Below are 121,896 nucleotides of genomic sequence, written 5' to 3' on the forward strand. Positions count from 1 at the left end.
CTATGCCAAGACTGAGGCTATCCCTCTGTCTCTCTTGCTAAGAGACATAAGCACACAACACACACACACACACACACACACCTACCTACACACACATACGGACAGCCGTGACCACACATGATTTGTGGCTGTCAACATACTTTCTTCTGTCTTGAAGGAGAAGGCCACTTAGGGGAAAGGAAGGGAAAGGAAAGGAAAGGAAATGAAAGGAAAGGAAAAAAGAGAGAGAGAGTAACTGAAACACTTAGCTAAGTACTAAGTTGACAACTAGACCGAGCTTCTGTACTGTTATCTTCCTGCCCAAGCCTACCTCTACTGCCACTCCTCCCTCATTCACCAACTCCTGCTACCTACCCTCTTTCTCCTCTCACTCCCTTTTTGGCATCTGCTTCAATGTTACATGACCCAAACGCCAAACTGAGGATGCAGTCCAAAGTACAAGGCCACAACATTAGCCAACTGTTGGCCTGGTGGCGTTCATCCGCCCACACATCCAAAAAAGCCCCACCTTCCAAACCGGCCTACAGGATTCGCTCAGGCCAATTGGAGCCAGGGCTGCCAGCTGTTTGCTATGACGCCGTGGCTGATGGACAGCAGGCCCGGCCTTCGCAGTGGGGGTTATCCATCATACCCCGGGGGCGCGAGGACGCGCAGGGGCTTCTCAGCTACACTGAAGCGACCCCCCAGCATCACATCACGTACTGCCTCCCCCCTCCCCTTTCCCTCACCACTCTCTGAAATAAGAGTCACATTGTTTTTTTTTCCTCTCTCTCTTTTTCTGCCACTCTAGAGTCACAGTGCTGGGCTCTCGCACTCTCTCCCTCTCTCTCTCTTTCTCTCTCTCTCGGCTGCTGCCTAAGGACATGCTCCTACAAGGGAGCAATTCATCTGGAGTAGGGGGTGGAAGCCCTGGAACTTCAGAGACAAGAATTCGGGAGCCGGGCTTTTTGGTGAGATGATTATGACTACTGTACAGTATCAGGACACCCATCTTAAAAAAAAACTGGCTCCAAGACTGGCCAGATGCAGCCACGAGGTCCACCTCCAAGATGATTACTATGCTGTCTATCTTTAGACCTTAGAAGAGGTGTATTTTGAGACAACCCATCCACTTGTAGATCTGACTTCACACAATCCCCTCAGAAAAAATATACCACTGAAATGGTATTAAGATTCAAAAGAATAACTTGTGCGGTCAAACAAATGCAAATGTGTTTCTTTAAACACAACCCAGCTCTGAAAAGATGGAAAAACCAATCCCTCTCTTGCTCTCTCTCCCACTACCCGCCAACGAGTTTCATACCAAGGTTGTTCTCACAGGTTGTTCAGGAAAGAGACTGAATATAAGGGAAGACAACAGCACTGATGAACCACAAAGAGTGATTGGTGTACAAATGGTCCATTGGCCATTGACTGTCAATAGTTAGGGCAATGGAGGCTGGGGCCACAGTGACGGAGTCTCTCATTAAGGTTAGGAGTTAATCACTACTCGAGATGAACAGTATCTGTCTGTACTAACAGGCAAACCAAGGACTGGTGCAGAAAGGGAAAGGGAAAGTCCATGTGAAGACAGGGCTGCATCTACAGTGCCAAGGCAGGGTCCCCTGCCATGGGGCCGTGTGGTCGTTACGGGGGGGGGGGGGTTGGGGGGGGATAGGGGTGTGACGGTGACAAGGCAATCCTCTCTTTTGTGACACTGACACTCTGCGGAGGCGTTAGGGCAGTAGCACTTCTCCTGTGGGACTGTAAAGGGCTCATTTCCATCTCTATAGGGCCCCCTCAATGTTTGCCAACAGGCTGACGAAGAAAGACCCCCCCCGCCCCTCTCCAACGCCACCATCAGATGTGGGACAGGACCGGGCTGAGCACAGATTGATGGGTTTGTGACGTTGTAAGGCCTTGAATGGATTAAATAGGTTAGAAAGGAGACTGGGATGGAACCATGACAAAAGCCAAGTCATGATGGACCATGGTGAACGTGACGTCATGAACTCGACTGATCTAATCATTTCAAAGATGAAAGACTGGCGAGTATTCATCTTTGATTTCACCTTCGAGGACTTGATTGGAAGTTCTTTATCCTGAAAACTTAAGAAACCTCTTGTTTATAGGGAGTGCCAAGTAAGATCCAAAAGTATTAATTGAAATCTTCACACAAGCCATGTTTTCAGCTGGCTGTACAAAAAAAGGAGGCTTTATGGCTGTAGCCATTTAATTCTCTGTATGGCTGACAACAATTCCCTTAAAGCAGCACGGCGCTTATTGTAATTATGAAAACCTGAAACAACAACCAGTATCCACCATTTCCTGTGCAGCGGAAGTTTGAAAGACTTGCAGTCTTGTGGGATAGGCCATTTCCTTACCCAGGGATGAAATGGGCCAGGGGATTCGGCTCCTCCACCCGACACATGCAATCTCTTCCAAACCTTTTACTCGCCACCATGATGTCTCACAGCTATCACGAAAGGTAACACAAATGGGATACTGTTTCACACACTAATCACAGACACCAGCCCTCTGAAGCTGAGTACATCACAAATAATTCAAATGCAACATACTGCCTAAAGGGGTTGGTGAACTTAAGGTAAAACAAAGCTAGATTCTAGACACACCAGTTCTGAGATGTTTTCAATATTTGCTCCAGAGGCAACATGACACATGTCACACTCTTTAGAGAAGTTTTCTGCCATTTCTTCACCATTTATGACATCTAGAAAGATGTGAACAACATCTGTTCCCCTTGGCTGGATAAAATATGCACTTCTAGGTGATAGCGTCCTTTTATTACAGAAGAAACAACTTCACGATGAGAAAAGGTGACGCAAAATGGAACCAAACAGAAATATCAATATGTTTTTGCTAACTGTCTGGTTTTTAACACTTCATTTAAACTCTGGATGCATTTAGGCTGCATTATCATAACTATGAGTGGACGAGAGCCATTAACCAAACAGGCTTTAGGGCCTTGGTGTGTCTGGGTTGAGTTGAGGGAGAGCTGGCAAATTACATCACAGACCCAGTGACCTTGCTGAAAAGATAATGCCAGCACTAGGCAGGAGAAATCTAGATAAAGTGGAGTTCAATAGACACATCACTGAGAGGCCGCAGACCTGCGTGGACCAGTTCGGTGGCCTTGGCTTTGTCGAATGAAAAACAAAAAAATAATAATAATAATACGCTCATTAAACATTTAAGGGGATTATCATCTGTCAGCCTGCATCACAACACTTTCGAAGACCACTTTCAAACCGGACATATTTAAAGTGTAGTAAACAGCCAACATTGGTGACTGCTGTGGGAGATAAAAAATATCCTAAGCTTCTTGGTAATTAAGAGTTCTCATCAAAGTCCAGAAACTGACTTAAATCAAGCTTAAGATAAAAGTTTGGAAAAGTTGTAAAGACTTCAGCTATTTAGTACTATTGAACAAAAAATGACTTGGGCTACATCCTTTACAAAAAGTCCCTTAGGATGACAGCCACTGCTCCAGGAACCCTTGACCTGGTCTCTTCTTGTCTCAGCCAATCAAGAGGCTGGTTATCTTTTGTTTTTACCAGGGAGGTTTATGATTGCCTTTGTTCCATTTCTCAAGGTGCTTGGGACCAAAGTTCAGCAGCCAAGCTGAAAAGCTCTGGTTAATGATAACACTTCTAGAAGGTAGCTGAAACTTTTGTCTGATGGTGAGGATGCTGGGTAACAGTTTGAGGGTAGGGCTGCCAAAGCACTGTGTAGTGACTCCCATTTTAGAACAGTGTTTTTTTTATACGCATCCATTTTGAGAAGGTTACAACAGCACCATTTTGTAATCCATCTGACAAGCAATGGCAAGTTGGACTTACTGTGTGAGTTTGCACATGTGCTTGTATTTAACCACAGTGAGAACAATATTACCTGTGAGGTCTCAAGTGGTGACAGAGAGAAAAAAAAAAAAGTATCTTTCAATCGTTATTAGTTTAGTGATTTATCCGACAACTTAGAGCCAGAGGCCAACAAAGCACATGTCAAGGGAAAGGAGGGTGAGCGGGGCATAGATTTGTACTTGAACTCATTATAGGAAGACTGAAGTGGGGTTACATTTGGGTGGATCCTTCTTAAAAATCCAAGCATGCATACCTGCTGCAAGATGGGAGGCAGGGTGATTTTTTTTTTTTTACCCGTCCTTTTGTGTGGAGCTCCTGTTGGGAAAGGCAGGGTTTCAGGTTGGAGAAAAAAGAGTGCAGCTCCCATCCTTTTGTGCTCTCCCTTCCTCAGGGGCGCGTAGGTTGAGCCTAAACTCATTCACTAGTCCTTTCCCAGGGGAGGGTGACAGTGTACCATTAATGCCCAGTTCAAGAGCACAGACACACCTTTCACCCCCCCCCTTTCACCATCCCCCCTCCCAAACAAACAACCACAACCCAAATTTAGGGCTAACACACACTTTCAAAATAGTCTCTACTCTGCCCTCATGTCAAACGCTATTTAACTCCATGACTGTTCACGACGACACCTATTTTGGAAACAGAGGCAATCTTATCAAAGTCCATCATCTTTTCTAATGCTGATGTTCCCTAAACAGAAGGAGTCAGTGAGTGTGTGTGTTTGTGTGTGTGTGTGCATCTGGGATATTTCAGAATGCCGGCGCGTTTTCACTCTGTTTTTAACGTTTTTAACAGGTGTGAGATGAGACTATTCAGAATGGGTAAGCATGTCATCCTTTGAGTTAGGCTTTCTGGGAAAAGAACTTTCTGAACGAGTTATTACTTTGTTCTGACTGTCCTGGGCGTGGCAATGAGATAGCAGTCATACTCGCATAGCCACTGGATGGTTAGTGTGTGTGTCATATACTCAGGCTGCTATGCCATACAGTAAAGATGTGATAAACATCATAAACATTAACTGAAAACAGTGATAACGACGAAATGGACGACGTATCTAAATAAGCAAAAACAGCCAGGTCATGACAGTATAGGCAAGACTAGTGAAAAAAGAAAGAAACAAAGCCAAAGCAAAAACTATGTGAGGTGACTGAAAGACAAAAGGAGTTATGTGAGGCCAGCATGAGACCATGAAAAAGCATTTCCTTAGAGCTAACCTACTTCTGGATAAAATGAAGATTTAGCAGTTCCTCATCCTGTTATCTTTCCGAGAAAGGTTAAGGATAGAGAAAAGAGAGAGAGGGAAAAAAAGAGAACAACTGAGGCACCCTTAACTTGAACAGAGTTTCACAGCCTCCAACCCTTTACTCCCCATCCCCCTCTCTCTCTCTCTCTCTCTCTCTCTCTCTCGTTCTCTCCCCACCTCCATCCTTGGACCAGTAAAATGATCACGTGTGCCCCTCCCCCATGAGGTCCGCAAGCTGCCCAAAAGGATGCTCTCAGGTAGATGAATGGGTGTTTTTTTTTCTTTCTTTTTTTTGGTGAAAAGTCGTTCACCCAGCTTCTTTCAAAGTAAAAAAGAAGAGTAACAAGACTAGGGGCATGCACTCCCGTCTCCGTGGAGACAAGGTGTGTCCTGTGTTTGCAGAACAAACAATGGTACCTTTTCAGCAGAGAGACCAAGAGACAGGTTATTGTGGTGTGGGTGTGGGTGGGTGCATGTGTGGCAGAAGTTAGCTGTACAGGTAACGGGAATGACAGAGAAGGTGATCACGTCGCTGGAAGATCTGATGATGGAGAAACAAAGTGGTGATTCAGCTAGCTTAGGTCAGAACCTCAAAATGAGAGGCCCTAAAATAGCCGTTCTTTCTGTTTGTTTTTTTCTTTCTTTCTTTTTATTGCAGCTCCCAAAATTTGAATGATCAGCTAAATGTTGAACTAATGCTGCGTTTAACGAACAGCAGAATGTGAGAAGATCGAGAAACTAAGGAAAACTTCTGATTCTAATTTAAGATCCTGGTCTATATACATACATACACTACATTGTAGTGCGCCTAAATATTTTTTCACGTTCACACACCGACATTTTTAATCGCACATGCAACTGAAATGGTCTCATACTTTCAGTTGACGCTGTCAGTAAACACATCAATTACATTGAAAGAAAACTTTAAAAGAAAGAAAGAAAGAAAGAAAAGAAAGAAAGAAAAAAGAAAGAAAGAAGCTGTATGGCAATTAAAATACAAAAAAAAAAAATCAACAAAATCATATGCAACACAATGCAGAGGAAATCCATGGAACAATGCACTCTGAGATTCGATGAGGAAATATTCTTGATCATTTTCTGCTTTCAAAATCACTCAAATCAAAATGCCTGTAGTCTGAATCTATGTCATACAGACAAGCTCTATGGGGCTGATCCAAAAGTGAAACCAAACTAAGCAGAGCACAGACTTCCTAGCTAAATGTTTGTAATGGAACGCATTAGGCTGTTGAAAAGAATTTTTTTTTTTTTTTTGCAGTGTGTCTCTCACCACAAATGTAGACAATTGTCAAAACATCCCATCATTAGCATCACCTGCAAAGGAAACTGTGTCTTACTCTCAAATGAGCAGAGCGGATGGCAAAACACCTTCTAAGTAAAAGGAAACATAATGATGTTTTGCCTTCAGCTCCAATGTTATCACCCTAACATGTCACATCATTCGTTTCTCACTTGACACTAACAGGTTTGGTTGGGGGTTTGACCTGCTGCTGATAACGGGACTGAAGATGCAGCCTACACGTCAATGGGCTCTTACACATCCCCTGATGACAGACTTTTCCCAGCATGCAGTGCGGGGCCTTGGCTTTATTAGAGCTTCTCATCTCCTCTGGGCTATATTTGTTGCATGGGACGAGGTGCGTAAAGCGGGCCAGGTTGAGACAGACAGACACGGGCACGGCCTCGCTTTCGATTAGCGGCCCGTCGCTGCGGCGGCGAGAAATCCAGATTAGCACTGTTTACACAAAGATACTCAGTGGCCTTCCCTGCACGTCCTCACAGGCGGCAGATGTGGAAAATGCACCGCACTAGTTGCGGGTAAGCTACAGCATCAGCAATGGTGGAAAGACTCAGGCATGTTGGCCTTCGTGTTCACACAAGTCTGTTATATAAGTGAAAGGGGGAAAAAAATGCTCTGACTTTAATTCTTTGTCACTGTCAAAGACATCAAGCACGCATAGGCAGATACTGGTTGGACGATGCGGCAGCCTGCTTCTTTTTTTCTTCTTCTTTCAGCAGCCTCTCTCTCTCTCTCTTTCACTCATTCTTTCTCTCCCTGTTCCTCCCTACTTCCCTCCTTCTTTCTCTATCCCACCCTCGCCAAGCTCCACTGAGCAACAAGTGCCGCCTGTGAGGACCACCCCTCCCCCTCCCCCTCCCCCTTCCCCTCCCCTCCAACCTCCAGAAGCTATCGCAAATCCTCGGCCTGCTAGCAACTGCCAGCTGACAAAACTGTTTAGTCAGCAAGAAAGCCAGGCAAGGAGGGAGAGCTATGGGCCTGAGAAGACAGAGAGAGAGAGAGAGAGAGAGGGAGAGAGAGAAAGAGAGAGAGAGAGAGAGAGAAAGCAAGCCAGCAAATGAGAGAGAAGAGGAGGCAGAGAGAAACAGACAGAGAGACACAGAGGGAGTCTCTATCGCGCAGTCTCTGTCCGGCTCCCTTCTCTCTTTTTCTCGTCTCCATCAGTCACTCCGCGCATTGTTAACTCTTTCCTCTCACTCTTATTGTCACAGTTCACTAAGTTCCAACTGTGGGATATGAATGCAAGACCAAACAATGAGGATAAAACTCCACTCTAAAACTCTATTCCAGTACTGGAAAATAACAACATTGGAAACTGCGAGATATGAAGGATAATGGTACAAAGAGGACCGAAATAGTTGGATTCTAATGCCTATTGTAAAATCAACTGACTCACAGTCAGGGGGGAAACACAGGCACAGAGAGAGAGAAAGAGAGAGAGGGAGAGAGGGAGAGAGAGAGAGGGAGAGAGAGAGAGAGAGAGAGAGAGAGAAAATGAGCAGTTGCTTGAGCGCCATTGTTTTCACACTTCCTTCATCTCTTCCCCCTCCAACTCAAGAGAAGAGCCAGTTTCACTTCCCCTTCTCCTCTGTCCTCATCTCCTCTCCTCCTCTCTTACCCCAGGTGCTACTGACTAGGCCTCCATTTTCTATCTCCTCCATCCCTTACACCCTCCCCTCTCTTCTCCTCCTCTCCTCCATTGTGGCATTCTTTCACATCAGTGATAGCCTAGCCTTAGAGTTAGACTTTGACCCTGCAGTAAATACCTACTTTATTTGCTGGTTGTAGCAAAGAGAAGGGGGGGCAACACAGAGGGTGATAGAGAGAGAGAGAGAGAGAGAGAGAGAGAGAGAGAGAGAGGCCACAGTAAGAGGTCTGAGGTGCAAGCCCACTGGACGCGTAGGCTCCCAAATCAGGTTAAAACACACACACACACACACATACACACACACAGAACTATTTCTCAACCATGCTTATGGCTCATCATCCCGATGATTTGTGGAACACACCCAAAGAAATTTGGGCCGTGTCAGTGATGAGACAGTAAGCTCACTGGATGACGTTCCACAAAAGTGAGATGTTTCACATATTCAGCGAATTTCCACAACAATAGAGGGTGATTAAGAAACACAGCGCTACCCCGGTCTGCAAGGGCAGCCGTCTCAGACAGAAGCATAAGAAACTTTAAGCTATCCTAAACACCAAATTTGTTCCAGCCCTTTGGATTTGTCCTTGGGACCAGTGACTGATTCATTAATATAGCATCAACATTTGAGGGAGAACACTTTTTCCTTTTCTTTTTTTTATCAGAACAATCTGTGGTACAGAGCTAGCAGGGTCAACATCAACGTCTGATTAACTGAGGTTCAAAACCTCGTTTGTCATCCGTTAAATTACATCGTATACGATACGCGTTATCACAAGCCAAAGATAACCTCACATCACTGGGTCTGAGACAATCATCTTCCTTAATTACATACAGCATGCTTGAGATTTTTTTTAGGTCAACACTGGAGTTTCATATGTAGAGCAGGAACATCAGTTAAACAAAAAACAAACAAACAAAAAAAATAATACTTTCAGAGGCAAGACAAGCTTCTATATTTCTTTCACAGAATGCATTAAAGAAGTAATACGTGTTTAGAGTCTGAAAGCAGTTAAAATGCAGCAGTGTCTCCATGTCAAACAGTCTTGTTTCAACCTTCAGAGCATGGACGTCTCACCAGTGTGTTTCTTGCCACGGGTTACGTTAAGGCGAGGGGCGGGGCTGGTTTTCGACTACCATCCACAAAATGCTAATTCATCCACATTTCAGGACCAACTAAGCTTTCCTTCAAGCACTGAGGGCAAACAATGAACCTCACAACACTGACACTCCAAAGCATTTGGTATTGGTTTCAGATTACAGTAAATGGCTCGGAGAACAGGAAACATATAGCTAGAGTTGCATCCTAAGCACCTCAGTGAAAAACTATGGGGTTTTTTTAAACACATTTACACAGTGTAAAACCAAACATATCAGTTGAACCAACATGCAGACAACCCCATCAATATTATTATACCTCACAGCAACTGAAGTTCTACATGATTGTTTGCTGGAACAAAAGAGCAGCCTGAATGAAGCAACTCTCAAGTGCGGCAAATTCAAAAGTTAATTATAAAGTCAAGTTAGCAGGATTCAAAGGTTACAGGAAACAAAGAGTCACCTTTCCACTCAGCTATGATGACATCACATGACTGGAGTTGCGCGGGGTCTTATTCTAAGGTGATTCCTAAACACACCCGTAACCCCTAGCCCCCTACTCAGATCTGCCCCCCCTCCCTTCTCTTTTTTTTCCTCCCTTGAGCCCACAAGTTCTGTCCTTGCCTCCCCTCCACACCCCTCAAGGGAGGTGGAACATAATCTTATCTAAAAAAGGAGCGTTAAATATAGCCTGGAAGCCAGAGGGCTTGAGCATCTATACCCATGGCTGAAGTCTGAACATCTCCATCGCTAGGACAACAGGACCCAATGGACACAGGAACCAATCACTAACCACAACACTAATCAAACTGGATTCAGCTAGCACCCTGTTGCTTATGTCTGCTTGTGGACACACAGTGATGGCTCTCTAACCACAACCCAGCACCAGGTTAATGTTAACAGGTCATACAAAACACCAGCTGACTGACCATCACTCATAGTGCTTGACGCATGTAAATATAAAAGAGCCAAGAAATAGCCAATCAACTTTGTGCACAACCAGGTAAGTTCAATGAGAAGCAACAGGCAAGGCTATGGTAGAAGTATATTGATTGTTTCCATAGAACAGTGGGCTGTGGTTTGGTGGATGTCGTGGGAATGGACTTTAAATGAATTACGAGCTAATGCCAATGCCTGGGGAGTTCCCGTACACCCTCGGGGAAAGAGATGCTCTTCATTAGTCTTTCTAAGCCATGGTAAGGGATTTCTAATGGGAATGATACATCCAAAGATGCTCTGATGTAGAGAACTGTGTCTATGATCAGAAGGCCATGTTTAACCTTCCCTTTGCTAATTGTATCTTTAAACAGATGTCAACACAGCTTTAGATTTCAGCCAACCACAGGATAGAGACTCCATATTCTTAAACTAAGAAGAACACTATGCTCTGTCTATTTTGTCAACAGTGATTGCAATGCACAGTGAACAGCTACCAACCTAAACACCTGGAACAAGAAATGAATGAGGAGTTTGTCGACACACACAAAACAAATCTTATAATATTTCTTACTAATCCACAAGGGTGACACTGAACACCAAAAATGTTACATTGCAAGTAATCTAAATAACATCCCAGTTTACCATTAGTTAAATTGTGAACACCAAAAATGCATTTATGCAAATAAAGCATCACACAGCATCATTAGGAGAAAAACATCAGCAATTACACAAGAGCTGACTATAAAGCAAAATTAATCCATTACTTTTTTTACTTTACTTTTTTATAGATATATATTACTGACATATGGGATTAAACAGAGATTCTTAAAAGTTGACAAGAATTAGATTTCATCAAAGCAAATTCAATAAAGTTTGCAATAGGCACATCATCAAAATTTTATGTCCGGGACACCTTCAGCATCTCTTTGTCAAATAGGTCTTCTGCCTAAACATAATATGGCATTTGTGTTAAGATAGCTGACAAAGCTTGAGTCACACAGGCTCCAGAACATTTCTCTCAACACACTTTACATAGACATTCTCTTTTTCCACTAACTGACACTCTTCATTTGATAGCTGTTACTGAGATGTAATACGGAGATGTTAGTCGACCCTTCTCTACCTTTCATTAAAATACCTTCTGATATTAGTGTGAAACTGTTGCTTATTAACAAACGTTTTATCCGATAGCACATCATTATCCGTCATTAAAATTACACAAAATAATTAGGCTGCAAAAAGAAAGCCCTGCATCTATAAATAATTATTTCCATTAATCTTAAAATGACTTTTTTATGGGCCAGGTGAAAGCCTTTCAAAGAACTCTGAGAGAGATGTGTCCCACAAAAAGTGTTATGCTAAAACTAATGGTTTTGATGTAATGTATAACATCTCTTTCGGCGTATTTCTGTAACTCTCTTCGCACTCAGGGGCGTTGCATGTTGTGCTTGTCTTGCGCAAAATGAGTGAGTGTAGTAAGACAGCTCGGCTGCTACTGCTGTAGGCCTACTCGTCTCCAGTGTAGAATTTCGTAATGGAATGCGAACTGCTCATCCGGATCTGTTCTCTCCTCCCTGCCTCCCTCCAAGTGGCTACAGAGAGGCAAGGGCAAGACGACCGACTAAAGCGTAGGAACATCCCTATTTACCACCCCCTACAGTATCAAACCGTGTATTAAAATGCAGAGTAGTTTGCAGTGCAAAAAAAAGAAATCAACAGGTCCTGTCATCGCTGAACGACAATACTGACATCTAAGTTAAGCAAGATGTTTACTGGCTTTCTGCTTCGCCACGTTTACCTTAAAGACCAACTGAGCCTTTTGTGCAAACTTTAGGGAAGCTCACCGTCTGCGCGAGGGGCGGAAAAGGGAGAAGAAAAATGCCTAGCAACCATTATCTAACCAGCTCGAGCTAGGTTGCAGTTTCCCCCAGAGACCAAGAGGACTGATTAATTCCTTCACTCCTCAAACTAAGTTAACTTTTCACACACAACCGTTTTTTGTCTTCCAATAGCGATTAAATGATAAATCTGAAAATGACTGGACATAATCCATCGCACTGCGATGAGGATGCTTCACATTTCCAATATGAAGCTAACTTAAACTTAGCAATTAATTACAGCAAAACAATTTGCATCAAGTTATCAATCATTACAAACAGCTAACAAGACAAATAACCGGAGACCTCACACTTCGTTTATGACAAACATCGTTTAAAACCCGCAATAAACTTCAAACGACGAGAAACAATTTAATAGAGGAGATAAATGTTCATAAACGCTTAGGGATTAATATATTTGTCAAAAAGTTTTTAACGATGCTTAGCAGTTACATTTGATGCAACGTTTATTTTAGTCAATGGTCGTAAAGCTTTCTAGACGTCTCAACAAGGTCACACCGTAGCAGGACTGACGCACGTTCAGTAGCTAAGCTGGCTTCGATCAAAGTGCACGAGAGATATGGATGCTCCGCGCGACACAGGCAGCCAGCTAGTTAGCAACCGCTAGCTAACAGACTTTGAACCTCCCAACCGGAGTCCACATCATTCAAACTTTTAAACGGTTAATAAAAGTTTAAAACCATGAAATTACTGTTGTTTCTCTACGTGTACCACTACACAGAGGTAAAATTAAACCGTGTAGAAGGAAGACTTTAGCAAATTCCAGAGCTTAGACGTTTAACTCATGGATGAGCATCAGGTCCTCAACGAAACTAGGAAGCAAATGGGAGTCGCGAAAAAGTCTCCTCTCACATTCTGAGTCTATAAAACTTTTCGGTTATTCCAAATATCTAAAGTTTGAACAAACTGAACACCAACAGAATGGATATATAACATGGACGACAGTGGAACACAATAATAACCTGAGGGATAACTTACGTTTGACTTTGTTGGGGTTGGGCTGCTTTCGCCGAGACATTGCTGATGATGGTGAATGGTGATGATGGACTAAGAAAAAAAAGAAGCTGCAAAGTTGTTCCGGAGAGGAATCAAAATGGCGTTTCTGAAGATGTGCAAACTTCGAGAACTTTATTTTCTCTTTCTCTTCTGAATCTCTCCAAAGGAAGATGATGAGATGGTAAAGGGAGGAGAGGAAAACACTTATTTCGCTTCCCCCTCAGTCCGTCCCTAAAGCGTTGCTCTCTCTCTCTCCTCTCCCTAAACCTGATAAGTAAGTCGACGCATCACGTGTTGCTCCTGTTAGTCTCCAAGGGGACGTGTTACTGAGGCTGCAACCACTAGACTTCAGCCAGCAGTCAGCATCTCAACACGGTGGAACTGAAATCGGAGTAAAAAAAAAAAAAACTTTCTGTAATAGTCAGCCATGATCCCTTACAGTGTTAAACAACGCACTGACGTTCAGAGTGTGCGCTTATCTCAGACTAGAATGGTATGGTCAAACCTGGCACTTAAACTATCGCCTCTTATTTGGAAATGTAAAACAAGTAGTACAGTTTCCAGTGTTTTGAGACTTAACATTGTTGGCAGAATTTTTAAATTCAGAATGAGTTTAACAAGTGTGATGTTGAATTATACTTCGGTGGAACGCATGTGGACGCGACGGGATGCATTAACTATATTTAGAGTCAATTGTTAAATTTAGTTTCAACTCTGTTGCTGGCATAACCGACTCCAGCATTCCCATTAGCCCTCATCGCAGGATACAGACCCCTCCCCATGTCTCTGCTCATCAGCCACTGAGCAACCAGCATTCCTCCCCCTCAACTCTCCAACACTGTAAAAGACTGCCCAATCCAGATCTACAGCCTGCAGAAGTCGAGTTTGCTTTAACTAACAACGTAGGATAAGCTACCTCTTTCACCTTACTCCTGAGGGATTCTCTCTGTCTTGTTTTAAAAGATATTTTCTGCTGTTTCAGTAAGGAAAAAAAAAAAACAGAGGAAGATTACCAAAGTTAGGTTGTTTGTCTGTGGGCCTGGTGTTTTAAATGTTTTGAAGTGTTGAAGCTACAAGTAAAGTACAGTTAATGAAACGCCATGTCTAATCAAAATCTAACTTAAGTTTTGTGTTTTCATTAGTGATACATGTTTCACTGTGAAGGACTGCCGCATTTACAAGTGAATGTTTGCTGATGCAATGTGTCGTTGTTCCCTCATATTACAATAATATTAGAGAAACTGGAAGATAATCAGGATAATATTACCAGGAATTGTTGTGTTTCTCCTCAAAAAGATTTAAATTATATATTTTTAATAATTTCAGTACAGAACTTTTGTTTTAAAGATTGATGAGTGTAGACTATATTATTCTGTTCACATCACATTCACCAGTTTTTCTCCTTGCTTGCTGCACTCTCATTTATCACTATTTGTCACCACTCAAAACTAATAGTGGTGGACTCAATATTAGCAAAACTAATACCACATAGTCAGACAGAGAAATATCAGAGATATATGTACCATTCACTAAGTGTAATATGTACTGTGAAACATAGTTAACAGTCTTCTTGGATAAGATAGATTTGTCAAAGACAGAAAGAATTGGGATGGTTTTGATACAACTATGCAAAGGCTTTCACAGTACAGTGGGTGTGTGAGTGTGCTAGTTTGTTAACCATATAAATATCCATTACTTATACAAAGTTATATTGTACTCACCATGTAACTTTCTTAGAGGTAATGGTAAGTTATGACTAACAAAATTATTTGTTTACTTTCAAATTTAAGCAGAAACAATATCCTAACCATTGCTGCTGTACCTGACACCTAACAACAGAAAAGCTGTTGTTGTGTAATGAGTATAGCACAGGGATACTGTAAGGCTGAGGATTGTTCCACCTCATAAACTGTATAAAATATCCTGAAACACACACACACACACACACACACACACAGATAGATAGATAGATAGATAGATAGATAGATAGATAGATAGATAGATAGATAGATAGATAGGTGTATAATTTTGCTGGACTAACAGTGATAGAACCTAATAACTGTTGCCTGTAAATGTTAGTGTGTCGATGTAAAACAGAAGGACTACAGGGGAGAAATATAGCCTCTGCTGGTTAGAAAGATTATCCACATCAAACATTCTGGATCACATTATTTGAGTCAATGTATAACTCAGGAAAGCATCTCATAAACTCTTTTGTTCTAGGATGTTGCATGAATCTATGTTGGGATTAACCCATAGAAAAACTGAACATGGGGTTTAATATTACTAAATGTTTTGCTAAATTCATGTTACTAAATCTTTCCAGTAGGAAATGAATGCCTATTATAACATATGCTTTTGTTTGTTTTAATGATGAAGTTTTCTAATAAAGATGCATCTTGATCCCCTTTAAGTATGCTTGAAAGAATGCTAATATGCGGAAGTACGCAGTATGTGTGAAAATATCAAATCACTCAGGCCTTGTACACTTCAGCGGCATATTTAGCGAAAATCTAGTGAAACTTCAATCTCTTAACCAAGGAAACTTGAGAGTGATGTTATTTATTGACCGTAACCAAGGCTTCCAAATGCAGCCCTGTTGCTAAGAAACAGCCCCTCACAGCTACAAAAGGTTTCCTTTATCCTCCGCGACCTAGCCTGAAAGGCTACCTTAAGCAACATAATTTGAGGAGAGGAACTTTGAAGCATCCACTGCATGTGGACTTTAGTGGAGCTTATTCTGAAATTAGTTCGACAATTTTGTGAAGTGATACAGTTAACAATATGACTCATCCTCTTTATCGTTAAATTTATTATTTAATGAAAACGGAGAAAGATTACACAACTGTATAACACATTTTACAAGGATTGGGGATTGTATCTAGGACAGCGGGGACCATGGCATCATAGTAAAACTACGTCGATCCGCGCGCCAATGTCTTGTCACATGAAACAGACACCTGTTGGTCAAGCAGGGCAATAAACAGCGAGCGAGAGATTCAGTTACTCAAACGGATAGGCTACACGGAAAAACTTGTTTCAGTAAATGTTTGCCTCAGACCTTGGCATTCGATAAGCTTCCCGGTAAATCGTCAATTGGGCTATTGGAGGAAACAACAGACTTTATTTAATTGATTATGTATAATTTTATGAATCACCGTTTTATCACGTTTCTACAGAGAGATAGAGAGAGAGAGAGGGTATTAGTAAGTATCAATCTGTTATTAAAGCCATTTTCCGCCAATATTTGCAAATTGTGTGATCTTCCAAAACTTCCAAGCTTTGCTGAGTGCAGTACAGTCATAAACGCGAGTTTTAGGTAGAGCTCAAGAGCTTGGAAGGACATGCAAAAGATAAGGGTACGTACAGGGAGTGGCGAAAAACCGGTTTCCAATGGTGACGCATGATTTGTATGAAACAGTTGTTTGCCCTGCAGCCTCATGGTGTAGGCTAACTACGCTTAATCATGAGACTATCTTAATAGTGTCCTTATAGCTAAATCCACGATTACTTTCTGTAGCCAATTTAACAGCACGTTCGAAATCCCCCCCCCCCCCCAAATCCCGTCTCTGATGAAGACTGTATTGTAAAGTTTGCGTGTTTCTCAGCTTCTCCGAATACTTCTCTCTGCGTGGCTACAGTCATCTCAAGAATGTGTCGCTTAGTTTATTCTAGCGTTCAGTGGTACCACATTATGAGCACTGTTCTGGTCTCTCAAACTAATGAGCGCAAACAAGAACTTATTTATGCTCTCGATACTCTGTAAGGGTATGTACAAGGTTGCCTGCATCAAACTCTCTCTCTCTCTCTCTCTCTGCCACACACACAAACACAGACTGATCCCTTGATTTTATTATTGTGTTATTTTAATTTAAAAAAAAAAAGAAAAGAAAATTTGTGTATGGAATGAAAAATTTGATTTTTTTGTTTGTGCAAATCCAGTCCTCTGGTAAACACTCCATGCGTTTGTCACATCATTCTGCATGTATTTAATGGTGTAGTCCTTCATAATGATGGCATGCGCTGAGCTTCTGCAACACAGAAGGACATAGTTAAAAACTAGACTGTGTTGATTTAAACAAAAAACAAATTCAGAAAAACATGGGAGGGAATCATCTTCTTTTCATCAGCGGGCTGGGGGTTTCTTGCATGACTGTCTTTAAGGACTCCACCGTAAGGCACTTTTGTACTGTACTGTGTTTCTTGCATTTACTTCTTGTAACAGCACAATGACACATAGACTCATGGTATTCCTATGCCCAACTCCATCATCTGCTTGAAGCCGCTGTTTTGTTGTTGTTGTTGTTGTTGTTTGTTTCAACTATGTTCTTTTTGATGTTTTGCAAAGCATATACATTCTTGGGCTACTTTGGCCTTGAGTGCGGCATTTGAACTACAAAATAGGCTCAATGCCAGCTTTGAAACAAATCCAGTGATATAAGTTTATTGTCTGAAATGACAAAGAGCTTGAAACTCCAAAGGAACAGAGGTGTGGATGCTTTGTAAATATGCTAAAACCTTAATCAAACATATCATTATACATATGTTACCAGGACACAGCGAGCATTAGCTTTACTAATTTCTGGAGACTTCTACTTTTAACTTTTCTGAGTGTATCTGTCTGACACAAATTAGCAAGACAAACAAGCATAAAATGTAAGATGTTATTATTATTGTTGTTATTATTATTATTATTATTATTATTAGAGAAAGGGAAAATGCCGCATATATAACTTACTGACTTTTTCAAATTAATGTGGTTTTGTGTGTGTGTGTGTGTGTGTGTGCCTCAGAGTCTTGTTAGGGGTCTCTGTGTGTTCCAGGTGTCACTTCAAATTGACCTGTGCAGTTTATTGTGATGAAAAGCTAGAAGATTTGTTGCCATGGTTTTACTGCTTCAAAGAGAATCCCTCATAAAATAGGCCCTTGAGTTATTATTCTAAAATATCAACATGAAACACACACTTAGATAATCAAAGGCAGGCACTCTGATGTACAGTAGTTATGGCCAGAAGATGATATATATATATCATATATATATCATATATATATATCAAATATATGCGCAAGTGTTACCTTAAACCACTTTTCACAAGGTGAGCTTAACAAAGTTAGGAGTGCTCATAAAAGAGATCCTATCGTTTTTCTGTAGAAAAGGGATGACAAACTTTTGTGTTTAACAGAATGCATAAGCTGGTCTCTTTAAAATTGAGATGGAAAAAATTTAAGATGGGGAAAAAAAGGAAGAAAGATCACACTCACAGTAGAAAATCATTAATTTGTGTGTGTGTGTGTGTGTGTGTGTGTACAAACGTTTAGGCTTGGGGGATGGGAAGCAATACGAGATGAAGGAGAGGAGGGACTAATGGCGCCACCCTCTGGTTAAGCCAAGTGTAGCAACTGTCTTTTTGTGCCATCAAGAACTGCACAGGGTGTACATGATGGTAGTCATAACCTTGTTAAACCAGTATGTTTTAAAGATATGAATTAATGTACTTTCTTTCATATGCAAGCTTGCTGCAGACATTGGCCGTAAATTCAGACATAATTCTCAAAATATTCACACAACTTACATAAATAAAGGAACCTCATACCAGCACACCACAAATGGAAAGTAACTTGATCATTTCTAAATGTAATACCAGACTGCGACATGACACATCTGTAACTGATCTGCATTCTCTTATAACGGTGATACTGCCAGTCTTTCTGGTCCTTTCTTCTTCAGCTATCTGAGATTCTACTTCAGAATAACTGTAGCATTAGTACAGAGAATCTGGAAGCCGTTTTGATTGAACATAACGATGTGAATATCAATCCGACCCTGAAAAGAACAGGAGATGTAGACACAAGAATCAGTAAAGTCCTCAGTGAGTCAACACAAAGGTGTGTGTATTGCCACAACCTGCACTTACCGTGGCTACTTTTGATATCCTCACAGATCTCTCAATAGTGACCACCTCTGCAAAAAAGAAAACACACACACAGACACACCAAAATATTCATTAGGACTGCTATAACCAAACACACACTGAAACCATATGAAATAAAAGTTGTTTTGACTACAGATTGTTTGATTCTTTAGTCTGGACCTGAGCCTAATTCTTTTGGGGAGCAAGGCTTAATGTAAGAAATAAATGTATTAATGGTTTTATTTCTTTACCCTATTTTATTAAAATCATTATGGCATTACTCCATTTTTAAAAATGTGTTTTAATGTGTTGACATTTGGAAACTAAATACCACTTAAATATTTGTTTTTCACCAGCAATAATTTTTCAATCAGTCTAAACTTGCAGCTCAAACAGCATTCACTCTTGTCAACAATAAACTGTAATAAAAAGACTCTACTCCATGTCAACTTCAACATGCTGACATAAGGGTTCTTAGAGGGGGAAAAAAACAATGGAAGTAATGAGGCCAAGGTTTCAGCCAGCCAAACCATGGCCTCATATTCCCCCTTTGTCTCCATAAGGATCCTAACTGTCAGAATCTTGACACTCAACCATTCCAGCATCTAATTCCCAGTGTTAGACTTGTTTAAAGAGGAGGACAAAAAACAAGACGAGAGGGAAAAATGATGGAACCATCCTTTCACTGGAGTCAAACCCATAAATTAAAATTTGTAAGATGCAAGAGTTAATTCTTTGTATTCACCTCCTTTCTTCCTGCCACAGAAGCTAAAGCCAGGAAAGTCAGGCAAGCACAGTGATTCATCGATGTGAGCCACTGGATTGGGCTGTTGGTTCAGAAAGAAGTCAATAGATGCATACAGCTCGTCAATGGACTGGCCTATAGTGAACAGAAATCAACCAATCACACACTTTTGTCTTTAATAAACACGTTTTTGTTTCCCGACTGAATTGAAAGATCAATGATGTCATGGGGAGTGGTGAGGAAATCAACTCACGCAGCATCAGGGACAATTTTAAGTTGATATTCTCATCCCGAATATTAAGACAGGGAGAAGCAGTGAAACTTATGTCTTGCAAAGGATCTGGGAAAAAAAAAAAGAACAGAGAGACTATTCAGAGTCTGACTATTTAGCTTTCCTTGCCCCATATTCACGTTGCTGACACAGGTGATGGTCCAATGCATGCTATATCACTTTTTACAGGTAATCACTGCTCAGAATGAAACAGAATACTTACATTTAAGCTAAAAAATATATTCTAGTCAATAATCATTGCACTCTCTAGCTCTCTCTCTCACTATAGGCAAAATACTATCGACTGCAAAGTAACTCTTCTTCAAATTCCATCTTACCACAGCTTCTGTAGTACGCTTCCATTCGGACGGAGTTGCACACAGAATGCACAGGCCAAGTGTCCGCTTGAACATGGCTTAGACCCAGCACAACCAGATGCCAACCCCAAAACAAACCCCGCAGCATCACGGCGCCCCACATGAACTCACAGAACGGACTGTCTCAGAGCAGGATGAACAGGTGTTTGGACCATGTCTACTCTGATCAAAGTAGACAACAAGTGACCTGTGTAAAATGGGGATGCACAACTTCCTGTTTGGGACCGGTTTTCACTTTTTTTTTTAGTGCCACAAACAATGAAGTTTCACTTCAGACAGTGACACACTGTACAGGAATTATGTGGGTTTATGGTTACCTGACTTGGTATGTGGCCCTCTTTCTCTGTTTCAGTAAACACAGTGTGTATTCTTAGTGTGTATTTTCGGAGACCTCTCTCTCACATTCTGCCATACTGTCCTATTCACATACCACTTAGCCACCATTAGGAAGGCCAACCAAACCTTGACATCCAAAATCAGTACGGCATAATCAACCTGTGAATTGACGCTCACAAAATATGACATTTCATTAGGTTTGCATAAATAAAATGAATGCGCATGATAAATTCCCCAGTTTGGAATACAACATGGTGTGTTTCGAAGCTTTTTGGAGTTATCAGTGTAAATCTATGATCAGATGAAATCTATGATTCAGACAGATTGATACAAATGTGCAAACTGTCCTTTAGCTCGCGTGATCTTCCCTTGGGAATTATCTGAATTTGTTGGCAAAGGGTGAGCAACTTTTTGTGATCATGGAAAAACACAGACAGTGAACACTAGAGGATGCTCACGGAGAGAAAAAAAAACCCCAGCTCAAAGTGATGTGGTATTCCCCAAGGGCGAGGTTGCGTGAATGAATATGTTCTTAGGCAAGGAGTTTATGAGTTTATGAGCTTTAAAATTGGATAATGTTCCCTCTGATGACCAGAACTTCAGAAAAAGAGGACAACACACAAACTGACCAAAAAGTTCAGAGAAATTGTCAGATGATTAGATGGCTGATGGCAGATAGTATGTGAGTTATATAACAGATATACAGATTAATATCATTCATCTATTTCATTTTTCTCAAACTAAATCATAATTAAGACAAAGCCGATCAACTTCACTCACTGAAGACAAACACTGAGTATATATATGTGTTATACATGGCCCAGTGGGAAACCACCAGTCAGCTCATGTTTATTAGAACTATGTTCAGCTCCTCGCATGTCTTAGAACCACAGCACTCCCACTTTCATTAGGCTCTCTGAAATGCTCTTCATTTGAAAAAGCTCCCTGCCCACACAGGGCTTGGATAGCCAGGGGTTGCATGTTTTTCACCCACATCATACAAGTAACGCAGGCGAAACCAGACTCTGAGGGTCTTTGTTTTTACACACTCAGTCAGATCTGTGACGGTGATTCTCCTGAACTATAAAGACATGGAGAGAGAGAGAGGGGGAGAGAGAGAGAGAGAGAGATCCAGATAAATGAGTACTCACACTTGCAGTGACACTTGTAGTATGTAACTTGGCCTGTATTCAGACACACAGCTCTGTACATCATTTGAATATGCTGCTGTCGGGATGATTAATAGTCTTAAAAGCACATGTCTCTGCTTTTGTGTGTCATCGTGAGTGAATGATCGAGTGGGTGTTTTTTTTTTTTTTCTTTTTTTTTGCTGATATTACTGGCAATCTGCTGACACTGTCAAAAACATGTTTTGATTTTTCAGAGTGCAAGAGGAATTGTATTTGTGTCACTGTCTCTAAAATGTCAGGGTGACTTGACAAGAAGGGCCTCAAAAGACAGAACACTCACAAAAATCAGATATGAAACGAGGAAACGGGATGAGGTGAACCAGGAACCTTTGCTTTACAGTCAAATTTGCAAACAATCGACTCTGGCTGCCTTTCTTCTGTATAGTTGTGGTCCAGTTCATAGTTTAAAAGGTCCAGTTCATAGTTTAAAAAAATGATGCAGTCTAACCACTGATCATTGGAGAACAGGTTAAATGGGTAGCTTCTGTTTTTAAAGCGGATGTGTCTCGATTAAATCAAAGAATATACAGAGCACCAACGACCTAAGGCTTTACAATTTACAAAACTTCGTCTGAACAAACCAAATGCAGTCTGTCGTACATTCTCATTCTCAAACACAAAGCTTCACCAAAGACGATCTAGAAAACAAGATAACGACCCGAGCATAAGCGATGATCTCTCTTTTTTCACAAAGGATTTTGAAGAGGTTTAAATCTATATGTAAGACTGAAAGCTATTAATCTGGGAGACATGGAGATCTCGGACTCATTGTGCTGTGACAACATGAACAAGATCAGTATCCTTCCTTAAAAGGTTTTCCATTGCCATCACAGTGAAACATTTCTTCCATATTCCATCCTATTCTCCATATTTTTCCCAAAACCTCTATAGTTAAATGTAATAATGTTCCTTTGAGGTTTGACATCATCTGATTCTGTCTAAACGTTTTAAGCTGATACACAGCATAGAATCATTGAAAGAAACACAAACAGGTATTAGTCTGATAGTAATGTAATAGAATCAAAAGTACAGCTGTGTTTTTTTTCTCCACAGATATAAAATCAACAGGAAAATTTTGAGGAATGTTGCCCTGGAAATATTTTCTATTTATGCTGAGCGGGCATATGGATGTTCCTGTTTAAAAACACTTTACTCAGTTCTTGGCCTGAATTTAAGTTCAAACATAGGAAAATGGGGAACTTGACCTGGAGGAAGCGGGTGATGAGTCAACACTGAGCTCTGACATCCTTTGGGTTGTTTTGAGGTCATCCTGGCAACAGCATGGCTTTAGTTGAACTGAAATTAAACAGACACTAATCACATGTGATGATGTGACCATACTTTTTTTCATTTGGTAGTGACTGCAGCGCTTTCTTAAATCCACTAAAGATCAGTAACTTTGCTTTCAAGGTTTTCCAGTAAAACCTTTTTTCCATACTTTACATATTTTTCCAAACCTGTGTCATCAAATATAATATGGTTTCTCTGAAGTGATCTTTACCCGAGATTCACACTTTATAATATGTGGAAGCTTAAGCTGTACCCGCCAGAGTATAGTCATTAGCTCTTGGTTCAGGAACTAGTCATCTCTAGACTAGACCACGGCACCTCCCTCCTGGTCTGGCCTACTACCAGTGCATGCAATCCAGTCACTTCAGAAGATCCAGAGGACATCAGTCAGACTGGTGCTAAGTCCATCTGAGCATGCTCTCCACTGCTGGTGTCCATACACTGATTACTGGTAGATGTCCAAATCAGATTTAAGAGCACTGGTACTAGCATGCCAAGCTTCCAACAGGTCTGCGTCACCCTACATACAGTGCCATCACAGCGTATACACCGGAGTGAATTCTGCACACCTCAGCAGCAGCATGTCTGGTGGTGCCATCCGTCAAGACCGTCAAAAATCAATCAAAGCTCCTCTCCTACATCACTCCAAGTTGGTGGAATGAGCTTCCAGTCAGAATCTGGGCTGCTGACTCTCTAACTGCATTCCACGGCTTGGTTGGTTGAGACTTTTTTTTTTTTTTTTAATAGTGTTAACTGAATTGTTAATAATTAATAGTGCTTGGTTTTGGCTGTGAGGTTCTCTTCTTTTGTTGGATGACATTTACAGTCACACAACAGCACATAACCATAGCTCTTACTTATCAGGACTGCCTTTTGTGTCATGTCAGCTTACGCGTTGTATGTATTTGTTATGTAGGTCTAACAAAATAAATAAAATGCAAATGTGAACACAGAAAAAGTATATTCAATATCAAAATAATAGAAATGTTTTTATGTTTCAAAGGCATCTTATAGATTATTAACTGGATAATGTATTTGCGAGTCTTGGATAGGGAATAAGATAAACATTCTCCAGTATTCAGTATTCTCTGTATTCAGACCTAATTTTGGATTTTCATTTATAAACAGCCGCTGCACCTCACACTAGAAAAATAAACACATCTCAGCCTCATCTTTTTATTCCTTTTAAGGGGAAAAGACTGTATTTATTTGTACAGTTTTAAAAGAAGGCAGAACTGTTGGTTAAACTTGACTATTGATGAAAACAGCGATTAATCATTATATTGATGAAAAACTACTGTAACTAAACACAGCCACATAAGACAATATCACTCATCACAGCTGTTGTTTATTTTATATTGTCTTGACATGGAATACACCCCAAAATATGTATGAAAGTGCCTGCAATGATCAGCACAAATCAGCAATGTCCTAAACTGTCCATCAAGGTCATACTGTCCTGACCCTGAATGGAGAAGTTTGGTGTTTTAGGAGAGGTTCTCTTTTTTTGAAAGGGGGGGGGGGGGGGGGCTGTTCCTTGGTCTATATTAATGAGGGCTGAAGTTCTCCTGAACACAGGTGCCTACAGCATCTTCTGCACAGCTGCAAAACCTCTCAGCACAGACGGTGAGTTAAATGCCTTTACTAACTGGTACAAGAGCCAAAATGTTAGGCAAACTCGTAGAGAGAGAGTTCCAGCTTTAGCTTTTCTATAACTTGGTATTTGTGCGGATTTGTTTTGCAATTTGCCTGAGCAGCTTCATCTCATTGATGTTTTGGTCATTTAGATCACATCCATAGAGCCCAAATGAGGTTATTTACGCCTCTCACAATCAGGCTTTCTTTGAGAGCCATAGTGTCATTATAGCAGATAATGTAGCACTATTTTAACATGAGCGCATTGCTGAAGCTTTTTGATGAAAAAAAACAAAACAAAAAACCTCATCTATGTTTTATGCTTCTCTCTTGTTATTACCATCTAACCCAGGGGAAGGTTTTTCACTGTTACCCATTTTCAAATCCACCATGATAACATTATGTTTGTAATGCATTCCTGTTCATTCTCTCAATTATGCAAATTTCTTTCCGCCGGTAGGAACCCACATCACATTAGCATATGCAAGTCTCCAAGCTGTGTTTGTGCAAAATAAGAGCAGGACGGTTTAAAATTAATTGTGCTTTGTTGGGTGATATCTAATCAGAGGAAAGCATTTTAAACAAACAACAGTGATCTGTTTTGAAATCTTAAACCTTGAATCATGTTGGTCTATCATATTTAAATAGTTTGTCTACAAATTAATATTTGTCTTATTGGGCTACATGCGCTATCCTACCAAATTAGGAGTGGCCAACAACAAAACTGTGAGGAGAATTTTGGCGTGTTTCAGAATAATGTACAAGACTATACTAAAATCTTCATATCACCATCGCGCATGATAAGTTATGGGTTATATGTATGTGTTACAACAAGTCTGTTCATTGCAAAAGTATGACCTGGTAGGAAAATTGGATATATAAAAGCCTGCTGAGGATGGACCATACATATGTGTGTGTGTCTGTGTGTGTGTGTGTGTGTGTGTGTGTGTGTGTGTGTAAGAGAGAGAGAGAGAGAGGAGAGAGATCAAGTTGGTTTCCTCCTGTTGTGTAATTCTGTAATGGAAACAGAGTGACATAGTTTGTTTGCATTTTATCACTTTTTGAAAAGTGTGCTTGTAAATTGCCCCCTCTCTGCTGCACTCCAATAACACAATCTTTGTTCTTGGAAAACAAAAGCACTGAAGCACTGATAAGCTCTAGTAAACCATTAATACAATTTCATGGTGAATTTTATCACAACGACAAAACTGTGATGATGTTGGAATGTTAAAAAGTGTTTCGGATACATTTTCTTTTCGGCTCTGTGAAAGTAATTGAAAAAAACCTTTTGTTTTGAAAAAAAAAACCAGATTGTCCCTTGGTCTTGTTTAAAATCAAAACTCTGCTCCATTTTCATATCATGTTACCTTATTCAAAACACAAAAAGTCTCTTGACCTTTCATGTTTACATTACAATGTAATTTGCAAAGAAATTATGAGAAATGGGAATTTGAGAGGAGCATTTTGTGGGTGTGGATTACAGAAGGGAGAATAATATTTCATCAGAAAGTATTGAATTATACAGCTGTATGGTACCTCATAAGGTTAGAACAATGTATTGCATCACTCAAACTACCCACAGTGCCGACAAAGGAAAAGGAAGACTCCTTTTACTGAATCTCACATAGAAGGGTCTCTCCCTCTCTCTCTTTCCCTCTTTCTCTTCCTCCCTCTCTCTCTTTCTCACTCTCTCTCTCTCTCCTCTCTCCATCATTTTTATTGCCTGACCTGAAATGCTGGCCTAAATGGCTTATATTCTGTGTAGACATGACAGTGGTAAAGTCTCTCCCAGGGTCACTGTAATGTCATTATGACCTGTCCCCCAGGTTAAAAAAGACCCCAGAAATCTACATCATGTTGTCAAGGTCCAATGTGAACTATGAGGGACGGAAGCCCCGCAGAGTGGCCAACTCCAACGCTGCGGTGGCCCACCTGCCCACGTTTGAGCCTGCTAAGATCACTCCCAGGGGACCCCAACCTATGGATGATGGTTAGACTCATTTAATTGTGTGTTTATCTATTTAAGTAGTCCAGTGAATGTGTATTACAACACACAAGCAAAGTTATCAAAACACTTTTTTTTTCTTTTTCAAATATTAAACACGGTATAGTTCAAACTTTAAGCATCCTCACCTTCCTGCATGTCAATAATTTAGTAAGCTATTTCAAGTGCCTGACCAAACAGTTTTGTTTTGTTTTTGTTTTTGTTTGTTTTTCTTTCCTTTTTTTAAACACCAACATCAACAGCTGTGACTCAAACTACTTTTGACCACTGTCTGAGTGAGAGTGCTGCATTTCCAGAAGAACAGAACCAGCACAGAGAAAGGCTTGACTCATCTCTTGAGCTGGTTCTGTTGTGGAATCTCGATCAAACAAGCAGTTCTGTCTCAGCACTATGCTTAAATTAAATGGTTCTGCTGAGTTCTGACCCAGTGTTCTGACCCAAGGTGCTCCTGCTCCATTTCTTATTTCATGAGCCAAGATTTGAAATTGTAGAGGCTCCCATTAACACAGCAGTTCTTTGTATTACTTCAAAATATATATAAAAACTATAAAAATATTAACTATAAAAATAGCTTCCCACCCTTTTTCCTGTTTTCTTATTTTTGCATCAGGGCACTCATCTATCTATCTATCTATCTATCTATCTATCTATCTATCTATTTATCTATCTATCTATCTATCTATCTATCTATCTATCTATCTATCTATCTATCTATCTATCCAATCAAAGTCCATCATGCAATGAATCAAGAGACACCACACAGGCCAAGCTCTATGGAGACACTGTGACATATAAATGGCAAATACAGACAGACATGCACCTGCATTTAAGACAAATATCCTCTTTTTAACATATTTTTATACAGAATTTCCCCATTTTTTCTCCTCACAGGTGGGCTACCACCGTTTTCCTTTGTTTCGCTTGACATGTGTCAGTCTGAAAACAATGTCAATCACAGGACCAGTGTATACCTGCACAAGAGACTTGTGGTGAGGCGTGGTCACGAGTTCTTCCTTAAGATCACATTCAGCAGCCAGTACATTGAGCACACACATAAATTTGAAGTGGAGTTTACGATCGGTGAGCAGCCCTTTTCCATCCTACACGTAAATGATTATTGCATTTTCTGACCGTCCACAATTGTGCCTTTTTCTCTACTGTCTGAATAATTCATTTGACTTGTAAAGTGAGTGAGGGCCTGTGTTTTTCAGCAGATTACGGCTGTATTCACAGCAAGCTTCACTGTTTGACAGAGATTAATGTGTTTACAAACTACACAATAACTTATCTCATGTAATTTGTGTGCACGTTTTCATTTCCCAAATTTGGGTTGGAAGAACATGAATGTAAAACAAAAATACATAGATAGATAGATAGATAGATAGATAGATAGATAGATAGATAGATAGATAGATAGATAGATAGATAGATAGATTGAACAGAAGAGCTGTCAGTTAGTCATTTTTCGTCTAACTTTCCACCTCTGTACTTGCTGGATTACTAACAGAAAGAGACAGAGAGAGGGTGAAAAGAGCCCAAGGGTGAGTGCATGAGATTTCTATGGTAAAGGAGTCTGAGGTCCATCTATCTGTTGAGGGGGAGGGGATCAAGGGGTCACATAGTGACTTGGAGATATCCCTCTGACACCTGCACACCCTCCAATGTCAGTGCAGCAAATGCTCCCAATTAGGATGATCAAGCACTCATATCTGAATCATGTAGCAGACAATTAAAAAACCATCAGATCATTAGCTACAGTAATTACAAGATGCTCCCTCAGTGCCAAAGCATGGCTGCGGGGGGGGGGGGGGGGGGGGGGGGGGGGGGGGGATGGGAGCACGAAAGGAAGGCATGCTTGTATAATACTATGCTAATGTTGTTGAAGTAGTACTTGCAATTTCTGTTGTGACTGCGATGAGCATGAGATGTCAACACAGCCAAAAATTAGGGCAACATGAGTGCTTTGCTGGTTTTATAAGTAGTAGTCAAAACATTACGTGAGCACAAATGTCATGCAAAATACCAGGACTATACATTTTCTGAAACCTCAAGTGAGTTTTCTGTAAAATGGTGTGAGGTTGCTTCTTTATCCACCCACACAATTATTACAAGGTAACTTGGTCATTTTTTTCCATGAGGTCTCTCTTTAGAAAACAAACAAAAAAACAAACAAACATAGGCCAGTCACACTTCTCATAATTATATTTCACACTATAAGTACCATCTCTTCTCTCTACCAAACCTGTACCATCTCTTCTCTCTACCAAACCTTGAAAATAATAGAAGTGTGTAAATAAAGTGATCGAGCAAAGATCCAGTCAAAAAATCTATAAAAGGCAGAATGAAGGAATGGACATAAACAGCTACTGCTCTTAGTTGGATATATTTTTCATTTCTTCAAGCGGCAGTCAGGTCAGAAACATTTTGACCTCTCATGTCGATTATGACGTTCTTCAGGAATGAGTACAATGAGTCAAACATGGTTAAATTATAGACATTCACCATGGTGCTGTTGTTTTTGGCATGTGGTATAAGCATATATTTGTGCCATCTTGATTGAACTGAATGCTTTGTGACTAGTGACAGTCAAATCACGAAAAATAAAATGGGACAATGAGGACTAAAAATGACACAGAGAAAAAAAAAATCGCTCACAGCATTTCTTTCTTTTGCTCAGCTTTCTTTTACGTCACTCTTCACAGCGCCCTGAACTCTGAATAACAATTTTCACTAACAGAATTTTCCCTAAGTGGAATTTTGTTTGTTGTTATACAGGTGAAAGCCCTGACTCCAACGAGGGCACTCATATTGTCTTAGAATTTGCCCTCGGAGAAATTAATGGTCCCTGGGCTTGTCGTGTGGTGGAAAATGTTGGCAACACTGTGAAGATTGGCATCACTCCATCACCTGACTGCATTGTCGGGAAGTTCCACACCTATGTGGTGGTGGACGCCTGGGATGGAAGACACAGATCACCGATAGATGAGAACTCTATCATTTACATTCTCTTCAATGCCTGGTGCTCTGGTAGGCAAATACAGATTGAACAAATGTGTCAACGTGGCCCTCCATTTTTGTAGAATGAGTTACTCCGTAAAAAAAAAAATTGTGTGTCAGTATTCTTAGTGGATGAATTAGTGTGTTTATTTGTGTGTATGTGTGTCTGTGTGTCTTTTCCCTGCAGACGATGATGTAAGCCTGCCAGACGAATCCCAGAGGACTGCATACATAATGGCTGATTCTGGAGTTGTATACACTGGGCAAGCAGAACAATTTAGTGCTCGACCATGGGAATTCGGACAGGTAACCATATGCATGTGCAAACGCACACACACGCACACACACACACACACACACACACACACACACAAAATACGCTGTTGTTCATGTGAACTGGCCTAGGAGTTTAGATTTGCACTGGAGGTTGCAGTAGAATATAAGGTAACAGGGTAACAGCATAGGGTGATACCAAAACACTGTTTTTCTGACACCAAGAAAACCGTAAACCTCACCCCTTCTCATGTCTCTGTTGTAGTTTGAGCAGAACATTCTGGACTACTGTATTGATATTTTGGATGATTCAAAAATGTCACTGTACAACAGAGGGAACGTCATCCAAGTGACACGGAAGGTTTCTGCTCTGGTACGTGTCTATGGCGAAACTGTTTCATGTGATTTTTTTGTCACCATGGCAACAAACCTGGGATGATAGTGGACAGACACATGTGTGCTTATGCCTCACACATCCAGGTGAATTCCCAGGATGATTACGGGATACTGGAAGGAAAATGGAGAGGGAGTTATGCTATGGGCACGGCACCCACAGCTTGGACTAGCAGTGTAGATATCCTAGAAAAATATGCCACGACCAAAAGCCCTGTGTGCTACGCACAGTGCTGGGTTTATGCATGTGTATTCAACACCAGTGAGTAAGAAATTTAAATACACATATTTGACAGACCTTATAATGATCTCCACAAAGGTTAAACACACACACGCACACACACACACACACATACACAGCTCAATATCCTTATATCAATTCATTTGTTCTCTTCCAAAAGAACATCAGTAAGATAGGTTCAGCATTTTTGTTTTTAAATCTGCAGTGAGGTAACGTTAAAACAAAATACAACAATGTTTATGTTGATACAATGAGTATAAATGTTTAATAAAACATAGAAGAGTTATCAAACTCTCTAAAACATTAATGTACCCAATTTGGGGAAGAATTCTGGGTGTTCTCCAAATTCCATAGACATTTAAATGCACTCAGCATGCTGTGAATGTTACCATCAAGTCAACTGATGTAGAATGAACTTAAAGTAGAATGTGAGCTTCAGGAAAAACTAAAAACTACACACACAATGGAGTGATTATGTAAAACAGGACTAAAGAGTTGTTCACACACACACACACCTCTCCTTTTTGCTCTTCATTACTATTGACTTCTAAGTTCTTCCTGTTGTATTAAATTGACAGCAGAATCCATAATTTTTGTCAGCTCACCAGATTTTTAAGGCAGTGTCCACTTGAACATATATCCTTTAATGTTTGTGTCTCTCCCCTGTACCCTCCTTGCACCCCCACCCGGCGAAGTCATGCGCTGTCTAGGAATTCCATGTAGGGTGGTCACAAACTTTTGCTCAGCTCACGATAACACTGGCAATCTGAAGACCGATATTGTGATTGATGAAAACGGGAGAATGCTCAAAGAGCGATGCAAAGATTCCATCTGGTAGGATGTCCCTTTGCCATAATGCCTTCACTTGACGTCTCCCTCCTTAAATGTCTCCTTATATGAAGTCAGTGCTATTTATGAGGTAGATGATTAACATTGTATAGACACAAAAAAAGCAAAGAATAGGAATTATGTCCATCTTGTTGAGGAGACGCATTCAAGAGCTACATTACTCCTACATCAGCCTCCCATAACATTACAACGCACTAACACAACACTCATAAATGATATTCATAAATGTTCATGTCAAAATACGGCAGGTGAGCTTGGTAGAGGGGCAAGTTGGGCGATAGCTCCCTCTCTTGCACTTTTGTAGCTCCTATTCATTAGGATTGTTTCTACCTGTATCTGTCTGCAGTTCACTGTAATAGTTCCTTCAACTATTCCCCTGGTTTTATCTTACGTTAGCAGCCAGCAGCTGCGGCAGACAGCTTCTAAACGGCTACACGAGATACCTTGAGATATCTTAATTAGTGTTATCTGATTAACTTGGTGGGGGTATTTAATATATGTGGTGTAAATGAGGTGAATGGTATATGTGAGGATGTTGTTGCTTCAGGAACTATCACTGCTGGAATGAGGGGTACATGAAACGTGGAGACCTGCCTGTCGGATTTGACGGCTGGCAAATATTGGACGCGACCCCCCAGGAGACAAGCGAAGGTAAGGAATCTCACTATCCCTAATTATCTCACTGTCCAAATTGACTTGAGAAAAAAAAAAGAACCTGTTGGATGTACAACATGTTTGGCATAAGAATACAAACAAAAACGGCATGGGCTCTATACCAAACATGCCCCAAAAGGGCGTCTCTGCAATACTAAGCCATTACTGAAGGTTTACACATAGAGAGGGAAGCAATGCTGCTTTGACAGAGTTAATCCACAGAGTCTTCTGGTTGTTGGATATAAGAATAGTCAAACGTTGTCCAGACAGTTCAGAAGCTTAGATGATCGTATTTGAGCTGGTCCTAATCTTTGTGGACTCTGAGGCCTTTATGTTGTGTGGCGCTACACAACGTAGCACTAGACTCAGTAGACTGCTAACACGGCGTAGGCCTAAACGAACTCTTCTAAACCAGTGTACAGTCTTATGGAAAGTGCTTTGAAATTCACAGATAAAGTAATAATGACTGAGCTACAGATCATCTGTACAGTGACTTTAAAACACCAACATGTGATGATAGGTTTGCATCTTTTTTCTTTCTTTTTTTTTGTTAGTGTATTGATGAATGTACTTGAAATGACATTAGTACTCCCTGTGGTACTGCACATGTGTGTTTGCATGTATGTTTGCATGTATGTGTGTGTATGTTAGAAAAATGGTTTAAAATTGTCATACTCTGCCAATTCAGGGATCTACTGCTGTGGACCAGCACCTGTAAAAGCCATCAAAGCAGGCCTGCTCTGCTACCCGTTTGACGCCCGATTCATTTTTGCAGAGGTCAGTGAGCATGACGCTTCCTATCTGCCTTTCAGAACGATTCAACTTTTGTTCTCCCATTGCCTCCAGTCCATAACTAGCACAGCTCTCTGCAAAGACTGGGTGGATAAAAGCAAATGATCTTATCTATCTAGTCTTTGTGAAAATCATCTCAAAATGTAAAAGATTTTGTATCAGTTTAAAGCAGCATAGTGAAACATTCCAATGCAAACAAATGTTTGAAGAGTCCTGCTCTAAGAGGATCTTGTTGTTCTCCAGGTGAATAGTAACATCCATTATCATTTATTAAAACCGAACGGGACCACAGAAATGATCCACATTGACAAGACTTACGTGGGAAGGCTAATACTGACACAAGATGTCATACCCAATGCTGCAAAAGACATCACAAATGACTACAAACCCCTGGAGGGTGAGTGGACTTGCCATATTTTGAAGAACTATTGGAATGATGCCAGAAAATGGGGAATTTGTCAATAAATCAGTGTGTTTGAAAGAGCACCTCTTGTACAAAAGACCACTGGAGCAGTGGAGTTCATCATTTAAAATCTGGTCTCAGAAATGGTGTGTTTGCTGCTTTTCCTCTTTCTTGACCAAAGAACAATTTTGAAATCACTTCAATTATTCCTCCTCCTGGTTTGCTGCTACAAATTCCCATTGAGAGCTATTTTTCTTCCCAACCTTGACTAAAAGTTGACGCGTGTTAACACTTCCACAACCTCTCCCCCCATCTCTCTCAGCCTGTCTCATGCTCCCTTTGGTCATTTCATGGCTGAGCAATGGAAACTAATGTAATCTTTACGATTTGTTTGCGACTAATCTGGCAACCTTGGGCCCCATGGGTCTAGCTGAGAGACGATAATTGTTTTAGAAACTAATTTTGGACCCTGCATTCACAGACGCCCACATTTTGCCTTAATATCACTGAGTCAATTAGAAGGAGCCAAACTGTGAGAGATCAACGTGGAGAAGCCCAGAGTTTACACACTGTGTTCAATGCAAATCAAATCAAGACCTCAGTTCATTTATTTGCCTCTCGTTTCTCTTTCTTTTTCACTCTCTCTCTCTCTCTCTCTCTGTTTCTGCCTGTAGGATAATAGAGTAAGCAATGGAATGGTTCGTTGTGAGGTCTATAAAATTTATCAGGCCTGCTCAGTTTGTGGGAGATGCACAGGCACTCCAACTAGGTTAGCTTTTCTTTTGGGAAATATGAATTCTGTAATATTTGCCAAACTTGAGGGTATAAGACCACAATTCGCCTAACTCAAAAGTGTTTGTAGCTTACAGTTGAAAGGAAGTTTTGTACATGAGAAAGGATATGGCAGTACTGTGAAGGTGAGAGGACGAAAAGGATAAAATGTTTTGAAGATATTCAAAAGAGTCTGTCAGATGAAGATGGAATTAAAGTGAAAAACTTTACACTTTGTTGACTGAGAATGACAGCATAGTAGCAGGACACCCTGATTTTTTGTGATTTCTCCTTTTGCTGTTTAGGTAAAACTCCAAAAATTTCACCTCCATGAGAAAAAAAAGTTAATCCAGCAATACTTTCTGCATGAGTTTCTTTCCTGGATAAGTTAACAGTTCAAATCTAGACATAAAAACAAAACTAGTTTATAATTACTCAATCAAACTCTGTCAAACATGTCATTATTGTCTATTTCAGCGGTGAGCTTTAATTTGTGCTCTTCCACTCACTTCAGGAGCAAATTTAAGAGCAAGTGACTGTTATCTTTTATCCGAAAATATATGTTTGTGATACTTATCTGTACTCAGTGTAAAAGTCGGAGAATTGCAGTTTTGCAGTTTTGCTTTTACTGGAGACTTTGCAGGATCTCATTTAAATTAAGTATCAATCCAGTAACTACAGAGGTGGAAAAGTTTGCTGAAAAATGACTGACTGTCTGCTCTTCTGATTGACATTTGTATGACACTCACACACACGCACACACACACTCACACACATTACCACAGGCACTGATGCGGACAAAGAGACCATGGACAATGCTGAGGGCTTTGGCTGCATGATGGACCGGTCCTGGAACGTGGAACCCGTGGTAAAGATGGAACTGGTGTCCAAGAGTGCTGAGTTTGGGAAAGATTTCCAGATTGAACTCAGCTTCAAGAACAAGACTGACCAAGCCCACACTGTCAGCGTGAGTCTTCAGGGAAATGTGATCTACTATACTGGAGTCCCTGAAAAAGTCCTCAAAAAATGGAATTTCACTGTGTCTCTGGAACCAGGGGAGTGTGAGTTGAATTCTTGAGTCTCTTTGATGTTGCATAGGAGATACAATCAGGTTGCTTATGTTAATTTTAATGTTAGATAAAAATTGTTAATGTTTGACTCATGACTTGGTGATTTTTTTTAATCAAACTCAAAGTATGACTGGCTGCCTAGTCCAGTAATTCACCAACCAATAACATTTGCTTTTTTGAGTTCTGAAGACAGGAGCACGTAGGATAATGCTTTAATAAAATTACTTTTCAAGTAACAGAATAATACACTCTGGTACTGAACAATTATATTACACATACTATTTCTGAATTAGTATCGCATTATTCTCTGTCTTGAAGTATCACAAACCTATGAGTTGCACTTGCATATCCTTATCTTGTCATGTTCATTTTTAATCTTATGTACATTTAGTGAAGAAGCATAGCAGACAGCTACATCAAGTAGGTACATATACTAAGGACAGAAAAAAAACTGCTTGTTTCCAAAAAATACCTTGTGACATCTCTGAGATGTAAAGCATATAAAGCATATCTGGTCTCGTTAAGGAGTTTTAAAATATCGACCATTAGAACAAACACTCCTGTCTTCGGTGTTTGTAAAAGAATGTGTTTTATGTGGTAGTTAATTTCTTTGTAATTATCATTAGAGTAATGCAAACAAACATATCAAGTAATATAGCAAGTTGTGCTTGAAGTAACATCTGAATAAATATTGTTTTATGCTTTTATACTATTTTATAGTAATCCACAAAATACTGTTTTGCACCTGCGAGGACAGCTTATTCACAGCCTTGAAGAGGGTTACAGTGTTGTTCATTTGTAAACTTAGCTTCACATTTGTGTGTATGTGTGGGTGTCTGTTTGCTGGATGGAGTAGTTAATCTGAAGCCTGTGGAGATAAATAAAAGTGATTACCTGGACAAGCTTCTGGAACAAGGCTTCTTGCACTTCATTGCTTTTGGCACCCTGGAGGACGAAACTCGCCTCACATGCATGACAGTGGTCACCTTCAGAATGCCACAACTCAGTATACAGGTAAAACTAACTCCTCTCCTTTTTCTCAAATGCTGTTTTTCTCTTCTTCCCTCTTCTTGCTTTTCTCTGCTTTTGAGACCTCATACTATATTTTTCTCTCTCTCTCTCTCTCTCTCTCTCTCTCTCTCTATGTATACACACACATTACAGTTTCAGGCAACACAAGCATGAGCCACTGCTTTAATATTAAGTCCAACTCCGTTACAGGCTATAAATTTACTGTACATGTTCAGTCCTTAAAGGCCAACGTAAGTGAGTGACTGTGTGATCTCAGATTTTTGTCGTGCTTAATCAGGAGGGCTTGGATGGTTGGATTACTTGTGCGATGCTGCGAATTGTTGGTGCATATCAGGGTTCACTTGTCTTTCTCCAGGTGTCCCCAGGCACAACTGCTGTGGTGGGACAGAAGATGTACGTCACTGTGTCTTTCACGAATACCCTTGACTTTGTCCTGACTAAGCCCACCCTAAAACTCAGTGGATCAGGACTCATTCCAGTCAAAACCTTGGATTACAAGTATGGAAACAAAGATCTGAGAGCTATCCTCAGAGCCATGAACAAATCGCAATGCCTGAAAATTCAACAGCACACATTTCATACACTAGCAATTACCTGTCCTCCCATGTTATTACATTTTGATAACACTGTTTAATGTTTTCTGTAGAGAGTGGTGCTGTGGACCATACACAACACAATAATGAAGAATTCATCAGTTGTAAATGATCACTTCAGAAGACACATATGACAAACTTTTACCATCTTAACGCATACTGCAGCAAAAAGTCCCCTTGTAACTAACTGGGCCTTCACTATTATCCAGTAGGTAGAGCACTATGCATGGTGATTTTTCTTTACACATCGCATGCAATAAGTGCAATACTAAGATAAAGTTAATGGTACAGAAAGCATCATTTCTGATATTTCCGTTGCATAATCAGTAAACATATCACACACACACACATACCGGTTTATGTTCTTTGTTTGATCTTTCTTGACAGAATGAAAGATTTTACACATTGCCTTACTGTTTCTCTCTCTCTCTCTCTCTCTCTCTCTCTCTGTGGATGTGTGTGTGTGCGCGTGCGTGCGCGCGCGTGTGTATGCGCGTGTGTTCTATACTTTCAGGGAAATACAACAGGGTTTTACAATAACATTTACTGAGGCTTTTGTCCCATGGAAGAGTGGAAACAGGAAACTGATTGGCAACCTGGACTGCGAGAACCTCAGCCAAATCATTGGCTCTGTGGACATCGCAGTCTATGAGGGATAAAGAGCGGACAACCACCTCAGACAACCACCTCAGAGAGAGAGAGAGAGAGAGAGAGAGAGAGAGAGAGAGAGAGAGAGAGAAAGAGAAAAGAAATAGAAGAAATAGGTTGTCAGTTTCTTCTTTGCATTTAGCCAGTGCTGACTCCTCTGCTATATTTTCCTCTTTGCCTAAATTTCTATTATCAGTTCAGCTTTGTCAGTCCAATGCTTAGTACAACTTTGATTTGTTAGCCCTTGAGTAGAAAAATTATCTTGGAGCTTTTTTTTTTAACTTTTTTTTTTTTTTTTAACCAGTTATTACAGTAGGTAAAGTGGGTGTCAGAAAAGAGCATCCACAAACCATATTCCTAAGGTTGGAGTGAGTGAGCAGAATTGGGTTCAGATGCAAAGGACCAGAATCTAAACCTAATACACACCATAGACCTTCTCAAGGGGATGGTTATCATCGCAGTTATGTCCTTGCAAAAGCTATCTCACACCTCACTCCTCATAAATATGTAGAATATGTAGACATCAAACATCACACACACATCATACTCATTTCAGTCATTTACATCCTTTGAGACTTAGACACATATGACACAGTGCATAGTGACTGTAATTCAGAGACTTTATATTGGCCATTGTCAAAGTCTGTTTCAATGTCAACAGTTCCTTGAATGACACTTTCATCTGTAATGACCCTAATAACATTATCAATGTCATAAAAGCTGTAATAGCTCCTGTATGCCTTTGCACATGCTGACTAACAATAAAGCTCATGATCATATCAAAATGTCTATGCAGTTTGACAATATGTTCATGTGTGTGTGTGTGTGTGTGTGTGTGTGTGTGCGTGTGTGTGTGTGTGTGTGCACATATACACGTATATATAACTTTGCCATATCTGTTTGACTCATATTCTTCAATAATCTGACAAGCTACTATATCACACAGGTGTGCTACGAGTTCTTCACATAGTGTATATATGACAGCATTTTCAGTACTTCATCTGGCACACCACATTTTTGTATGTAATACCTCACCTACATTGTAAATTTTTTCTTTTGCTCTGCCTTGGCGTGTGCTGTAATTCCAGGCCATTCGTTGTCTTTCTGTCAGTTTGCCCTCTGGAGAAAAGGGAGGAAAACTCCTCTGCTGATGCAATAGTTTTTTTTCCCCAGTCCAATTCTTCCATTTTAATAAGACGTCTCTGAGTTCAGTCAGCGTAAAGCCCAGTCTGGGACTCCCTTGGCTGCAAGTCCCCTCCCCTTCCCCTATACCAGCCTCCCCACAAACCTGAATGAGTCAGTTGTGGAAAACCACTGGGTTTGTGAAGCCTCTGAAAAGAAAGTAAAAGCATGCACATACATGTACGCACAGATACGCATACAATTTCTAGACCTGATACATAAGCAGATAATTTGTTTATGCTGCAGTTATTTGAGGATTTATTCTTTAGTACCGGCCATCCACCCTCCAAAATCTCTCAAAACCGCAAAATTCATTCTGAGGAAAATATATTCTAGTCCAATTGAAGCACCAATTCTGACAATCAGTTGTCGTTACAAATATTAGCCACAGGGGGGCAAAGAAGAAGCGCGTTCACTGAAAAAGCACCTACTCTCCTATGAAACATTCATCATGAGTTTCTCACAGAAAATATTGCATCAATCGTCTCAGTTGTAACATGCCAGGAGAATTTACTTGTACAGTAGGATATCTGTCTCTAGCGAACAAATTTTCCTTGTTGAATTTTGAACATGAAAATAGCATCGCTAGACCCCAGAAGATACTTGTCCCCATTAATAATGATAATTTCGAGGCATTTTAATGGTGTCTAATATCACTCTAAACGCGAAGCAATGACATTGGATAGGACGCTAGACAATGATCTGATTTATTAACAACCGAGGCGAAGCGTTTAATCTCATTAATACCTCCCAATGACCTACACTCGAACTGTCAGAGAACAATAAATCCTTAGGACTGAAAGCCATATTAGCATCAGGCTCCGAAGCTCTGAGTACAGTCTCCCAGTCCAAATGAACTGTCGGGGGACCTAATTACTCAGCAGAGGGGCGCATTAGGCTGAGGGAGACCGGCGCCTCTCGCTTTTCTTTTCAGAGGCAGGATTCTCCTTCAGCGAGCGCCCCAGGAAACTTTTTAGTATTCTCCTCCACGAGTTGGTCTAGCATGAAGAGAGAGAGAGAGAGAGAGAGAGAGATCTGAACTCATTGGCTGGCTACAAATTCCGCTGACGTCAGCAAAGAGAGAATAATTTTTTTTATATAATGATGTAGGTTGTACCGAGCGTCATTCATAATGTGGCGTTTGTCTGCTATCTGGACACACGCACATCACCAACACTTCTCAGTCACAGCCCGATCTCTACATGTAGCACTGGTGTCATTACCCATCAATTCGTTTCTATTTTAAATGTCGACGGTTTGGGAACACAGGCTATTCAAATTATCTGCGTTAAGATCTGCGAATGTGAAACTGTTCCTTGTTTATTGTCCATATCCTCACCTTCACATTTGTAAATATAACACGTCAATGTTTGCAATTCGAGGCCATTTGTAAATCTAAAACGCAGAAGACCCGACTTTCATGAGCTCAGTTTGCTTTATTTTGCTTTATTTTATGCTACGTGATTAACATCCACTGACACAATGTAACTTTGGTATATGAGATGATGTCATCCCGTTTACAGCTCCATCCGCAGCGCATCGCCAGTTCCTATCGTGCAAGCGTCGCTCAGAAGAACCCTAACTCATAAAACTTCACCCGCTAATCATCTACGCTCTCCAATTTATATGTTATTTCATTAAAAACACAGATGACAGGATGACACACATGGCATTGTTATTAGTTCTATGACTTGAAATTAAAACGCACACGTGCCACTTATTAAGACGCAATTTCACCGCGTAGTTTTCAAGTGTGTCAGAAACAGGCGCTTATCACTTCATAGACGTAATCTGACCGCAAATCATTAACACACTGAAATTTGTAAATAAAGCTAATGTGAATGTGTCATTGAAGGTGTGCTGGAGGCCCTGGTAACGGTCAATCAAGGTTTTCTCCTCTGTTATCTCCAGCTGTGGGGTCTTAGCTCACACGTGTGCCCGTGACCCAAATGCGGACATCACCGCAGCCCCTGTAATGGCTGTAAAGTACAAGAAGAGGACTAGCCTTGTCTGGCAAATGAGAAAATGGAGAAGTGGGGAGTCCGACTGTGACTTCTACGTCAACCATGCTTTGTGGGCGTGAAGCAGAGAGAGGGAGAGGGAGAGAAAAAACCGAGGCATTACCGCCCTCGCTTAACGGGGTGCACCATTTCACTCCTCTTCGTCTCACCGTGCGCGTAAAAAGGCAACAGGATTTTTTTTAAAAGAAGGGGAAGACACAGTGAATTGCTGCTCTAAGTTAACGGCAATGTCCAAAGCTCAGACTTCTCAATTTTTCATCGTAACTATCTAAGGTCGACATACTCCAATGGTTTTACTTCACGTAGGATGGGATTAACTTTGACCGGCAGATATATCTCATTGTTTCTTGCTGTTCAAATAGGTAAGTGTAGAACGGCCGATAAGATCAGTCATTTTATAAATGTACTGAATGCGGTATGACATTTTACTTCTTAGCAATAATTATTTAAGTGAAAAATGCGGTAAAATGCTCAGGTATTTTAAACAAATATTCCATCCGAGGTAAGGAATGTCGGTAAATATTTTTTGGATATTATGAATGATCCGCCACATATGGGTAGAATGTTCGTTTCATTTTTTCACAGTTCATGCAGTTTTGCTTGATGCGACAATCGAATGCATATTTTAAGTGTCACATGTTACACCACGGCGTTCTTGCACTCATGCTTTCAGGATTCGACAGTTTACCCATTCCAAAACCTTATGAAATTGGCTAGCATAGTTTAATTTATTTTAAACCATGTCGTTCAATCGTTTGTATTTTCAACATTATATGACTCCAAGTGGCATAGCTCCAGAACCCCCCTTTTCGATGTAACATAAGGTACAACCTTAATGGTGCAAGTGTAGGACCGCCCGCTCCTCTCAATAATCCGACGCCAGTGGCACGGGAGGCATAAATTATTCAAACACCCCATCTAAAGACCCATTGGAGAGAGAGAGAGAGAGACAGAGAGAGAGAGAGAGAGCCACTGTATGGATGTGTGGACAACAAAGAATGAGTGAATGAATGTTTAAATTAGAGAATGACAAATGCAATTACTTTTCCGCTGTATTTTTATTAAATTATATTAAATTACTTTCAAGCGTTTACCTTAGAGCCACAGTCACTATCAGGAAGCAACTGATTTTTTTAAGCCACTTGATATCAGCAATTCTTCTGTGAAGTTAATTTGACACATAAGGTTTAATGACAGTGCATATATCGTTCTAACAAAACATATAACTCACAAAACAGTTTACTGTCGCTTGAAAGAAAAATGCATACAACCAGGGCAGCGAAGTACAATACATTCAATTTTTACGAACGAGCAGTCCAGACACGATTCGGACATGTTTTCTTAAGTGCTGAAATGAAGTGATTTTCACCTAACCCATGTGCGACGATCGTGACGTCCAGTAGACTATCTGAACTCCATTAATTTACCACAGCCTACTCCCCTCCCATTTTAACGACTATATGCTGCAACGGTTTGACTCGTAGCATCGTAGTGTGTTTTGACTTTACTACAAAAGAGAGTCTATTGGTAACGTAAAATTTTTAGGGCATCCACTAAATATATAAGTGTAATAATCCACAATAAACAGCAACTCAGTGGAAACAATCGGCAAAAATCTAGCGTAAAGCAAATTAATTCCGTTGCATAAATCTGGTGCGATTACATTTTAATGAGCCCAACATTAGTTAGGTTTGTTGCTTAATGCCAAAAAATAATGTTCAATTATTCAGAGACTTTCGATGAAGCCTTCTAAAATACACAAAACGCGTGCATTATTGAATTCCGAATTGGTTGACTGGGGCCACATTCAGTGGTGATATTACCAACGGTGGCTACATATGTGATCGAAATGCAACGCAGAGTACATTTTAGGATCCGCCATATTGTATGCGGGACGATAAAATAACTGCCCGTGAAGAATGCGTGCGTGAAATGAGGTCCTTTGTGTTGCTGGAGATGATGTATGGGGTACAAATATGCGACTTAGCCTATTTCTTTTTCTTTTTTCGTTCGATGGACTACATCGAGAGATTTATAATCCTGGATTCGCTATTTTTGCAATATGTTCACGCTATCTTAACAAAATTGATGACATTCTCAGACTGTAAATGCAGCCAAGATAAGAGATATCATCGGAGGCGGTAGCGTTATTATGGCTCAATTGTCAGTTATGTAAGGGTGCAACAGTGCTGCAATACTCCGTGTAGCCAACGCCGCAGCGTCCAAACATAGCATCTCGGTACAGAATAAATTTTGGTGACCTTGTCAAGGTTTGTGTAAAAGTCAGCAGAATTAATCTGTATAACACGATATTTGATATTTTGGTAAGGTTTTATATTGACAATGATACGTAGTACGACCAAACGGAAGCTTGTTACATTGATGCGTGCGACTTTGTAATACAAAACCATTACCGTTATCATTTTATTTCAAATGTGAAAGTTTTTTTATTATTATTATTATTATTATTTTGAATGGTTGCAGTGCCCTTGCTCTGTTTCAAACATACTGCTCTTGCGTCTCGCTCACGACCCTTAACCCTGGACTAGGGCAGATGAGGATGAATAAACGTGTTATCAACGTGTTACCGCTCACGCGGGGATCTCATGAAACTGTACATCTTGATCAATTGACCAAACCCCCTGCTTAACGAACCAGCGATGTGTGGCGCTCCAAACCCCCTAACACCCCTGAAATTAAGCCCAAGTGTGACAGAAAAAAGGTGTCCGTGTCGAAGCCCTGTAATTTTCACGAATAAATCAACAAGGTCCTGAAAACCACCCCCTAATCTAAACAGGGGACAATGATAGTATAATTTACACCCCTCCCGTTCCTATCTACTATGCGCCCGCGCACGCACGCACGCGCGCGCGCGCTCACACACACACACACACACACACACACGCACACATGTTTCAGTTATTGTTGTCTTATCCCTCGTGTGAGACGTTGCCTTTAATACTAAGAAAGGTACCCGAAGGTCAAAATCTTTCCAGGATATCTCTCAGAAGATGACAATTTCTACTACGATTTGTTTTAAGCAATTTTGACTGATCGAACTGTTACGCCAAATGCAATCATTATAGGTATCTGTGAACCCAACTAAGCGAATTAAGGTGGATAAAAGGACTTGATCAAACCGGTGAAAGGTCAAATGTTTTGAAAAGCAAAAACTATTCGGACATATTTATTTAAAAGAGATTTTTTGGTTTCAAAAAAGCCACACGCGTTTTGCACAAATTAATGTTTGTTTCTTTTTCAGCATATCTGCTACAGGCAGTGCGAGCGGCAGGGAAATGTGATAAAGTATTCAAAGGTTTCTCAGACTGCTTGCTTCTTCTCGGAGAAAACATGGCCAACTATCCGCAGGAGCTGGACGAAAAGGAAAACCTTCAGAGGATCTGCTCGTAAGTAGAATTTTTAAATACCCAACAGGATTACATCTATCGGAGAGTCCGTCAGAGAGACAGAAGGAGAGAGACAGAGAGAGAGAGAGCGAAAGAGAGAGAGAGAGAGAGAGAGAGAGCGTGTGCATGTGTGCGTGCGCGCGCGCGCGCGTGTGTGTGAGAGAGAGAGAGCGAGAGAGAGAGAGAGAGAGAGAGAGCACCAGTTTTGATAGCCAGTGGCCAGATGGTATGATGGACCCTTTTTTAATCGATATGTCTATAATGAAAATCGCGCGCAATGGCTCGCTAATGCGTCACTCAGCAATTCGCAGACCACCAGTTAATTGCACTAAGATAAGGCATCTCAACATGACAAGGTCATAGGCTAACATCAATAATTGGATTAGCTCGGAAGACGGAATTTTGTCTTGTGGTTCGATGTCAAAAACGACCAGTTAATGTTATGACTCTGGGATATTGGTATATTAGTGAGAATGGATGGGACTGTAATGTACTTTTGAAGGGAGACGGAAATAGAAAAACCCAGAGGGCTAGGGACTACAAACACGTATACAGAGAGAGAGAGAGAGAGAGAGATGGGGAGTGCACGGAAAGGCACGTGTTGTGGGAGAATCTTTCCCATTACATATTGGGTTTCCCGGGTGGCCTAGCTTCTCCGTGCGCGAGACAAGACGCCGAGGGAAACTAATACGGTTACGAGAAGGATTTACGCTTTGACAGAAACATTGCGTTATACCCGATTTGAAAAGAAAGTGAGTGAGGAAAATTTGCATTTGCGGAGGAATATTATCGCCGTACATAGCTCATAATAATAAAGCTATTCTTTATGCAAGAAATTCTATTAAGAGTAATGATATTATTGTTTATTTTACTTTATTGTTTTAATGACATAATTCATTATACATGTAACGAAATTAGGTAGCATAGCTCAATTATGTTATCATATACACATATGCTTGCTAGGCTACAATAGTCAGCGTCATCATTTGTAACACGTCATCATTTCCAATAGTTCTGGATATTATAAAAACTATTAATCAATGAAATTCTTTAGCGTGAGTTTGATTTTACAAAATTGCCCTGTGGTAATAATAATTAATATCAATTACATACTAGAATAAATCACAGTGCCCCCATTTTCTTTTGCTTTTTTTATAATAATTAGTTTGTATTATCCTGTCTTTTATTATTTGTCCTTATCGTCATCATCATCATCATCATAGAGATCTTTAAACAGGGTTATACTACGTTTGCCTACTGAGGTGCTGATATTACCAACAGTATCTGATAATGTAATTTATTTAATTATCTGTCGATAAGCGTTATTTATTAATGGGGTAAGATCTTTTCGCTTGTTGTGCACAGTTAGGCTAAACAGAATTCAGAAGACTTGACTAGTGCAAGTACATTTCAACGCTTGCTGATATGACCTACATTTGAATTTCAGATACTGGGACAACTTCCACTCATGCGCAACAACTGCGCTCGCGGATTGCCAAGAGGGCGCGACAGATTTATGGGAGAAGCTCAAAAAGGAGTCCAGAAGTTTGAAGTTCCAGGGGAGCTTGTTTGAACTTTGTGGAGGAGGGAACGCAGCGACCAAATCAACGGTTCCTTTCGGCCTCGTCATACTTCTATCGGCACTCTCTGCCTTAGTGACATGGCTTGCATTTTAGCCCAAGAAAAGAGAAGACGAAAAAATACAACATAAAACGAAACAAAAAGAAAAAAAGCAAATGTGTGCTATCTATCACCACGAAAATACAGAAAAAAAGTATGACTATCAACGTTCATCTACACCCAAATGGATTTTTACTTCATCCGGAGAAGACGACTTGATTTTGCTAAAGACAATGGCAAGCCGTCTTCTGGGAATGTCCCCGCATATTTGCCTGATCTGGGGTTACTGTCATCAAATATTTAGCAGGTGTTGCGTTGAAATGATAAAATTTTGATGGGCCCTCGTTCGATTACAGTTGTGGAATTACACAGTATTAAAGCTCGCGATGAATTAACTACCATTGTAGGTACCACCAACCTATTATGCAGACGGTAATCATGCATAGAAATACAGAAAAATAAGTCTAGGCACACACATCAGAGAATCTTTCTACTACAGCAGTGTTTCCATTCGTCATATCTTTTGTCTTTTCTCGTTGTTTAATTTTAATTTTATAGTTTTTAGTTTTTATTTTCCAAATTTGTATCGTCAAGCCAAGAATATGTGGATGAGGTCATAGAGGAAAAGGTGTCTATATTTTCTTAAGATGCTGATCTACCACCCCAACATAGAAGCACGATAGAAAATGTCTGTATTAATAATAACGATAACAATAACAATAATAATAATAATAATAAAATAATAATAAAAATAATATAACAAAGACAATAAAAATAACAAACCTCAGGAAAGAATAAAGGTATAAATTTACGATTGTGAATAACGTTACATGAAAAAAAGAAACTGTAGTGATAAAACAGAAGCTTGGGACATGTAGCTAGAGAGAGAGAGAGAGAGAGAGAGAGATGGTTGATGAATGAATGTGACTGTTGCCATTCTGATTCAGCGCGTGTCCGCCATTTCAAAAAGATATGTTTTCATACATGTAGGTTACATGGAAAAAAAACCCTCCCTAATGTATCGTAGCACGATAATGTTCAGATCGCGACGTTAATAGTTGGATGGAATCAATTCTTGCTAGCTTTATTTGATGTTGCCAAGGCATAGACCACGTTTCACTGCCTTCAGAAGATATGTATTTTGTTTGTTTGTTCGTTCGTTTGTTTGTTTCTGGGGATGTTGCAAATAATACCTGAATATTCCAAAACCATACAAATAAATAAGAGACTATGTATGTGAAAATGATTTTGAGAAAAAAAGAGAGATACTTTAGCCGAGATGATTTTAAAACAGATTGATTATACAGGTATATAATAAAAATAATAACAATAATTAAAAAAAAAACAGATTGCTTAAACAGAATTAAAAAAATAAATAAAATCAGTTAATGTTTGAAAAGAGGTGTGTGTTTTTTTAATAGAGGCTGTTACTCGAAATTATTTGTTTATTTATTTATTTTTATTATTTGTTTATTTATTATGGAAGATTTTCGAGCTGAGTGATGTGAGGTCACTGCTGTCTTCTTGAATTAGAGCACGAGGCAAGTGTAGCTCACTCCCAACTCAGGGTGGGCGCACACAGGCAATAATTTTTTTCTTAAATTATTCTCAGTTTAAGGTATGCGCACATAGACCCCGCCCCTTGCTCCTACATTCTCTCTCTCTCTCTCTCACTCTCTCTCGCTCTCTCTCTCTCTCTGTAACTCACATACAGGAGCACACACACGTTCGAGCGTCGAGACTGTCGAGTATTGTTTCATTATTAATAAGGCAGCAGAGTCATTTCATATTGATTTAGTAGAGAACGAACTCACTCTCTCGCACTCAGCGGATTTGCAGCGCGGGGCCAGTTGCCTGTGCAAAAACAGTCACTTGCATCGAGGCAACAAGATTGAAAAATGGCAGTCAGGGGAAATAAGGGCCTCTCTAAACAAGTGACACCCAGTGATATCATCCATTTAAATGTTCTGGCTTTAGCGCACAGAGGTTTACGTTTAATGCAAGCCCACGAATTAAGATGTACATTAAAACTGTCAGACTTGTAAGAATATATATATAATCTGACAAAGTAATATGATGAGCTATGAAACAGATGGGTAGTTTCACTAAAAGAAAACATAACGGTAAAAATGTGAAAATTTAAAAATATGTGGGTTGTGCATTTAAAGACATACCAGTGCCAGCCCAGCTGCAAAGTAATATTTAATGTCGATCCACAAATATACTCAACCAATCCATAAAAGCTGACATTTTGAGATGGTAAATAAAATATGAGCGCGCTGTTTTTATTTAATTATTTATATTCCCTTGCCTTGGTAAAAAATCAATAGGAAAAGGTTGGCCATGAGAGGATAGTAACATATTGGTTAGTAAATAAAGCTCTTAGGATCAAGCTGTCATTTGGGCTATTCTCAGTATGAACACTGTGTGTGGGCCCGCATTAATGTGAAAAAAACTTGCGTAGAAATTTGGCTCTTCTCTATAAACCATGCGCCGCTTCTATTTGTAATTTGTATTTCCGCAAGTTATTTTAGCTTAAATAATAATAATAATAATAATAATAATAATAATAATAGTAGTATTAATAATAGCAATAATAATAATAATGGCTCTATTATTATTATTACTATTAGTAGTAGTAGTAGTAGTAGTAGTAGTAGTAGTAGTATTGCACAGTACACCGCACATTTTTTTTCCCAAGATGGCGATTTTATGTAGTCTAAAATACCATTTTGATTCCACAGCTCTTTTGGGAGACACAGTTGTTAAATCCGAGGGAAACGTACGAGTTTTTTCTAAACATTTGGATATTTAAAATGATACTGGAACGACAGATAAACAATATGACACACACACAGGGTCATACAGAACACAACATAATACAATTATATGGTGTCGCTTCCAAACATCTCAAATGTATGTATGTATGTATGTGTGTGTGTGTGTGTGTGTGTGTGTGTGTGTGTGTGTGTGTGTGTATGTGTGTGTGTGTGTGTGTGTGTGTTTTCAAGTTCACCGATTTTCTTTAATATCAGTTAAATCTGCAGCCAGTCAGTTTCTAATGCAAATGAAAATTATGCTATAATATCAAAATACCAGTTCCTTTACTATCATAGCAGAGATAATACATGTTCATTCTGTCCTGTTTGGGTTCAAGAACACAACAAAAAGGACTATGATCTACTCATTTCAAATATCTTTTATTGTATGAAATGCAAATGTAAGTAATGCAAATGATACATGGTGGGGGAGCTAGTATTACAAATATTTAGTTTCCACATTGGTGCCCAATGGTGGACCACATAAGCCTTATGTTTCAGTTAAGGTTGACACATTTGATCAATGCACCCATACAATACCAGTGACACATGGTGCCCACTTTGCCTCTTGCCTGGCAATGCCTTCTTTGGCTGTGCTGTGAACACAAAGACTAGGTATTACACAAACAAAAGGCAGCACAAGGTATTGGTTTTTACCTCAGCCATAGGGTAACTGGTACTGAGTGATGCATTGAAAACCATATGACTCCAGTGCTGTGGTTCTTTGAGGGCACCCTAATCTAGATGTTGATATAGTACACTGCCACACAAAGACTTAAAGCAATCCTGGAGACTCTCAATTCAGCATGCAGTTTAATCTGGGTATGAGTTTATTCCTTCTTTCACAAAACAGCCGAAAAAGTATTAAAGGCCAGTGGAAGTGAACACACTCTGAGTGTGCTCTGAGTCTTAGCTTGAAAGAGGTAAGTCAAAACTTCAAAGCAGCATTTGATTGTAAATAATAATGTCCTAACACATGAATGTTTTGACCCAGTCACTGAGAAGACCTTGAATGATACTCTTTTATTTCATCATCGTATTCATATTTTGATCAACATGAGTTGAACTACCCTCATTGGTAATGTATAAAAACACACACTCAAGGGTTTTCCAGACTGACAGGCAAAAAACCCCCCCAAAAACGCCCAGTGGGAATTCCTGTGGGAATTATAAAGCCAGGCTAACTAAAGGAACAAAATATTCCACAAAATATTCTAGTGGTCCCACAGGTAACAATGTTGGATCCTGATCTGTTTTCGAAGGAAAGCCTCCTTTAATCATTCATTCCGAATCTTCTCCCACGGGATAATTTTAAGTCATGCACAGACATGTCAGTCCAGTTGTTCTCAGCAAGATACTGGGTTTATGCCAGTTGTACAATACAGACATGTATTTACAAACACAAATCATGGTTATTTCTGGAAACATAAATCCATTGTGAAAAGTCTATAAAGCTGATTCCATAATCTATGAGTGGGTTGCTACCACGAGCAAAGCAACAAGTTCAGATTCATAAACCTAACTCACCACGTTTTCCTGAACACTCTCAACAGAAACATCATAACTATTATTAATCAGCTGTCACAGTAGAGCATTGAAGGAGAGAGAAAGAGAGAGGGAGAGAGAGAGACAGAGAGAGGGGGAGGGACAGAGAGAGGGGGGGAGAGTGTAAAGCCTACATACTTGTCCTCTACCACAGCCAGGAACAGCTCAGTGCCGGAGGCCTGCGGAGTTTGCTAATGACTTTATTAAGTTTTGCCTTCAGCAAATAAATGAACGAATCAATCAAATTATCGTCTCTGGAACACCTTTTAATACTGCGTGCAGCTCATCATCGCATTTCACGTGGAGCAGCACAGCAAAGCATGGTAATTAAGGCTGAGAAAGAAGGTGATTGGAATGCAGCATGTGTCAAGAACATGCCATATTTGGAGAGCAAACACATCGCTCTAATGGATTTACAAGGATAAGGTAGCCCAGTACTGATCTACTGAAAGTACTTCTTGATGGACAAATTTCTTGTTCATGTTAATAGGAAGCCAGTTATGGGAAAGACACCTTGAAGGACACGATCTATGAACATTAGTTAAAAGAACCTCATTTTGGGCTTTTCTCTGCAGGTTTGGGTGGGATCAGGGGGTTCTGATATGGGGCCACATAACATGGTTTCAGTGTATTTTAATATTATTGAGTTTTAGCCCCATTACTTTTTGACATGCTTATGAGATGACGGATGGTTGTAGACACAGACCAATATGATGGATTTGTATAATGCACCACATGGCACCCAAACTTTATTGGGACTTAATTGGATTACGTAAGGGTTGAAAATGAATTTAAGTCTGGGTCTGCCCGAGGGACATTTTTTTTTTGGGGGGGGGGGGGGGGGGGGGGTTATTTCTTGATTATTATTATGAAGAACCCATCTCTTGTGTGTGCTTTGTGCAACATAATAAACAGAGTATCATTTCAAACATTTTTGGGGAAATAATAAATAATGAGAACGTGTAGATTTAACTGTAATAACCTTAAACATGACAGGCAAAAAAACAAGATATAACCCAGATACAATTACCTATCAGCTAGCTGTGTTCATTTATATAGAATCATTGACTGATATCATATTACATCATATCAAAACCACTTAATCTGTTTACACTTTAACAAACCACAGTCTTGACAACTGTGTAATGTTATTATGGAATTGTCCCCAATATTCCCCTTATTCTGATAGTTTTAAATGTTTATAAATTATATTTTTCATCAAATTGCATTTCAATCTTCACTATGCCATAAAAAAAGAGGATCCATTTCTATAATGACCTGGTTTTATGTTCATGAGTAGCATTTTCTTTGCTTTTTTTGTTTGTTTGTTTGTTTTTGTTTCGTTTTGTTTTTCCCTCTGCTGGCAAACACCAACAAGATATCCACTCAAATGCACTCCTACTTACTATGCAAAGGTGAGCTTTCATAGATGACATATACTGACACTGAATCATCAGCAGAATTCATAATTATCAGAAACTACAGCAGGGGGAAGTTGAGGATGTGGGGGCAAGTGGGGGCGAATGGGGGTGGGGTAGGGCTGGTGGGGGGGTGCAGATTGGACTTCACCTCTATTTTTCACCCTTACACTCTTTATCCACCCCTTCAGAGACATATCGGGGCTACTGTGACAGGGCTTGCATCCGAAAAAACAAGTCATTTGGCAAATGGCATTTCCTCAAGATTTGCAATTTCTCGTTAAATCAAGGCATCCATCTCATTCCTGCCAATGATGTTTTTCTTTGTGCTTTTTTTTTTTGTACAACAGAATAAGAGCGAGAGGCTGGGCCTGCACTGGCAGTGAAAAATGACTTTGGAGGGTACTGTGACCTATTGGATATCAGTGGGGATCTTGTAAGCTTCCAAAGAAATATGTACTGCAGAGTTCTTGCTTTACACAAAAAACTCTTTTCTTTTTCCATGCTACAACATTTTACTCCTGATCTCCTCCAACCTTCAAACATTTTGTCAAGTCATTTAAAGCTGTCTGCTGTAGCTAAGCTGAATTTGAGTCAGCACACTAAACACTCCTATTTGCTATTTTCTCTGGTCACATTAATGGGCAGTGAGTCTGTGAGGAATCCAATGGAAACACTTCCACCCTTCATTTTACCTTGTGCCATTTGCACAACCTAAATCACAGATGGACTGTAATAACTTTACAGTGTTTGAGCTGAAAACGAGATGAATCAATTGAACAAAATTGTTTTTGAGTCTTCACAAAATCATGACTTTGGTCCACTTCAAGAGAGCTATTGTCTTTACATGAAAAAACAAACACAAAAAGTCAGTTTTATCCAACTGTAGCTCAGCTTGAATGTTAAAGGTAAGGTATTAGGCCAGGGTAGTATGGCCTAAAATTTATATCACGATATAATTTGAAGCACAGGCGGTAACGGTATATGTCACAATATATTAATTTTCTTAAAATTCCAGTATAAATGCTTCTGAAAGGGGTAAAGCACTGGTATGGCAACTGCATGGCAGCCATTACTGAACTCTTACCTGTATAACTAGGACATGTGTCACATAGTACAGAGGTATTTAAGAACAAGTACACAGTGATGGCATTTGTTGTGTCGGTCCACCGCTGACTTTTTTCTCGTAAGGGCAGCCTTTGGAAAATGCCTCGATTAGTCGATAGATTAATCGATATAAAAATAGTCATTGCTGGCAGTCCTAGCAGCAGTTGTAGTGATACTGAAGAAAAACATTTGTTATAATGAATTGAAGTGTTTTAGAAATCAAAAAGATAAGATCATAAAAATAAAACAAGGATGGGTCGGTTTAAAATAATGATGTTGACGCATTTACAGCATCAACGTCATCAACTAAGTTGACTAATCGTAGCAGCCCAGCTGTCTAGACTTTTTGTTCTGAGGGAATGGTTGCGAAGACAGCAAGCAAATGTAGGTCTACAGTGGTCTATTTGCCCCGACCAGAGCTTTTGAGAGAGTTTTCTCTATGGCTCTATTCCTGACTAAGTTCATGTAACATGTACACAACAACCTGTGTTGATGTAGACATAAATGGTTGCCCATACATCTTTTAACCATATACATGTTTTCATGCTACATGTAGCCTTTAGCCTCCGCCATCTTGGTTAGACTTTTTTGTTACTCCCATCTCTCTACTGAACCTCACATACCAAACACAGCACACGCTGAACTGATTGATTCTTGCGTGGTTCTCATTTGCATAAAGTTGGGGATTCACTATCTAACTGGGATTCAAGATCTAACTGGGTATCTATCTGATCAAAAACCAGTACATACCGGGCAAGCTTCATTCAGCTGACGCAAACTATTTATACTGCTTCATAACCATTCACAAGAATGTTATGTCTTAGCTTTAAAGTGAACCACAGGACATAGTGAGATGAGCAATGGTGGGGTACACTCATATATAATATACGATGTTACATTAATACGGTCTCTTTTAACGTATCTGGGCAACCATCATTTGGTGTTCCTTATAGGTCTGGTAGCGTGCCTGTTACAGTTTTGAAAAATCTGTACTATACAGAGAGTTGGAAAAATTTGCATGCAACATTACCACATATCAATCTATTTAGTTCTGAATCAAGATGAGCAAAAAAATGCCTTGTGAGTTTTTGGTAAAGTAGTGAGAGACATTGGAGAGCAGGGGAGAGACAGAGGGACAAAATAAGAAAGAAGACCGTGATTGAGAAGTAGACAGAATAACAAAAGGTTGAAAAGTGAACAGTGAAAGAAAAAAAATGGACAAGTAGTGAAAGAGAGATGAAATGTAAAAAAAAAGAAAAGAGAGGAGGGAAAGAGATAGGGAGGGAAAAGGAGAGGGGAAGGCAGACTAATTGCAGAGGCTCTTGGTTCACAGGCCGTCAGAAGCTGTGCAGTGACATTAAAATTGATTTTTTTTCCTCGTGCACAGCTGCTACAGATCACCTGCGCTGTCGGAAAAAGATCACAGTCAGCCCCACTGTCACTGGCCCAGCCATAGGTTCTCCTCCTGTTAGGGTCAGAACCGCAGCCCAGCACCTCACAGTATCTGTGTGTGTGTGTGTGTGTGAGAGAGAGAGAGAGAGAGAGAGAGAGAGAGAAAGGGGGGGGGGTCGGAAGAAAGAGAGAGCAGCTTTCTTTGTCAGAGTGAGTGTTGGGTTTACATATGCTATCTTTCTGAGTGAATGCTGTAGAGTAGAAGGGGACAGGACTGTGGACATGTATGTTGTCCTATTTGGGCGTTGACTAGGATGTTAGTGGGCAGGACAGTCAATGGAGTTTCAGTGGAAGTTTCAGGACAGTCAATGGAGTTTCAGTGGAAGTTTCAGAGAGTGCTGAGCTGAGAGCTGAGTGTGTGTGTGTGTGTGTGTGTGTGTGTTACTGTCACAACAAACAGGTTAATTTTGGGATCTGAGTGGCACTGTTGCTGTGCTTTATTTGTTGAGATTTTATGTTGAATCTCACTCTTTAGCATCTACTACACGCTTTTTCTGAAATGCTCTTGCCCTGCTAAGTAAATAAGTGTAAATGTAAAAAAGTGTGTTCTCACAATAAAAAAAAAACAACAAACAAACAAAACAAAAACAAGCACACAATACTAAATATTGAATCATTTAAAGATGTGCCATGTCTGCACGTTTCTAAAGGTGATGAAATTGATTGTTGAATGTTAGCACTGCTGTGACTGCACATGACAATATGTCTGAACAGAGGTAGAAACCTGAGAGAAAGACTCTTCACATCACTTGTAAAATCAAATTTCAGTCCTGCAAATGATGTGCATCATGACTCTAGCAAAAGACTGAAGATTACATCATCTCTGATTAGGACTGTGCCTTACACATTTCTCTCTGTCTCTCACACACTTTTCTCTCTCTCTCCCTCTCTCTCTCTCTTTCTTCCACAAACGAACACGTTCTCCCTCTTTCTCTCCTTTTATCACACAAACACACGCAGTCTCTATCTCTCTCTCTTTCTCTCTCTCTCTCTCTGACACACCATTTTACAGGGCTAACAAAGTGCAGAGAGGCTTTCTCGCGTCAGCTGCATCTGATTGAGGATTCCGAGACCATCGTTGGGGATAACGTCTTCATCAGATTCTGTCAGGTGGAGCTCCACAGCCAACCTCAGACCTCCTCCGGTGCTTTAAGGCAAAACGCGGGCTGTATGAAGAGCAAAGCACTGCGTTCTAAAAATACCTGCCCTGAATTTTGCTAAACTAACACGGGGACTCCAGGGACTGCTGGCTTATCAACGCTCTAGTACCACAGACTCTCTGCTCCTTTCCAAACGAGCCGCCATCACTCATTCTTAGGCGTTTTCATTCTTTAAATGACTCAGAGGTGTAATTAGCGAGCGTTGGTGTTGTACTAGTGGATGAGAGACATAAGCAGTACAGATACTGAGCCAGGGTGAAATGATCTCACCAGAGTTTTCCAAAGCACAGGATGCATACATGTTCAGTCGCTGGAATGTGATATGACAGTTTGTTTGATTCCAGGATTTGGCAGAATGAGTTAAATTACATTCAGTTTTCAAGCCATACTTCAGGTCCTCATCTCATACCTTGTTGACCAGTCAGATTAGTAGGATGTTCAGTTCTAAATCAAAAATATCAAAAAGCATAAAAAAAAAAATAAAAAATAAAAAAAAATCTATATATAATGTCGTGCATGTACAGTATACACACACACACACACACACACACACACACACACTGCAGATAGATAGATAGAGATTTAGATATATAGATATATCACCACACCACTGAATTGAACAGAGCTTTGCCATTAGTCTAATCCAAGGAGCAAGATTACTACACCAGTAACAACAAATGCATAATTCATCTTGTGATCTGGAAGCTTCTATTCTCAGGCAGGCGGGCAAATACCTGAATGAATTTGCATTAGATAGAGCCCCTGGGAAATGAGAATGTGTATTCCTACACTCACAGCTCCCGCATGCCTGTTAGAGCTAAGGAATCAGATTTTCAATGAGGATAAAAACATATTAGATCTATGTCTGAAAAGCTATTTTGTATTGAGGTTGATATGCCTTGCCTGATTCTGACGCTGTAGGTTCTTTGGCTGTTGGTTAAAACAGATCACTGATCAAATGACACAGCTTTGTGGTTATCTGCAGGGTTAAAACACAATGGGATAAATAGATAAGAAACGTGAATTAAAAGATTTTTGTTCAGGTAGGAATTTTATTACATAGTTACATTATCTTACAACCAACACAAGCTAATGCAAAATGATTCATTTCACAAAGGAAGGAAGGGGAAAAAATTTTCCCCCCAAATTCCCTACTAAACAAGAATAGTAATAATCAAAAAATCAAGATTGAATTTCTTACAAGATGATACAAAATGCAGCAGCTGTTTGCTGTACAAATATGAGTGGGACTCTTTCTGGAGACAAAGCCAGATTGGAGTCAAACGGCATTTCCATGGCAACCGCACTTTACCACCTCAGTCTAAAATCTGGTCTTGTTCCACACCCTCTGGCTGTGATTTGGCTCTGTCCTCACATGCTCCGAATGGACAGAGTCTACAACAGTTCTCCAAACCAACAGGCCTGCACCCCGGTCTGAGAAAGCAATCTCTGATTGCCCAATCACGGTTCCTAGGCCCACACTGAAGAGAGTTTTGTTCAGCTATCAATCGGAACGTTGTTTTTTGCTTAACAATGCAGTCTTATTCATGTTTTCCACTGATGAGGATGGTGTGCATTTCTCTAGAAATGGCGAATATGTCTGGTTTTTTTAACATACCCATACTTGATGTAGACAATACCCTTTTATTTTGTTATTTTTAAAGCCCGTCACTTAAAAATATAGCTCTATAGAAACTGCAAAAGGCAAACAAACAAACAAATAAAGAAAGAAAAATGTGAGAAAACAATCCTGTTTCCTTGTCATTTGACCTTGGTTTTTTTTTTAGTTTTTTTTTTTTTTGTTTGTTTTTTACTGTGGAGACTGAACGCTTCACTCAGTTGTTTTCGAGTGTGCACCCTCAGGGAGCTGAGTTAATTCTTCCTGTTGCATTCCCTCCCATTCACTGTTCTCATCTTTGTGATAATACGCCTAGATAATGGAGTGCACCCTTTAAATCTGAATCTGGGTATGAAAAATATGTCACATGTGAGAGTTGTGTTCAGTCAGTAATTAATGAATGTTAAATTATTTGACAGTTGTGATGAGATGTGGGGAAATAAAGCTACATTGATAATTTACCAAAAGTGGAAAGGATGGATTATTGTCAGATACTGCACTTTCATAAGTACAATTACAACACTTAAACATGCCACTGTGTGTGTGTGTGTGTGTGTGTGAGACATTGGTATGATCACACTGATGCAAGTGTTGCAGTAAACCTGTTCGCCTGGTGTGGCTGACGTAACCTTTTTGGAGACGTCACTGCATAGATACATACTGTTTGTGAAGACTTCACATGGCTTTTATGAAGGACCCTTGATCAAAATTCAACAGTTATTGCTTTTTCTCTTGCTTTTTGCGTCTTTCAGCTCCAGGTGAAACAGGGTATTGTGGTGTGAACAGCTTGATAAATCTCTGGTAACAAAGACAGACTTTAATTTTCTACACCTCTCTCCATTTCTCTCACCAGCTCTTGTTTTTCAGATGACACAGGCAGAAAACAAATAGCCTGAGGGCGCCCGGGAATGAAATATAACAAGAGAGCACTTGGAGACCAGAGAGAAATAACTTTGTGACAAACACACAGTGGGACGCGCCAAGACGCCTCATTCTGCCGTCAGGGCCGCAATTCACAAGAGCAAGTGTCAACCATGTGGAAAAAAATAAACAAAACCCCACCCCCCCCAAAAAATTAGTATGTTAGGGTTTACAGAGACAAGAGAAGGTAGTGTCTTTAGATGTGATGTCACTAGCGCAAAGACCAAACTCATATCGTATGGTGCTTATGACACGGTAATGACACATTTATTAACAGTCTATAACAACTAGTGTTTTTCTCCGCCTGGCTAAGGACACCACACAACACTGTATACCGTCTCTATTGATTTACTGTCAGCTTAGATTGAGTGAGTACAGTATCTCTTTGAAGATCATCAGGTGTATTGCAGAAGATTTTTAGAGGTGACTTTAAAAAACAGCTATATCTCTTTATATCACGTTTATGGCTTTATTTATTTATTTATTTATTTTTTAGAGAATACTCTTTTGTGTGAAGTTTAAAGTAACCTTTTATGGACTAGACACTTACTGATGCTGAATAACATGATTTGATTGACGGCAAAATGAAAAAAAAACCCAAAACAATGAGAGTGAAGCACGGTTTATTAAGACAGAATGAATGCTGTTAAATTCTCAGTCAAATGAAGCGTTTTTTTTTTTTCATTCCTTTTTTTTTTTCCAATCGAAGACCTCTTTCCCACTTTGAGTTTACGCTAATTGCTCTAAAGAGAAAGCCAGTGATTGCACGTCATGTGCCATTGGCTAATCAGCCTCTCATCACTGTCAGGTGGCACTTTTCTCTAAGCCAGCGTGTCTCATGCTATTCAAGTGAGCAATTTGCATCCAGGAGAAGGTTTGGGAAAGACAGATAGAGAAACTGAAACAAACAAACAAACAAACAAACAAACAAACAGAAAACACTCTTTCCCACAAGACAGAATGACTCCATTAATCCATCCCTCTTCTCTCTCCCTCATACTCCTATCCACCCTGCATCCCATTCCTTTGGCATCTATAGGAGGTGACGCGTGCCGGGGAGTTTCTGTGCAGAGCTGAAGCGACAGCAGCGGCGGCGGCGGCGGCCTTGATTAATACCGGTGTCACCCAAAAGGCTGGGCCGGGAGCTCCACCACATCCCTTAACGAGATCTGATCTGAATAACAGCATGGCTTAATGTGGAGACCCGCTGTTGCCCGAGGCCCAGTCTAATGCCATTATTAACCCTTCTCCCTGTCATGCCACAGTTCCCCTTCGCCGCGGTGAACAGATCCGTGATATACGGCGGGAAGCACACTGCAGCTACTTACACCCCTGCCTTGTGGGTCCTAGTGACAGTTAGAGGATTACAGGCTGCAGAGAAGAATATGACATATGGGCTCTTCTACCTCATTGGATTAGCTGAGGGAAGAAAAATGGAGACTTTATTTATTTTCAACACTATGTTGAGCATGTACAGAAAGAAAAGGAGTGTGGTACATAAAGAAATACATTAAAACAGAATTATGTTACCGATGCAACAGAGGAGCGTTATTGCTTTGGGGAAGATTAATGCAATTTGAGGGTAAACTTCAAAGGGCAACTGTACGGCAGTATGTTACAAATAAATTCATTTATTTGTTTAATTATTTATTTTGCTCATTCATTAATGTGTCTGAATCTCCAGGCAGCTTTAGTTTTGAAGGATAATTGGAGTCTTTGTTGATGACAGTATTTGTTCTGTTTGACTAAGCAAAACTTGTTTGAGATTGTCTAGCTTTGATGAGTCTCACATTCATTGGTCACGTTCGGCAAATTAGTCAGATCCAAAGACCTGACACCTGATAGTGATTTCATTCAGCCAAGGCAAAAACACAAAAAATAAATTGTAATTAAGGCAAACATTGTATTCATTTTTGGAACATTCTGACTTCATCCATTACATAAATCCTAAATGTGAGTTAGGATATGTGGCCTTGGACATCCTGCAAGAACAAACTTCACATTCAACTTTCCATACATTCAAAGTTGCATGGGGTCTACATCAGCTAAATGTTAAAAGCTGAAGGTGCTGAGAAACATTTTCTTGAGCAAAGCAGACAGCAGCAAATTGTATATTACAATGGATCGAGGGCATTTGACATGAACAACATTGTAACAATGGATTCATACCACCCCAAAGATTATTCTTGTGCTCATGAAGTACTTAGACACTAATGATGGTGTTACTTGTAACTAATTTCCAGAACTCGCTGTTTTTTGACACCACAACAGAAATCTTTGTGTCAAGTCAGGCATTGTAAGTCATAATTCTGATCAAAATGGTGCAGATCTCGGTACACCTGAATCCAAAGCAGGCAGGTGTACATCAAAAGAGAAAGTGAAACTTTATGGTTTCCATAACAACAACTGGTTCAACAGATTTATCTTGCCTGTGATTGGGGTTAGAGAACTTGATGTGTTGACAACATCAGACAGCAGCAGATGTTCTGAAGCCTTCACTCATTAAAACCGACCCCTCAGGTTTTCGCCAACACTGTCTGAATTTTGGCCCAGCTTTCATGTCAGTTTAGTGTCATTTATTCAGTTTCTTAAATATTCAGATTTTTTTCTCACTCTCGGGGTGACTTGATTTTGTTTCATAAATGAAATGCTTTGTCATAACTTCAAGCTACCTTCAGTTCATTTGTCAAACTCTCTCCTTGACAATTTTTATCCAATTGTAAATGCCACTCATCCATACCTTAGCAACCAATTCATACCTTAAGCAGTCAAATAACTGCTGTCTATTAGATCAATACATTTTCTGTCAGAACCTGTCATAATAAAATGACACAACTGGTGTCTTTCTTTGAAAAACTGAGGCACCAAAACCTCTAAGAGTTCAAACTCTTCAGAGTTCTGGAACATGGTCTAGCAATTTTTCTGAGCTTTGAGCTATTCATTTGTGGCTCACCCATCTCTGGAGCCAAATCAGATCAAGAAATCAGCATTTCATTTGATTTGCAACATTTATGAAACACTGTCAGTGAGAACTTGTAGAGGAGGAAGGAGCATTTACACACATAACTTTTGAACCGTATGCCTGATTTTAAAAAATGAGGTACCATTGGATCTTCCCCAAAATTGGCACAGATGATCTTCAGGCCAAGCCTCACAAAAGTTATTAGATGGATTTTTGATTTTTGAAACCGTTTGTCCGTTACAGCCAATCAAATTTGGTGGTGTAGCTACTAAACAGGAACTGAGGTCATATCTCTGCAATTCTTTGATGTATTGACACCAAACTCGGTATATGGTCTCAGAACCCCTCCTTACGTTATGCAGAAAAAAAGCGTCATTTGACCGTCATTTTTCCTATTAACTTTTGATATGTTTGCCTTAAAAAAGTAATTTTTGTGTGTGGTTGTATCTTGGGTAATTCCACAGCAGGGACAAAAGTGTTTGTCCATTGCAGTCAATTGAAAATGGTGGTGAAGCCACCAAACAGGAAGTGAGGTCATAACTCAGTGACGGTTTGATGTATCAAAACCAGACTTGGTACATGGACTCGGGACCCCACTCTGAGGAAGCACAAAAAATTCTGCATTATTTGAGCACTGGAGGGCATTGCAATAAGTTGCTTGGCCTCCTCATCGCTGCTTGCAGCTATATTTTGGGAAATGTGATTGACTGCTCAAGCATTATTACACAAGCAGCCTGTAGATAATTCACAGAGAATTCTATGTGTGAGTACATGTGTGTGTCTGTTTGTGTGTATGTTATTGGGGGTAAATAATGGGCAAGAACCCATGACTCTATTTTTGGGAACTTGTTAGGTGGAAAAAAAAAACAACCCACACTAACACTAATTCATGTCCTGTTCACATATCAAAACAGACGAAGGCAAATCCATAGTCTCTCACATGAAATTATGCCACAATAAACCTCCCTTTCTACAGACACTCCTGGATAGTAACACACTGACATCCTACTCATTTCCACACCAACATTCAGACGATAGATGGTCTGGGGTTTTTTTGCTTGTTTTTCTTCTCCTTTAATTTCTTGCCAATTGATCCAAATCCCTCTCATTGGTGTTTCCCTGCCTCTGGTCCTTCTATTGATTTGTGTCGAACGCAGATGCTACACAAAAACCAGCAATTTCAGCTGAGCCAATTTGCTCCTCTTGCAATGCAGTTAAATACCAAATCCTCCAAGTTCAATTTCTGTTATATGCTAACGCTATGTCAAGTCCTCCAGTCAGGGAGTAATGAGCTTGAAACAAACATTAAGCCACCCTCAAAATGCAAGAAATAGTTGTTGCTGTTTTTTGTTTCCAATGAATAATAAATATGTTTCTCCGAGTCGCTGTTGCCTGGCATTGCCATGAAATTTCCCTGTCTGAACCGTCATTTGAATCAATTTCATTGAGCGCTAGAAAGATAAAAATGAGATGCGGACATAGAATTGTCCTGCAATTTTTTGCAATTCATTCCTTTTTTGTTTTTCTTCATTTTCCTTTTCAGCCCTATGTAAAAAATTCTTCCCAGTCCACCAGCAACCTATGAAGTTTGTGCCAGTTATAACACATGACAAATAGACAAAAATTTACCTCAAAACCTGACAGACCCAGCTGTGTTAGAAAAATCCACAAGTGGAATATTTCAAGGCTTCCAATATTAGGACATAAATGGAAGAGAACAAGACATTTTATAATGTGCTTTGTTGATTTTAACGCATCAATTTTCCTCAGCCTGTGGAACGATAGAAAAATAATGAACTGAATGAGTAAAAAGAAATCCATACACCCTTCTTGTGGAGAAACATCTTCAGAAGACAAAAAGCATCTGCCCCAGTGTATTGCCACCTCCTCCAAACAGAATACAGCAACCCAATTCAACCGCTAAAGAAACACAAGCCGTCGAGGAGTCATCGAGGAGTTTTTGTTTTTTTTTTTACGGGCAGCTCATTTTCCATGGAGGACTACTCTTTCATTCTTTTGTCATCCTTCAAAAAGCGACAGAGAAAGAAACAAGCTGCATGAGAGATCATTACCATGTGCAGAGGCTCTTTTCTTTGGCATGCCCTGACAAACACCACACTTGTTAGGGTCAGTTTTCATAATCTGCCCCCTTCCATATGCATATGAAGTAGGCTAGAGACAAGAGTTGCAGCACTGTTATTCTCTGGCAACAATATGGTTTATGGTCTGTGTGTTCCTTTTTCCCCCCTGTCTTTTTAAAGACTGTTCAATGAAGAAGCTTGGTGCAACACAATGAATATGGATCAGAAGTAGACAACCATTAGTACAGAAAATAATCTTGAAGCCTGTGCTATAGTCAAAACAATGGCAATATCTCTGCCACAGATGAAAAACGTAACATTACAATGTATTGACAATGGAAATTTACAGTACAGCTGCACAAAAAAGGTCTCATATTTTGCTATGTAGTTATTCTTTGACTTATATTAACAATAGTGATAGCTTTCTGATCCAGTTACCATTGATACATTACTGTAGAAAAGACTCAAAACTGAAAACTATTATCTTGGACCCATAGCAATTTCCCTTGACAATACTTCTTTATTGGCACTCTGGCCCAACAGAACGACACCCCAGAAAAATGTACGCTGCAGTTTTCTCCCCAGCGGATCCTCTCCTCCGCCTGACCCGACGGCCACATTACTTAAGGACGAGACACAAGGAACACAGCTTTAGCCAAACACACTCTGTTTATTCTAAAAAGAGCGCCAAATGTGACCACACAAGACAACTTGCCTGTGTCCTGTTTGCCCCTTTCTTCCTCCCGGACTTTAAAAAAACAAAACAAAAAAACAAAAAACAAAAACAGTTTCATTGTCTCACTATTTTTCAGGTTGACTTTTTACTTGCTATCTCCTCATAACTTTTTTTTAGGTGAAAAAACAAAAAACAAAAAACAAACAAAACAAAATATACTAGGATGAAAGAGCCAGGGCCGTGCTGTGTTTGCTTGTCATTCTCCAAGCCTGGAGAAGAGCCAGAAGAGTAGAAGGCTCTGGTGACATCTGTATTAAATCAAAAGCTCCTCTCCTCCCAGCGATGCACAAATGTGATTGAGTTATTCAAACCCACTTGCCCAGCCTTTGGGAAGGGACGGGCACTCAAAGCATTATGATTCAGTTAGCACCCAGGTCTCAGCACATGTGTGAATGTGGTGTGAGCCAAGGAGAGAACCTTTATATCTTTGAAAGGTCACGAGGAGGGGATATGTTTCACTGTGTTTTTGCACAAGTTGGATGAGTAATCTTAGAGGTGACAATTTACATTGTTACAGAATGTGCCCTTAATGGGGATTCAAGGACATTGTCTTGTTCTCCTAAAAATACACCAGTCCAGAAAATCCTGTAAATGATATTTGTCATTATAGATGAAGCAGGTCTCTCTGGAGGAATATTTCCTCTTTCATAGCTGTTGACTGGATGAAGGCATCCACAGTTGCTCTGGGCTGGGGTTTGAGACTTTTGTTTTTTTAGACTGATGGAAAGGAGGAGAGTCAGTATCTCCCCTCCACACCCAGCTCCTGTTCGGCAGCCTGCTCAATGGCCTGGTGAATAACCCGCACCTCCTCCTGGGACAAAGTTCTCTCCATATGCCGATAGATAATTCGATAACAGTGGCTCACCTTCTGCGTCCTGTGAGAAGAGAAGAGAAGAGAAGAGAAGAGAAGAGAAGAGAAGAGAAGAGAAGAGAAGAGAAGAGAAGAGAAGAGAAGAGAAGAGAAGAGAATGAAATGTTTGTACAAAGCCACAAACATTTTCAAATCACAAAGCCACAAACATTTTCTTTTCTCATTACTCTGACAGTCAAATGTGAACATAAAGTGTAATACTTGTACCTGTGTTTTGGGAAGGGATGGCCTTCCTTGCTTAAGGCATCAACCCATAAGACATGTGATGCATTACACATGAATTTAGATAGCTGCCAGAGAGCATGAGACTCCTGAAAATCTCTACCCACTTGAACACTTGCCAGGATTTTTAACCATTCTTTCTCGCAAACACACACACACACAGGCTTACACAAGTCATGCTTTGTCTCTTGAGATGAGGGCAGGGACAGAAGTGTTTGGCTCTTAGTCACATTTCTCTATGGTGCAGATTTCAAACTCCAAATGTGGCTTCCTTTTCGATTCTCATGCACTCTGGATACGCTAAAAAACAAAATGACATACGCTGGGCTTTTCCTTAAAGCCTTTGGCATGACTGAGCTGAACAAAATGGCACGACAGGAACGACTGCGGCAAGAGCATCCACTGAGAACATTCTGGGAAAATTCCATGGAGATATGCGAGCCAGGCCTGTTCACATTCGCTTCTCAAAGCATCAGATTCACTGTCAGTAAAACAAGTCTGGTGCCCTCCCCAGCACCAGCTGATATCATTACACCCCACACATGGGGGGGGGGGGGGAGAGTCAGGCTTCAACTGGAATTTACGAAGTTATTTATTTATTTATTTTATTTTTTTGAAGGCTTGGGACAATGAAATATTGAGATAGTTAAGAGTTAACATGACCGCGCCTCTGCCACAGGCACAAAAAACAAAGGTCAAAGTTTGAAGGTCAAATGTATCAGAGGCAATTATACTTAGTGTGAGCCACAATATAACCACACAGTAATATCTGATAGATGTAGAGCTGAGTGTGTGTTTTTTTTTTTCTGAGAACTTCTGAAGTTTGAATGTGGGTATTTTCGGGGGCCTGTTCTGATGCCACGTGTTGTTGTTTTTTTTTCTGGAGTTGAGCATGAGGTTTTTCAGGGGTGGAGACTGCCTTGTTTCGAACACTGCTTACAATAGATGAGCATCCATTTTCCTTTATGGAAAGTCTACATGAAATTTTCAAGCAGTCAACGTCTAAAAATAGCACGACAAGTATGACTCCCCAGGGATCTGAAACGTGCCTATGACTGACAGATAAGGCAGTGTTAAAGCCAGAAAATTTACAAATAGAATATGACTGGTTTATCTACACGTTTATATGTTCATCCAAAAAATGGTGGTGGAGATCCACAGATGCTAGAAATAGCTTCAGAACTCCCTGACCAGAAATAGAAACAGGAAAAAACAGTCTGATATGAAAATAACAACAACAACAACAACAAAAAAAATCAATGTGACAGATCTCCACCTCCACTAAACAGTGGCAGGCTATGGTGCTGGGTTAAGTTGTGGAGAGGCTGGTTGTGGCTGGCGCGCTCCTGTCTCTCCACCAGCCAGCGATTCGCTGTGTGAGCTCGGCAAACACGAAGCCTGACAAATTTAGGCCACCACTGATTGCTACTGGGACTCGCATGCTTCACGCGGTACCGGCAGCCAAGGCAGCTAATTGGATAAAAGTGATTTCCTCCAGCACTGAACAGACTCTCTCCCTCTCTCTCTATTTTTCTTTCTCTCCTCACACCTCCACCCCCCCCCCCCCCCACCTCCATCCCAGCAGCACTTTGACGTGAGGCAGACTTCACAATACCTTCATCAGTATGTATTGGGCCATTGCTGGTTATTAACCAAAGGCTATGAACAGAAATCATGACGTATATTAAAAAAACAAAGCAAAAAAAATCACAGTTAAGACACTTTGAAATTTTCTTAGATGTGATAAATAATTCACAATAAGGTTATGTACACATCTGTGTACATAACTGTATTATCGTCAATAAAATCACCCTCTTCTAGCAAGGGTTTGTTGTTTTTGTCGTTATTGATGTTCGTGGTTCATGCATAGCTTCCTCTGTGTCTATTCGCCTTGCTGAAGAGAGCAGTTGACATTTTCAAGCCAACACACAGGTGTTCAATAATTCAGAGGCTTCTTGGGAAGGTGGAACAGTGATCCAAACCCACACACAACAATTGCTGTCTCCAGGTTTTTTTTTTGTTGTTGTTTATATTGCCTGGCACGCGAGCTGGGAGGTAAAGACCAAGTGTGACCAAGAGGAAAATGAGTGAAAAGCACTAGATGACGGTAGCACTGATAGATTGAGAGAGATGGAAAGAAAGAAATAAAGAACTATATGCAGAGGTAAAAACCACAGAGCAAGAAGTATAACTGTGAATTACATAGAGCAGGAGATGCTAATTGTCATATTGCTGCACTAAAATGCCTGACAAGTTCTCCCAGTTTCATACCGCCAGACTTCCACACAGTTAACTACTCCTGTATTCCCTGGACCCCAATAAAGTGTTGTAGGGTCTGCCCAGTGTGTATGCAGCTGTGGAAAGAGTTGAGTAGCTGGATGTCACAGGAACCTGTGCTGTAAATGTCAATATACTGACTAATGTAAGTGCTTAAAAGCAATCACCTTTATACGAGCTCCTGGTTTCCGACAGCTTACGGAGGCCGTAAACATGAGCATTGTAAACTCATCGTGTGAAATCACATATAGAATGGACTGGCTTTGTGGTGAGACGCAGTCAAACTAAAGACATTGGGAAATCTGTCAGAGGAGTGCATATATGGCCAAAGAAAGATTTTACTATTTACACACAGGACAGCCTGATCACACACACACACACACACACACACACACACACACACACAGCAGGACTGACCTGTCATAAGTTTGTTAAGAAACAGGGTGCACACACACACACACACGCACACACACACACACACACATACACACACACCTCAGAGAGGCAGAAAAAAACACACTCATGAATGAAAAAAACAATACAAAACAAAAAACAAAAAAAAAAGAGACACAAGAGTGTCTGTGACAGCCTGCACAGCGCAGCAGAGACTCAAAGGGCAGTGTCATAAAGAGAGAAAGGCCACGATGACACTCTTTACATATCCACCATGCATGGAGCCCTTGTCACTGGGTGAACACTCCTAAACCCAGGGCCTCATTTTCAAAGCAGGCTCCGCGCGGCCTTTGCCTCCACTCCGCCGTAATTGGGAGCGGTACCGCGAGACGTTTGGCAGTTACACCATGCAATTTGGGGAAGCATGAGAGGAAAATCAGCCCCACTCTCTTGCTCTGAGCTTTCTCTTCGGGCTATGACATGTCGAACACAGAAAAAGGCCGCGGGTTTGAGGATATCTGTGAATAGCGTGTGGATTTGCCTGGCTAACCCTTTTAAAACAAGATTATGCCTGTCTCTCTTTCCAGCCCTCTCCAGACCCTTGCACTTGTCTTAGAGTTTCTTAGCTTGTTACTCGTTCTTTAAGGATAGCTGGATTTCACATCATCATTTTGTTTTAGGTCAGTTCTCTCTAACATCAGACTAGAAGCACAAGCCGCAAAAAAAAAAAAAAAAAAGAAAAAAAGGAGAAGAAGAAGAAAAAAAAAAGATTAATTAGACTTCTGCATATATTTACATTGGTTTATTTGTCTTTTTGGTTGTGCCTTCTCTCTTATCTTCCCAAACTCCACTGTTATTCATAGACTTACATAACAATGAGTGGTGACTTGGGACTTTGCGTCCAATTTGCATTTTTTTCTGAGCAGAGGGAAGACAAAAAAAAAAAAAAAAAAATCAGTTCAAACAAGATCTATGGTTTGTCTCCCAGCAACCCAGTGCTTCCTTCTTCTGAACAAGAATCTGTTCTACCTTTGTTCTTTTACATGTAGTACACTGAGAACGCTATATTACTTAAGAATTCGGGGCTACGTTTTCTATCAGAACCCTGAATGCAGTTAAATACCATCATGGAGACTTGAAAGAGTTCTTCTATGCAAACATCAATGTTATTCCCATTCTCAACCCATCGATTACTTTCCCCCTGTTACAAACACAGGCTGAAATAAGACCACGTAGTATCAATGTTCTCTTACACTGCCTGCTATTGACAGGGGCTGGTTTATAAGATCAGAGCTGGAGCATTGAGATGAATAAGTCTTCCAGTGATGGGTGGAGACCTCAGCTAAATCACGTGTAAGGTTTCTGTCAGATAGCCCATTAAGGGAAACCAGGAGGCTGAAGACGGCCTCGTTGAGCCGCTTGTGTTTTTTTTTAAAAAATTTTTTTCCCCTCTGAGAAGGAGATGATTATGAAACGTGACACCTTCCTGACAAGCGAAGCTGGAAGAAAAGGAGGAAGGGGAGCAGACAGGGAGAACACACTCAATGGGCCACTAATGATTTCAAACAGGGCTGCTTTTTAACAGCCCAAGCACTCAAGCAAAGTGATATCCTGTTTGGGAAAAGCAATTCTTTTTTTTTCAGGACTGTAATAACATAATGGGCCAACCATAGCCTTCCATTCTGAGCTTCCTGGACGCTCAATTAGATTCAAAGTGCAGTGCAGTTCAAGGGGAAAAAAGCATGTGTAAAAGAGAGAAAGAGAGAGTGAGTGTGAGTGTGTGTGTGTGTGTGTGTGTGTGTGTGTGTGTGTGTGCGTGTGTGTGTGTGTGAGCGTATTTGCATGTGTGTGTATTTTTGCTTCCCAGGCTATTTTCAGATTTCTCAGATATGTATTTCTGGTCTCATCCATTCCCAGGTGGCCTTGTTGGTTAGTAGAGCACGTGTATTGCGATTATACACCTTTGTGGAGTGTAGCATGTCTAATAGTAAACAGAAATGTTCCACGTATCACCACTCCTACTCCCTGAGAGAGAGAGAGAGACAGACAATAATATACAATCAAAGCTCAAACCCTCTAAATCCAATAGAAATACATGGTCAAACTTGGCCACATAACATCGTAGAGACAGGTTAGACACAGAGGTATCAAGACCACAGCATGGACACACAATTAAATCAGTTTTGTTTGCAACACCTAATTACAACTTCTGATACAGAGAACTACAGTCTACCCAAAGTGTCAATTCTATACGGAAAATATACACATAAGCAAAATACTCCACGAAGGAAGAACACTTATTCATACATTTCAACAAATCTAACTATGCTGACAACTACAACTAAACCAAAGTGTACAAGGTAAAGTGAGCACACACACACATACACACACACACACACACACACACACACACACACACACACAGATACACACACACCCCATACCACTCACAAATTGCTTACACTACACGTTCCTTTATACACCAACATTAATAAATATAAAGATACAGAGAATGGCTACCACCAATAGGCCTAAATTTTACAGACCACACACACACACACACACACACACACACACACACACGCACAAATGTAGCCAGTGCAGCCACTCAACCTTCATTTGAAACACCTTAATAATTCCTCTGTCATTGCGAGTGGCTTGTTCGATAAGAGGATTTCGCCCGTCGTCCTTACACAGCGGCAGGATGAAAGAGAGGCCCCGTTTTTCTCATCAAAGACATGACTTAGCCTATTCCTCCACCGGCGTGAAGGAGAGCAGCCAAAGAAATCAATTTGCATTCCATTAAGAACTTCAGACTTCAGCATCTAGACTCAAAGCCGACAATCTTCTCTTCCCTCTTCCTAATTTTAATCCAACAACTAATTTATTTTCTAATTATACCTGATGGGCTAAGGTGAGTTGCGAAACTCCTGTTTCTTTTTATTTATTTTTTTTCCCCCCTTGCTGACAATTTGGTCACGTAAGTGGACAAGGCATCTATGAAGAGTACCTCAGAGGTGTAATCTGGTTGAGGGTTAAAACAAAGCAAGCAGTGGATAAGGCCTTGTTCCTCTTAAAATTGGAAATTTGAACAGTGAGAAAGAACCATACTGAGAGGCCAAAAAATATCTTTGAAAGAACTTCTGCTGCGATGAGCAGACAAAAGCATATTAATGCGACAGACGCTAACACAGACTAGACCTGAAACACCAAAACGTCTGGATGACACCATGAGGGGACTGGAGAATATCAATAAACAAGACACCAACTTTAGAAAAAAAATCAAGCGTCGCCTACATCCTCAAATCCTTCCGACAGGCTGCAAAGCTTTCTCTAACTTTCTAGACGTATTTTCAAACAGTTTCTCTCTGTTCTGTATGCTAAAAGAACGGTTCTCAGTTTCGAGGACAAAAAAGAAGAAGAGAGACGTTGAACCTGACAAAACAATGAAGCTAATTAAAATGAATGCGCTTCGGATGGTGATGATGAGGGGGAAAAAAAAAACCAACAACTTTGGGGGGAACTCAAATTAAAATTCCGGTGCAGATGAGAGAATTCTCCCTGCAGAGATGAAGTTGTTGCATAATTAAGGCCTCTGTCACAGATGTGGGGATGCACCTCCATTGGTGTAGAACTGTTGAGAAGGAGGATAGTAAGTGCTCTCTCATGCATTTGGCATCAGTCTGCTCCCATCAGTGGGGGCAAAAGACAGAGACCCAAGGCATGAAACACAGACTTCACATTCATTCCGTTTTCTGATAGCTGATTGAACCATCTCAGTGATCTTTAAACACAACACCTAAAAGAGGCAGTTTCGATAATGCTTCAAGATAATGCCATATGATACTTGTGGTTTTTCTTATGTGTTTGTATGTCTTTATGCACACTGTGTGGTACATCTGTTTAAAGGAGTTTCACTGATGCAAGGGAACACTGACTACAATGATTGTGCCTTTCAGTTGCTTCAAACACAGGTTGCTCAAATCCCAAAGAAATCAGATGTCTGGGTAAAGAAGAGGCTGAAATGAGAAACACTGCACTGGAGATTTCAATCCACACATTTTCATAATCTATGGACACTGTAAAACCTGTGTAAGTACAAATAGTCTTGCCATCCCCCATTAATAATCTAACACAACCATTTATTCATATGTATGATGTTAGACTTCTGAGAACAATGTAACTCAGGATGTTTTGTTTACAATGGGTCTCAGAAATAGGTCATAACATACTCAAGAATAATTAGTGTATGAAGATAAGAATAACAAGTTTTTTTGTTGCTGTTGTTGTTGTTTTTTTTTTTTTACAAATATAAACAAGAATTAAATTAGTGGCTTTTCTTTCCATGGCCACCTTGCTGATTAGCATGCTAACCAATTAGCTACAAAGGAGAAGGTTATGCGAACCCTGGCTGTAGTCCACAGATCATAAAAAGTTTTGATCGCGATGATCCACGTCAATATTTAATAGAGTGAAATCTAATGGTCTTCTTAATTATTGACGCGATCTAATTCCGCATATTCATGTTCTAATCTCTTCTGACACTATCAGATCTGAGCAAACACCGCAAACGCTTAGTCAAGTGCATTTTGAAATGAAAGAGAATTGGACTGGCCTCAGACTTCTCAAAGGTGACAGACAACTACACTGCCCGAGATAAGTAAATGTGTTCTATTACAGATGACCAACCGGTACTCCTCCCATTTTGACAGCAGTTGTAATTTGGATGATTAGAAAAATATACATTATTAATCAAACAATTTCCCTCAGTTGTTTAATGTGATAGGCCTACTTACGTTTTAATGGTCTATTTTTGAGACGATGAATCACTCCACAAGTAAGAGTGGGTATCTAATACAGTGTATTAAATACCCATATTAGTCATGAGACATTTCGTTACTTGCAAAATAATCGAGGAACGTTTTAAAATGTATTATGTGAAACAAACAGTTTTAAGCTAAGGCCATTAAGCTATTTCAGGGGAAAACAGTGGGCCTAATGCAAGAACATTTTTGCATTCTTAGCTTTTTCATACTTCTTTCAGGAGGTGGACTCGTACCACTTTGCCGCATCTGCTTAAGCAAACACATAATTTCCCAATAATGTAATTCACCCACGTAGAGAAGATGAATGTCAAATTTTCGTAAATTTCGGTTTCATGAGAACAGCAAAGCAGCAAAATTGACGCTCCCAAATTACCATCTAAGTCTGGGCTTCCTGCCCCATTTTCTGGAAGCCCTATTCCTAAAATGGTTCCCAAAAATACAAAGAACTTCATGAGTTCAGAGACCAAAGACCTGCTTTCAAAGATATGGAAATCAAAACATCACATTTTTAACAGTGTCAATAGCAGAATTAAGGGACCTGTTAAAACCAAGGAATGGGGATGATTATATTACTTGTTATTGCCCACTGGGTCGACACCTATTGCACTCCTGTCTGGCCAAGACAGGGTCTCCTTTCTCTGTGGTCCTTCTCAAGATTTCTTCCATTTTTTCCCTTTTACACCTGGGTTTTTGGGCAGTTTTTTCTTGCTCGCTATGAGGATTAAGTCAGGGGGTGCCATCCTGTCTTGTTTGTTGTGAGCATGTAAAGCCCTCTGAGACTTTAAACAGTGATATTGGGCTCTAAATAAACTTGAACTTTAACTTGAACTTAAATGAATTGTTCATGACTTGTAATCTGTAAATATAAGTGGTTCTTGCATGAGGCCCAATGGCTGATGTTAGAAATGTTAGTAGAACATAACACATTGCATTCACGACCAGGAGAAACAGTGCAAGCCAACAACAGACAAAGCAGAAAGTACTATGAGAAAACATTCTACACTAATTGTGAGAACGATAACATAGATGTAGGACACCATCTAACGTCTCTGGTATTAGAAAAAGCTTTAGTGAACTCTGAACAGACTTGAATACATTGACTTGGCAACATGCAGCGTATGGTACTCTGTCTGTTTGTCTATCACTCTGATTCTTTGTAGCATCCAGAACGGACTGATGGCGAAAGCCATTGGATTTGCAGCGAGCATTCACCTGGTAACGTGGAGACAGTCCATCTGATGACACCACAAAAGGCTATCAATTATTTGTCAATAAGGAGCAGATCCATGGAGCACTTGTACAATCACCCACTCACCATCTGTTCGGCCAGCAAGTGGCCGATGAGTCTTTTTGGTGAATCATACAAACGGCAGCGGTCAGCGTCTGTATTTGCGAACATGCAGCATGATGCTTTGATACAGTGCTACTCATCGACCACAGAATCATACACATTCACAGGACAAACGAGCAAGCATGGGCTCCAAAGAGTCATGTGGTCTGTGGGCTTGGATTTCCTCCCTGTTCTCAGCAGACCTGATTGGACTGATGTCCTCTTCATGACCTGATGATGCCAAATGGGTTTGAGATGAATAAACGTATTTGCTTCAGAGATTATTTTTCCACCTTTATGGGTGAGCGTTTACCATTTTACAGGCTTTGGAATCTACTGGGCAGGTCAGTTGAGCTTGTTAAACGGGAGGCCTACCACTGAGCTGATAAACAACATGAAAAAAAAAACCTCCCTTAGAGATAGAAGGCAACCCTCTGTTTGAGAAAGAACTTAGAGGTGATAAATGACAAACAAAGGAATGGTGCAGTTGTCTGTGGAGATACAGCCTTTGTGTACTAAAGGAACGAAGGCTAAACTGTCGCCCACCCTCACTAACTGAGTTTCACGGTCTGGCATTGTGAATAAGTTACTGCAAAGCTGCACACAGGGACAATGGATTTTCATGGATTTGACTTTGTGGACCCATTCTCCGTCAGGCCCCATGGAGCAAAAGGCCCTGAATATATGAACGTTATAATCTCTCTCTTCCCAGAGGATAGGTTGGATTGCCAGAGCTTCATAGCTGAGCAAGCTGATATTGATGGTGTGGGATAAAGTCTCTGATCGATGGAGGAGGGTCTGGTCATGTCCCGCAATGAACCAAAGCAGAAATAATGAGAAAAACCAGACTCTCTCCATTATCAAGGGCAATGGATGACCGACTCATATAGGAGAGGGACAAGAAGTGAAAGCATGCATATTTCACTCCTCCCACGTGTTCTACCACGCCGTGTTTTGATATATCAGTACATGCACAAGTGTAGAATCCATTAACAGGCCACGTGGGTGAAAACAGGGTTACACTGTAAGTGACAATAGGTTTGTTAATCCAACATGAGTCCCATGTAGAACTGAAGAGGCCATGAATCAGCTGATTAACAGCATTGTTTAGGCTGGCATTCTCTAATTCTCAGCCTCAGATAAGAGTGTGTTGCTGTGTGGCGAGGATTAGATTTCGCTTGATGTAATAAGAGACTGAAGGATACAGGTGATAAGTATGTATGTGCTGTGTGTTGTGTTAGGACTTTCAGATGGGGAAGAGAAAAGAGAGGTCAGTTTAGCACGACAACACTCAGCATTATTCTTAAACGTTTTGTTTAGCATCTCATTTGACATTTTAAGAAAATGTTCAACACCAACGTCACAAAATTAGATTTTTTTTTCATCATACCAAATATATACACATTGCAGCACTTGTTTATGACTTGCAGCATTATTATTACATGACATCTAGCCAAAATTACCTGAAATGAAGGAATGCACTGCCAAGGTAAAATTACAGCACATTTGGTTGCAAGCATTTAGAGGAAGAAAAAAAAACTGTTTTGGAGCTTAAAATTTTATGAGCAAACATTAAGGAGGCACATCTGTTCCTCGACTGCTTTCATTTACCATAAATATTCGTCTTGCGGCTGTAACACACAGGGCTGATAATGAGGCGACTGGGCTGGGCTCAAACTCTGTGAGGCTGGTCATCAGGGAGGTGTGTTACTGCCAGGTGCATATACAATTTTCAGTCTATGGATGTGGCTTGAAATTCAGTGTTAGCATTCAAGCAGCGTTTCCGCTATCAGCTTCGCCAGCCTGATCGATCCCTCACTCCCCAAAATCAAATATCTGAGTAAACAGATTGAATGTAGAAATCAGTAACACGTTAAAATAAAAACTATATTTCTAACAAGTGTTACACAATGTGGCATTGTGTTTGTGTCTGAGTTTACATATGAAAATGTATGTTTTCAGCACATACATGAGGTCCATGTATTTGCATATGTGAAAATGTGGAACTATTTCTATCATATGATAAAAGGAGTATAGTCCATACAAGTCCATTCCTTGTGGATACTTGTGAATATTAAATTTTATGTGTGCGCGCGTGTGTGTGTGTGCGCGTGCATGTACGCATTACATCGCATGTACAGGTGAGTAGGGTCACTTCAGACTGGGGGCTTTTTCCGCCATTTGATTGAATTCTCTGAGTTGGAGACTGACACACATTACTATGCTCTAACAGATGTGAACAGGTCACAGGCTCCCTGGCTGACTCCAATCTGCCTTCGGCTGAACATACACTACCTCCTCATTACTGAAACTCAGCCTGGACTCTCGGAGCATTCCCACACACAGACTGCAAAGCAGCTCTCAACCAACAGCATAAATCTAACATACACTTTCCTCTCATCTCTGTATGGTCTATTCTGTAGAACACTCCAGAGTGTACGATGAGATGGCTAACCTGAAATGGCTCCGATTTTGGGAAAGAACTAAATGTACTTCCAATGCAAAATCAAGATAGCTACTGGGATTTGACAGATATCCACACAAATAAGGCCATAATTTTAGACTGTGTTGAAAACTTTAGTTGAAAAGTTTTATGCAGTATGATAGCACATTTACTTCTTTAAAGGAGGCAGTGCTTTCCATATTGTGGGTTGAAACTATGCTAAACACAACTAATTAGGCTCATTAATCTCTACCTTTAAATATTTTTGATCAAAACTTTCACGTCAAGTTCTACTGACAATGACTAGAGATTAATCATGTCATTTCTAAAGACTAATTACATAAACAAACTTCTGATCAATGAGCCAAATTCACGCTTTCTGTAAACGATCAGCTTGTCATTGGTACAAAATGTTTGTTGCTTTCTTTGATATTCTGTCATTCATAATAAATTATCAGTAGAGGAAGTACTTGCTTTGTCTGACAAACATATTAAGGAGAATCAGCCAGAATGTGGATCATTTGCACTTGCATGAGGGTGAAAAACACACTCAAATTTTCCCTCTCCTTTTTGCACTGGACTTCTGAGAATCATGACAGAACCAATAAATATGTACAACAGGCTTTCCACAGAACTTTAAGAGTCCATACCTGGTCAAAATGTACTGACTAATATTGAAAATTATTTTGTTAGAAATGATTTCTCTTAAAGGCCTAACTATTACATCCACTATTCTGAATATATTCAGGAGGGTGATCACACCTACTCACCCTATCTTCAACAAAATTAAAGCCATACAAACAAATTACAACTGAAATGCTTGTATAGCAATACACGATACCTGCATCCTTTTCTGATTGCATGTTGTCAGAACTAGTAATAGACCAATGTGGACCTTTTTTCTCTCATTTGTATGTGCCATGATCCTTTCTGTTGTCATGTTTGATTTGAGAGGCGGTTGCTTGAGTGACAGGAGGGCGTTGACCACAGTTAAAAATCAGTGTAACTAAATGAGTGCAACCTACATCTACCTGCAGTTACCTGCCAAAAAACATCCCCCTACACAACCAAAAATAAAGAGAATGTTGGGTTGGGTATCTGCAGGCACTGCCAGTGTGCACCTGTCTGACGATATAACTACTCATTCAACTGTCTTAACAGCTGAAGCTGTGAAAGGACTAGTCACTGCTGAATCCTCCATAATTAATTGTTGATGCAAGATGCACTGGAGTGATCATGACAGCTCTAATTTATTTCATCCAAGGGCCTGAGAGCTCCCTGAGATGTGGTAGTGTTCACTGACTAGCCTGTAGATGGCTGGCTGGACTATTTCTTTCTCCAATGGATCACTTCTCACCGCAGAGGCATGTCTCCCATCAAAGTCGTCCGCAACAACAATGTCCCCTGCATAATACATCAAGGTGTTGTTCTGACACTTATCGCCCACCTGCCAAAAGCCGACCCACAACAGGGAGGGATGAGAGCCGTTACGACGTCACGATCCTGGCGTGTGCCCGCAGATAACCTTATCTTTTCCACTCGACTATCAGGAAGGGAGATGAACTTCTCAGTGGGTGGTGAAATGATCCATCATCTTAAGTATTTCCAAGTATTTTCAATCAGTGGCTCAAATCACACACTAAAAAGATCAATATACGCTAGATGCTGGGTAGTGGACAGTGATACTCTTCAGTCTTGGGGCGATGTGGAAATGACGATCTTCCTACTTCTTCCTACTGTGGGGGATATATGTGCACCAAAATGTAAGAAATGAGTTGAAGCTATGATGTTTCCAGTGTGCACTGAATGAGAGGGAACAAACTGACAAGCGATTCACTTACAGTCGTACTCCTTCCACGTGAAAGGCTCTGGGGAGAATTCGATCATGCTGGAGGCTATCACATGGATTATTGGCAAAGCTACTCAGGATAATTAATCACTATGAATCACAGTGAAAGAGAGTGAAACAGAGAAAGAGAGACCGAGAGTGAGAGAGAGAGGCAGGGCTGAGCGAGAAAGAAAGGCAGGATAGAGCAGAGGCCTTTGACATTAGCAAGGTGATTCACCTCTGGATTGCGCTGGCTTGTTCCCATTAACTTGTTTAATTATTTATGCCTATTTATTTTATCATTGCCAATTGCAGGATAGCATTTTCTGCTGTTAATTGCTTGTTAAATGGTCCACTTGACCTTTTTTTCCTCGAAGATAAAAACCCCTCATCTCGGATTCAGGATAATGACAAAGTTGCTAATACGTGATGAAACGCAGACCCGGCCAGTGTTCAATTTTGACAGTTTACAGTGCAGTGAATCCATCCCATCACTTTTTAAGCATCATCTACCACATCCCCTTCTTGCTGTGAGATTGACACCACAGCATATAATTGCTCAGAGGTGCCCACAAGTCAGTAGTCACTGGTATAAATGTTTAATACTGCAGTGGCGTTTTGCACAGATCAATAATGGTCAGTGAGTCCAGCATCGGATTTATAGGTCTCTGAAGTGCCAGCTAGGCTCCTGTGCAGCAGTTATTGAGGTCAACTTTTCATAGTCTGAATGCTCAGAGTGTGTGTGTGTGTGTGTGTGTGTGTGTGTGTGTGTGTGGGTGCGGTGGGGGGTTCCGGGGAGGGGGGGGGGGGTGCTTGCCTGATTGCTTTCTGGGCTTGTGAAGGCGGCCGATGGCGGGCCATGTATTTGCATAAACAGATGAGAGAGCAATCAAACAGAACTTTCCAATCCGTCCGGTAATATGTGTTTCTCAATTATCTGGGGGGTCAATCAGGCTAGCCTGCTCCAGACTGCTCCGGAACCCAGCTGCCAGGAGTCCATTTCGATTCTGCCAGCTGTAAGCATGGCAGATAATGAAAGTGGTCACAGGAGCGTGTAAAAGCAACAGCGAAGTGCCTGTAATGGCCTCACTAAACAATGCTTTCCAGCTACATCAACACCTAGGACCATACTAAAAAATATATATAATGCATGTTATAGGCTATCCAAGTGCATGCTGTCACACACGCTGACACATTTATCAAAGGGAAAAAAAGTACCCAAAGACTTTCATGGACTAAATTACAAAGGCACTCTTTCACAAAGTTGCAAACATATGCAAATAAACATAAAAACAAAGAGATCGTAGATGGAATTAACAATGTCCTAAAGGCATGCAATTACCAAAACTATTTACTCACCAAAAGAGGAGTGGTTGATATGAGGAGCAAGACAAACATCACACTTCCACAGCAAATTTCAGCTGTGTTTACTGAGCCCAACGCTAACATTGTGTAATAGGTTCAAAAACAGTGTTTACATAGACAGGGTTAGAGAAACAGATTAGCGTTCCATCCACTGCAGGTAGAGTAACAAATAAGCCTTTTCAGGCATATAAGAACCTCATGGTGTGTGTATGCGTGTGTGCGTGTATGTGAATTTTTCTGTGTGTATTTATTTAGGAGGAAACTGAGTGAGGGATGTCTGTCGTCTTTCTGATCGGTGTCCTTACTTGAACAAAGACGAGCACTCCTTTAAAGTGCCTTGATGTTCCCTGCAAATTTTTCCCTCAAGCTGCAAAGCTTGCTCCTTCCTAACAGCAACAGAGCGGGGCCTGACTTTAAGCCAAGTAGATATCGTAGCCTTCCTCCAACCCTGTCTCCAATTTCCCAACCATCCAGAAACCTAACCTCCTGTTAATTAGCAAGAGCTTACAGGTGCTTCACTTTTTCAGGGGCTTCTCAACCCTGCAGTCCGAAGCGTTAAAGAAATGTTTAGACCGACAGAAGACAACTCTTGTTTTTGAACTGGTCACAGTTACTGAAGACAAACAATGTGCCCTTCAGTTTCTCTCAGCTTGCCCCCTGCATAAGCTGGGCCTCCCGTCTCTCGGACAGCCAGCTGAGTAGCTGTAACAGGACTGCAGCGCTTTACTGAAGGTGACAAACGGCACACGTTCAGACTGTTCATGGGAACGGAACAGCAGACACGGATGAAAAAGACATGAGGGGAAAGAGAGAGAGAGAGAAAGAGAGAGAAGAAACAAGATCAGAGACATTTGGGCGCTCTGTCTCATATGTAGGACAATGACAAAGTTCTGGTTCTGAAATACTCATTTACAGGTGTAGGTTTCGTGCTATTGATTTGCTTATCGGATCTGAACAGTTACTGATCAGCGTCCTATCCCAAAAGTACTTTTGTTTTCTCTGCTAGCGTTCATTCAACCATACATCTTATGGCTCATTACGGTTCCAAAACAGCACTGAAAGCTCTTACATTCATTCATTCCACTCGTTTACATAATGGACGTCAAAATCCATCCATCAAGACGGCCGCTCATTCCGCCAGTGCTTCAGGTCCACTGGTGTGTAAATGTAATATTTGCACAGCTTAGAGCTGCACCTTCTCCATCACTGTCTAAGAAGTTTGAGAAGTTTTTGGCAGAGCGAGGCCCGATTGATCGGTTCTCTGGTTCAGTTCCAGAGTTAGGATCAAAATGCAGAGACAGGGCATTACCCCATACCGAAAAGCCATGACCCAGGTGCCTCTCCCGTAAGGTGACCCAGGTTTGGAAAGATGACAAATGCCCTTTCAAAACTGCATGGAGGTTGTAGCGTGATACAGCAAGAAGCCCCCCCCCCCCGCCCCACAGATAATAGAGGGATGAAATTGCTATTGGGATACAGAGAGATTTTAGAGGAAGAGCCCAGTGTCCTCACAGAGGACACTGACGCAAATGGTCCATCAAAACACCTTGGTAATGCTCTAATAAAAAGACGTAGGTCCAGAATGATGATTAATGTCCTCCGCGAAAAACACAGTGCAGTAATGTGACCCTTTTAAAAGCACAGAAATGGGAGTTCTACGGCAGTTTTGGGAACATTTGACAAAGAAGGCCTTCAAGTGTCTCTCAGCATGAAACTACTGCAAGAATCCATTGTTATTCATATTCATAACCGTGTAATAAGCATGCAAGAATGATTTTCAGGTTATACCACATCTCACACACAGGTGATGAAAACAGGTGAGAACTAATGACATCTGCTGAAGTTTCACGTCTTTTAACAGCTACAAGAGTGCTCGGTCATGAAAACATTTTGATTACGTCTCTGTATTATCTGTCTCATCTGTTTCTGAAAATCATGCAATACATCAGTTTCTAAAGGAGATCTCTTAACAAAGTCACCGAGAAGAAAAATACCAATATTACATTAAAGTACCTGGTTTGGATTCATTAATGCTTTTGTGGTTCTTGACACTTCGGTAAATTTATCTGCCACAGGAATATTTCTTTCTTTCTTTCTTTCTTTCTTTTTCTTTTTTGGTTGGGGTGGGGGGTGGGGGGGGGGTACAAAGTTAAGCCTGACCAGATCCTCCTGCTCTAAAACGTAATTAGACTCAGATAAACAAGCTTTTATCCTCCACTGAGTGTTCTGGTTTCCTCTTTGTCTCTAATTACCAAGCGCCATAAGGTCGATGATCCGGAGTTTTCCGGATGACACAGAGAAAATCCAAGATGCTTGGTTCTAGCTTCACCATTTTAAAGCAGTACAAACAGCTTTATCACGACACCCAAATAAACAGCTCAAAATTAACGAGATGTCTTATCAGAAGTGTAAACATGTATTATTGACCTTAACACTTCTAAATGATCATACCCATCAACCCTAAGAAAAGAAAGCCCAGGCCTTTGCATGGTCGACTCAAAATGAAATTCATTCAAATGTCTCCCACAACATGGGTAATCTAAGAGCACTCTGCTTCAGACAGCCACTCAGGAGGGGGCAATCAATAGCTCTAATGCTGAGTTAAGTTAATCCACCCCTGTGCATTAAAGCTCATTGTAAAAATAGACTCAATAAAGCAAAAGAGAGCAAGAACTAGAGGAGCAACAGGCAGGAGAAAAAAAGGCCTTGAGATCCGTGTTACGTTAATAATCAAAACCTCTCCTCAAACAGGGATATTATTTCAGGGAAAAATCTATGGAACTGCCATTTTAATCCAGATGCGGTAATTTACAGTCAATTTCTTTTTGTGACCTCAGATTCAGGGCATCTACTGATAGCAGCTCAAATAATACTCAAGCTGCTGATGGTGATTCATTTTTTTTTCCCCCTCGCTAATGTTTACTCTGGCAACTGTCTATCAGATATTAATAGATAATAGAAACTTGTCACTGTACTTAAGAATTTCAAAACAGCTAAATATCACAATAAAAGTTGTATGAAGCAATCCTAAACTGTTTTGCTTGATAAAAACAATTCAGCATTTTACTGAGTATAACCGTTATTTTAAGGCTGCAAACAATGGAATAAGAATCACTAGAATACTAATAATCTTCCATTATCACTAACGATACTAACATGAAGTATATGGAAAACTTTATACTTCTCAGATGCATTTGATCAGATATTTCTCTGCATGCTCTTGCATATTTTGTGTGTGCAAATGAAACGCGTACAAAAGTCCCAAAACTCTGCTTTTAAATGTCTCACTTGAAATGTAACTCAAAATGTTCCATTGCTTAGAGTGTCTGATCTCCTGATACATCAGGCAAAACAATTTTCAATTACTGTCTTAAAAGAGCCAAAAGAGGCGTCTAAGGAAATAGCAATTTTATTGATTCAAACGAGACAAAAGATTCTCATTACAATATCCAAAAGCCCACTTTTTTTTTAATGCAGCACATGCATCCCCCCGTCCCCCTAGTCCCCCCCCCCCCCCGACCGCCCCGCCCCCCCCCCCCCCCGCCCCGCGTCCCAACCAACCCCCATCACTTGAAGAAAATTAATATTTTTCTGTTGGGGACTACTGGGGTATTCACATTTAAATAGGAGCATCTTATTTTCCTGAAGGAAAGAGAGAAGCGAGCATGAGATCTCTCATAATGGGAATTGTGTTCCCTGCATGAATAGGGTTGTGTTTGTTTGTGTTTTTTTGTTGCTGCTTCTTTTTTTCTTTTTTTTTTTTTCTTTTTTTTGTCAGAGCGAATAGAGGACAATCAGGTGCATCAATGTTTCCCTTCTGTCCCAGCCTCTGATGGCGTGCAGGGAATTGTAAATTGTTTTTTTTTTCTTCTTCTTCCAATAACCGTATCTCTCCGCCTGTGCTCGGTTTACACAATTCGCTGTAATGAAGCCCAAATGTTTCTTAATACCGGTCTGAGATAGCTAAACAATAAGGGAGGGTGCCCCCCCCCTCCTACATCATAACAGAATGAGAGACTGACTTATATCATTGGGCGATCAATCTGTCAGGGGCTCTAGCTAAATGAATGCCCTGCCAGGGCCCCTCTTTTACCCATCTTGCTCACACCTTTAACCCACACACTCTACCCCCCTCCACCCCCCCAGGTGAGAGTTTGGTTATAGCTCATTATGATGTGAACTCAGACCATTTGTAACCATCTCAACACTCTTCCAATCTTCCCTCTGTCTGTTCCCACCACTCTGACTCATTCGTCACCGGGGTGAGCAGGGGAACCTTCTATGAGATTACCTCATCCTGAGGGACCATTATCAAGGGGATTTCTCTCTCTCTCTCTCTCTCTCTCTCTCTCTCTCTCTCCTCTACACTGGGCCAATGTTTTCTCCTCCTTCCCTTTGTGTGGAAGTGGCAGTCGCTCTGATCTTGTTACTAAGCCATGAGCACTTTTCAACACCATCAAGGAAAACCTTTTTAGAAATTAACATCAGTGTTAAGCTTTGTGTGGCTTGTGGTGTTGAATTTTATTAGACTTGATTCTCATGTTTCACTTTCCTTTTTACAACTGCAGCAATACATGTTATAAACATCTAAATATTTTTTAAACAGCAGCTTACATAAAATATAGAATGTACTGTACAAAAGGACTGATCCGTGTGGACTCCCTTTATCTCTACCGTCCATCTCTCTGTTTCTCTCTATACACAGTCCTGTCATTCAAGCTTTGACCTTTCACCCCTGAACTGGCTGATACAGGCAGGGTGATGCCCTGTGTTTCTTTGGTGTCTGTCTGGAGACACTTGGAGGTCAGGGACCTGACAGCGTTTTGTGTTTGTGAGTATGTGGTCGTGATTTGTAAATGATGATCGCTAAACCCGACGCGTCAGTGCTTGTGTTTGTTCTATCGCAGAGCGAGCAGAAATGTGCTGACGGACACAGGGAGTGGTGTGTCCTGTAACCTCCACGTTGCCCTTTGAGTTTAAAAAGTGACTGTAAAGCCCAGCGTTCTGCCTGAACTGCACTTGCAGTGTGCCAATCTACACAGTGTTTTTAACACCAGAGTTACAAATAGAGAGAAGGTGTGCCAAAATACATATCCTGACAAGGACATGTCCAATCAATCAGTCACAAGCATGCGCACGCACACACTGACACGCAGGCACATGCACACGCTCATACACACACGCACACAAGGACACAAGGACATACATGCACACACACGGACACACATGCACACATATGTGCACACACGAGCACACACACACACGGACACACACACACACACACACACACACACACACACACACACATTCTGTCAGTAGTCTTCCTCAGAGAGTATAAAATGCTGTCTCTGGCCTAAAATCCCCACAGACATAAACATGCACCAGCACTCTTCCCAGACCTGAGAGCCTCCATTCTAATTACAGCACTGATCCGATCATCTGTCAGATACCAGCGCTTCACTGACTTCTCACACCTCCCTTAACCCAGCTACATCTCCTGTGGTGACTGCCTAATTCTCAAGATCAACAGCAAAAATGTGATCTAACCCCCCCACCCTGACCCTCAGCCCTCTGCTGTCCCCCAGCCACCCCCCCTCCCAAGCAGACCAAGAGATCAACCACCCAGAGAACTGCGCTGTAGTCAACATGCAAAGCATTGATTTAGGCTCCCTGAGCATTCATCACATTTTACACTCAATTTCTTCAGACAACAAACAAAGAGTCAAACTGCTTCTATGACCACGTACGAGACTGCGTGCTGACTTCTTGGTTTTGAATTAAGCTGTGAGGAACATCTCTATACCCATTAAGTGATGTGCTGCCGTTTTGAGACAATAATCTTCTCAAATTATCACTAATACATTCAGTTATTGGCTCATGGGTTGTTTTTGCCATGTCACCCACATGACATGCCTGTTTGCATCTAAATACATTATTCTCTTTCCTACAATAAACACTGGATAGTTACATTAAACACAATGACTGACAATTTATCTATCTTGTGAGGAACACACCATGTTTTGTTGATATGCCAATAATTTTGTGGAGTTGTGTAAGAGTACAAAATGTCAGTGTCAGGATGGCGTAACTGTCTGAGCCTATATTCAAAGATTAAAAGCATGTTGACATTGGTTATACCACCTGACACAAAGTCAAGATATTTCAAGAGGACATTTAATAATATTTTTTGACTCCAAAAAGCTCACTGGATTACACTGAGCCCTTTCGGTTAATCTATCACCTTTTTTTATATATCTCATTGTTGATGATGCCTTTATCTAATAAAAATACTCACAAAAGTGACAAAGCTTCAGTTTTATGTGTTTTGTGCACAAGTCCTGCTTTAGCTCTGCTGTACATTAGTATTTTACTTATGTTAGCTTATCTGCCTTCATTTTGCATATGCGTATATGTAAGTATATGTTAGGCATCATGAAAATATTTAACTTGGTTGAGGTTTGAGGAACAGGCCAATTCTACTGGACCAAGTTCTAGGACCAAACATACATAAGTGGTTGTTCTTGATAAATGTTCCATGAATAAATGTTCCATGAATACATCTTTCAAACATGATAAGGATTAACTTTATCACCCTAATTAATATGAGGTGCACTGCAGAATTTAATCTTTGACATAAATGCACATATACGCTTCCTGTCATTAAAATGAGCAATGTTGTTTAAAGATTCATTAATGCTAATTTAAAAGGTATAAAACATGCTTGTTAAAATGCATTTCTGAGCTTTCGTGAATATACTCTGCATCTACATGCACTTTACATTAATTTTCTGAGCAGCAGGTATACAGCTCTGTAATGGGGAAAAACTGGTAACTTACAATTTGACACGACATGAGAATCCGCTACTTGAAAACATGCCATTTGTTTGGATCCAAAATTAAGGGGTTACATTGAACAAAAAGGGTCAAAAACTGACTGGTTCCGGTGAGTGGTGATTTCATAATTTCATTTCATTCGATTGGATCTCATGCCTTAAGTTCAATGGGGGAATGAAGGTTCAAAGAGAGGTGTAACAGAACATACTGGGCGGTGTAACAGAACTGACTGGAGGGTGCTGGGACATTCTGGCAATGATGGGGCACTGGAGTCTGAGTGTGAGCATGCACAGAGAGGAGGTAAACAAGCACTTAGCCTCCATCAGTGAACATCAATGAGTAAGTGCACGAATAATGCTGGAAAACAGCAAGCCATGTTCTGCGTCTGCAAAATAAATAAATAAATCAAATAAAAAAAATTGCTATCAAACTGCACTTAGCGACCACGCTGTTTCCTGTACAGCAAAACACAGCCAAGAAACCAGCTAATTAGCTAATAAATACAACCGGTCCTTTCCGTAGGGGGGTGTGTGGTGTGCGGTGTGTGGTATGTTAACAATGATATGATCCCATTATATGCAAATATGTCAGCCAAAAATACTAAAAAAATCTCTTCCAGTATCTGAAAGATCGGACGCAAATCAGCCAACTGGCAAACACACTTGTACATGTCAATGTAATCTTAAAGTCTTAGTCTCCTCATCACCTGCAGCAGTCTGAAGCTAACGCTGGATACTGTGTTATGTCACCCTACAGTTTTACAATCTTGTACTCCACATCCCTGGCTGATGAGAAGTTGATGCTTACAGAGGGGGTTCCTGGGTCCATCTCCAGTAACTCCCAGGAATCCTCGGGAGATGTTTTTTTGCTCCCTCCTCTCGCTACAGAACCGTGCCACAAGGAGATCACGCTCCTGCACACCTCCGAAGTCACGGGACTCATCTGCTCTATCTTACTGTAACAATGAGGAAGCGTAGTTATGACAGCAAGTGTGGAGTCACTTTCTCTCTCTCTCTCTCTCTCTCTCTCTCTCTCTCTCTCTCTCACACACACACACACACACACGCACACATAGTTTCTCGCTCGCCTTCAAAGTGACACAGCCGGCAGCTCCAGTTGCCATCCCCGTTGCTGACAGAGTGGTGACTAAAGCTGGAAATGACGGACTTGTCTTTGGAAGATCTCACACCTGTTTCTGCTGAAGAGTCACAGCTCCAGTGTCTATGACAACAGCAAAACCGCTAATGGGGGGAATTAAAGACAGCAAAGAAAAATGTGGGGGCACAGAACTGACACAGGGCTGTCTTGGCTTGAGAATGAATGACTCCGTGGACATTCAGAAGAGTGTTTGGCCCATTTGGGTGATATATGTATAGAGAGCAGAGGATCAGAACGTTATCCATGCAAACAGGGTTAGAGCTCTCATCCTATCCCATCATATTTGTAGATTGCGTGTAAAACATCTCTGACCTCGGATTATATCTGCAGAAAACAATTAAGAGACTTATTTTTTAATCTTTGCTGAAATACTACTGGGATATAGAAATTCCCGCATGCATTCTGATTAATCAACACACTCTGTTTAATTAACAGACAAAGAAACATAATGGACACCTCAGGCTGTAAAGAGAGGTGTCAAACCGTCAGACTACAGAGCTGACAATGCCCAGGGTGCAACGTAATTATTCTGAAAACACCTCTTAGCTACATACACGACAGTAAAGAAAGCACCACTAAACAACAAAGCACCAACAAGCTCTCTCTCTTCTCCTCCATCTCCCTCGCTGTACTATCCTCTCTGTCTCTCTCTCACACACACACACACACACACACACACACACACACACACACACACACACTGTCTACCTCTTTCTCACACACGCACAGACGGAGGCCCTCTGGGACTTCACGGGCAGTGCAGCATTCCCCTGCTGACCCCTACTCTCAATTACGCCCAGATTACCCAGCAGCCTCTGAACCCCCCGCCAACCCCCCCCCTCCTCTCAGCCTGCTAATCCAGTGGAGCAGGGGCTGTTCTCACACATGGAGGAGGGGGCGGTGGGGAGTTTAATATAGACGTAGACGTGATGAGCGTCGCTGAAGCAGCCTGCAGATTACAGATGGAGCGCGCCGCACTCGGCCGATCAAGGAGGACCAATTTGTTTTGCCGATAAATGAGAATAATGTCATCATCTTTCTCCCATGGCTGTGTGTTGACATCTTATTGTTAAACAGAGCTTTTGTCAGACATTATAGCTTGTCAAATTGGTGTGTAGCGATCAATTTACTTGATGATGTATGTACATAAAAACAGCACACACTTTTATCCTGAAATCCAGAGGTTGTGGACTGTGTTGTACTCAGTAGGTTTTTTTTATATGTATTCATTTTTTTTACTTTTAAAACCATTGTACCTTGTGTTAAAAACACACATCACAGAGTGCTGGAGGTAAATTGACCTACCTGCTAAGCGAGTATGCACTCTGTCTTTCCCTCTCTCTCTTTCAAAGTTCCACTTGATGGAGCATGCCAAAGTCAATGGGTGGATGACTCAGACTGATTCTGATGAGTCACACAGTCAGCGTGAAACCTGGAACAGGATGCTGGAGGCTGGGCCAGCTTTACTCATGGCTGCATTGTTGCTTAGGTCTGTGTGTGTGTGTGTGTGTGTGTGTCACACACCCAGGCACTGATCCGACAAGTGTCTGCCTGACGTTTTTCTGTAGCCAGAGAAGGAGCCGTCAGGTTTTACACAGAGCTGAGGACTGCTGCAAAGTTAATACAAATGGAGGGGGAGAGGAGACTGCAGACGGAGACGTCTCAAGTAAACCCTTAGAGATCGTGAGAATGTTTGTTTTGTGCCCTTTACTGTCAGTAATACACAGTGAGCCTGTGTCTTTTTGCCAAACAAGGAAAGACATCTGAAGAGTGCTAGTATGTGACTGAACTGGGACTTGAATGACTTTTTATCATTGTGCGTATGCCTACGACATCAGCACAATATAGTTTTATAACGGTGCACTGACAAACAGAAATGCAAACAGTACTAAAATAATCAAAGTGGTAATGAACTTTTTCTGTTGTATTATTCACACTGAGGGTGTGAAATTCCAATGTGCCGTGTTGTGTTTGAGAGAGAGAGAGGTGTAAAGGGATGCACACCGTCTTGAATTGCATTGTTTTGCCTAGTCAACAATGTTTCATTATTCAAAAGCTCTTGTTTAGCTCTCTCTGAGATACGGAGCATGACACACCGTGTCTCCTGCTCTTCTTCCCTTTTTTTATTCCTGCTTTCTCCTCCTCTACTTTCTCCCTCACCATATTCTCAGTCTCTTTTCCTTTCCTCAAAGGGTCAGCTCACTGCATTTTCTCTCTTTCTCTGTCTCCTTGACTTAAACAGGCTGGATTGAAGACTCCTGCCCTTACTCGATTCCCCCCTCTTCTTCATCTCCCTCACAGTACTATTCTCTCTCTCTCTCTCTCTCTCTCTCTCCACAGTAGCTTGGTAGAGGTGGCAGACGTTAGCCCCGTTGGCTCATTTCACTTTCCGGAGAAATCCCTAGACGTTTCCAACAAAGCGGGCAGGTTTTTAACAAGTCTGGCTTTCCAAGCACCCCACTGATAAATGTAGCCATTTGCTTGTGGAGCATCCCCCTTTCAGTCTGGCTATCCCTTTCTGTTTTTACACCAAATCACAGCCCTCATCTTTCACACTTTCTGCTGTGCATCACTTATCTCTTTCTCTCTTTCAACACAACTCTTTTCATCTTGTATTCCACCTCTTATTACCTAGTTCTTAAATGCGGTCATCTTCACTTCAAACTTTCATGCCAAACCTAAATGTTAACCTAACTGACAATAGTCTAAACCTATGCCAAATCTAAACCCTTATTCACTGTACAAAGATCTTCCACTACACAAAACCCAAACCTTCACCTCAACCTTAACCTGCTTTACAAGTCTAGAGGCCTATTCACACTTAGTTTGTTTAGAGGAGTTATTTCAAACCCTGGAATGATTTCTTTCTCAGTTCTGTTGGTATGGGTTGATGTGAGCATGCCAATCACACTCGGGCGTGGACCAGAACAACCAGACTGAGATCCTGCTGAGGCACTGGTCCCGGTCCAGGTGGGGTTCCAAATGAACCCTGAGGCAGATCGTTTGAGGTATGGAAGTGATCCGACACAGATCTGATCCAACTATAGGAAATACTGTGCATTTCCAGTAAGATGTGCATGTGTTGTGGTACTCGCACTACACTACTGATGGTGGGTAATTAGGTTAGTTCCGCAAAATGAGTCAGGGGTAGACTTGGACCAGTGAGGGGGTTCTTCATATTTGGCCAGATCACCTTATATGCCAGCTGCTCAAAAAAACCTCGGTAAAAATACTGAAGTCTTTAAAATGCTTAGTGACTGTGTGGTGGAGTGGGGATTGACGTGAAACTGCAGACCAGCGAACAAACTGAATCTTTTAATGTGGGAAAAAAACCCCTCTGAATTTCTCTCCGGAGTATATGAAGTAACACATCATTTTGAAGATGTAGTCTTAGTCTGCATTCTGCTCACAGAGTTGGTTTTGGTAAATAAACCAAACTGTTTATTATAAATGTGACTTTTCGCAAACACAACAGATGGATGTCATCCATGTTGAATTGTCCCGGGTAAAAATTGTTGCTGCCTGACTGCCTGAAATTCTGACCAATGAAAGGCCATGAGGCGTTCACTGATACTTTCCGGTTCACTTGAAATGTTGCTGTACGAAATGCAACCCGACCAATGGGGAATTGTGGCAAGATCACAAATCATATTTTGATTCAGCACAAAGCATACAGACTATTGAGCCCCTTTCACAAATGCACTGCAACCCTAAAATAATCAGGATTCTAACCAGACGGGCTAGATGTGTGAACGAAAATGTCCGAATCAGTCGACGCAGATTCTAAACGGACTTTATTCTACCAGCACCCTAGTACAAGCTCCATGTGTGAATAGAATGGATTATAGGAGTATGCACAGAAAGCAAGTGGACGTGTTGATGCCGTTTCTAACATGCTACTGGCGCGAAACTGGAAGAATACAAACATCCAAGGGTGAAGAAGAAGGGTCATTTACATGAAGACGTCAATGTAAATGTCTAACTGGAGAGACGATGAGATTCGGGAACCTCTGTCGGTAAGGGCCGACACTGAAATCGTCAGACAAAAGTCGGTAGCCTCGTCTGTTTTTTTCAATTTGTTGTAAACAAAACACTGCAACTTTCACAGAGTACTTTTTGTGTCATGTCCTGCCTCCTGCACGCTCTACCCAGGTGCCATCCCCCTCCTAAACCAAACGGAGTATTTTGAGTATGTGTGAAAGCGTCTGACTCGGACTATCTGCTGCTGCATGCTGCATGTGTGAAAGGGCACCTTCAGACATAATGCAAACCTAATTCTGTGGTTATAGTCCATAGTGCATATGTGAAAACGGCTTTGGTTTGAAAATGCCTTACAAAATTTGTTGCCGCTGTTAAGATTCTTCCTTACGAGATTCTTCAGCAATGCCAATTCAAAACCTACACCCAAACTTCAACCTGCCTTACAAAAGCCTACACCAACACCAAACCTCAACCTGTACCTGTGTATCAAGAGTTTAATCCCACAAAACTAAACCTTAACTCTAACCTATCTTTTCCTTCAACACATTTCTTAACCACATAAATTCTATCTGTATGTATTCTGTCTGAATCCCTAGAACAACCAGTTTCTGTCTACAGCAAGAGAGACTAATGGATGTAACAGCAGAATCCATGTACTCGACCAAAAAAAGACTATAAAGACTATAAGACTATTTAAACACACACACACACTCTCTCACACACACACACACACACACACAGTGTTACGAATCCAGACTTCTGTGGTTTCAGACAGTTGTGGTTATTACACAAGAGACCTTGGGTTACTGACTCAGGAAATATGTTGAGGTCAGCAGCTTTGCCATCTTAATTAGTTACATTAGATATAAGACAGACCACCGTATTAAAAACATACTACAGCTATTTCCACCGAAGTGTATTAGCTCTAATTTTCACCACAGAATCCTCTAGAAAATTCTGCCCCGATAACCGGGGTAAGGCGCTGAACTCTTTTATGTCCTCAAGTGAACACCCATTTCTTCATGCTACGCAGACAGCTCGCCTGGTGAGTCGGCCATAGATCAAAGCATTCCGCCAACAACCATGCATAAATCCCCACCAAGCTCAGTGGATTTGGTAAGCCCACCCTAAATATGCACAACGCGAATGGCCTAGCATGCGTTGTAACATACTAAATCTCCTACTCACAGTACGCGGTTCCACTGAATCCCTCAAACACCCATTTGGAATATATCTCGGATTTCTTCTAGGACCCAAACAATAAAATCTTACAGAAAAACTACGTAACTTAACTGCACCTCTGAGAACATAAATCATTTCCGTGCGCCGCACCGAGATATAGCCCTCGGTTTTCCGAGCTGACTCCCGCTGAAACGCTGTCAGGATGACTGACAGCACCGTCGGCTTCCCAAATTAATTCCAACCGATTACACCTGACAGAGTAACGTGGCAATAAATGCAGATTTGTGTCGGATTATAATGCCCATCAGGTGAGATTTGTTGCTGTTGTAAGACAAATACCTCACAGTCCGAGAGAAGGATTCTAAATGAACTGAAATGTTTGAACTTTTTTGTTTTTTTAACTCCCCTCCTTTACCCTTTTCAGTTGTAGGATTAGTTTCTCATGACATTTTGATACAGAGCCTTTATATATCTCTTGCTAGAAACTTCCAGAAGTGACTGTGGATGACTGTATTTTGAATGTCAGGCACACTATATCACAGGAAAATGTTTATTGCCGGGGAGCTTCCGTGTAACGCATTTGACATTTAGAGAGGTTACAGGCATCTATCACAGTATGACTACTCAAAAACGAAATTGCTCCTGAAATCAGAAAAAATGGAATCAGATATTTGGACTTTCCATGACACTTTCTCACAAACAGAAGTCTCAGCTTGTCTGATGTTTTTTTTTTCCTTCCAGAGCTTCAAGCTTCATTGTAATTAATCAACAGTCACTACAGACTGTCAGTAAACTGAAGAATCAATATCATACTGATAGATCTACAGATCCACATCATGCGACATTGTAATGTTTCCATGACATGAACTGGCATAATCTGCCATCACAAACAAAATGACAGACAACAGATATTTGCCTTAGTCTTACCAAACCAGTTCTTAAAACAGTACGTAACAAAGGTAAGTTAATCTGAGGAAGGACCAGTGATGATACACATTCAAAGGACTGAGTACAAATCTCAAGAGTGGTAACTATGTGCAAAGCATCCTGGCGACGCCGTGCGTCTTTGATATCTTCAGAGGGGAATCTCCATGTGACTGGTGTCTTAACATGCCTTTCAAACAATTCCTCCAAACACTCACCTCATTACAGTAATATTCTGACAGACCACTGCAGGGACTTACCCTACTCTAAGTGCCTAAAATGCTGAGCTAATGTCCTGTCAGGGGTTTCAGATTAATTTATTCATTTGGTTTAATTGCAGTCTGATTGATCCTGCTTTTTAGAGTCTGCTGGGCTCAGCTCCGGAGACCTCAGACTCTTTGTTAGGTGAAGTGTGGACCTGTCAATAACGCTTCTTTAAATCCTGACATTCCATAATCCGCATGCTTCTATTAAAGGCAAGGTGAAAAAAAAGAAAAACCATTAACATCAGAGGAGAAGTGATATTCCTGAGAGGATAACATTGGAGCAGGTACACACACACACACACACCGAAGCATTACTGCAACACACACACACACACACACACACACACACACACACACAGGAAGGGGACAACTACTGTTCTTGCCATCTGACAATTTCCTGTCACTGTACCTAGTTTTCTTGGATAACCCGCCCCCTCCAAAAAAAGCCCTCCCATGAACATAAATGTTTACAGATGACACTGCACCAGGGGTCAGGTGACGTATGAAGAATTGACTCCATCTCCAGGAGTGATGAGTGGAGAGAATCAAAACTTTGACCACTGTCATCATCACATCAGCATCCTGCTGAAGCGTCTGAGTCAGCAGTGCCGCGGGGGGAAAAAAAGAGGAAAAGAAAGAAGAAAAATGATTAGGACACCATTCTGTTCGTAAAAGTGACATTTTTAAAGGTGATGAGGGAGGACAGTCTGACAGCCTGGCTAGAATGGCGTCACAGTCTTCTCTCCGCCCCTCTTCGCCTCTGATTGGCCGATTTTTCAGACTGGGCGGGGAAAAGTCAGCCTATGGATATGAATTCAGCGATGTCATTGCTCTCAGGGCACATGGAGAGATAATGCAGTGCTTCAATGCACCGAAGCGACTGCGACAAAAAAAAAAAAAAGATCATAAAGAGACTATTAGCTGCAGGGAGGCTCTCTTTAGTCAAATGCCCTGTACACACATTCGCCCTCATGCGCACTCACACACACACACGTGCACACACATACAAACAAACACACACAGATGTATGAGGCAATAAGATTGCACACCATATACAAATGAACACAAACACATAAAAAAGGAAATGCATGTCTTTGCATACACATGAACACACATTCATTAATGGGCAAATAAAGCAGAGCAATGTGCTAACCTGAACACACAAATGTAGACATGCAGCGCACAGGCGCACACACGTACACAATAACACTCCATAAAACAACTGAGTGCCCAGATAGTCTGTTAGACAGCACTGCCCTCTTCATACACATCATATTTATGAGTACCATTAAGGGAGGGGAGAGAAAAGGTTGCTATTTAAAAAAGATTAAGAACAGGGACAGAGATGAATGCTTGCGGCCTTTTTTACGCACTGCAGGTCCTCTCTCTCTCTGTCATTAAACACACTTTGCTCTGCAAGAGGGACTCAGGACGGCCTGACTGCTGCAAACTGTGCCAACCTAAACCTTCTCCTGTGTTCTCCTCTGTCCTCTCCACTGCTCCTCTCTCCTCTCCTCTCCTCTCTCCTCTCCTGTCTTTTAAACCCAATGTTGATGGAGAAGAGAGGACTTTGTTCCGGTGGGAGGGCAGTGCGGGTTGAGAGAAAGTGAAACACAGCCTGTTTGAGATGGAGAGTCCTGCAGGGCCCTGCATGGGGCACCAGGGTACACATCTGTCTTCACCATCCAGTTCTGAGGGCCTGACTCACTTCCAGGTTTTCACAGCCTCCAGGGAAAGCAACGTCAACCTCCTCTTTAAGTCAGCACTTTGTGATTTGACTTTTAGAAAACGAGTAATTTGAAATTTAAGAAAGAGCTTTGTCTGCATTGATTATGCACTAGGACTGAAGAAAGTCAAACGGAAGATCACTCATCACGTCAAACCATCTGCTTATAAGATTCTTAATGGGACAGGAGCTCATCACAAAGGCTATTCCATAAGATATAAAGATCACTTCCAAATTTGTGCTCAAAACACTGCACTTATAGTTTCATGCAGTAAGTGACTGGTGCAGGCAGCTGTGTGTTGATGCACACAGTGGTAGGAATCCATAGAGCGTTTGTGAACTAGGCCTTAAACTTACCTTCCCATGCAATTCATCATTACTGAAGGCAATGCTGGTTTTCTGGTTCTGTTTCAACTGATTTCCAAAGATGGCCTATGCAAGAATCTGTGTGTGTGTGTGTGTGTGTGTGTGTGTGTGTGTGTATGTGTGTGTCTGAGAGAGAGAGGAGAGAGAGAGAGATGAGCAGTGAGTGAATGAGAGAGAGAGAGAGAGAGATGAGCAGTGAGTGAATGAGAGAGAGAGAGAGACAGAGATGGATGGGCCTAATGCGTTTTAAGTGCTTATCAAACATGCCCTAATGTTTTAGAGGGCTAATGCTTCAGATTAATGTTTAAGAGGGGTCAAACAAAACCTTCAAGATTCGTCGACCTCCGCTCCACCTTGTCATTAGAGAAAAGTCGGGTGGCACGAGGGATGCGTGTCTAACATACCGAATGTTTCTCAGCACCCAGAAGACCCGTTACTCCTCAGACAGAAAATGTCAACCCTCTAACTCCAAATCTAACAGCCATTCGCCGCTAACTAGCACATCGTTCAAAAACAGATGGTCGTCAAAACTCTCTCTCAAGATGTATGCCAGATTAAACAAACATTATGTGTTATACAGGAGCAATAAGCTGTGAGAGCCTAAACTACAGTACAGTCTGATTTAAAAGGTAATGTGATGTGCTGGAATGTGAAGCACCATCCCTCAACACAAGTATGGGACATAGTTAACCACACCTACTTTCTGTGATTGGCTCCTACCAGACTTGTTATTAAAATAATTCTATTTATACTATTTGATGTCTGTCAAGCACCAGGGATGGGTGTACAAGGAGTACTTATAGTGTTTTGTTGGCATTAGCATGTGTTTAAATTTTTTAGTGTTTTATTCTTGTATTATGACAAAATAAAAGCTTTTTGAGAAGCTTCGCTCACACTTTGAGAGCCCTTGCTCCTCTGATGAGTAAGTGATCAATCTTTGTCTATGCTGTGTCACAACATTGTTAGACCTGCCACCAGGCAGAGAGCCAATAACCCTTTCAGACTATGATCTGATACTCTTCTGAGCGCTTTATTGCTTTTATATTACAGTTACTACATGATAAAAACATAGTAGAAGATACATTAAAAATAATATTTATTTGAAATAAGCACATTTATACCTGCAAGAAGAAAAAAACACACACACTGGAGCGGCCACAGTACTGTGTCATTGCTTCATTCAGTGAGCTGAAATCTCCTAGAGGGTGCAAGGGGAAGAAGAATGTTTAGCTTGACTTACTTTGGATGTGTGAATTGGTCGACCAGCGTGACCTTTTCCACAAGATCTCCTCCTATGCTCCGGACAAGGTCGTAAAAGTCATTCTCCGCGTAGCCCTCAGGCGGTAACCAGAAAGAGATGTCATTCAGCAATGGAGGGTACTTACTGAGTGGCTGAGAGAGAGAGACAGAGAGAGAGAGAGAGAGAAAGAGAGAGAGAGAGTTAGTGAAACTAGGCACAAAGCAAAGAGGGGGAGGAAAAAGGCAAAGAAGGCAGAGGAGGAAAAGTTTGAGAGAAGTGAAGAAGAGGAGGAAGAACAACACAGAGATAGACAGGACCAAAACAAAGTTGAAAAATCTAAAAAAAACTGTTCCATAAGGAGAGGCATATAAGAGGGCTGAGGAAAAGTGCAATACAATAATATGCTTTGACAGAGGGGATACAGTTGAGACCCACAAAAAACAATAACAACAAGCCTCTCCCAAAAATACAAATGTAAGGAACTTCTCAGAATGAGACAAGTACACAAAGACAGCTCAAGAGCTTCTAATTAATTATCACTGAAACAGAGGCAGTATTCATGAAAACATAAATTAGAGTAATTATAGTTGAGCTGTAAAATAATGCTAACTACCAGACAAAATCACATCTGAGGGGCTAAAGGCAGAACTTTATCTGTGTTTTGGCTCTTGTTGTGGTGTATTTCCAGCGGCTACACTTCAGTATACGCCAACAACAGACAGAGAGACAGACAGAGAGACAGACAGAGAGAGAGAGACAGAGAGAGAGAGAGAGAAAAAGAGAGAGAGAGAGAGAGAAGACGTGAGCCAGACAGGCCTCAGGGTGTGCTCTGAAAGCCTGGGGTTAAATTTTTCCTTCACACCCTGAGGCACATCAACCCTGCAGGCCCAACGTTTTCACAACAACACTCCGCTTTCCTTCCCTGAAAACCCTGCAAATCCTTCAACATCTCTCCCTCCTTCCCTCTCTCTCACTGACACAGATACACACACACACACATGTGCACACACAAGTCTCACACAAGGGAGAGCTGAGCAAATGTGGAGGAAAACGGTTTTAACAGATGTGAGAGCGCTGGATGACAACATACGCTCAGAGACCCTCTGTCCCAGGGAAGAGTTCAGCATATGGCCACATGCTCCTCTCCATCCTAATACTCCTCCTTACCCAAAACTCCTTATTCCATACTCCACCCTGAAAGGAGCGACATCGCTTTCTACCCACATATGGTTCTGAGAACATTAGAGAACCGTATCTGACTGGCTGATCTGCCGTTATTTAATAATATCAGTTATTTGTCAACATAATTAGCATCAGTGATAATATACCTGATTTATTTCTTCTAATGAGCAGTAATCAACCTCAAATATTTATTTATGTGGACCCATTCAAACACGTGTTTATCAAGTCATTGGCTGGCAGACTATGTGCTGTTTGCATACAGGAGAATGATTATTTCATTACACTGTTCATGGGTGTGCTGTCTATTGATAACAGGTTAGTGAAGAAGACAGAGAAAGGGAGAGCAGAGTACAGGAGGAGTGGGCTGCACAGCAAGAAAGCACGAGAGAGAGAGAGAGAGACGAGAGAAAGAAAGAGAGAGAGGGAGAGAGACAAAGAGAGAGAGAGAGAGAGAGACAGAGACACAGAGAAAGAGAGAGAAACTCCTGCTCCCAAAGGAGCCTGGTTCGTGTCCTGCCGTCAGCCTTGTAGTGCACTTTGAGGCCAGAGCAAACACAGGGGGCGGAGGAGAACACTGACCCCCGGTCACACCTCATTACCAGCCGAGCAGAGCAAAGAGAGAAGGAGAGAGAGAATTGATTCGAGGGTGGAAGAAGGAGACAGAAACGGAGAACAAAAGACTGCGGCGATAGAAGAAGAAACTTGAGACAAAAGGAGAAGGAGAGAAAAAAACCCCCAGAAAGGCTGAGGAACCGAAGAAGAGAGAGAGGAGAAACAGTAAGGAAGAGATGAGCAGGCAGAAGCTGTGAGTGCTCCATAACCCTAGGCCATGACTTGTCATTTCTCTTTGTCTGAGAGACCCAGGGGAGACGGCAAGGCACAGGTGATAAATAACACCAACGGGGATATTAGCCAGCCTGACCGGCAGACGTCTCTCTCTCTCTCTCTCTCTCTCTCTCTCTCTCTCTCTCTCTCTTCGCCTTATTCTCTCTTTTCTTGCTCACATGAGTAATGGAGAGTGGGCAGAGGGGGAGATGGGCTGAGAAATGAGGAGGAACGAGAGAGCGAAGGTGATTGCTCAAACGCCTCTCTCCCTACGGTGAGGTCACGGTCCAGCCGGCCTCACAGTCAACATCTGAGCTCTTCCCCTCCACTGGACGTATCCTTCACTTCAACGTCTCCCTGAAAGCCTGTCCCTCCATCATCCAAACGCCTCACTGTGGTTGGCTCTATTTAAACTCTGCTGTGCCCATGCCTTGGTCTAAGTCTTGGTCACCAAGCTCTTGATTAGAGGGATGAAGAGAAACAGCGTACAGATGGGACATGTGGAATGGTTCAGCCTAATGAGATATTTCAGATCAGTGATATGGATATGAAATGGATATCCGGTCTCTCTATGGCTGACAGATTGTTCACTGATAAAAGAATATAAGTATTTGTAATGAGAGTGCTGCAGCACTCTTTCAAAATTACTCACTTTGTTTTCTTTATAGGTATACATTTGGGTGGCGGCTTGGAGAAACCTGATGTTGTTGATACCCAGATCGAAAAGTTTACTTTTTTTTTTTTTTTTTTCAAAAAATCCTGTAGTTTATGAGAAATATGGTAATTCGTTGAAAGTTTAAGATTATTGATTCTTGACATTTCTCATCTGCTGGGCAGGACAAGCACCTCTCTCTTTGCTTGCTAACATCAAATTAATGTTACAGCATCTCCATTCTGTTGTATTTTCTCTTGAAAAACACTGACATTTCTCCAGAAAAAAGAGAGGAGGTTAATTATCAAATTTGTCTGACAAACTGACAAAATAATTAAAGTAATGAACTGATTCAGTGACAGACACTGATGAGAAACAACTGCAACAACGCAGGTTGAGGTGAGCTTAAAACAGAATCGAGACAGAGTACACAAACACTGGTCTCTCACTTCTTATGGTTTGATTTTGAAAGATGAATTAAAAAAAAATTTACAAATAAATAACTCAAAAGTCAAAATTTCCCTATGTGGACTATGTCTCGTGTTCATCACCAAACAACTGTAGTTAGAACCCGAAAACCCACTGAAATCCTACCGAAAATCCACTGAACACCTACATGCGTGGGCTTAGTTCATGACCAGTCTTAGCGATGCAAGTTCATCTGGTTGTAATAAGTGTACTTCTCTAATACCACACTTTAAACTAGACAGGTTAGAGCAGCAAATTGAATTTTTTATGAAGAAAAAGAGAAAAAGAAAATGTCTGTGCAGTTTAACGAGACTGGAGACTGAGTAGGTGCATGGATATAATCATCTCAAGCTGTCACCAAACGCTAAGCTTGCAGCAGCTGCAAATTAAGCAATTACGGGGTCTTAGTATCAGTGGCACTCAGAACAGGGAAAATTACAGAGACTAATCATTACAGCCTCACACAGACTGACTGTTGAAGCACAGTTCCTTTTGACCTGAGCCACTGAGTCATAAGATTCTTGAGTTTTCAATCCAAACTATGGTAGTGAAATGTTTGGCAAAAAAAAAATGAAAGCAAGAAAGAAAGAAAGATAGAAAAATGAAATGAACACCAATTATAACACAATGCTAACAAGAAGTTGAGACTTTGTCATCTACAGTTTCATTTTACAGTTAAAGTTCACATATGCAGTGGACTTTTTCCAGCCAAGGATAGAGCCAAATCCTGTGATGTCTTTTTTTTTTTTTTTTACTTCAGCCTTAAAGGAACAATTTTGTATGGAAACTGAAGATTAAAATGAACACAGTAATGATTTGACTACAATGCTGCAATTAACATGACGTGAAGTTTATCTGACCTTCTTAAGCAAGACATGGCACATTCTTGCCCTAGCTTACAAGGCTAATGCTGATATGGTAATGCCTGCCTCAAGTGTCCAGAGAATGATGGTAAAAGAAAAAAAAAGACTCATCAGAAACTGGAGGAAATGGGAGTGTCATATGGAATAGCAATGGGCAAAGTAGCACTGCACCATTAGTGGAATGACTGGCGCACAACCTCAGGAAAGGGGGGTGGGTGTGTGTGTGTGTGTGGGGGGGGGGGGGTGACGAGGAGTGTAAGAGTGAGTGGGCATGTGCTTGTATGTACACATGAAAACAGTGGAGCGAGTGTGTATGAAAGCAGTGACATGTGAGTGATTCCACATGCGTGGATGCTTGCATGTATGTGTGTGTGTGTGTGTGTGTGTGTGCATGTGCCAAAGAGAGAGCCAAGGTGTAAGAGGAAGCATTTGAGTTGTGTGAGCCCCTGAGAGAGAAAGAGTGGGGACAGAGAGCAAAAGCAAAAGAGAGAGAAAAGAGGGGGAATGGATTGAACATGTCATTAAGTCATGAGTTACTTGAATTGATATCTTAGCCACGCCTTGAGTCATCACATCATAAAAACAAACCCAGTACACCCAACCAATCAGTTAGCAACAAAAGTGAAGACTGCAGAGAAAAATGATTCACAATGCTAGTTTTCTGCTTTAGCTGGCTTACTCTCAAAAATATTCCCGCATTAATATATCAGTGCTTACCCACTCACAGCAATCCACTATTCAACTGTGGTTGGACATTTTGCAATTCTTCTGTAAGGCTAATGTTAAACTGGCTAATGAGCCTTGTGTGTGTCTGGTATATGAGGCGTTGCACTATCTTTTACGAGCATAAAAACTAAATGACAAATGTCTACAGCACAAAAAAAAAACAGAATGAGAGAAGAGACTCCAAAGTCAAAAGTAACTGGCCCTCTGCTTTCACAGGCACCAATGAAAAGTGTCGACTTCTCTAAGATATAGATATAGCAATAACATGACTCACAATCTATCCACTTAACACCACATTAAATGTTAGCACACTCAATGAATATGTGACTAATACACTGAGGGATCCCACAGTGCTGAATTTATTTGCAGTCCTCAGATTGCAAATGTCTGCAAATGTCATGTTTTGCATGTATGTTTGTGTTGAGGGGACAGGATATCAACACCTACCTGAAAGATGACAGGGTCATCAATGTCGGGCAGGTGGAACTGTTTGAGGAAACGTTCGTCTTCGCTCCAGAAGAGCCGGATGTCTGGGATGCCGTACAGTACCATCGCCAGTCTCTCCAGGCCCAGCCCAAAGGCCCAGCCCATCTTATTACTGGCACCAGCTTCAAAAAAGAGAGAGAATGTAGTTATTCAGATCATGCTCCATTCCAAAGTCTTTACAGGTAACCAGAGGTGAGTTAAAACAAATGTACGATGAAAGAATGAATAAAGTTGCCAAATGCACCAATAGCAATGTATTGGAGCTCACAGCATATACAGATCATACTGTGATGTAAGTCTCCATGTGATCATCTTGGAATGCTGTTAGTTCTGAAGTTGCTAAACACACCATCTAAGGTAGCGTGTCTCTACAGTGGGCCGAATCAATAATGTGAGAGGTGAAAACAGCAGGTTTATCATAATAAACTTAATGAGCTGGACTTTTTTTGACTAAAAATGTGCGATTTATCTCAGCAAGAACGGTGAGCAACTCCAAAAAGGACCAGTACCATCACTGAGATGATTATGATAATTATTATAGATATATATATTTTTTTTTGCAAAGAAGGCAATGCCACACAGAAAGATGAGGGGGGGATGAACAAACACCTCACGCACCCACTCTTCCACTTCTTTCTTATTCTTCACGCTAAATCCAAATGAGGCGTTTCTTCAGATATGGAGGAAATCTGCTTTATATGGAAATGAGGACTGGGCTCTGGGGTCAGACCGCTAAGGCTGACAGGCGTTACAGCTGAATAAATCCAAACGTGAACTTCCCACGCTAAGATATCAATCATCTCCCCACCGGTCTTCCTTCAAGTGTACGAGATTAATTACTTTCATCCCAAATGAACTGCAGGGACAAACTTTTTTGTGTGTATGTAAAATGCCTGAACACTCATGTAACACTTTTTGAAATTCATAAGCACTTATTTAGATCTCTACAAGGGAAAAAAAAACAACTTTTAATTGTTTCTAAGCATGACAAGGGCATGATTTGTCCAGTTAAACAGTTTGTTTCTGTTTTTTTGGTTTTTGTTGTGATGTTACATGCCAGGCGGCTGGAAGGAGAAAATGAAGCAGACAGTCTGTGTAAGTAGATCTGAGGTTAGTTCTGCTGTCATTCATGCAGAAGGCAGGTGGACTGATGAGTTGACTGATTACGATCACGATGCTGCCACGGAAAATCACGAGCGTGTCAGGAGAGATGAAAGGCAGGCAGTAAAACCCGGTGACTTCAGACGCTCTGAATCAGAGCCTGATGCACGGTCGGATCGGGACGGCTTGGCGCTAAACGAACGCTGAGCACCCGGGGACGAACGGCAGCCAAAAAGATGGCACGACGCGCAGACATCAGTGATGACCTCAGAGAAACACGTGACTACGTGGAAAAAAAAACTGTTCAGCGGGAAGACAGGTGTCATCGTAAAAAAAAAGCCCCTTGCTCATTCTCTGAGCGAGCCCCCCAGCCCATCCCCATTCAGGTCTGTGACGTCTTCCTCACGACACAACCAATCAGAAAAGCAGAGGGAGGAGGGGGGCGTGTCTGATGTGTCTGATGGTATTCACCTTGTGATGACATCAGCAGAGTTAACAGTCTCCTTGGCAAGTGCCTGCTTTCACAGCTTGATGTTTCTGTGCCATACCCTCCCTGCCAATCTCTTGCCACCCTTCTTTCATTTCTCTCTCTCTCTCTCTCTCTCTCTCAGTCTTTTGCACCTCCTCTCCATCGTTCATGGAACTCTCCTGTTCACTCCCTCTCCCTCCCTCCCTTCCTCCTTCCCACTCTCTTGCCTTGTCTATCATTAATTTTCACTCACCATCTATCTCTTTCCCTACCTCCTCTTGTTTCTCTTTCATCACCTTTGCTTCCTTCTCCCACTGTTCTGTCTCCTTCCATCAATTTTCTCTCCCTTTGGCTCTATTTCCTTCCTGCTTTCTTCTCTCCTTCACCCCATCCTTCTAGTAATTCCCCTATATCCTCATTTTTCTTTCTGTTAATTACACATTTGCACCTTCCACAGATTCCTATGGTTCTCACTGACCAGGAAGGTGCAGACATTAAAAACTATATATATATCTGCGTTTTGGCTCTTGATGATGCCCTTCACTGACCCGAGCCATGTCCAGTGTATCAATGGAGACAGAACTAGCATTTTTAAAACCCTGATTACAAGTAGCTTTTACAGTTGTGCCCATTTCAGCCTGTCACAATAGACACATTAATCAGACAATATCTTTTTTATGGATACAATTTTCTCAGAAGAAGAATTTGATTTATATAGAGAGAGTAACTAGCTGGTATTATAGGAAACACCAGGCAAATACAATTCATCTGTCTGGGTTATGCTGACCTTAGAATAAAAAACAGAGCTGAGCAAGATCTCAGAAAGTGATAATTTGAGACTTGAACACCTGAATTAATTCTGGCATGATTGTTGCTTTTCATCAATTGATGCATTTTGGTGTTCTAAAAGAGACAACAACAAGGTACATTTAACTGGTACCTAAAGAATTTCACTAACTGGTTACAATCACTGTTAATCAATTCTTATGGCCATAAAAAGGTCTCCACAAAGCCAGCTATGTGTCATAGAAACCACCTGAGCTGAGATGAAGCACCTTTCAGAAGAAATTCAGCTCAGGAGAGATGGAGAATGAGGTTAAGGTTGCAGTTTACCAAGTGGAATTATCTGTATGTGCCAGACAGCAAAAATGTCAGCCTTTCGATTCTTTTCTCTGGGTGACATTTTACTTGTAGACAGTGCAAAAAGAAATACAGCATCGGAAAACCTTGCCTTTATGATCACATTACAACATTCTGGTTGCCTATATTCCTTTCAGTTTTTGAAAAATAACTTTTATTAATTAATTCATTCCCGACTCCTTAATCTGGAGTGAATTATCAAACACATGAATTTAATCATTTAGGACATTATTTAAAGCAACTAAACCTAAACAACATGCGCACACACATGCAATTACCACGAGACTAAAAGCACCTGAAATCTGCACTGACAATGGAGCGATGGAGCCAGGTTAATTCTGATACCGACACAGAATCCCATTTGCATACTATGATTAATATGGATTTCTAGGGGGAACATTGGCTCAGGCGTTTGGCGGCTCTGTATTGAACCACAATAATAAATAAGTAATGCATAACAAATAAATTATGCAGCTTGATTAGTAATGAAGTGAACTGTTTCTGTTGTGATTTGTGCATTGATACAAGCAGCAGAGCTCAGGGCTGGTCCACGGTGAAACGCTTTGAACTGGGAAGACACGTGAACGAAAGGCTCGCTCTCCGGAAAAAAAAATGATTTCCATTCGGTCACATACATGAAAAATAACACGTGTAATATATGCATGTAAACAGGCAAATAATACTTGGCCCTAGGATCCATATTATCCATTCCAGTTCTTAGTGGTTCTGTATTCTGGCTGAAGTTCCTCGTTCTCCACAGCTATGGAGGTATCATGGGTCACTTGAGGGGCCAGCACTGAAAACTAGATCTTATTTCATAGTCTACAATCGTGAGAGAGAGAGAGAGAGAGAGAGAGAGAGGAGAAATCGGCCCAAAATAACTAAGATTTTGTACTGAGAAAGAAAATGACTTAATGGCTGGCTCAGAGCTCGTTACTTTGAATATGTAGAGTAGCTAATGCCTTTATATTTGAACTAAATCAAATCTGTAAACGAATCAGCTGTCGAGTAGTCCAGACGGGCAGACATGGAAAAAGAGCAGCGTACAGCCTTCATGAATCATTTAGGGCCATACCAAACGAGACGGAGAAGTGTTGACTTTTTGTACAGCTTCTTTTATTTATGCTGGTGATGAAAAGCAATTGGAAAGCCCTTTGACATGAGAAGAGAAAGAGACTCGCGCTCCTTCATCGCCATGGTGATGAGCGAAGGAGACCCCCGAGGAGTCGCAAAGGGCACGAAAGTCACAAGTACAGTATCATGAGTAACCTGCAGCTCCCCAGAGCCTGGGGTCAGTCTCCAGTATGATGAGAACCAAGGCGAAGAGTGACTCTATGAATTTTCAATGAGTAAGCGCAGGGGTAAATCACACAATACAAAGCACTTCGACACGCTAAAAGACTGGGAACTAGGCTGAAAACTACCCAAGATAAAATCTGCTGTGCATATAACACTAGTCTTCAACACAGCGAAACACCTTGAGAATTTCGCACAGCAGGCAAGTCACCTAGCTCAAAAGTTTGGGTGCTTAAATGAAGGTCTACAGTGCCTCTGAGAGAGTTTTTTCTACCGCTCTGGCCCTGATTAAGTTCATGTAACATGTAAACAACAACCCGTGTTGATGTAGCCACAAATGGTTGCCAATAAATCTTTTAATCATAAACATGTTTTCATACTACATGTAACCTTTAGCCTCTGCCATCTTGGTCAGACGTTTTTTTGTTACGCCCGCCTCTCTAGAGAATGTCTCATACCAAACACATCACACGCTGAACTGATTGGTTCTCGTGTGATTCTCATTTGTGTAAAGTTGGAAATTCACCATCTCAATTTCGCTTGCTTCTGCGAATTCACACTGATTTCACACAATCAGTGCTAATTTCACACCCAAACAACCTGAATGAGAACGATGCGAAAATCACTGCAGTGGAAGCGTACCGTAACACTTCTTTTTTTTCTTTTTTTGTCTGAATCCATGCGAGTGACAGTTATCAATAAAATTCAAAACTGGTCCTGACATAATAAGACATCGTTAGCTGAAGAAGTAATTCGTCAGTTTTGTGGCAGAAATATTTACCACTTTACCTTTGCCTGTCTGATCACGAGAATGAGTGTCAAGGCAAAGTGGTCAATATTTCTCTGTCAATAGAAACAGTGCCGTACTGGAACTGAAACATTCAGGGTGAGAGTGATGGAGGTGATTGTAGGATTGAGTGAATAATTTTCACATCAATCCAACTCAAGTAAAACATGATTTAAATCTCAGTTAAACGAGGAACTGATTCCTGTTCTGGGTAATGAGAGAAATCTCAATGCACCACTGATGTGCACAAACAATGCCCCTTAAAACTACTAAAACATAATTAGCATTCTGGTTAAGTGCCAACTGAGCGGCATTGAAACATCCCTTTTGGATTTTGAAACTGACCTCTGCAAAAACCTTCACTTTGAAGCAAACATTTATCAGCATTTACGGCCGTCAAATAGTGTTTTTTTTTTTTTTTGAACAGCTCTTATTCTAGGCTTAGTCTCTAAGGACAATGACAACAAATTCCCTCTTTTAAACAACGGCAGTGCGAGCAAAGCTAATTATTCAAGTGGGGTTGACAATGTGGCTTAACCTCCTCTAAATGCTGGATAAAAACTAAGCCTGTCGAGTTCTACTTAAGAGAAACTTCCAGAGTTCTCCACTCGCTGCCTACTACTTGTCATCCTCTCCAAATTAAAGGCTGCTTTACATGTTGTGTATCTGATTCCACTCCAATGCACCAAAATAATAGCAACTTTTTTGTTGTTACAATTGAAACAACACTCAGCTCAGGCTAATGCAATATTCATTCTCACTGTCTGAACACAAATTCGAGAGAGAAAATTCAGTGCGTGAGGACGTCAGTCAAAAGAATTACCTCAACATGTTCCTGAAAAGAAAAGAAAATGCTTCTTATCTTGCCAATATTTCCACTACACTTCAGTGGATTGCCTAGTCAGCCCCAAATGGATAAACAGTGATATTAAGGCGCTAGGTTAATTTACGAAGTCATTACATCTCAATTAGTGTTGCATGAGTGAGCTGTGTCTCAACATTCCCAGTCCCATCGCAGCAGCTGCCGAGGGACAGAAAGCCCCAGCGTACCCTCTGATAGGTTCATTCAGCTCCTCGAAACTAGCTTGGCTTTTCCTCAAATGCTAACGCTAGTCGTGGAAAGCCCTGACTGCTCGCAGCTCATGGACAAAGATGTAAGAACGCGAGACCTCATTTTTCTGCCAGGTCAAAGCTTGTGCCGATGACTTGCACTTTGATGGAGTGGGCAACCTTGAGCGGAATTTCTGGCACCTTGTACTTGGAAGTCCTAGACAGCATTGCTAGCACTAGTACTGAGGGGAACGTGATAGATCATGTTACCTGCAGTTACTATTGTGTTCTTATACACTGTTTTGTATCTGATCCATGATTTATCTGTACCAAACTGAAGGCTAAAAGCAAAGGTCCTTCCATTGCGAGCAAACAACGTAACCAGAAACACTGTGTAATACATGTATAACAAACATACATGTATACACATAAACACACACACACAAAGATAGATAGATAGATAGATAGATAGATAGATAGATAGATAGATAGATAGATAAACTCCATAAACTCATAACACAAACTAACACCAGTGTATCACATTTGCACATCGCGTTATACATTATAGTTCAATAATTATAGAAACCTAGCAGTTATTGTCCACTATTGCAGTACTGCTCTTAAAACTTTCTTCCTGAAGCTCTTCTCCTAAATCACTGCTTTTAATCTCACTTTATGAGAAAAAGACTGAGAAAGAAAGAGGGGTGGGGGGTGGGTTTTGATTTAAAATTTGCTAATTAAATTGAGCCATTACAAGTATTAATTAAAAATCTGGGTTTGTAAAATGTAAAATTTATGCTCCCTGTCTACTCGATTTGGCATTCAACTTGCATTCATTTTCAGGAACACCAATTAATCCTTAATTATCTCATAAACAAGTTCCCCTTTCTCAGAGTTTAAAAGATGAGATGTGATGCCACGGCCAAGATTTTTACACCATGGACAATAACTGTCCTTGCCCATAGATCTAATGTTCATTGAAAAGCAAAAGGGTTTCACAAGCAATGAAACACGCGAGCAGAATTTGACCATAACTCTGCCGTCATAGTCGATTCAATATTATCCAGACTGGGTAAATCCTCAGTGAAAATAAACTGAAGACCGTTCGTCAATTCCTCTGTGAGATTTTCCATCCAGGAGGCGCTACAGCCGTAGACATCTGCTTGTCAATCAGTTCAGATGGAAAATTATGATTAGAAATGTTCAGATGAATCAACAGAGGCCACCTGCACATGTCTAAGAAAGGGCACCCGTTATGGCCATTTTCAATTAATCACCTGGAATGAAACGGAAACTACATTTTATCTGCTAAAGGCTTGACCTTGAACAACCTTTCAATGATATTTTACATTCTGTCACCAGAACAGATCTCTTGTTCTCTTTGAAGTGTCTGTGACAGTAACTCAGGGGAACAGTGTTGCAGTGCTCTTGTAAATAGACTGTAATATTTTGTTGAGAAAAAAAAAAACTGCAGAGGGACTATATTGATGATTGATTTGCTCTGTTCTGCAGTAGCGTAAATAGTCCAAACACATAAATATGTAGCATTGCCTCATAACTAGTTTAATGAATTTCATGATTACACATTTGAGAGAGGGGGAAAAAATGGCATCAAGCAAATTGACTTAAGAAAACTCCTTCGTACTTCTAAAATCAAAATGAGAGGAGGGGCATGTTAAAAGTGCTAACAAATCAGAACACACACACACAAAAAAAAATCTTTGAAAAGACTGCTTCAAAATGTAAGCATGCTGGTAAAATCTAAAACCTGGCAAAGAGCAGTACAAAAAGCTGCTCTGTCCTTCATCTGCTTTGATATGTGTTTTCCATGACCTTCAGTGTTTCTGTTGTTGTCCCTACATAATTAATACCACACTGTGCTTTGAATATGCAATTTCTTGGACAGTAAAAAATGATTTTTTTGCTGACTTCCAGGAACAAAGTATCACTGTCAAATGTAGCGTTGAAACAGCTAATATTTTAGGAGATGCTTTCACCTAAAATATAGCACTTTCTGACTTGATAGTGATAATCTGCCATCAAGCAAATCTTTGGAGTAAACACTTTCATAATTTTCTATGGTGTTTTAGAGTCTGACGCCATTTCCAGCAGCAGTTGTGCACTTAACAGTGTAACAGAAGAAGTCATCGATCAGTTCTAATACAGAAGAGAGATGGTGGTTTCATTAAGGCTCCAAGAAATGTTTGTCAGTAGGTTTCTGTTGTTGGCCGTTCAAACTCAAACATCTCAAACACAAAGCATTCGGAGAACTCTCCAGAACTATTAGCACTATAGAACAGACTTGAATGAGCGAGCGAATCCACATTCACAAAAGAGAGGGATCACAAAAGTTGTGCTGGCAGCCTCCTGATGGGGCATAATCCCACCTAGAGGGAAAATCATTGCCGACAGCTCTGATGCTGTTTTCACAGCTGATTCAGCTGCTGGTTTCAACAGAAAGCAGTTTTCTACAGCTGGAAACTGACTGTTAAATAGATCAATAGTGAACAGTAATGGCAAAAGATCTTACTGGATCGTTTTGTTTTTTTTCTCTCTCTAGCCATTATGATTACTACAGCTGCAGCTACAGTTGAGGAGATTTTAACAAGGTCGACGCATTGATTTTTCCTTAACGGGTCTTGTAATACTCTCTCACACAAAAACCGGGAGGTTGAAAAAGAAAAAAGAAGGAAAAGTGCTTGTGTTAAATCACCGGAGGTGATATTTATGCCATCTACACGATGACCGAAATTCATGTAAATGGGCTTGTATTTTATGTAAGACCTCTCACGCAATGTCATGAAAATATTTGACTGTATTCCTGGCTACACGGGAAAAGAACCATTTGTGTCATTTGTTTGTATTTGAGTTAATCAAGTAAAGACTTAAAATTTACATCCTTCATCAAATTTTTGGGGAACAAAAGAAAGACCAAAAGAAAAAAAAAACTGTAACTGCATATTGCATTTGGGAACCTCCAGTGACTGTGGCCTGTTGGCTGTTTTCTATTGCCTGTACAGTGGCTTGTAAACCAATGCTTACTGTCCAAATAAAAATGAAAAAAAAAAACCCAAAACAATTCCCTTATATTGCAGACATATGAATGCAGCTCTATGAACATGGGTGCATGACGATTTGAGTGTGAACTTTAGCGCAGTCTGCTGCTGATAATACAAAAGCATTGTTCAAACGCAGCTCTCTGTACAGATTTTCTACAGTGGCATTTGTTCGACTGAGACGATGACAAATGGGTCACTTTGGTGGCACTCAGCAGCTGGCGAGATGGAACAGCATGTTTCCCTGCAGAGAGATGAGCTTTTAAAACCTTCTCAAGCTCGAGATTAGCTAAGTGGCATGAACCAGCCTCGGCTGTTTTGTGGCTTACTCAAAAAAAAAAAAAAAGACAGAGAAAAAAAATGTTTTCATTCATTACTTGAAACAGTCGCTTGGGATGACTTGGAGAAAGCCAGAGGTTGCTGTGGTGCTCCAATCCACATGCTCATCCCTAATGAAGGAAAAATGTCCTATTATCAAACACACCAAAGCCTTAACACAAATGAGTGAACAATCAAGTAATGATGCCATGACAACACTAAGATCCCACTAAACCTCAGCACAATGTAACACACATACAACCGACCGCATTTCCCATTCCACTCAACGGTGGTTATCCTATGTGTCACGCTGCTGACAGGTACAATACGGACAATAAGAGGAATTCATTCACCATGTAACCGCAGAGCACATGTGGTTTTGAATTTGCGTAATGGAACAAGACTAACAAGGCAGAGGCTGTAGAAGGAGTAGAACTAATGAAACAGTGATTACTGCACTAAACATCAAACCTTTGGGTCATTACGTTTTAATTACTAATGGGTCCGGTGGATAAGGAAAACGATATGAACATGGCATGTCTGTCTGACTTGGGTATATATTTTTGTGATTTACAACTGGCTATGCTTATATATGCTTTCAGGACCTGAACCATCTGATTAAACCACGTGAAAGCATCACAACGGAGAGTCCGATTGGACAAATCTCAGCAGCTTTATAAAATGCCTTCATGAAATATCACCTGCTTGGTTCAAAGGGATTTGCAGACAAGGAGGGCAGGACTGAAAGTATTTACTTGGATATAACCAGTCTTGTAGAGTGCTGCTGAGGACAGCTGGCTTTTATAAGAGGCCAGGTCCCATGTTTCCGCTGTCATTACCCAGTCCAGCCAGACTGCCACTCTCGTTCATCATCACCTCTTTACTTTCTCTCTCTCCTTCAACGAGTCTTATTTCTTCCCTGCCTACCATGACTCACTTGTTTCCAATGCTCGTATTTTTCCAGTTAAGAGGCGTCCCATGGTTAAAACTTATTCCTCATTTCAACGAGTGTTTGTGTGGCTGTTTTTTCTTTTAATCTTTGTTTGTGACACTCTCTTTCTCTCGCTCTCTCTCACCTGGGGTGCTTTGTTATTGGCATGCTTGTTCCCCTGAGGACAACGTGAGTGTGGTGATAATGGGTTTGTGTGTATGCGTGTGTGTGTGTGTGTGTTGGGGGGGGGGGGGGTGTCACTGTCCACTGATTGCTGAGTCGGACAGTGAAGTACGTTTTTCTCATTGCTTCATATGCAGTAAAGCTAGTCCGCTGACTAGCACAGATGGTTACTTCTACACACCTCGAATATGTGTTTGAAAGGTGCTCTTGCATAAAACAATGACCATCTACATACACACATTACAGAAATGCCTCAGGTGAGAGATGATATAGACAAAGAGCAAGGGCTTCAGACACAGTACCAGCAATTTCAACTCACATATGTAAACTCAAATAAGCAGGCCCTTAGACAAAATTATAATGTTTACACTATGGGATGCTTTTGCTGTACACCAACTTAGACACCCCGGGTACCATGTCTGAACAATACACACACACACACACACACCCGCACACACAGAGAGACAAAGACACACAGACAAACAAAGACACAAAAACACACACTCATACTCTCAAGATTATGTTACAATACATGTCATAATATCACTCAGCCCAGCTGAATATGCTTGAATGTCCTCTAAACAGAAATACGCTTTCTAAGCATATCACTGACTAGTGTGGGCACTCACCTCGACACTGCATAATGGGCCCGATATTACACTATGCAAGCCCAAGGCACTGAACTCTTAGACTCACAGAAGTAGGCCAGTCAGACGTATTACACACTGAGGGAAGAAAACCCATGTATCACACATTTACTCCTTCTTTCTCTTTTTCCTTGCATCCAGCCCCCCCCCCCACACACACACACACACACACACACCATGACCCCCCCCCTCACACCATGACCCCCCCCCTTCCCTCCCTGTCCTCTTGGTGACTCCCTTCTCCAAAACGTCTGGCTCTATTTGTCTCTGCTTGGCCAAGCTGCCTGAAATGGAACGCTGCACAAACAAATGTTTGCCCTGGCCTCCTGAACCTTGGGGACAGTGAGGTTATGGAGACTCAATGTGGCTATGAGTGAGTGTGTGTGTGTATGCACATGCGCACATGAGAGAGAGAGGGGGGGGGGGAGAGAGAGAGATAGAGAGAGAGAGAGAGAGAGAGAGACAAAGAACAAAAGTGACAGGGACAGTTACGGAGTAAAAGTAAGAAAATGCATGAGAAAGGGATAGAATGAGAGAAAAGGATAAAAAGAAAAAACATGCTTAATGACTGTGTGTGTGTGTGTGAGGGTGAACAATAAGTATTCCAGTGCATTATTGGGGAGGGTTCGTGTAGTGATGTGTGTGTGTGCGTGTGTGTGTGTGTGTGTGTGTATGTGTGTGTGTGTGTATGTGTGTGTGTGCGCGTGTGTGTGTGTGCTCATAATCAGGGTAGGGAGGGACCAGCTGTCTCAAACCTCTGGTCCCACCAGTGATTGCTTCCAGTGGGAGCACTGGGAGCACAGCCAGGTTGGGACAGAGAGTAGAAGTGGGATGACTGGAAATTGCTTTGGGGCTGGGGGCTGTGGGGTGGGAGGAGACAGCACCTCCCCGAACACGAAGGGTCAAGACTTCAGCTGGTGGCTGTCTGTACTCCCTCCCTCCACACTTTCTCCTTCTCTCTCTCTCTCTGCCCCACCCTCACCAAGTCTTTAATGTTTTCTCTCTGTCTCTACCTCGCATAGAAAATAAGTATTAGAAAATCAGAGCGAGGGAGAGAGCATCAGACAGAGAGAGAGAGAGAGAGAGAGACAGCAACAGACAAAGAAAGAGAGTGAGAGAGAGAGAGGGTGTGCATGTGTTTCTCTGTGTGTGTGTGTGTGTGTGTGTGTGTGTGAAGCAGGGGAAAACTGAGTGATTAAAAAACTGCAAGTTTGTCAGAGAGCAGCATTCTGACAGAAGTGCTGTAATGAGGGCAGGGTTGTGTGAACATGTACATGTGAATCTGCATCAGTTGTACTTGTATATGTATGTGTGTCTGTGGGAGTTACAAGGAAAGGGCCACAATTGGCTCATGATTTATTCAGTGAGGGGGTGGAGGGAGGAGGAGGGGGGTGTTGGCAGTATTAAGGATTAAGATTAAGATTGAAAGTGCCACCTGAACCAGAACCAGACCTCAGCTGGTGTGTCTGTCCCCTCACTGGTAGATTCCCCCCTACCCTCCGCCTTGTCCATCCCTAGAGTCCTGAGGCGCGTGACTTGAAGGGCTGTTAATTGTCACCAAACACGGCTTTAATCACATTCCCTGGCCCCCTGTGGTCCATTGAGGCGTGACTAAACCAGACCCCCCACCCATTTCTGCCAATGGCGCGTGCTGTCATTAACGCCGGGTCCCATATGCTGTGGACAGCTTTAGGGAGGAGTGAGGGAGTACCCCAAGGCTCCCTCTTCGGACCACTACAGAAATCAATACGTGTGGGGATTACATGCCGCACTCTAATGAATAACTAAGTGGGCAGAGCTTTTCAGGCCAGCCCAAAACCTCCTTCTCCTGTCTTTCCTCCTCCCTCCTCCCTCATTAGTCTCACCACACCCCTCCTCCTCCCAAAAAAAGCAAAAGCCCTCCCCCCACCCGCCTGTGGCACACTTCTGCCACGCTTCACATATGGCGGTCACGCTTAGAGATGAATAAATAACCTTTCAACCCCTTTCAACCTCCCCTAACTACCCTCTCTCTCTTTGTCTCTTCCCCACCCTTTTTTCTCTCTCTCTGTCTTTCATTTGTTTCCCTGGCCCCTGTACCCCCACTGGCATCCCAGCCGCTGCCTCCCATCTGAAGAAATCCTGCCACACGTTTAATTCTGTCTTGCTGGCAGCTTTTTATTGTCTTGCTGTTCTGAAGGGAAAAGGGGGTGTGTAGAGGGGTGTGTGTGTGTGTGTGAGTGAGTGAGAGAGGGAGTGGGGAGGGGGTGTGAGAAGACCGAATGGGGAGTTGCCTTGGCAACGGAGCCACACTGATCTGCCGCAGTGAAGAAAAGGAGAGAAAAGGAGAGGGAGAGAGAGAGAGAGCATGAGCACGAGAGAGAGAGAGAGAGACATAGTTAGGAGTAAACTGAGAATAGGAGAGGGGAATGTGCATGTGTCTGTATTCATGTTTTTTAGTGCCTGTGAATATAGAATATAAAGAGAGGCAAAGGAAAGGAGAGAGACAGAGAGAGAGAGAGAGTGAGAGAGAAAGAGAGAGAGGTGGAAAGTATTTAGCAACGCCCCTATAGTGAAGAATGGAAAAATGGGAGGGAGTTGGGATACTGAGGAAAGTCAAAGGAGAGAAACTGACAGTGAATGAAAGACTGTGTGTATATGAATGTAGCAGACAGTGAAGAGCATACTTTTGCTGACAGCAATTACAGCAAATTGAGACACACAGACATACACACACACACACACACACAGAATTACATAGAGTAGACTGCATATTGCATGTTATGACACCATACGTTTTTGCTCAGATTTATTTTCTCTCACAGTATGTTGCAAATGGAGTGAACAAATGCCACCAGCAAATAAACACCCTTAATGGTACATCAATGGAACCTCCACAGGGCAAAAACGAAGTTGTGCTTTACATTAACACTGAAGATGACGCCTCAGAGAAAGAGTCCAAGGACAGGTTTGTCAATCAACAAATAATAATTAAAAGTTGGAGAGACAGAATGTGGCAAGAGGAAGAGGGTGGGTGTCAGCTGTTGCACATAAGCGTATGTGTGTGAATCTGTCGAAGAGAACATCGAGCTCTGTTTGGCATTCGTATGATATTCACAACCTGCACCAGGCATGAAAAGGACATTTATGCAAACACACTGCAGAGAGCTTAATAACATGAGCCATCGACAATATCTCCTTCGATGACATCTCAAAGACAGCTCACCATTTGACTGTCAACGGATACTAGTAATCTGTTTTTGTTACCTTAGAAAGGGAACACCACTATATATAACTACATAGTTCACGGGTTTGTCCATACAAGACATATGCCGTTATTTTCATTTAGTGGGATATTACTGAAGTCTATGTCTCAGATCAAAGACTTACTATTGAAGTTATGGTTAGGAGCTAGCTATGTTTTCATCCACCACAATTACAGAAATACCTTGTCTGATGCTCTTACTGAAATCAATTTTCCATGTGAGAACAAACCATAGCATAAGCTACAATCACTAACCTTGTAGCATATTTTGTACAAACTCAAAAATTTCACACACATACTGAAAACATTTGAAAAACCAAGCTGTGTGACTTGGTTGAGAAGAGTAGAAGAGTACGGCCATCGTGATACAGCTGGTCAGATGATGTACTCAGAGACCCAACTGAGCATATGAGTCCATGTGTTACAGACTATGTTGGCTCTGGTTCCGTTGACTGGCCAATTAAAACCGAGCTTTCATTTCAAACGAACATGCCAGATTTTGAAATTCTGTCCCCCATCTGTTTCACCACACACACCTGTCTAAAGGTTTTTTCAGAGAATCATCAGGTATCTCAACAGTCAAAACACCTAACAACTAGCCTGTACATCTGCTCGTCTAACGAACTCCATCCAGATATTTTTGTCAAACTCTTATCTCTCAATAACAAATAGAGAATTGTCAGGAGAACATATGACAAATTATGCTAATCACTGTTTAGAAAAAAAAATCTCCCTGTTGATCTCAAAGTGAACAAAATAATCACATTTGTGCAAGATCTTGGCTGTTTTTTTGCAACCCTTTTTGTCAAAGCTGATGTGTTAGGGGCTGGCCATCATTATACTCATCAGAGATGTTCCCTCAAACTAGCTTAATGTGCTAAAGGTGAACAAGAGTTAGCTCTAAGTAGGTGGAGACTACTATATTAGCTTATGTACACACTACAATGACACCACTGAACAGACAAGGTTTGACACCAGTTATACCAAACTCACCTCACGAAACACACAAGACCTTTGGCAATCATTTTTACTCAGATGATCATGTGAATTACTTAACAAAACCTTTAGACAAACCAAAAAGGGGGTAGGTTGGGGCAGGGGGGGCACACTCACTGTGAGGGGGGGTGCTGTGTGACTGTGGGAGAGGGCTTGAGGCTTGGTCACGGGTGAGCTGACAGCTGTCAAGAGACAGACTGCGCTTGCGTTTTTTTATGCTGTAGTGAATATGCAGAGCTACACTGCTTGGTGTACAGAGGGATAACAAGCTGATTGAACACACACAGAGAAAGAACAGACAGAAGGAGAAGAGCTTCATTTGTATGCCTGTTGAAAGAAAAGAGTGACTGAAGTTTTCACCTGACAGAGATTACAAGTGCACTTTTAAAGAAATGGTTCCAAATCCCAATTCCCCATACTCAACTGTTTTTTGGTTTTTGTTTTTTTCTGTCTCTCTCCACAGAATAACTTCTTATAAGACTGCTGTTTTCTTACAAACTGAAAAAGAAATCCAGCCGGGGTTGAACTCAAAGGACGACCGTAACACTTGGTGTACCTTTTTAAAACTGTTTATGTACAAAAGCAATGAGAATAAAGAGTGCAGTTTCCCAGTGGAATACTCCTCTTTCTGGTGGACATTGACTGATCTCATTTCTTATTGAGCACAGAGCAGAGTTCCAAAAGGAAGTCAGTTAGCATACATCATGTTTAAATGTGAAATGAAATTCAGTCCTTCCAACAGGGCAGTCAGCTTCACATGAGACTTTTTCTCCTTATTAGAGGCATAACTTGTCCACCATGAGTAGAGATGCAGAGGACATTTTTGTTCCAAAAAAAAAAAAGGCAACCTCTTTGAGAGGACAGCTATTTTCATAATATGGACAGTAAAAGAGAATGTTGTTCATGCAAGTTGGACTACTGTCCCGAGGACCACGAATGACTACAAAGAGCAAAGAGGAAGCAAATAACAAGTGTACAAGGACACATACACACACACACACACACACACACACACACACACATATATATATATATATACATAAATATAAATACATATATATACATATACATAAATACATATATGTAAAGGTCAGGAGAGACTACAGAGCGCTGGCTTCAGGCATAGTGGTGCTCAATTATTAAGGGGTCCAAAACACCACAAAGCATGAGTGCAGCTCAAAATAGAAAGCCAGAAAAGATGCCAAGTGAAAGTAGTGGGTCTAGACCCTGTCAAACTTAGGGAGCATCAGGCAAGAGTTTGGGAGCACTGGCACCTCTGTTGGGGACATCATTCAGTCTATCCCCACTGAAAAGACATTTCAACCCATCTAATCAATATTTATGTGCATTAAAGTGATATCATGGGGACTTGAATGACACAGTTGGTAATTAGAAAGAAAGAAAGAAAGAAGGAAAGAAAGAATGAATGAATGAATGAATGAATGAATGAGTGAATGAATGAATGAATGAAAACAAAACAAAAAAAAAAAACAGGTTCGCTCTGCAAAGGCTGAATGAGGGAGGTTGATTTAATGATGTTAGACATCGGCAAAATCAATGAGGGGTGAAGAGTAGACAAGCAGAGAGTGTTAAGTGGTGTTGAAAAACAAGCGTCCTGGTAGACTAGGAGAGGTTCAGCCTGGTCCTATCCCCAGGGAGGAGGGCCCTGTCTGGGCAGCCAAGCATGTCCTCCCCTCCCTGGATGACTCCTTTAACTCATTTTACTGGACTGTCCCTTTCATGAGCTATAGATCAGTATTACTGCTCAGCACTGCACAACAGCGCCATCTTCTGTGAGTGGCAGGAATCACCACTGCAGGGTCAAACACTTTCTGCGTGGAAATTAGGGCTATACTAAGTCACTGAGCTTAAAACAGACAGAAACTATTATCTGTTTGGTCTGCTTCATCAGTGAAGATGAAGCAGATAATTACTAAGAGGGGACCCAAAAACAGGAGGGTCTGGATATGCCAAATGAGAATGCTTAATGAAAAGATGTATGTTTGACTGAAAAGACCAGTAACTGTTGCAGTGAAAATAAATGCACACGTTCAGCTTGCGGTCTTGTTTTTGTTAACTGGAAGATAAGCTCTCTAATCAGCAGCAGCAGTAACTGCTCTATAAAACATCTGGATCACCATTATATATAAAATTCTGAAAGACTGATTTCCACACTAAACATGACAGGGCTGTGGAGTTGGTAAACAAAACCTTCGACTCCGACTCCAACTCCTCAACTTATGGTATCACTGACTTCGTCTCTGACTCCTCTATTTGTAATTAGACTAATTATATTTCCTATGCTGACTGAAAGCATACAACATACAAAGTGTTTCATCACTGCCTGCCTACGTGAATCCACAGCAGGGCTGTGAAGTCAGTGCACAAAAACCTTCGACTCCGAATCCTAAATTTTTGGTATATTTTTACTGACTCCAGGAACCCAATAATTGCTTCTGACTCCGACTCTGACTCCATGACTCCACAGCACTGAAACATGGTATTCTGGACCACATTGGTATCCCCAGTGCCTATTATGTGTAACTGAGTGTGTGTGTGTGTGTCCCTTTGTACCTGAATTGACAAGCTGCTGCTCCATCACCCCACAGCCAAGAACCTCCAACCAGTCGCCCTGGAAACGTACCTCCATCTCAAAAGAGGGATGAGTGAAAGGGAAATAACACTCCACCCATCTGATCTCCAGCTCTGGGGGGGGGGGGGAGAACGAGATTAACAGATGGGTGAAGGAGACACAGGGGCTGGACAGGGATGAACTTTAAAAAAAACCAAAAAAACGACAGTATCAAATCCCTACAAGACACCTACCTTCCCCAAATAAGTGTCTGATTAGACGAGTGAGGGTCTGTTTTAGGTCGAACTCCACCAGCTTGACAGCCTCCAGCGTGTGCGTTTCCTGTTTCTGGGGAGTGCGACGACCGTGGCTCTCAAACAGAGACAGCTCCTCTCCATGTTCCACACGGGCGAAAAGCTGTGGGGTTAAGAAAGAGAAGTGGTTACTGACCTCCGCTGAAAAGAACAACCTCACATTACCTGATGCTTATGAAGGCTTTCGTTCATTGGAGAAATATCACCCTAAACCTGCAGTAGATAACGTCGCTGATTATCCGGTAGTTCTCTAGCCATTTCATTTAAATGGAATTGGTACAAGCTATTTTCTGTCAATTTTCATAATTAAAATGTGACCTTTTGTTATGGTCTCCTGAGATTGAGGAAGACAGTAATGGGAACATTTAGAGGAGGAATGTACAAAATTAGAGGTCAGACACACAGCAGTGTCTGCCAATGATTACAAGGTTTAGCACATTTCATGGATTTAATAACGACATGACTGTAGACACTTCTCATTTACCATAAACCTGGAACTGACAACCTGAAAGCCCCCAGTCACTAGTCAAATTTACTTACTACTAACTACCTGCACCTTAACCCTGTGGCTGAATACTATGACTGATAAAGGCATGTGTTTCTCACCAGTCTCTAGAGGAAATACTGGCCCAAGATTCTTCAATTTGCATCACCCCAATTGTGCACCAACCTCGTGATTCGAGAAGAGTTTTACACCCTCCATCTGGTGGAAGACGGGGTAATGGCTAGCGTCGATTTCGTCACGTCGGTACACGTCTCCGGCGACCAAAAAGCAGTCCAGACCTGAACGCACAAGGTCTCTCTGGTGAGCGGAAGTGTGGGCGCGAAGCATGTGGCTGTGGTTCAGGTAGTAGTTGTCGCCTTTTTTGCGGCTGGGGTGGTCCGGAGGGATGAGCAAGCTGTCGAAGTTCTGCTCCACCGTCACCACGGGACTGAGGTTGTCGTGCACAGAGAACAGTGGGTTTCCCCATCGGCCGATGTAGGAGCGGTAGAAGTGCGATTTGATTCGTTCTTTGATGAGCCACAGCGGGTGATGGGGTTTGTTGTGGAGATCACGGCCTACCTTGGACAAGATCTTGGCTGTCACGTTGGTCTGACTGTCGCGTGGGTAGCTATGGCCGAGTACCTCCACTGTGTTTGGGCCTATGTGAGGTCTGGGGGCGGGGCTGTCTGTGGACAAACACCTGTAGGGGCGGAGTCTGTGAGGTACTGTAAAGACATTGGCTCTGAGACAGCCGCACTGCCAATGGCGAGTGACTGGTTCCAGCAGAGGGAGGATGGACATGAAGTGAAAGTTTTTACGGTGCAGTCTCATTGTACCTAGGCCGTGAACCTGTGGAATGATGTCAAACAGAGGTCATTTTGGGGGATAAACATGAAGAGCTGTGATCAGAACAAAAACACCACTTTAGTTTATGTTGGACAAAAGAAATGCGGTAGGTTCTTATTTCATTTCAGGGAAATGTACTGCCTACCCACTGAAGGTCACATAAAGGTCAAAATAATGAAATATTGATAAAAATGATCTCTACACTATAAAGCTGCTGTGAACTACAGGAAGAGGAGTGAAATGCTGACCGACTGCTTATACTGCTTCAGTAATTATTGCCATTTTTTACAGGCTTCCAAGATGCCCAAAATGTTTAGGAGAAATCTAACTCTCCATCACTGCACATTCAGCTACAGTTAATGAGCAGAAATACAAAGGAAGTAGTCCCTTCCCTTACAGAGACATCAGCAACACCACCCCATGCCATTCATCATGGTTTACTGTAAACTTAAACATCTCCCGGCTTCATCACATGTTCCGTCTTAATATTTAATGAGGATTGTAG

The 121,896-nt window shown here is 41.1% G+C and overlaps 5 protein-coding genes across 5 annotated transcripts in view; 2 read left to right on the plus strand and 3 right to left on the minus strand.

Moving 5' to 3' along the window:
- rreb1a (ras responsive element binding protein 1a) overlaps positions 1–13,031 on the minus strand; it is a 49,304-nt gene extending 36,273 nt beyond the window's left edge. Inside the window, exon 1 of the mRNA XM_030768857.1 lies at positions 12,980–13,031. Coding sequence (XP_030624717.1) covers positions 12,980–13,019 — 40 coding nt within the window. The 5' untranslated portion in view covers positions 13,020–13,031. The remainder of the gene's footprint in view (positions 1–12,979) is intronic.
- Positions 13,032–18,737: 5,706 nt separating this feature from the next.
- ly86 (lymphocyte antigen 86) lies at positions 18,738–20,288 on the minus strand. The gene is made up of 5 exons (XM_030767616.1): positions 20,264–20,288; positions 19,908–19,994; positions 19,655–19,789; positions 18,913–18,959; positions 18,738–18,821 (listed from the first exon to the last, which is right to left on the minus strand). Exons 1-5 carry the CDS (start codon positions 20,286–20,288, stop codon positions 18,738–18,740), a joined length of 378 nt encoding a protein of 125 aa, XP_030623476.1.
- A 6,319-nt stretch (positions 20,289–26,607) lies between these two features.
- Positions 26,608–34,465, plus strand: LOC115806753 (coagulation factor XIII A chain-like). Its single transcript, XM_030767617.1, has 11 exons — positions 26,608–26,743; positions 27,650–27,838; positions 29,534–29,785; positions 29,943–30,061; positions 30,294–30,401; positions 30,509–30,683; positions 31,358–31,496; positions 32,059–32,162; positions 32,854–32,942; positions 33,201–33,354; positions 34,437–34,465. Exons 1-11 carry the CDS (start codon positions 26,608–26,610, stop codon positions 34,463–34,465), a joined length of 1,494 nt encoding a protein of 497 aa, XP_030623477.1.
- A 6,359-nt stretch (positions 34,466–40,824) lies between these two features.
- nrn1a (neuritin 1a) lies at positions 40,825–46,384 on the plus strand. The gene is made up of 3 exons (XM_030769255.1): positions 40,825–41,039; positions 43,940–44,084; positions 45,532–46,384. Exons 1-3 carry the CDS (start codon positions 40,985–40,987, stop codon positions 45,758–45,760), a joined length of 429 nt encoding a protein of 142 aa, XP_030625115.1. The 5' UTR covers positions 40,825–40,984; the 3' UTR covers positions 45,761–46,384.
- Positions 46,385–63,720: 17,336 nt separating this feature from the next.
- fars2 (phenylalanyl-tRNA synthetase 2, mitochondrial) lies at positions 63,721–121,376 on the minus strand. The gene is made up of 6 exons (XM_030767618.1): positions 120,732–121,376; positions 120,002–120,164; positions 119,750–119,881; positions 101,919–102,079; positions 96,756–96,907; positions 63,721–64,398 (listed from the first exon to the last, which is right to left on the minus strand). Exons 1-6 carry the CDS (start codon positions 121,374–121,376, stop codon positions 64,260–64,262), a joined length of 1,392 nt encoding a protein of 463 aa, XP_030623478.1. The 3' UTR covers positions 63,721–64,259.
- Between the last annotated feature and the right edge of the window lie 520 nt (positions 121,377–121,896).

This window comes from Chanos chanos, chromosome 3 (assembly GCF_902362185.1).
Source record: "Chanos chanos chromosome 3, fChaCha1.1, whole genome shotgun sequence".
NCBI lineage: Eukaryota > Metazoa > Chordata > Actinopteri > Gonorynchiformes > Chanidae > Chanos > Chanos chanos.

Excerpts from the sequence above, each read along its gene's own strand:
- ly86 (XM_030767616.1), bottom strand. The coding sequence starts at position 20,288 with ATGGAAGCGTACTACAGAAGCTGTG. Across the intron at positions 19,790-19,907 it reads AAAATTGTCCCTGATGCTGC|GCCAGTCCATTGACGAGCTG; the intron begins GTGAGTTGATTT and ends TGTTCACTATAG. Across the intron at positions 18,822-18,912 it reads GGATATCAAAAGTAGCCACG|GGTCGGATTGATATTCACAT; the intron begins GTAAGTGCAGGT and ends TGTTCTTTTCAG.
- LOC115806753 (XM_030767617.1), top strand. The coding sequence starts at position 26,608 with ATGTTGTCAAGGTCCAATGTGAACTATGAGGGACGGAAGCCCCGCAGA. Across the intron at positions 27,839-29,533 it reads TGAAGTGGAGTTTACGATCG|GTGAAAGCCCTGACTCCAAC; the intron begins GTGAGCAGCCCT and ends GTTGTTATACAG. Across the intron at positions 31,497-32,058 it reads CGATGCAAAGATTCCATCTG|GAACTATCACTGCTGGAATG; the intron begins GTAGGATGTCCC and ends TTGTTGCTTCAG.
- nrn1a (XM_030769255.1), top strand. The coding sequence starts at position 40,985 with ATGGGATTAACTTTGACCGGCAGATATATCTCATTGTTTCTTGCTGTT. Across the intron at positions 41,040-43,939 it reads GTTTCTTGCTGTTCAAATAG|CATATCTGCTACAGGCAGTG; the intron begins GTAAGTGTAGAA and ends TTTCTTTTTCAG. Across the intron at positions 44,085-45,531 it reads AACCTTCAGAGGATCTGCTC|ATACTGGGACAACTTCCACT; the intron begins GTAAGTAGAATT and ends TTTGAATTTCAG.
- fars2 (XM_030767618.1), bottom strand. The coding sequence starts at position 121,376 with ATGAGACTGCACCGTAAAAACTTTCACTTCATGTCCATCCTCCCTCTG. Across the intron at positions 96,908-101,918 it reads ATGACCCTGTCATCTTTCAG|CCACTCAGTAAGTACCCTCC; the intron begins GTAGGTGTTGAT and ends TCTCTCTCTCAG. Across the intron at positions 64,399-96,755 it reads GACCAATTCACACATCCAAA|GACGCAGAAGGTGAGCCACT; the intron begins GTAAGTCAAGCT and ends CTCTTCTCACAG.